Source organism: Tiliqua scincoides, chromosome 8 (assembly GCF_035046505.1).
Source record: "Tiliqua scincoides isolate rTilSci1 chromosome 8, rTilSci1.hap2, whole genome shotgun sequence".
NCBI classification, from domain to species: domain Eukaryota; kingdom Metazoa; phylum Chordata; class Lepidosauria; order Squamata; family Scincidae; genus Tiliqua; species Tiliqua scincoides.
In genome coordinates, this window is record NC_089828.1 from 54,425,643 (window position 1) to 54,547,112 (window position 121,470).

At 49.6% G+C, this 121,470-nt stretch overlaps 1 protein-coding gene and 2 pseudogenes across 1 annotated transcript; all 3 read right to left on the reverse strand.

Moving 5' to 3' along the window:
- Positions 1 to 806: 806 nt before the first annotated feature.
- On the reverse strand, positions 807 to 64,879 carry MNT (MAX network transcriptional repressor). Its single transcript, XM_066636034.1, has 6 exons — positions 64,686 to 64,879; positions 43,403 to 43,961; positions 40,481 to 40,522; positions 39,408 to 39,519; positions 3,278 to 3,470; positions 807 to 1,572 (listed from the first exon to the last, which is right to left on the reverse strand). Exons 1-6 carry the CDS (start codon positions 64,756 to 64,758, stop codon positions 887 to 889), a joined length of 1,665 nt encoding a protein of 554 aa, XP_066492131.1. The 5' UTR covers positions 64,759 to 64,879; the 3' UTR covers positions 807 to 886.
- On the reverse strand, positions 18,163 to 18,281 carry LOC136659548 (5S ribosomal RNA; annotated as a pseudogene).
- A 23,138-nt stretch (positions 64,880 to 88,017) lies between the features above and the next one.
- LOC136659671 (5S ribosomal RNA) lies at positions 88,018 to 88,134 on the reverse strand (annotated as a pseudogene).
- Positions 88,135 to 121,470: the final 33,336 nt, after the last annotated feature.

The following is a 121,470-nucleotide window of genomic DNA, read 5'->3' on the forward strand; positions in this document are numbered from 1 at the left end:
GTGTAATATTTTGTTTTTCCATTTTTATTAGACAGAGGATTTCCTTAAAATGCCATAACAAGTCACAGTGATTATAGATGGTTTACTGAAATGCAAAATATACTGAGAAAGGAAATTACTGTAACATGTTTCTCTTTTTAGATTATGTTTTTGTTTTTTTTACCCTGGTCCACCAAACCATCTGTCTCTTTAGAGATAGTTATCTAAAAGGGGTTGCCCTCTCTTCTTTTTCTGAAAGAGACTTTTTTTATTTTGTGAGCGAAAGTCGTCTCTAAATACTCCTGCAAAAAGAAAAAAAGGAAAAGAAGGAATTGGCCTTATCGATGGCCTTCATCAATAACCATATTTATATATATATGTAGCTATAGGCAGATAGATATATATATAAATATATAATATATATTTCTATGATTTTTCCTTCCTCTTCATCTACGCAGTCTCGACAAAGAGATCAGCCGTGGTTTCCATAGTTGTAGCTTCTTTAAAAAAAAAAATTCTACAAAGAGGCAGCACATTTAAAAAAAAAAATGGGGTGGAAAAGAAAATTAAGAGTCTTAATAACATTGTTATATCGTATTCACTGATTACATGTTTTTTTTTTAAAAAAGGAAAAAAATTAATAATCACTATGAAGAGGACTGTTCATTAAATGTTTTCTCTGATTAGGGAAAATTCAAGTGCAGAACGGTCTTGATTTCTCAATTACCGGGTTGCAGAGATCAGAAAGAAAGAATTGGGGGGGGTGCTTTTCTCTTTTTGCCACCCCCCCGACCTTTTGCTCCATCAGCAGACTCTCTCAGTCTCTCTCTCTCTCTCTCTCTCTAACCTTGGAAGAGGGACATGGTTGGAATGTACGGAGTTTCGGACAGAGCGTGTTTGGCCGGTCCTAAGCCAGCTTGAGCGTGCTCACGGGGAACGAAGGCATCGTCACCATAGTTACGGGGTTCAAGACCGTCTGCCCGACCAGTTGTTGGTGGTGGACAACTTGAGTTCCAACGGCGGGCTTGGCCATGACCGCCGGTTGGCCGAGGCTGGCTGTCCCGTTCACCTGCTGGTGGGAAATGGCGTGGGTGATGTGACTGACCACCGGCTGGCTGACGGCCACAGGCTGGGGGTACAAGGGGAGCTGCTGGCCCAGGTGGGCGACGTGGTTGAGGGCAGCCGGGTGCACAGTGATGTGGCCGATGGGCTGAGCTGTGGTCGTCAACTGGACCGGGCTGGAGGTGGACGGCGCAATGTGCGCGATGTGCTTGGCCTGCGGGCCCTGGAGGACATGGTTGACAGTCTGGATGACGGAGGCGTGGGTGGTGGCCGTGTGCGCGATAACAGTCGATTGCACCGTGGAGGCGGCCACAATGTGAGTCTGTGCGGGGACGATCGCCTGGGGCTGGAGGGGAGGCTGCGCGTGGGGCGGGACGTGTTTTGGCGGGAGAGGCAAGACTGCCGGGTGGTGCGAAGGGGCAATGGGGGGGACCGATTTCAGGAGCTCGGGGTGCTGGCGATGGGCGAGCTTCGGCAAGGAGTTCAGAGGCCGGTCGTCTTCCATGTCCTCGTCCATGTTGTCTTCGCCCTCTGTGGGGAGGAAAATGGGGGGAAAAAAAATCAAAATAAATCCAGGGCTAGCCCAAGATCTCCTGTCTCATGAGACACTGCAGCAAATGCTGCCTCCTCCCCTTATTCAACGGTGTGCTGCCAGGCATCTCTGCTGTCGCGCTTCCTCCTCCTACTTCTGCAGCTTTGGGCATGCTCTAAATCAGGGGTGCCCAAACCCTGGCCCGGGGGCCACTTGCGGCCCTCGAGGTCTCTTAATGTGGCCCTCAGGGAGTCCCCAGTCTCCAATGAGCCTCTGGCCCTCCGGAGATTTATTGAAGCCCGCACTAGCCCAACGCAACTTCTCTCAGCGTGACGGCGACTGTTTGACCTCTCATGTGAGCTGTGGGATGAGGGCTCCCTCCACTGCTTGCTCTTTCACGTCTGTGATGCAGTAGTGGCAGCAAAGGAAAGGCCAGCCTTGCTTTGTGCAAGGCCTTTTATAGGCCTTGAGCTATTGCAAGACCTTCATTCATTCATATAAGTTCCACCTCTAGTATATTAATTTATGTAAACCTATGTAAATTTATTCAAATTTTAAATGTAAATTAATTCTTCCCCCCCCGGCCCCCGACACAGTGTCTGAGAGATGATGTGGCCCTCCTGCCAAAAACTTTGGACACCCCTGCTCTAAATGCACCAGTCTCCTCTCCTCCACACTTCCTGTTCTGTTCCACACCTCTTTTTCCTTTCAAGTCCATGAGAAGGAGAAGTGGCAGAGGCAGGAAGTTCCCACCCAAGCTGCTGCTGAGAAGAGGGACTCATGGCCGTAGCGGAGCTACAGGGAGGGTGGTGTGGGCAAGTTTGCAGGCGCCGCAGTGTGCCATGAAAGCGGCCCCTCCCATTTGCCATTGGAGCCATTCTGGGCAACGACCGCTTACACGGTGCACTGCGGCACCTGCACTACTTACCAGCCACTTGTAGCTATGCTAGTTCCTCTGGGGGCCTCACAGATGGCTCTGAAGAAACCCCATCAGGATCAGATCTTGATCTTTGAGATCGGAATATCTCCAAGGCCACACCAGGATCTAGACTTCAAACTCGCATGACTGAACGCTCTTCCCTACAATATATATATATCCCCCGCACACAGAAGACTAGCATGTCAGGGAGAATAGCTGTACTACACCCCTTTCTAGCTTTCGACGGGTACATATTTCTTTCCAGTCTTGTGAGCCCCTCCTGCAAGTCTGAAACAGTACAGTCCAGGTGCAGATTCCTGCCCCCCCCCCCAGTAGAATAAAGCTTAGAAATGTTGTCCTTACGGATCACATTCCGGCATCAGGGCCATGAAGAATGAATTCTCAATATCCACCCCTCATTTTGGGAACCACATGGTTTGAATTAATCCACAGTAACAACGCCCAAGTACACAGAACAGCAATCAGTGCATGTACACATGCCTCCATCTCTCTCCCAATCCTCTTATGTCTTCCCTGGATTGCGTTCTAGATTGTAACCCTCCAGGGACAGAGACCTGTCCTCTTGTACTGACATAAACACACCTTCTTCCCTTCTCGATTTTTTTTAAGAAGGAAAGCCTTCTCCCATTTTTTTTTTTTAGATTGTAAGCACCTCAGGGCAGAGATCTGTCCTCTCATCCTTTGCAAAATGCCATGTACACAGCTGGCACCGTACTAACAGACCCTCGCACCCTGAGGCTGCCCTTGAAGGTATTTCAGAGTACCTGATGCAGTCGAGGTAGATGCTTGATCATCCTCCGGCTGGACTGTCTGTCGGATGATGCGGTCGATCTCCAAGACGTCCATCCACTGGCTCAGTTCGTTCTTCAGGTCTGCCAGCCGCTGCTGAGTGGCAATTTTCTCTCTGGCCAGTCGCTCCATTTCATGCTCGTATTCTTTCTCCTTGCGCTTTAACGTCTGAGAACCAAACACAAAAATACCCGTATGGAGCAAAGCTGATACAAAATGAGCAAAAGGGGACTCCTGAAGTGGACTGAGGGAGGGAGGATTACCAGGTATCAGGATTACCTGATACCAGGTACCTGGATTACCATGCACAGTATCCTCATTTTCCCTGGAGATCAGCCAAAGCTTGAGCCTGAGCACACTAGGAAACAGTGCAAGACTACACTCAGTTTAACTTCTTCCCCTTAAAATATGTATTTTTAAACAGGCCAAAAAACCCTTGGATGGATGAAACTGTATTGAAGCCCTACACCCTACCCTAATAAGCCCTACAATTTGAGTGTTTCTCAAATTGTGGGTCAGGACCCCCCAGGTGGGTCACGAGCCAACTTCAGGTGGGTCCCCAATCATTTCATTTTGATGCTACCATGGTATGCGACTGCATCTGGGGAAATGATACAGACCTGTACTTTTAACAAGCTACTAATCTTTTAACAACGTTAGTCAATGGGACATACTCCTGGGTAAGTGTGGGTAGGATTGCAGCCTAGGATTGTTAAAATGTTCCTGCTTGATGATGTCACTTCCGGTCATGACATCACTTCCGGTGCGTCCCGGCAGATTCTCATTCTAAAAAGTGGGTCCCGGTGCTAAATGCGTGAGAACCAGTGCCCTACACAATACGTTGGACACGTGACAAATATTAGATCTCTCAATAAAATGCAAACCCCCCTCCCCGCAAGTAATCACACATTAAATCTGCATGTGACAAAAACCCCATAAAGGAGAAAAGCACCGGTGGTTCGCACCATTGATCATGCACACAAGTGATACATTGGTGTGCACAAGGGCAATTACAGCCTATCACTGCTTTCAAGAGATGCGCCTGCAGGGGAAGATGCTCAGGTAACTACACCGAAGCCTCTTTCCACAGAGGTTTGCAAGCCGCTCGCTACACATAAGTGCTGCCTGCCTGGACATTTGCGCCACACTGGAGGTCACCTTTGGGTCTGATTAATGTGCATGTTTGATTAGGGTCAGTAAGGCAAACACTCAAAGGATAAAAGAACCACCACCAAATAAGGTACAAGCAGCTGAAAATGGAGGTGGGGGGGGAGAGAGAGCTATGGTGCAGTGTGCTTGCAATGCTTCTTCTAGGAACCCGTATCTTGACTACATCTCACCCCTCCCTCTATGCCACGGCACCCGCAGGCAGGTCCTCCTCGCTGTAGTAGCAACACTGTCATTCAGTGCATCCAATACTAAAACCTGCTCCATTTCCCGGATCAAAGCGGAGGCGTGGGGAATGACGCTCTAAAACAGAAGCCTAAAACCGGAGAGGGGGGGCGGGCTGGGTTTTCTCTTGACACCAAGACACTGGCAGGAGGGAAGGAGGCGGGGGAGGAAGAGCCACGGAAAAGAATGAGCTCAGAGCTCCGGTCGCAGGCAGTTTGCTTCTGTTCTGCTGCCACTGCGGTACTGAATGGCAAGTCCAGAAACCGACGCTAACCAAGTCCGAGACCTGCTGATGCTGCGGAGTAGGCCTGCTCCCAGGCAGGGGATGAAGATAGCAGGCTCTGTTTGAGACGGGACCCTTCAAATTTTAGGAGGAGGGGCGGGGGAGAGTGAACTGGCCTTTGATATCCTGCCACCCCTGCAATGCAGACACTTAAAATGCTCCAGGGGAAGAGACAGTCAGTGGCAGAACTACTTGCTTGGGAGACTGTGGGTCCCCGGCTCAACCCCTGGCAGCATCTCCAAGCAGGCTTGGAAAGACCCCTGAGAGTTGCTGCCAGTCAAGAGTGTACAGTAAAGGAAGGGGGGAAACCTAGGGGGAAACTTGATAAATGAATCTAAGGGAGGATCAACATCTCAGTGAGCAACTGATCAATGTCTAACTCAGGCCATCGACCAGTGATTGGGAAGTTCACCTTCATATTGTAGGTGGGTGTCTGGCATGGTGGAATGCTCCCATGGCGAAATATTAATAAAAATACATTCCCTGCACACAGCAATGTAGCAAGTCAGGGAAAAGGATTCTAGTTTGAGAGGATAGTTTTCTACATGCGGGGCCTGTGCATAGGCATGAGTGTGTGTGGTTTTAATGGGTGGCTATAAGGCTTGACACAGACCAGAGCCTTCTGATACTCAGTTGCACATGCCATGAGAAATTTAAGAGGCCACTGTGCTGAATAAATCTCTGAACTGTATCCCTTAAGACTGCATGTGTGTGCATGGGGAGGGGGGAAGTGATGGCTTGGATGATCCCCACAACAAAAATTCTCTGCACTTGGAACTCTAGCAAGTTAAGAAAATCCATTCTAGCCTGACATGCTAGATTTCTATAAACAGAATTTGTGCGTGCGTGAGTGGAGAAGCAGTCATGAAATTTCAAGCAGCGATATAAGAGAACATAAGAAAAGTCTGCTGGACTGGACTGCAGGTTCATCCTGTTTAGCATACCGCTTCCCACGTTAACCATCCAAAAGCCCACAGGCAAGGCATAAAGGCACCATCACCCCTCTGAGCTCCTTAGAGGCATCTATCCCCTGCAACTGGAATTGAGAGGTAGACTGCCCTTGAACATGGAAGTTCCAGAGAGCCAGACTGAGCCAGCAGCAGACATCTCTTGCCTGAATTTGTCTAGAAAAGGTTGCCCCTGGACAAAAGAAAAAAGTCCATAATCCTCGCAGGGGCCACAGCTCAGCACTGCATGTGGAACACCCCAAATTCCATCTCAGACAACCCTAGCTTCAAATGGCCTCAGGTGGGAAGGCCGGGAAGGATTCTGGAGCACACAACACTAGGCAAGATGGCCTGACTCTGGGCAAGACACCCCCATAGGTTTTCACTGCTCAACATACACCTTGCTGCCTGGAGACCGCCTCGCAGGGCAACTGTTGCTGCGTACAGTCTGTAAAAGAACAGAGGGCGGGGAAAGTTGCTCCAACCACTACACTCCACTGCCTGCATTCCAGGGCCCCCCAGCTCCGTTTTCCTTTCCCCTTCTGCCAGCACAGAAGGAAAAACGAGCCAAAGGCTGAGGACACAGGAAGGCGACAGCACTCTCCTGGCGGCCGGGGGCCAAAGCGCACCGGTTGGTTTTTGCTGAGTCATATGTTCCCGCTGGGGCCTCTGGGACGAGCACATGCTGGAGAAATGGGCTGGCTGGGCCGTGCGCCAGTCTTTGCTTGGGCTGAACGATGTCGGCGGCCTCAGCCCCTCCTCCTTCTTCTGGGAAAAGCACTTGACTGTTATCTAGTGGGTCCATGCGAATCTAGGAAGGCATCGCGATAACAGCTCACTACGTTCATTTCATTTTTTTTTTCTGGCAGGGAAAACCACCAGACGAAACCTGGGAACATGGCGTTGGCTTTGCGGTCAGAAATACCCTGCTGAAATCCATCATCCCACCTACTGTGGGAAGTGAAAGAATTTTGTCCCTGCAGCTCCAGTCATCAGCAGGACCTATCACTCTCATCAGTGCTTATGCACCGACTCTGTCGTCTCCAGCAGAAGCCAAAGACAAATTCTATGATGACCTGGCCACCACTGTCAAGAAAATCCCTGTAAAAGAGCCATTGTTCATCCTCGGCGATTTCAATGCTAGAGTTGGTGCTGATAACAGTTCATGGCCCACTTGCTTAGGTCAGTTTGGCACTGGGAGGATGAACGAAAATGGCCAACGCCTGCTAGAGTTTTGCTGTCATCACGGTCTCTGTGTCAGCAACACGTTCTTCAACACAAAGCCCCAACATAGAGTCTCTTGGAGACATCCAAGATCAAAGCACTGGCACCAGCTCGACCTGATCCTCACCAGATGCTCCAGCCTTCCCAGCATCAAGATCACACGCAGTTATCATGGTGCTGCCTGCGACACTGACCACTCCCTGGTGTGCAGCAGAGTGAAACTGCAAACAAAGCGACTGTATCACACGAAAAAGGAAGGAAGACCTCGCATTGATACCAGCAAGACCCGGGATCAGAGAAAAGTGGAGGAATTTGCACAAGCGCTTGAGGAATCTCTTCCAGGCCCGGCCGACGCAAACGCATCCAACAGATGGGAACATTTCAAGAATACCGTTTACAACACCGCCTTGTCCATATTCGGCAAGAAGACCAACAAGGCGGCAGACTGGTTTGAAGCCCACTCTGAGGAGTTGACACCAGTCATTGAGGAAAAGAGGAGAGCTCAAGCAGCATACAAGGTCTGTCCCAGTGAGCGCAACCTGCAGGTCCTCCGAACTGCTCGCAGCAAAGTCCAACAGACTGCCAGGAGATGTGCTAACGACTACTGGCTCCAGCTCTGTTCCGAGATACAGATAGCAGCTGACACGGGCAACATCAAGGGGATGTATGATGGTATCAAGCAGGCCCTAGGTCCAACACAGAAGAAAATTGCCCCTCTGAAGTCTGCCACAGGCGAGGTCATCCAGGATCGGGCGCAGCAGATGGAACGCTGGGTGCAGCACTACTCTGAGCTATATTCCAGAGAAAATGTAGTCACCGAAGAAGCACTGAACAACATTGAGTGCCTGCCTGTGCTGGAAGAGCTTGACAGTGAACCAACCCTAGAAGAACTTCACGTGGCCCTGGACTCCCTTGCCTTTGGCAAGGCACCTGGAAAAGACAGCATCCCTGCTGAAGTCCTAAAATGCTGCAAAGAGATCATCGTCACTGAGCTGCATGAAATCCTCTGTCTCTGCTGGAGAGAAGGTGGAGTACCTCAAGACATGAGGGATGCAAACATCATCACGCTATACAAGAACAAAGGTGACAGGGGTGACTGCAACAACTACCGCGGCATCTCTCTCCTTAGCGTTGTAGGAAAGCTGTTTGCCCGAGTTGTACTAAAGAGGCTCCAGGTACTTGCAGAGAGCGTCTATCCAGAATCGCAGTGTGGATTCCGAGCCAACAGGTCCACCACTGATATGGTATTCTCCCTTAGACAACTGCAGGAGAAATGCAGGGAACAACGACAGCCACTCTTTATAGCCTTCATAGATCTCACAAAGGCTTTCGACCTGGTCAGCAGAGACGGCCTCTTCAAGATTCTCCCCAAGATTGGATGTCCACCCAGGCTCCTCAGCATCATCAGATCCTTCCACAAGGACATGAAGGGCACTGTTGTCTTCGATGGCTCCACATCAGACCCTTTTGACATCCGAAGCGGAGTGAAGCAGGGCTGTGTTCTTGCACCAACCTTGTTTGGGATTTTCTTCGCTGTCCTGCTGAAGCAGGCCTTTGGAACTGCAACAGAAGGCATCTATCTCCGGACCAGATCAGACGGAAAGCTCTTCAACCTCTCCAGACTGAGAGCAAAATCCAAAGTCCAGCTGAAATGTCTGCGTGACTTCCTCTTTGCCGACGATGCAGCTGTCACTACCCACTCTGCCAAAGATCTCCAGCAGCTCATGGATCGTTTTAGCAAGGCCTGCCAAGATTTTGGACTGACAATCAGCCTGAAGAAAACACAGGTCATGGTTCAGGATGTGGACTCACCTCCCTGCATTACAATCTCTGAGCATGAACTGGAGGTTGTCCATGACTTTGTGTACCTTGGCTCAACGATCTCCGACACTCATTCTCTCGATGCCGAGCTAAACAGGCGCATCGGTAAAGCAGCTACCACGTTTTCCAGACTCACAAAGAGAGTCTGGTCCAACAAGAAGCTGACGGAACATACCAAGATCCAGGTCTACAGAGCTTGCGTCCTGAGTACACTTCTGTACTGCAGCGAGTCATGGACTCTTCGCCCACAACAGGAGAGGAAACTGAGCGCTTTCCACATGCGCTGCCTCCGACGCATCCTCGGCATCACCTGGCAGGACAAAGTTCCAAACAACACAGTCCTGGAACGTGCTGGAATCCCTAGCATGTATTCACTGCTGAAACAGAGACGCCTGCGTTGGCTTGGTCATGTCGTGAGAATGGATGATGGCCGGATCCCAAAGGATCTCCTCTATGGAGAACTCGTGCAAGGAAAGCGCCCTACAGGTAGACCACAGCTGCGATACAAGGACATCTGCAAGAGGGATCTGAAGGCCTTAGGGATGGACCTCAACAAGTGGGAAACCCTGGCCTCTGAGCGGCCCGCTTGGAGGCAGGCTGTGCAGCATGGCCTTTCCCAGTTTGAAGAGACACTTTGCCAACAGTCTGAGGCTAAGAGGCAAAGAAGGAAGGCCCATAGCCAGGGAGACAGACCAGGGACAGACTGCACTTGCTCCCGGTGTGGAAGGGATTGTCACTCCCGGATTGGCCTTTTCAGCCACACTAGACGCTGTGCCAGAACCACCTTTCAGAGCACGATACCATAGTCTTTCGAGACTGAAGGTTGCCAATAAATAAAAAATACGTTCATTTCATCTTCAGAACAGAACTTGACAAAATACAAGGCAAACCCCTGGTTTTTTATAGCCTTTAACTCCGCCCAGACTTCCCGTGACTGGTGCAACTGAAACCGTAACTAGAGGGCCAATCGGATGGTAGGATTTCGATCCATCACCCGCTCGGCCAGCCATAAGTCTGGGCCAATCAGTTATGCAGGATTTCGATCCTGCATAACTTACATATATAACACCCCTCCCCCCCCCAAGCACAGTTCAAGATTAACTAACATAGTCCTGTATGTGCCGGGGCCGTACCCGCATTCACAAAGAACGGCGCTGCGTCGGTATCAGGACCTCTGGTTCCTCAGTCAGCTCTGGGGTTGGCACATCTATGGCAGAGGGACTCCCATAGGTGCGCTGACATCTGGTGGCTCAGATAAGTCCAGGGAGGTCTGGAGGTTCCTGCACTATCACGTCTGGACTGATGGCCTCTCCAGGCTGTGGCAAGACTTGATGCTGTGCACCGGGGACTGGAATCGGCGTGGTGGGTGCTGAGTCAGCCAGGCGGCGATGCATCTGGTCCACATGACGGCGGACGGTCTGGCTGTCCAGAATGGCCACCTCGTACGAGACGGGGCCAGTGATTCTAATGACGGTTGCTGGGATCTACACTGGACCATTCGCATAGATCCGTACATACACTGGGTCATTTGGGCTGAACCCACGCACACCCTTTCGTATCTCGGAGGTCGGTGGTCTTTCCGAAGTCCTGTCTGGGCGCAGCTGGTCAAGACACGTTGTCAGGCACCGCCCCATAAGAAGTTCCGCTGGACTACGGCCTGTGGCAGTGCATGGTGTGACTTGCTGGCTGAAAAGGAACGCTGCCAGTCGATGGTCCCACTCACCCTGGATGATGCGGGTGAGTGCTTCTTTTGTGGTTCTCACCATGCGTTCAGCTTGACCATTCGTGGATGGATGGAAGGGAGCTGATGTCACATGGCGGATCAAATACCTGCCGATGAACTCCTTAAATTCTGCTGATATGAACTAGGCAGCGTTATCAGACACGATCGTATCAGGTAGGCCGTGGGTAGCAAAGATCTTGCTGAGAGCCTTGACGACTGACCGGAATGTCATAGCTGCTACTGGGACAACTTCTAGCCATTTGGTGTAGGAGTCCACTAGAATGAAGAAATTTTGGCCGTGAAAGGGCCCTGCAAAGTCTATATGTAGTCGGAACCACGGCGTGCGAGTGGACTCTCACTGTTGTAGGAGCGCTCTAGGTGCTTCTGGCCGAGACTCCTGGCAGGTGTTGCAATGATTCACCCATTCTTCGATGGCCACATCAATTCTGGGCCACCAGACACAGCTCCTGGCCAGTGTCTTCATTCGTACGATGCCCGGATGGTTTTCATTTAGGGCTTCTAGGACCCGGTGACAGAGCTGAGTCGGAATGACGACCCAGCTTCCCCAGAGGAGGCAACCCTTATGGGCTGAGAGTTCGTGCTGGTGGGAGACATATGCAGTGAACTCTGCGTCCATGAGGTCCGTAGGCCACCCCCTCCACACCCAGTTGAGAACACAAGAAAAGATATGGTCCTTCGTCGAGTGTGAAGCCACGTCCGACGCATGGAGCGGCAGTTCTGGGAGCGATTCCAGGAGCATGATGCCATGTGCTGGAGCCGGATCGGGTCCATGAGCAGGCAGCGGAAGGCGACTGAGGGCATCTGCATGGCCCATCGCTTTGCCAGGCCTGTAATTCAGGGAGTACTGATATGCTGCCAGGAATATGGACCAACGCAGGATGCGGGGGGGAGACAGAATCTGTGGCGTCTGTTTATCTGGGGCAAAAAGACCCAGCAGAAGCTTATGGTCCGTCAATATCAAAGACTGTTGATCATAAAGATAGTCATGGAATTTTTTGACGCCCGCCACTATAGCCAGAGCCTCTTTGTCTATTTGTGCATAATTCCGTTCACCAGGAGACAAGGTGTGCGAATAGTAGGCTACTGGAGCCTCTCTTCTATCTGGGAGTGTGTGGCTGAGGACTGCACCAATACCGTATGGAGAGGCGTCGCATGCAAGGACAACAGGAAGTGACTCATCAAAGTGAGCCAGTACGGAGTTGCAAGTGAGTAACTTCTTTACCTCTCAGAATGCAGCATCCTCACGGCGGCCCCAGACCCAGGGGGTCCTCTTGTCCAGGAGGCGATGGAGTGGCTCTGCCAACGCTGCCTTATGTGGCAAAAAGGAATGGTAAAAGTTCAGGAGTCCTAAAAAGGCCTTTAACTCCTGCTTGGAGGTGGGGCATTCACGATAGCTAGAACCTTTTCTGGTGCAGGATGGATACCATTAGCATCGATGAGGTATCCCAGGAACTCAACTTTCGGGGTTCCCAAGATGCACTTCTCCTTCTTTACCTTGTCGTGCAGATTGGAAGCGGCGAAGGATCTCGCAAAGGCGACTGGCGAATTCCGAATCTGAAGCCCCGGCAATCAGCACGCCGTCAAAGAAGGGAATGACCCCAGGAATTCCTTTGAGGAGAGTGTCCATGAGGCCCTGAAAAATTCCTGGTGCAACACAGACGCCAGACTGTAAGCGCTTGACCCTAAAGGCACTCCGGTGGGTAACTATCTTTGGTGCCTCTGCTGTGTCATCATCCACTGGCAACTGCTGATAAGCCTGGGCTAAGTCCAATTTTCTGAAAACCTTGGAGCCTGCAAGGGAGGTGAGGAGATGGCTGAAGACCAGCACCGGGTACACATGCTGCTGGAGAGCCTTGTTGATTGTACATTTGTAATCCGTGCAGACCCTCACATTCCCATTAGTCTTGAGAGGGGTAACAATTGGAGTCTCTCAGAATGCGTGCAGCACTGGCTCCACAAGGCGATCCAGTTCCTCGTCTATCTTGGGCTCGAGTGCAAAGGGAACCCGCCGTGCCTTCATGCGGATGGGCGTGATGGTCGGATCTAGGTGCAGAGAGACCAGGGGGCCAGTGTAACAGCCAAGGGTCCCCTCGAAGACCTGGTCAACTCTTGGCAGACTGCATCAAAGTCTAATTTGCTGATACGCTGGACCCCAGTCACCTGGATGCTCAGAGGATCAAACCACGCAAGGCCGAGGAGACTGGTGTGATGTCCCTCGGTGACCACCAGATCCAGGAGCCCGAACCTGAAACTTACCCGCACCCCGAACAGAGACACGGTTACCCTGAAAATCCGTAAGCAAAAGTCCAATCAGCTCCAGCCCTTTCTAGGGCAAATGTGCCGAAAAGTCTCTGTAGAAATAATAGAGAGCGCTGATCCGGAGTCCACTTCCATTACGCAGGGAGAGCCTTGAATTTCTCCTGTCACCTGTATCTTTTCCTTGGTTGGCAACCGGACGCTCTGGATGGGGTGTACTGAAGTAGTGTAGATCTCTTCCTGGCTGACAGACCCCTGGAGAACTTTCTGGCTCCAAGCCTGAGAAGGCTTACTGCGACAAGCGTGGGCAATATGGCCCCTCTTTCCGCAGGCCCGACAAGTCACATCACGGAACCGGCAACTCTGACTTTCATGTGGTTCCCCACAGCTGGCTGGAGACATCGGAGGCCTGCTGGACTGTGGGTCTAGGTGCTTGTTGTTCCTGGTGATCATTGCGTCTTGACATACCTCGATTAATTCGTAGTATCCTCCCTTCTTCCAAACAGTCTGTGGCCGTGTCCTCACGGTGGACTGCCTCGGCTTTTCGAGTTGTGGCTGGGCTGCGAGAGGCACGAATCTCCCTTGCTGCATCTTCTGCTTTTTCAAACGCCAGCACCTCCTTGACAGCCTCTTGAAAGGTCAGCTCTCCTTTCGCAAAGAGCTTTCTCTGAATCCTTTCGTCCCGGAGGCCACATACAAACCTGCAGAGAAGCATTTCTTCCAGGTCTCGGAATTCACATCTTCGTGCAAGATGACGAAGCACAGACACGTAAGCTGGAACAGACTCACTGGCAGCCTGATCTCGCTTGTAGAAGGCATGGCGGCGTGCAATACAGGACGGCTGGGGCGAGACATGATTCTGCAGGAGGCCCACGATATAACTGGTATCGCTCAATTCTGCTGGTGCCACAAGATTCTGGGCAATTTCAAAAGTGGCAGAGCCACAGACGCTGAGCAAGGTGGCCTGCTTTAGGGCGGCATCTTTAACTGCGATGGCCTCCAGGAAGAACTCAAGACTTTCTGCGTAAGTGTCCCATAGCTCCTGGGGGCTATAGTGTCCCATAGTGTCCTGGGGCCGCTGGATCAAATTCCCCAATGTGACCTTGGGTGGTCATGGTGGCAGCTCAACAGACGTATGGAAGCTGGTCTTCTTTCTTTGTCTGGGGCGACAGTTCCCCAGTGGTGAATCAGCTCTAGGTTCTAGCATTGTTCAGCATGGAGAAAGAGCATCCCACCTTCGTCGTCATAAGTCTGGGCCAATCAGTTATGCAGGATTTCGATCCTGCATAACTTACAGACATAACATTGACCGTGCGCTCTGTTTGCACGCAGCCTTTGGGCGGCTGCCGCCACATTTCCTTGATGGGTTATTATGTGAAGGGAAGAAAGAGGAGAGCCTGGAAACATTCACATTTATGAGGGAGGGGGCTCGAAACACCCCGAGAGGAAAAATGCACACCCGTTTCTCCCTCCCCAACCCAAACCCACTCAGCAAAGGAGAGCCTTGGGGACCAAGTCATTCATCACTTGCTTAGGGCTGTCCTTATTCTGAAATCCTCGGCTGCAGTAGTATAGCTACAGGGGTTGGGGGTGTGATGAGCATTTCAGGCGCCACAATGTGCCATGTACCTGGCCCCTCCCACTTGCCACTGGAGTCGTTCCGGGCAGCGGCAGCATTGCTGCTCTGTTGTTGTTGGCAACCTTCAGTCTCAAAAGACTCTGGTATCGCGCTCTGAAAGGTGGTTCTGGCACAGCGTCTAGTGTGGCTGAAAAGGCCAATTCGGGAGTGACAATCCCTTCCACACCGGGAGCAAATGCAGTCTGTCCCTGGTCTGTCTCCCTGACTATGGGCCTTCCTTCTTTGCCTCTTTGCCTCAGACTGTTGGCCAAGTGTCTCTTCAAACTGGGAAAGGCCATGCTGCACAGCCTGCCTCCAAGCAGGCCGCTCAGAGGCCAGGGCTTCCCACCTGTTGAGGCCCACTCCTAAGGCCTTCGGATCCCTCTTGCAGATGTCCTTGTATCGCAATTGCTGCTCTACATAACTACAAAACTGCTCAACTGAGACACAGTGTGGCGTAGACCAGGGGTTTTCAACCGGTGGTACACATACCACCGGTGGTACGCGCAGCACCCACTGCCTGGCAGCGAGACCACAACGGGAGGTTCCAACGGCGATAGGAAGCTCAAGCTGGCAGACAGAGCTCCAGTGTGTGGTTTTCGAGCACAAGAAAAAGCTTGCCCAAGGTAACCCGGGAAGCTCCATGGCTGAGTCCCAAACCTGACTCTCACATCAGATAACGGCCAGCAAGACTGTGGTTCCCCCACCCACATCCAAGATAGAGCAATGAGATGCCCCTGCCAGGATGCACGCAACACACCCCCACCAAGCGGGGTTTTGTCCCGGTGTTGAAGAACCGCAATAGGTCTTCTCCAAGCGTGCCAAAAAGTGAAGATCTCCCAGGGTTCATTCTGGGATGAGTGAGCCATCTATGGCCCTTCCTAAATACAGACATGAGCATATGAAGCTACCTTCAACTGAGTCAGATCATTGGCTTGTCTAGATCATGACTGACTCAAAGTACCTCTCCAGGGTTTCACGCATGGCTCTCTTCCCCAGTCCTTCATTAGAAATGCTGCCCAAGGCTGACGTTGCAAAACATGCGCCCTCCTAGGAAACAATGGCTCCTCCTAGATATTAACATAAGGTGGCCTTATATTGAGCCAGACCATGTGTTCACCCAGTCCAGGGTTGTCCATGTCTTACATTTCCCCGAGTGGTGCTTCTTAATGCATGCAAAGCATGTGTTTTATTCTAAAGTCTGGACCTGCCCCATTGCAGGAGGCATTATGCATTGTTGAAGCTACACAGACGCGTACACACCCAAATGGAGGAGCGAAAATCTGGGTTTGAACCCGGCAGGGGGGTGAACGAGGGCGAGGGAGGGTTCCCTTGCCCTTGCCCTCGTTCACCCCTACTTCCGTCATGCCTACTTTTTGGGTTTCCCCGCAGGCGTCTGGTAGGCTGCTGCAGGAATGAGGATGCATTCTACCTGGGTGGTAGACCTTTGATCTGAGCCAGAGGGGATTCTCCCGGGTCCAGGAGAAACAAAAGCACAGAAAAGGACACGTACCCACTGCCTATTTATTTCATAGATGGGAGCTGAGCCATGTGCACAGAGCAGAGTCTCCGTCAACATGACTGGGGAAGGCTGCCAAGAGTGTGTGGGTGGACGTGGGGTGGAGAAACTTTGCAACTCCTGGGCCTGGAACTCATTACAAGATCGGGGGTTAAATATTCCTCCTTTCTAATGAAAGGTTAGTTCAACTAGCAGGTCACGGTGCGCCTTGGTGTTTGCAGGCACATGACGCATGACCGGGCAATGCACATTGGGAAACCTCTCCAAGAAATGGTCCAGGATGATTGCCTATTTTGGGGTGGTGTTAAGTCTTCGAGTCTGCAGGCCAGGGCTCTTGAAGCTGAAAGTGCTCAGGAACAAACGCACGTCATGTGTACAAGTGCGCAATGCTGCTTGTAAACTCCCTTTGTGTTGCAATGCTTTAACTGTTCCTCTGCTTCTCCTTACTGTCTTATCACTAACATCCATGTGCTTCCCACCCACTGGACTCTGCACCCTTCCTTCCTCCTCCTCCATCCCAGTTTCTAGCAATTGCCTGGAATATCACCCAAAAGTGCTTGCAAGGGGACAGCACAGAACACTTAAGTGCATTTAAAGCCTCTAGGATTAACGCAACGCTTCCTATACACATTGCTGGTTCAAAAGACCTCCGTACCAACCACAGTCCAGGCCTGGGAATGTGACCATGGGAGGATTCCCCCTGCCAACTTTTTCTGCCTCTGACCCACTTTCTCTGTTTGTCAGACCGATATAAATGACCAGGAGAGGGAAAGAATAGTTAAGACTCTGATAAGGAGGTTTCAGGCGCTTGTAACCAGGATAAAGATTAAGCCAGTCTACTAAGTTTTTTTTTTGGGGGGGGGGGGGGGAATATAAGATAATATTCCCTGACAGTTCTTGCGGTAAGGTGGGCGGGGGGTGTTCCAGACTTAAATGTTTGTTTTTCCTTGGAGAGGATGGAGGAGGTGGGAAAGGACTTCCTCAGGGCAGCAGCTTTGAGGATTCCACCAGGCACAGATAGGACTGGGGTGTCCCACTCAGCTGCACGTACTCATTCCACCTGTGCAATGTTTTCTGTTGGGGTTTTATTGGGTCTGACAAGTTGGAAGGGATCAGAGGTTGGGCTTTTAAAGGTTTGTTTTGGGGAGGGGAGAAGGAGAAAGAAGATTGATGCTACTGGGCCCACAGCAAGGCCCAGCCACAAAGCTCCCTGGATGGTGGTGGCCAGTCACCGTCTCTCAGCCAAACCTATCTCCCAAGGCTTCGGTGAGGATAGGAGGGGTGGGGAACAGATTCATGTACATGCTCAAGCCCCTTGGAAGAAGAGGACGGACGGACAGATAAGAGACTGAACTGTAAGGTCCAGGATTTGCTTGGTTCAAATCTTGCCTCTGCCACAAACTCACTAGGTAGCCTTAGGCAAGTCACTCAGTCTCACGCTTCCCATCTGCAACATATCATGGGGATAATAAAACTTGCTAACAGCATTGTTATAAAGACAATACAGGGGAAGCACTTCAAACCTGAAAGCACTATGCAAAAGTAGTAACTTTTACTGTTACATGCAACTACGTATGTTTAAAAAAAAATTATATAGGTAGCAGCAATTCAATATTTGAATTATTATTTCAGCACAGAGACCTCCAATGACAGGAGAAATCTACCAGCTTCCAAGGCAGGCTGTTCCCCTGCCAAACAATTCAGACTTTTGGGAAGTCCTTCCTAACATTTAATCGAAATCTCCCTTCTTGTAATGCAGAACCATCTGTCCTGGTCATGCCTTCCCAAGCAACCAAAAACAAACCAGCTCCCTCTCCCACGTGACAGCCCCTCTGATATTTATAGATTCAGTAGTTATGTCACCCCTTAACCATCTCTTCCCCAAACTAAACATGCCCAACTCCTTCACAACTGGTCCTCGTAGCACATGGTCTCCAGCATGGTCCCCATTCTAGTCGCCCTCTCCTGGATCCAGATTGTTCACATCCTATTTAATTACTAGTATAGATGCTAACTCTATGGTTGGCAACCTTCAGTCTCGACAGACTATGGTATAAGCCTACAGCACCCGGTATTCCCAGGCGGTCTCCCATCCAAGTACTAACCAGGCCTGACCCTGCTTAGCTTCCAAGATCAGGCGAGATTGGGCATGTGCAGGGTAACATATATGTTTGTTCTCTCTCTCTCTCTCTCTCTCTCTGTCATGAGAGAGAGAGAGATACAATATTTTCCATACTGTTACAGCCCACACTTCCATGCAATGACCCAAGGCATTCATTTTGCAGAGCAAGCATCATGTGGAGAGAATCTGGCTTCATGACATCATCTGCAAACACACCGCTCCTTGGCAGCGCTCCCTACTTCCCGTCAGAGCGACAGAAAAAACAATTTTTTCCCCTACAAAACGATAAGGCAAGCAAGGTGGACAGTCTAGATAGGACAAGGTGATGAGGCACCCATTCCACTGTACAGGTGAGCTCCACCACAAGCCAGATGCAGGCTCCTAGGTTGAAATGCGAATATAAAATGCAAAAGAGCTAATTTGGGGGGGGGGTGTCTTAAAAATACACCTCATATGGTGTGGGCTCTAAAGTGGGGGGCACATAGACCAATTGTGGGGACAGTCTGGAGAGAAAAAGAAAAACAAGGAGGGTTTGGTGACTGGGTAAATAATGTCATGGAAGGTATGGGTTGCATGAACATGAACAATTGGGGGGCATGGCATAGTTCATACCTGGCAGTCCACAAATCTTTCTGCCTCCTGTGCCCACAGACTTGTGTCACTCAGAGATACAATCTAGTTTCCAGTCTAGAGAAGGGGGCAAAGCCCCATCTGTTTGGACCACCCACCTCCAAGCGCTCAGTTCAAACATTACAGCAAACCAGGGTCATACTACTCACAGTACAGAACCCAAGGCATGGTTTACGCTATAGAAGCAAAGTACCAAGTATAACCGATTGATTTTTTGTGTGTTCATTTTCAGTCTCCTGAGAGCTCCTGACTCAGTGGGACAGAGGTCCTCCAAGAGAGCGCCCGTAGCTGTTAACTATGGTTTGTTGCATAGATACGTTAGATATGTCAACCGTAGTTGACAAAGCCCATTTAAGCCATTTGTGTCCAATGTCGCATATACGCATTGAGGATCAAATACGTTCATCTGTGGGCTGGGAAGAAATGGGTCTAATTCTCAGTTGCTCTCAATCGCAAACCACAATGCGTCAATGTAGCGCTAACCGTAGTCTGGTGTGACGTCTAAACTGCACAGAGAAGAAATTAGGAGCTATACAGGACTCTGTCTGGGTCCAAGGCTTTGATCAAGGATTTCCCATCAAAGGGCATCCATGTAATGCTACTGGTTTCAGATTTTCTACTCTCGTTCCTGGAAAGCGCTCAGGGTGACTACAAAGCCCCCAAACTAAACAAAACTCGGAGATATATCCCATTAGGGCTTAAAGCTTATGGCAAACCTGTATTTGTACAGTGCCATGACAGACTACAAGTGGGGGCTCAAATGATAGCATATTTTTAAACACAACACACACACCCCTGCACACAGAAAGCTAGCCTAGCAAGGCAGCTGCCAAAGACCAAGTGAGACCATAGGTCCATCTAGCACAGTATTGTCTACACCAGGGATGTAAAGCTTAAGGCCTATGGGCCAAATATGCCCCCCCCCCCGAAGCAATTTATCCAGTCCCCATTGTAATTGGGCTCTTCCAGTTTGATAATGGGGCTTTCTCATATCTTGAAACTATGAACAAGATCTCCAGAAGAGAAAATGTGCAAAATTTGGAGCTAATAAGTTTCTATGTAGGAATCATCCGCTGAGTGATGTCACTTTCTGCTTAACGATGTCACTTGCGGCCCTCAGCAGGAATCACGAATGCTAACTTTGGCCCTTTGTATGAAATGAGTTTGACGTTCAGTCGTGTAGACCAGGAAAGAAGCTCTCCAGGGTTTTTATAGGACTGTTTCTCTGCAAGACCTGGAGATGCAGCAGGAACTGAAATGGGGACTGCCCACACAAAATGGAGGTGACGACCACCGAGCAGCAGTGTCACTAGAGTTTGCATCACCTGGTGCGAGAGGCCAGTGTGTCACCCCTATGATGGACTTCCTCCCATGCAGTGAGCAGGGCAACACACCATTGCTTCCCCCAGTACTTTGGCTACAACTTTTGATAGAATAGAGATATTTCAGTGTGGTTTGTTTCATTGCATTCTGCGTGAAATTGCGCATCATTTGAAAATACAAAAATTTAAAAATTTTTTGACCAGTAGTGGTGTCACACACACACACCCGTGCGTGTTACCCAGTGCAGCTTGTACCACCCCCCAGCATCGCCACTGCCACCGAGCTTCAGCCTTTTTTCTTTCCAGGCCAAAGGATTGGATTGGTACCTTCTGCCCGGAATGCAGGAACTTGAAGTGGTACAGTCCAGACACAGGCTGACCATCTCAGGTCACATTTGGGTTCCATCCTCACCGAACACCTTTTAAGGAAGAAGTGGGGGACGTACTCTCATTTTTGGCAGGTTTGAACAGTCAATGGGAGTGAGTGAGGCACACCCGCTCAAATAGCACCTAAAGGAACATTTAATGCTCAGAGACTTCTGTTGATCTGAATGCCAACACACACACACACACACACACACACAGAGATGCACGCGCACGCATGCACCCCAGCGTGTTTCCTAAATACAAGGTTTCATGGGCAAAAATAAAGTGCAACGCCTTCCCCATTACGTCCTTGCCAGAAGTACACACAGTGGCACTTTTTAGTTGAAACCAGGCAGGCCTACCTCCAGGGATCAGTTGCTATGGCAACTGCGCACCTACATGCTCGCCGCCGCGCCAGGAGATGAGGCCTTCATTGTGCTAGCCACACCTCTAAATTCAAGACTGCCACTGCATTTTTGCACTGGAAGATGCCCCCCCCCCCATCGCAGCCAGACCTAACACGAATGACTGGCATCACGATTGCAGGTGGCTCTAAGAACATAAGAACAGCCCCGCTGGATCAGGCCATAGGCCCATCTAGTCCGGCTTCCTGTATCTCACAGCGGCCCACCAAATGCCCCAAGGAGCACACCAGATAACAAGAGACCTGCAAGGCCTCCTGGGAATTGTAGTTTAAGAACATAAGAACAGCCCCACTGGATCAGGCCACAGGCCCATCTAGTCCAGCTTCCTGTATCTCACAGCGGCCCACCAAATGCCCCAGGGAGCACACCAGATAACAAGAGACCTGCAAGGCTTCCTGGGAATTGTAGTTAAGAACAGCGCCGCTGGATCAGGCCATAAGCCCATCTAGTCCAGCTTCCTGCATCTCACAGCGGCCCACCAAACGCCCCAGGGAGCACACCAGATAACAAGAGACCTGCAAGGCTTCCTGGGAATTGTAGTTAAGAACATAAGAACAGCCCCACTGGGTCAGGCCATAGGCCCATCTAGTCCAGCTTCCTGTATCTCACAGCGGCCCACCAAATGCCCCAGGGAGCACACCAGATAACAAGAGACCTGCAAGGCTTCCTGGGAATTGTAGTTAAGAACATAAGAACAGCCCCACTGGATCGGGCCATAGGCCCATCTAGTCCGGCTTCCTGTATCTCACAGCGGCCCACCAAATGCTCCAAGGAGCACACCAGATAACAAGAGACCTGCATCCTGGTGCCCTCCCTTGCATCTGACATAGCCCATTTCTAAAATCAGGAGGTTGCGCATACACATCATGGCTTGTAACCTGTAATGGATTTTTCCTCCAGAAACTTGTCCAATCCCCTTTTAAAGGCGTCCAGGCCAGATGCCATCACCACATCCTGTGGCAAAGAGTTCCACAGACCAACCACACGCTGAGTAAAGAAATATTTTCTTTTGTCTGTTCTAACTCTCCCAACACTCAATTTTAGCGGCTGTCCCCTGGTTCTGGTGTTATGTGAGAGTGTAAAGAGCATCTCCCTATCCACTCTGTCCATCCCCTGCATAATTTTGTATGTCTCAATCATGTCCCCCCTCAGGAGTCTCTTTTCTAGGCTGAAGAGAAAAGGGGGGGGTGACGACACCCAAACCACATTACATGCTCTCTTGGCAGAAGAAAGCCTGTGTGAAAGGGCTGTCTTTTTCACATTTGCAAGTGGAGGTTTCCAAAGAAAGACCTCAAAAGTGGTTTCATGGAGGCCTGCTGGGATTCCAGAGACAAAACTGCACAGAAACCACTTTGGGGTCAGGAAGGACCCACAGCTAGGGAAAGCCAGGAAGAGACTGCCTTTATATAGACACAGCACAGGCGGAATCAGACAAGCTGTAGGTTGAATTGTGCCAATGAAGCCTGTCTGCAACTCTTATTGCGAGCATCTCTTATATTCTAGTCTGTGAGCCACTCATAGAGGCACAGAGAGCAATCAGGGCATCCCCTAGAAATTGTACTGAATGCCATCGGATGCCCATACATTTAGCAAGCTGCGCACTAGTAATGCCAGAGAGTACTGACCAGAGGTGGCGTGGCAACACTGGGGGATTGTGGTAGGCAGAAGACGCATAGTTTCTGCAGGATGGACATCATGAGGATGCCATTGTTTGCAGCCAACTCTAAACCCTGGGTTGCTCCTTCCAGAAGCTCCACTGTGGTCACCCATCAATAAAAGTGGAAGGGAAAAGTTGAGAAGCGAGTGTGTCTGAATATCGGGAAGGTCTATGAGCAAGTGCACATACACACAGTGGGCATACCACAATCAAAAGAATGAGTCTCCAACAATATTCGCTTTTGAAACTCTTAAACCAGTGATTTTCAACTGGAGCATTTATTAGCAGGTGTACAGTTGGACCTTGGTATCCATGGATGGTCCATTCCCAGACCCCCCCCCCGGATACTGAAACCCACGGATAATGGAATCCGTGGAGGGGGTACCATCAGAACATCTCCGGACGCAACCAGAAGAGCCTTACCATCATGACTGGAGGTGTCCTGAGGCCAGATGGGCTGCGCGCAGCCCTTACAGGCTTCAGAAAACCTCCTGGACGCAACCGGAAGATGCTGAAAAGTATTTTCAACACTGATGAGTATTTTCCGTCACTTAGCATATCTTCCTTGGCCTGGGTGAGCGATCCCCAGTGTTACATGCGTGCAAGTCAACAGAATTAACTGTTGCAGAAGAAGATGAACCAACAGAAATCAGAAATAGAAGTGAAACTGAAACCCTCACCAACACAATGAAGAACCAGGGGGGCAACACCAGAACCAAGGGCGTTCACTAAAATTGAGTGTTGGGAGAGTTAGAACGGACAAAAGAATTTCTTTACCCAGCATGTAATTAGTCTGTGGAATTCCTTGCCACCAGGATGTGGCGATGGCATCTGGCCTAGATGCCTTTAAAAGGGGACTAGACAAGTTTCTGGAGGAAAAGTCTATCCCCGGTTTAAAGCCATGATGTTTATGTAGGCTACCTCAGAATGCCGGATCCAAGGGAGGGCACCAGGATGTAGTTGTCTTGTCCGCAAGGCACCTGGTGGGCCGCTGTGAGATATAGGAAGCTGGACTAGATGGGCCTTTGGCCTGATCCAGCGAGGCTCTTCTTATGTTCTTAAAGGTTAAAGTTCCAGTTCTTGAACTTTAAACACAATCTTTAATACTCAGTTTTTAAACGATAAAATACATCCTCAAAAAACCGTTGGTGTGCCTTGACAATTTTAGCACCTTGTCAGTGTGCCATGAGATGAAAAAGGATTGAAAAGTCACCGACTAAGTAAGATGATGATGCAGACAGGATTACAGACAGGGCACGGTGCCGAGAACTGGTTAGCAGTGGCCAACAATGAGGGAACAATGAGGACTAGCACCCCCATTTTAATCCGGTCATCACAACTCAATCCAAGCAATACAACATGGGGATGCCCTGGAATTAGGGTTAGCCATTGGTTCTACATTCTATGCGTGGAGTTTCTACATTGGTTCTACATTCTATGTGCGGAGTTTCATGACATTAACAGCAGAAAAAACAAAACAAAACGATGAACATTCTGCTGTTTTCTTTTTAAAACACTCATTTAAAACAGCCAAGCTAGCAGCTGGGCCAGGCTTGCCTGCCTGCCGCTACTTTGGTAAATACAGGCCTCCATTTGTCACTGTACAAATATTTTTCCCAATTTTTACAGCCGACTGTAATTAAGTTGCTTGTTCTCCCGTCTGGGTGAGACAACAAAACCTCTGGGGGCATTCTCTCTGTGCCTCGCCTCCGGAATGGTGCTTGGCTGTGCAATTTGCATTGGGGAGATTTTTTTTAAAAAAGACCTTATTTAAAAATAAATAAATAAAAGCGAAAAGGAAGCTGGAATAATCTGCCTGTAAACATTATAGTAGCTATGTACAACACACATGGTAAGAGCATGTATGAAGTGAGAACAAATTGAGGTGATAGAATTGTGGGCTGTATCATCTCAGACTCCAAATTTGGGGGGGGCGGTTGGTTCGTATTTAACACTGGGGCAGGGGACATTCCAGGCTATAGAAAATTAGTGCCTCAAGAAGAAATATCCTCTCCCTAACGTGCTAGCTTGCAACAAGAGATTCCCTGCAGGCAGAAAATTAGCAGAGGGCTGGATGAGATCCTGACATACTAGCTGTGTGCTTGCAGGGAGATTTAATTTTGGGCAGAAAAATGCTCTAAAAATTATTTTTCCCACTGGCCGTTTGAAATCATACAGTCAATTCTTCCACCTTGAGATTCTACTAGCTCAGTCCACCATGCACACAATGGCTTCCATGCACACCAAACAGGGCAGGCTGCACAGAGCTTGGTAGCTTATGCCGAGCTCTAGCATCCTGAAAATTACAGCTTCTGTTCGGTTCCACCGCCGGCACATGGCAAACCAACATTATTTGCATGTTTCTGGAGGGGGTTTCTCGAGTGCCAAGTCCAGTCCACTCCAGTTGTCTTAAGCGAACCATGCCTACTCCTTGTTCAGTCTCCCTGGCCCTTGAGATCTGCCACGGACCCTGCTTTTTGGGTCACCGTAATATAATTAAGTTTGGCGGGCACCAGGGATGAGATCTTTTCCATGGTGGCCCTAAGCAGTGGTACTTTCCCCCTAGAGAAAGCAGAATACCCCCCTAACTTGCAGTTGAAGAAAAAACTGAAGCTGCTTTTATTTTGTAATGCTTTCCCTCCCTCTCTGCAGTATGCACTTTTTTGGTTAAAATTTAAAACCTCTTTGCTCCTTCCACAATAATTTGAAATTCTATGTACGGTATTAATCTGATAAGGTGTTCTGAATTTTTAGAAAAGTGGGATACAAATCTATTATATAAATCATAATGAAATCAAATATCTGCAAGACTCAATTGCTGACCATGAACAACAAGGGCTCCCCTCTTCCCCTCCCCAAACACCACATTCCGAGGTTTCACCAGCCTCGAACTGGACTAGAAACTTGTCTCCCATTTCCAAAACTAGTATTCCTTTCTGAGTTTACACAGCACAATCACAGATGTGGAAGACACACGTAAGTGAAAATGGGGCCACCGCCAGCACGACAGATTGGGGTTAACAGAAGGGGGTATCGCCCCAGAAAGACCACATCCAGCGCCAGCCTGCCGAATCGCCAAGCGCAATGGGGCGCAGCTGCCGAACACAGCACAGCGGCAAGGAGGTGCCGATTCTGCATTTCACATTCGGCATGTGTGAAGACTCCATGGCGTTGCCTAGGGAACGAAAGCTAGGGTTGACATGGCAACTGTTTCGTGCGGCTGCCACCGGGCTGCGAGCGCGAGGTTCCTTTTCCTCAACACTCCCACCACAGGATGGAAAATACGGGAAAATCTCTGTGCTGTGGTCTCATTAGCATGCAGCAACAAGAAAAGGGGGGGAGACCCCTGCCTAGATGACACCCAGCCAGCTACTGTGGATTTCAACAGCTAGGAAAAAAAAGACCCCCATGCAACACCAGATCACCCACATTCAGGATTTTCTGGAGTTACAGTGCAGACTGCAGTGTGGGAGCTCTGGGTGTGGGTCGCTACCTTCCCCAATAGCTCCCCCCAAGTGCAAATAGAGGCTGGAGCTACATACAAGGTGGAATAGGGCTGCCGGGGGGGGGATCTACAAAGGTGTGAGAAAGATGTAATTCTTCTCCACTTAGAAGCTCCCTGCAAGTAGAAAACTAGGACATCAAGGAGAGAGCTTCTTGCCTATCCTTGTTATGCTACCTTTTCAACCTGCAAGGTACATTCGGAGTGGGAGACCTGCAATGGGTTCTCCGTGCAGAGAGGGGGTGGGGTTGGCGATTTCCATAGCAACCTGCTCACCCCTGATGGCCTGTTCCAGTTTCTCTACAGGTTCCCAACCGTACCTTGGTTAGCCCAAGCTTTGGAATAATTCCAGTCTGCTGTGATGCAACCCCAGGAGGGGGTTGAACCTTGACGCGGTCCAAAAGATGGCAGTTTCCTTTGCTAGTTTTATGGCCCAATCCAATCCAATCCAATCCTCATGAGAGAAGGCAACAGCAGGCCTTCCACCACTCCATATAGCACTGCGACCTGTGCAAGGGCTGGAAAGGTGACTGCCAGCAGCACGGCACAGACCAAAGTTTCTACCAGCGGAGGAGCTAGGATCAAGGCAGATCACAGCGACACTGGCTTTTGCCGTCTCCCAAACCCCTGGCGTGGCCCAGATACACTCTTAATGGGCTCCTAAGAGCAACACCAACTACAGAGCTGGTGTAGATCTGAGGTGGCCAACCCATTGGAGGACCACTAGGAAGGAAGGTCAAGGGTTTCATTTCTTACCTCTTCCGGCTGACCTGGTCCCTGATGGGTGCACAGGATGCAGCGGACCCATTGCCCGCAGCCCTGTATTGCGCCTGCCACAGGTTAGGATTGGGCCACCGTTCTCTGCGTTCTTGGTAGTGGATTTAGAAACCAAGACACAATGACGCTTTGAAAACTTGACTAATATTGGACTAATATTAGTCATGACTGTCCCCCTCCCCCGTTTCATTTGTACAAGTCCAACACCAACCTTTGTTTTGGCTTCCTGACCAAATCTCAGCTTTGGCACACAGCATAGGAGGAAAAAAAAAGCACTTGGAGAGTCATTTTGACATACGGGCTGGAACAAGCTGGGTTGTAGGAAGGCATCGCGGGAACAGAAGCTATGATGGTCAGCTCCTGAAATCTTGCCTGCAGCAAACTACCAACATGGCTCACCTGGGCTTGGAATCTCTCCTTCCCAATCCGGCACAAACTTTGCTCAGTCCTGCACTTACAAGCTTTACAAAAACGCCAAGTCTCATCCAACTGCTGGTGTCCTCTTGACCTACTTTATTTATTTTTGTGTGTGTGCTGTTTAACAGGCCAGGCAGTAAAAAATGGACAAAAGGCATGGAATATGGTCGAGGATGTGACTCACACAAGGTAAAAACGCTCTAGATGCACTGGAAGCCAGCTCTCCTTCAGCTGCAGAACGGCTTCGAGCCCCACCCATGTGGAAGAAGACAGCCACCTCATGGCTGGAAGGGGGAGAGGCACATGCTCCTGGAAAGTGTCTTCCTTTAGGTCACCTGAATTTCACTGCATGGATAATTAACAACAAACAAAAAAACCACAACCACAAACATCTCTTGACAGTTTCCACAAAAGCCTAGCGTAGGAGACACAGGTTGCTTTGAGAGCCGATGCAGCGGAAAGGCTAAGATCAGTGACGTAACAGACTGCCCCGGCATCCAGGGTAGCAACATCACAACATCATGTGGCGGTGTGAGGTCACCTCCGGGTTCTCTCTGGAAGAGGGGGCCCTAGCAGCTTTGCATGCCCCATTCCTTCTCCTGCGGAGGCTCCCCTTCAGGCTAGTATGCGAACTATGGTGCTTGTGGCACAAGGCAGACACTTCCGGGTTCTCCCCAGAGGAGGGGGTGCTTGAGAAGGAACTGGAGCACAAAGCTGCCATCGTCCCCCCCCCCCCCCCGAGGAGAAGCAAAGAACTACCCAGAGCGTTGCAGACAGGAGGCGCCACTGCTACTGCTTGCCACTTGGTAAGTTCGTGTCCAGCATCCTGGGCACCTGCCCTGTCTCACCACACCCAAGATACACCCCTGGCTAAGTGTGTGACGCTAGGCGGGTTTCTCAAAAGCAAGCCCTATGGCATTCAACAGGATCTTCCCCCCTGGGAAGCACGTACAGGACTGCAGCCTGCGTTATGGATCGGAAAGCTACTGGGTCGCATCTTGCTTTGACACAAGCTCGCTTGGAGGCCTCCAATAAGCTGTACTCTTCCAGCCATCGGCAACCACCACACAGGCCTACCTTGCAGGATTGTGGAGATGAGGTATGCAAACTGTGTTGGATGCTCCAAAGCGCTATATAAGGATACATCCCCAATGGCATCGTTGATACCCTTCCAAACACATCATTATTAGTCATCATTCTTGGAGCTCTGCTGAATTTGCAAGTTGTGTTCAAGTTGGGAATCCTAATTAATTTGACAGATTGAAACTTGGTGGGCTTCTGACACCGCCTTTGATTTAAGCTATTTTTCATCCAAGTCCTGGATGCTAGAGGGACAAGTGCAAATGTCTCCCAATTAAAGATTGCTTTTTAAGGCCCCAATCCAACTAAACCTGAACTCAGAGTCCCTCTCTGTAAGGCCCTCCTTCAGTCTATGCCGGGGTGCCCAAAACCTGGCCCTGGGGCCACTTGCGGCCCTCGAGGCCTCTCAATGCGGCCCTCAGGGAGCCCCCAGTCTCCAATGAGCCTCTGGCCCTCTGGAGATTTGTTGGTGCCCACACTGGCCCGACGCGACTGCTCTCAGCGTGAGGGCAACTGTTTGACGTCTCACGTGAGCTGTGGATGAGGGTTCCCTCCACTGCTTGTTGTTTCACATCTGTGATGCAGTAGCGGCAGCAAAGAAAAGGCCAGCCTTGCTTTGTGCAAGCCTTGCTTTGTGCAAGGCCTTTTATAGGCCTTGAGCTATTGCAAGACCTTCATTCATTCATATAAGCGCCATCTTAAATATATTCATTTATGTAAACATAAATTCATTTATGTAAACTACAGAGCTTGCGTCCTGAGTACACTTCTGTACTGCAGCGAGTCATGGACTCTTCACTCACAACAGGAGAGGAAACTGAGCGCTTTCCACATGCGCTGCCTCCGACGCATCCTCGGCATCACCTGGCAGGACAAAGTTCCAAACAACACAGTCCTGGAACGTGCTGGAATCCCTAGCATGTATTCACTGCTGAAACAGAGACGCCTGCGTTGGCTTGGTCATGTCGTGAGAATGGATGATGGCCGGATCCCAAAGGATCTCCTCTATGGAGAACTCGTGCAAGGAAAGCGCCCTACAGGTAGACCACAGCTGCGATACAAGGACATCTGCAAGAGGGATCTGAAGGCCTTAGGGATGGACCTCAACAAGTGGGAAACCCTGGCCTCTGAGCGGCCCGCTTGGAGGCAGGCTGTGCAGCATGGCCTTTCCCAGTTTGAAGAGACACTTGGCCAACAGTCTGAGGCTAAGAGGCAAAGAAGGAGGGCCCATAGCCAGGGTGACAGACCAGGGACAGACTGCACTTGCTCCCGGTGTGGAAGGGATTGTCACTCCCGGATTGGCCTTTTCAGCCACACTGGACGCTGTGCCAGAACCACCTTTCGGAGCGCGATACCATAGTCTTTCGAGACTGAAGGTTGCCAATACAATGTAAACTAATGTAAATTTATTCAAATTTTAAATGTAAATTAGTTCTATTTTTCTCCAACCCCCAACACAGTGTCAGAGAGATGATGTGGCCCTCCTGCCAAAAACTTTGGACACCCCTGGTCTATGCAAAGGTCTCACACAAGGCCCACCTACATTCACACAGGCCAGGAGAGGGGATTACAGACAATAGACCAAGGGTGGGAGGACGGAAGCATCATCAAAGTCAGTGGTTCTTAAACTGTGGGTGCATGGGCCACCAACGGGTCCCAACCCAATTTCTGGTGGGTCATGAAACTGACAATTAGACTAGACGGTTAGATTAGAGTATGTGCATCCAGGTTAAACAGTATGGGGGAACACTATAGCCAATTAACCTTTATAGTCACTAAGGTTGAGTGGTTGAGAAAGCTTTTTTTTAAGTGGGTCCTGGTGCTAAAAGGTTTGGGAATCACTGGCCCAAAAGACACACCTACTACTTAGAGAAAGAATTCCTGAGCCGTAGCCTGCTATTTATAAAAAGCAAGTACTTGATTTTTTTGCCTGTGACCTTAACCAGTTCTCTCCCCCCTTAACTCACCAAAAGCCGTTCTTAGAGCAAAGGACATTGCCTGACGGTAAACCATAGCTGGAGAAAGATGTGGCTCTGGGTATTCACTCTGATAGGTGCAAGCCCTTGGCCAGTCAAAGTCTGGCCCACTTGTAACACCACCCCTGCTCAAAGTGGCTAAAGCAGCAGTTTTCAACTGGTGTGCCCAAGCTAGATCACGCACATTGAAATATATGGAGGTGGGAATCACTTGTTTCCTTTGAGGTTCTAAAGGCCCAAGTACATTTCACAGGAAGAGATGGACATAGCAAGAAAACCAAGCTGGCCACCATCCTGCCTGAGGCTGCAGCCCAATCTCGTGCATGTTTCTTCATGCGCAACACACTCTCTGGTGACCGCGCACAGGATCGCAGCCGCACGTAATTTTCGTGGTTTGATCAGGCACCTAAATCAAACGGATCTCAAAGCACTCGAGTAAACTGTATTGTTTTCAGCCCGTCCAAAGAGAAACGGGGTGGGCTGTTGCAAAGCGACGTCTCTTTCTTGGCATCCAAGCCGCATGTCGGCAAAAATCTTGCACATCATGGTGAGCCGTTTGAAAGAATAATCGGCACCCGCCCCCCTTCCCAGGACCAGAGGCTTCCTCCCATCTGCAGCTGCCTCTGCAGCTTTGGCCAGAGAGTGTGACTGAGTCTGCCCTTCCTCCCACTGCCCCCAAAAGCCAATCCTAGATCTGGGTCTGGCTTGATCCCCTGCTGCTCCTGGATTTCAAATCCTCGGCTGCCAGGGAGGAAAGAGGGTCAGGCTAACTAACAGGGAAGTCAAAGACAGAGGCAGCCAGTTATACTAACCCTCACCAAACACCCTCCCGCCCAGCCTCCTCTCCTCCCTCCCTCGGGTTCCCCCTCCCTTTTCCTGCAGGCCACAGCTGCACGCGTATCCTCGTGCGGCTTGTTCCAGCTCGCATTCCTGTCTGGGCGGGCAGCCCTGGTGACGTCGCCCGGCTGGGGCTAGCCATGTGCTTGCCGTACACGTGGACATGCTGGCAAGCTCGGCAACGACTGGGGGGAAGGGAAAGAGGAAGAGGGCTGGAGGGAAGAAGGCCACACGGTCACAATGACCTTCGGCTGCAAAGGGGGGGGGGACCACACAGGATACATGCCTCCATCCTCCATGGCACCCCCCCCCCCAAAGCCCTTTCCAGAGGCTAGACCGCAGGCCTTCCTGGATCCATAAGGAGCTGGGAATCTCCAGCAAACAGACAGCCCATTAAAAGCAGGCACAGATGTAGAGAAGGCGTATAGAGGAGTGCTCACAAGGGCCAAGAACAGGGGCAAGGGAATCCCCCCTTCCCAAAACAACCAACCGTTTTCTAAGATTCAGTGCTAGGAAACGGAGCTGTTAGGAAACAAAAAACACGTTTTACAAGCGGGGCGGGAAATCTTTAGCTGCCCAGGGCTCTCCACATGCCCAACAGAACATAGTCAATTCATTTACGACTCTCTCTTACGCACACCACTTGATAACAAAAGCTCTGGTCACAAGTGATTTAAGAGCAGGCATCGCAGCCAGATGACCTGTTCCACCATATGTGTAGTTTTGGTTCTGAGTTTTTTCTGAAACTGACATCGCAGGCGTCGATCGGAGATCTAGACTGAGACGAGGTCACCAGTGAGCCTGTTCTGTTAACGTTCTCCCAGAGAATGAAACTAACCTCTTAATACAATCTGGTAGTTCAGCCCTAAGAAACCCACATTAGAGTTCAGATCAGGGATGCCCAAACCCAGGCCGGGGGCCACTTGCGACCCTCGGGGACTCTCAACCTGGCCCTCAGGGAGCCCCCAGTCTCCAATGAGCCTCTGGCCCGCTGGAGACTTGCTGGACCCCGTGCTGGCCTGATGCGACTACTCTCAGCGTGAGGGTGACTGTTCGACCTCTCACGGGAGCTGTGGGACAAGGGCTCTCTCCACTGCTTGCTTTCACGTCCGTGATGTAGCAGTGGCAGTGAAGGAAAGGTCTTTCATAGGCCTTAAGCTATTGCAAAACCTCCATTTATTCATATAAGTTCCATCTCCAATATATTCATTTATGTAGATTTATTTAAATTTTAAATGTAAATTAATGCTTTTTTTTTTTTCCTGGCCCCCAGAACAGTGTCAGAGAGATGATGTGGCCCTCCTGCCAAAAAGTTTGGACACCCTGGTTTAGATCAATGTGGCCAGATAAAAGGAACTGAGAAATTTTGGGGGGTGGGAGGGGGAAGAGTTTTCCCCAGGATCATCTAATCTCCCCTACTCAGCATCCAGCCAACAGCTCACCCACCTCTCACATCTACCCAACACATCCCCCTTGGTCGCTAACAAACACTGAGAGGGCTGGCATTCAGGGATTCGGGCTACTCAGTTTCAAAATATTAGGGGTGGGTAGGCAAACAGACGGGTCGTGATTCAGGCAGGGCCTACGCCGTCATTCTACAGCCTGCTTCTCAAGAGCTCATCCTTTCTTTCCAAAGGCCGAGACACACCCCAAATCCTCACCTCTGACCTGCCACACTCACTTAACTTACACTGGGAGGATCTGTCTGGCAAACCAATTCCACATCTAGTCCAATTGTGACCCCTTTGGGGGCAGGGACCTATTGTCAAGTGCCACCCCTATTGATAGCACTATATTAAAGAACCACCACCACCACCTCCGTTATTATTGAACTGTGTAACTTCTGGGGAACAAAACTGCACAATTTAAAGCTTTTTAACTCCCCGACCCCTGCAAGAAAACCCAAACACCCCAATCCCAATCCTTACACATAGAAAGCAAGCATGTCAAGAAGAACAAGTGAAGGAAGACATGACAAGCTGCCTATGAACGGGGATTTTCCCTCCTATGGGAGAGAATTCAAACAACCCCAACGCACAAGGTCCACCCACAACTTGAAGTGAAAGACGCCAGCAACAGTTTTCACACCTGATCTCCCGTTTGCGTCATTCTCCCAACAGTCACGCAATCCACCCCCCCGCCCCCGTACGCACATAGAGGCACTGGGAGAGAGTCACCCACTTCGTTTCAACCCCAATGTGCATTCCGAACCATTCTAATCAGGCCTTATCTTTGCAAGGACAACTGGCCCCCACGGCACATAGCATTGTGCCCTATGGCACCAGAGCCTTTCACCAGCTAGGGGAGAGGCTGTAGTTCCAGTTTAAGAGCCCCCGCTTTCCATGCAGAAGGCCCCAGATTCAGTCCACAGCGTCTACAGGTCCAGACCGAAAGAGGCCAGCCCCAAGCATGTAAGCTCATGTAACATCTTAAGAACATAAGAACAGCCCCACTGGATCAGGCCATAGGCCCATCTAGTCCAGCTTCCTGTTTCTCACAGCGGCCCACCAAATGCCCCAGGGAGCACACCAGATAACAAGAGACCTGCAAGGCTTCCTGGGAATTGTAGTTAAGAACATAAGAACAGCCCCACTGGATCAGGCCACAGGCCCATCTAGTCCAGCTTCCTGTTTCTCACAGTGGCCCACCAAATGCCCCAGGGAGCACACCAGATAACAAGAGACCTGCAAGGCTTCCTGGGAATTGTAGTTAAGAACATAAGAACAGCCCCACTGGATCAGGCCACAGGCCCATCTAGTCCAGCTTCCTGTATCTCACAGCGGCCCACCAAATGCCCCAGGGAGCACACCAGATAACAAGAGACCTCATCCTGGTGCCCTCCCTTGCATCTGGCCTTCTGACATAGCCCATTTCTAAAATCAGGAGGTTGCGCATACACATCATGGCTTGTACCCCATAATGGATTTTTCCTCTAGAAACTTGTCCAATCCCCTTTTAAAGGCATCCAGGCCAGATGCCGTCACCACATCCTGTGGCAAGGAGTTCCACAGACCAACCACACACTGAGTAAAGAAATATTTTCTCTTGTCTGTTCTAACTCTCCCAACACTCAATTTGAGTGGATGTCCCCTGGTTCTGGTGTTGTGTGAGAGTGATCTTGTTGAGTGAGAGTGTTGTGTGAGTGTTGATCTTGCCTGGTCTACTGCATGCATCGTAAATAGGGCTGCCCTTGGAAGCAGATTGGAAGACTACCAAGAGCACAGACAGATTCAAAGATATATTGCCTCGGAAATTGAGCATCACTCATCAGATTTTTTTGGGGGGGGACGGGACTGTACCCAGGCACAATTCAAGGTGTCTGTTCTCACCTTTCACGTCCTATTTGGCTTGGGACCAGGACAAAGCAAGAACCAGCCCTGTATCTTTTATTAAGATCTTCACTACAGGCCCTATAGGATCTTCATTATATACCCAAGGGGACTCGCAGACATATCCTCCATCAGTCAAGATTATGTGGAGTCTCCACTTACAGAGATAGTTAATCTTTGGATACCAGGAGGCTACGGCAGGGGAGGGCTAGTGCCTTCAAGCTCCTGCTGGAGAGCTTCACAGATGCATCCAACTTGCCAGCCTTCAGAATCAGGAAGACCTTTGCTCCAATCTGGCACGGCTCTTCCTGTGTCCTGATTAGCAGTGATAATTAAGAATGGAACCTCCATGCCCAGAAGCAGTCTACCTCAATATACCAGATGCTGGGAGTATACCACTGCTGCTTTCACGCCCTGCTTTGTGAGCTTCCTGGAGGCATCTGGGAGCCACTTTAGGGAAACAGAATGATGGTCCAATCCAGCAGGGTGATTCTTCTATTTCCTTCTCGGCAGCTAAAGGGAAGGCATTACTTCCCATTCCTATCTATAGAATTTAGTTAGATATTGAAAATTTCCTTGACAAGCCAACAGGGCCACTAAGCATCTCGTTTAAGGGTTGCTCTGGGTCCAGAAATATTTGGGGGTTCACATCAGAAACACAAAAGACAGCCGATTGCAGGAAGTGGCGCCACGACAGATGAACCTCTCAGACACCGGATGGCAGAAATCAAACTGAAAGGGGAGGGGAGAGAAATGGCCTTTTTGTGCTGCAGCGAGGATTATATTTTGGCTTCCTGTACGCATGGATTACGTCTGCTCAGGCATCCGAGGACACCGTTCTGATTTTCACTACTGTTCATCTCTTGCAGGGAAGAGAAGGGGGGGAAGACTACCGCTGGTTGACTGAATAGGCAGATGGGATGCAAAGAGAAAAGAACTGCAACCAAATTTTGGAATGGATGGAGAAAGAGAAAGCCTGCAGAAAGCCAGAGAGACAGATGTGGCGGGGGGGAGGGGGCTTGCTGATGCTGCCGAAAGAGCCCAGCCGATTGGAAAGAACAGAAAAATATTCCGCAAGGAAAACGGCGGCTGCCCAGAGACCAAAAATCAATATGCAGGGAGCGCGTGCCCAGCTCGCAAACACCAGAGACGTCCCAGTCGGTGACATCATGGCTCCAGATTCAGTGCGCTAGCGAGACAAGGAGGCGAATAGCTCGCTCCACCTTGGCTGGCGATCAGCTGCTCACCTCGAGCCATCTGAACTGCACGCTTGGGGAGGCTGCCTACCCCAAGTCAGGCCGTTTCGCCCAGTACTGTCACCCAGTACGGAGCCTAAGAATGTCAAAAAGAGGGTCCTTGCTGGGTGAGGTCAGAGATCCATCTGATCCAATGTCCTGCACCTCACAATGGTCAAGCTGATGCTTTCAGGAAGCCCATAAGCAAGGCAACAGAAGGCAACTGGTATTCAGAGGGGCACTTCTGCACAGCCTGGAGGCTCCACAGACAGATCGGCTCACAGCCACTGTTTGCCCTTAGCCTTCCCTCAGCAAATGTGTTTCATGCCCTGGCAGGTCAAGATGGAAAGTAGCAGCTTGGGGGGGGGAGGAGCCAATTACCAACTGTGCCCCATAAACCATATCACCAGGGTGACCAGCATATATACCCCTCAACATAAGGGGTTACTACAGAGCAAGGATTCTAACAGCACGATTTGGGGTGGGAGTGACCCTTTTCAGGGTGCAAACCTAACCCGCTTTCCAGCGCCGACATAAGGGCAGTGCAGCTCCAAAGCAAGGGAATAAACACTTCCTTACTTTGAGGAGGCCTCCGTGAGTGCCACCCAACTGCAGGATGCAGCACGTGCCCCACTGGACCGCTATGCCAGTGCTGGAAAGTCGGTTAGGATTTGGGCCTTAGTTGCTTTACGGGTTCCATAGCAGTAGCTGCAGCTCTCCCAGAAGACTAGGATTCCGTTTGATACCATAAGCTGCTTTGAGAAATACCTCCCAAGAAAAGCAAGGGGGTGGACGATGCAAGTCAAACCCAAACGGTGCATTTTAGCGGCGTAATATGCAAGTGCAGTTTGGACCCAGCACATCTTCCAAGGATCTCGCAGTGGCTCTGTGGGTATACGACACCATCCCTTATTTGGGCAAGAAATGGGTGGAGAGCTGCTTCCCTAGACAATACTCAACCAGATGCCCCCTGACCGGTGGCGTAGCTAGAGGGGGTGCAAAGAGTCAGGTATTCACCAGGGGGGGTGCAAGACAGTGTTAGAAGGGGTGCAAAGAGCCAGGTGTTCACCCGTTTTGCTCCCACCACCCAGAATGGCTCCAAAGGGAGGGGGAAGGGCCACATGCATGCTGCGGTGAGGCTCCCTGCAAAACTTACAGCTTCGCCCCCCTCTAGCTATGCCACTGCCCCAGTCTGTCCTCTTACTAATCAAGGTTAAACAGAGCGACAACATTCCCTCTTCCCATTAGGACATGCTAGTTCTATCACACTAACAAGTGCTATCAAAGAAAACTGCCATCTCCAACTTCCCCACCAACACGTCAATTGTACCCTGCGCTGCAGCGCAGACTCCATTCGATTCCAACAAGCTGTTTCTCTCCTGCCATCAGGTGTGAGTTTGTAAGACTGACTTGTTCTCTGACTCACTTTTTTACTGCATCACCAGCTCGACCACATCATAGAGTCCTGAGCCACCACAGACAAGCAGAAGAACCACACGTAACCACAAGAAACAAGTCGTAGAGGGAGGATTCACCGTTAGTCTTTACCGGTTTTTTGGCAAGTTTGCATACGGCAAACCTGGCCACATGAATGCACAGATGGCAACGGTGGCCGGATTCAGTCGATTCTAAACCATGTTTTAGGTGCTCGTGAACAAGTCACACTGAACCTCAGATTTCCTTTCTCGTCCACCTATGCATGTCAGGGAAGAAAACTGGGAGCTTTCACTTTCATATAAGCCAGTTTCCAGGTACAATAAACCACAGTTTTCCAAGTTGGATGCAACTGTGGTTAGTTCAGGAATTAACCATGGTTCCAAATATCGATTTGTTAATGAACCATGGTTAGAATAAACCATAGGTGCCAATCTGGATGCAAGGCTTCCATCTTCTCATTTCACATGCAAAGCAAGAAGAGGGGTGAGAGGGAACATGTGAATTCAAAGCTTGCCATGACCGGTTTGTGATCACTGGAAACACAGTTCAGTCACCTAAACGTGGCCAGTATATCTCCCCTAAATTAATCCACGGCATGTAGAACTGCAATCTGGGCAGGCCACAAAAAACCATGTCTGGAAGCACAAGGCTGAATTCAGGTATCATGTCAAACCATAGTCCAGGAGACTTACAAACATGTGAATTGATAAACCATGGTTAGCAACTGGCTAGCAAACCAGAAGTTGGAAGCTATGGCATGAAGTAGGTTTGGAAACCATGACAGGTGCCATCTACATTTGGTGCCACATCTGAATTGACAAAGAAGAGTTACAGCTGTCTCTCCACCTCCAGAGGTTACACCGCCCAGGACAAGAGGGCTGAGTGGATGGGAAACTAAAATAAGCAGCACAGCTCTATGCCTGTGCTGTACATTTAGGCCGCAATCCGAACTAACTTTCCAGCGCTGACCTAGCCACAATGCAGCCCCAAGGTAAGGTAACAAACATGCCCTTACCTTGAAGAGGCCCCCTTGACTGCCTCCCCACTGCAGGATGTAGTGCACACCACATTGGCACAGCTATGTCAGTGCTGGAAGGTTGGTTAGGATTGTGCCCTTAGAAGCTCAAACCACAGTCCAGGTCCTAAATGGCGGATAGCACCTATGTCACCCTTTGGCACAGTGTTTGAACTAAGCCCCTGGGCTGACTTAGACACCATACAGACATAAAGAATCTGCCTAAATCATGGCATGGTACATTCACCGAAATCCATGCATTATTGCAGCCTAAACCAGTGATTTTCAACCAGCGTGCCATGGGAGAATGGTGTGCCATAAAGGGTATGCAGGTGTACCACAGGAGTTTGGGGGAGGATATTTTATTAGTAGGGCCATTGGGGATCTGAGCCCTCCCACCCCCAGCATGATGTACCTTGTCAATTGTCAAAAACTGATGGTGAGCTCTGATAATTTTCACACCTTATCAATGTGCCATGAGACGAAAAAGGTTGAAAATTGCTGGCCTAAACAATGCAAAGGCCCGACCCACATGGGAAGTCTCATCCCCATACACATGTGCTTGTAAGTAAAGTCCTGTGAAGTTCTGTGGGATGTGCTCCAAGGTAAACAGACCCAGGAGTGCCACCTTAGACAACACAACCACGACAGTGACAGGAAGCCAAAGGTTCTTCTCCAAAGATCGTAAAGTTCTACTAGACTTGTATAGCCACTGGATTCCCCACCATAGCACAGTCATCTGTCTCACCAGATGTGTTTCATACTGGGGTGCAATTCTAAGAGGGAAGCCCTCATTGCTTGGGAGGGATACTCCAGGGTTCAGCAGCTGCAAGATGATAGCAGAGTCTCCACATCTCAGACGCTCCCCCACATCACGATCACCAGCAACTCAAAATGCAAGGAAGAGGAGCACGAAGCTCGAAAGTTAGGACACAAACTGCTCCATCTCCCCTCCCCACCACGCACATACAGTTACTCATATTGTATTTTCCAACAAATTGTCAGCTGTTCATACACTGTGGGAGTCAGCCCTGCTGAGAAGCAAAGCATCAAGACAAATAAATATGAGAAGAAACACAACAGCAACATCCATACATGTATCTGATTTGGTCAACATGAGTCACAACTCGGGGGGGGGGGGAGAGGGGCCAAACATCAAGATATTGGGGTCTACCTGGATGTATCTCAAGGCACTCCTAAGGACGCTGAGGTTTGAGGTTTTCTTGTCGTCAACGTTGGGGATGTTGCGTTTCAGGGTCTCAAAGCACTCTTTCAGATGGGCACGCCTGCGGAAACAGAGCCGTACCGTCACACCTCAAGGCAGGCACACTTTACACCAGTGGTTCCCAAACTTACTGGGGTCACAACACCCCCACAGGCTCTTCTCCCCGCTCAGGCAGGCGCCGCCATAAGGACTGCGCGAAATCCAAGGTGGCGGCACCCAAATCTTGCAAGATCTTGAGCAAACCAAGACGACGGCACCTGAGCCATGAGATTTGGGTGCCACCATCTTGGGTCACATGAGATTTCATGTGATCCAAGATAGCAGCACCCAGGACAGCCAGTAGATGGGGCCGCCAGGGACATCCCACAGCACCCCAGGGTATGGCAACCCACATTTTGGGAACCTCTGCTTTATGCCAAAGGGGTTCTGATTGAGAACCAGGCAGAATGGCTTCCAACTGCAAGGGTCTCCAAGGAAGCTACCTGTATGGCAAGCGCTTATATGGCAGGCGCTGATGATCAAACGGGAATGCTCCAGATTGGGATACGGAATTGGCATCTACGCAGTGCACTGAACAACTACACAGCAAAGGAGGCTGCAGAGCAGGAATTGGCCAGCAACCGTTCCATCTTTCAAACTTGGCACCCTTCCCACATTAGATCTGCCTGCCAAGCAATGAATCCTCTGTGCATTGCAGGGGATTTGCAAGTGTGGTTTAGGCTTTCATTTGACCGGGATGCCAGCGGGCCTAGTTTTATCCCCACAAGCCACGATTGCCTATCTTGAAACATGCCCAACACTGCTCTGAAGCAGTGCATTGATGGTGGTGGTCAGTAACGGTGGACAAGCCTGCTCAATTCAGCTAATATGTCGAACCCTGGTTTAAGAAACTCAACCATGGTTAGGCGCAATGCTCTGCTTCCCTCCCCCCGAGAACCTTGTCCACATTACTGAGCTCCACAGGAACCCCGATATCTGCAAAATGGATCAAAATTTTGTAGTTGTTTTTAAAGGCCACATACCTGTTCTTCTCCAATTTGTTATGGACTTCCCTTGTGCCAACCCTACAAACCAAAACAGAAAAATTTCTAAAAATCACCATCTGCAACAGGTTTTGGAAAAATTATCTGCTTCAGCTCAAGAGGCTTCCAAAGGGAGAATGGAATTGAACTGAAGAGCAGCAACTCTGGGAAAAGCTCACCAGAGCAAATTTTAGAATAACAGAATCATTGATTTGGAAGGGATCAATAAGATCATGTAATCCAACCCCCCGCCTATAGTAGAAAATTCCCTTACAGCATCTCCACCAGGTGCCTGCCTAGCCTCTACTTGAAAATCTCCAGTGTGGGAGAGTCACCACCTCCCTCATGTCGCATGCCCATTAAAGGCATAGAGACCCTTTCAAAAAAAGGAAGATATAATTAAAAGTCCTATGCAAAATGCTACAGAAACTTTAGCATAAAGACACTGAAAAACCTGAAGAAATTGTGTGAAGTACAAACAATGCAAGCTTAAGCACGACTGCTCAGAAGCAAGTCCCATTGTGTTCCATGGGGCTTACTCACTACTAAGTATGTTCAGGACTGCAGCCCAGTTATGTTTTGTTAGACTTATTCATTTCAATTCTAACATCTGGAGCTGACTGAGAGCCGCACGCCAAAGTCCATGCTTTCGCAGGGACCAAAGACTTGCGTGGCGCACTCAACATCACATCCCCGTTGCCCTGGCAACAAAAGCATCTGTTTGCAGAGGAGACGCCGGCGGACACATGCAGCACCAGCGAGCTCTGCGTAGAATGGGAGGGGTCTGGGTTTTTGTATGTGACACATGGGAGCTGGAGGATCTGGCCCATTGATCACAGAATGCTTCACTTTTTCAAGGGGTCTTTGTGGCACGGAAAATTCCAGAGGTTCCCAAGCCCACTATCTGGGGAAGTACAGGAAATGGCACTGGATTCCTCTGACAACGTAGGCAGGATTCTCCTTCATGCAGAGACATACATAGGTGTTGAACAACAAAATATGACCTCTAAACTTTTGTGTCACTGAACAGAGCTGATTTATACTAAGCAGGATCACTGATCTAACTGATCCCATACGATGCCCTCTGGCTGGCCCACTGGGCAGAGGCCATCTCCCAGCCCTGATATTCCAGAACCTGTTGGCAGGAGATGACCTGGGACCTTCTGTATGTCAAGCATGTGCGCTACTACAGAGCTATGGCCCTCCACCACCCCCAGATAGGGAAGGGAAAGATCCCTGGTGGAAACCCTGGCTGAGAGTTGCTACTGGTTAGTGCATTCACAGCTTACATGGCAGAGCAGCTGCTTTACATGCAGAAGGTACCAGGTTCAACCCTGGCATCTCCTGTTGAAGAGACACCAGGCTGCAGAGCTGTCAGAGCAGCCAACTCTGGGCGAAAGAAACTAAGACGATGATTCTATACACAGGTAACTCTGTATAGGCGAGCGCCCCGTATCTGCTGATCCGGTATCCATGGTTTAAATTACCTAAAGATTCGTAGATCCACTCCTCCCCCTGCATGCCCATTAACATTCTTTGAAGGCTTACTGGGAAGTTTATCTGCTTTCAACAGATCACTATAAGCATTCCAGCTTACAGCATGACGAAAGCAGGCTGCCAGCAGCCTGAATATCTGATGAAACCAGACCTAAAGCTAAACAGGAGGCTGTTTTCCACTTCCTGTTCAGCATTTGGTCTAGTTTGGTCAGGCATTCAGGCTGCTGGCAGTCTGCCCTCGTCGTGCTGTAAGCTGGAATGCTTATACAGGTGGTGCCTTTGTATCCGCAGAGGATCTGCTCCCGAACCCCCCCACGGATACCAAAAATTGCAGATAATCAAATCTACGATTTTTGGCCCACGGGCTCTGAGTGGGAGCCTTGCTCCAGTCATGTCTGGAGCCCTTCTGAGCCTCACAGAGGCTGTGCGCCACAGTGCATAGCCTCTCCAAGGCCCAGAGCCCATTACGATGAAATCATGAAATCATGTCTTTTTAATCATAACAGAAGTCATGTTAAAAAGACTCCAGGCGGCATTCTGAGCCTACACGCAGCCTCTCCGAGGCTCAGAAAATCTCCCAGACATGGCTGGTATGAGGTTCTGGTCATGCCTAGAAGGTCTACGTTGGCGGGGGGGGGGCAATCTGGGGGTTTAGCATCCCAGGTAAGGCAAACTCGTAGATCAGCGATCTCATGGCACACTGACAAGGCACTAAAATTGTCAAGGCACACCATCAGGTTTTTGACAACTGACAAGGCACACCATGCTGCCAGTGGGGGCCTCACATCCCTACTGGCCCTACTAATAAATGACCTCCCCTCAAATTCCTGTGGCACACCTGTTGACCACTCGTGGCACACCAGCGTGCCATGGCACAGGGGTTGAAAATGGCTGCTGTAGATGCTGGATCCACAAATAAAGAGGCTCCGCTTGTAGTGACCTGTTTAAAGCAAGATACACTTCCTGGTAAGCCTTTAAAACATGTGCACATGGTGGGGGGGCTACAGTACAGTATTAATACAGGCATCCCCCCATATATACGGTTTCCATATCTGCGGGGAAGGGGGGGTCATGGAGCGGATCCCCCACAGATAAGGGGGCGTGCCTGTATATTATTTTGAATATTTGCATCCCACTTTCCAACACAAAAGGGTCACAAAGCAGCTTACATGGAGAAAGAAATTTTAAAACAGCTCCCTGTTCCGAAATGACTCACACTCTAAAAAAAAAAAAGACACCAAAAAAGACAGCCAATGGAGAAGACTGCACTGGGGTGAAGGGGGCAATTGCTCTCCCCCTGCTAAGGTGCCACTCCACCCAGTTAGCAGAGCTTGCTGGACCTGGCTGTAGGCTCAGCCCTGAGAGACAGAGATGGGCTGAGCCACCGGTTTTTGGGACGCAGCTGCTCCTGAAGGCGGCACTCACCCGCCCGGCCTCTTCTTCTGCTCGTTCGGTTTGGAGTCTTCTGACGGTGCCAGCTTGACGTTGAGTGGTTGAGGGGTCACGTGATGTGGCTGCAACGGCTGGGGCTGGATGGGCTGCTGGACCATGTGATGCTGGGAGATCGCCAAGACGGGAGAGGCGTAGTGTGGCAACTGCTTGGGGCTGCCAGAAGGGGGCGTGGGGACCTTGACATCAGGAAGGAGTGGACCAGGCGGCCGGTGGATCACAGGTGCCACCAACGGTGCCTCCTTGCCAAGGCCTGGAGTGTTCACAAGGGGTGGGTGGCGCTGGATGAGGGGTGGCGACAGCGCCGTCTGCTGGGGAGGGCTGGTGACGACAGGGATGGGGATCACGGAGATGGGCGCTGCCAGCGGTGGGGGAGGAGGTGGGGGAGGAGCCGGGGTGGGGGGAGACAAGGGCACGGTAGGGATCTCATTCCGGGGCTCCTCGGGATGAATGACGTGGTTAACCCTTTGCACGCTGGCCTTCTTCTGCTCCTGTTCACGCTCCAGGCGGAGCTTTTCATGTTTCTCATTTTCCTCTGGAGAGGGAAAGAAAGAAAGAATCATGGCTGTTATTGGTTGATATTCCATTCTTGGTTTCATACAATACACAACAGGCCCACATGGGACACCATCAACAGATGCAGAGAGCTCTACACAACAGCAAAAAGAAGGTCTCCTGCCCCAAGGCACATACAATACAAGGCTGTACTCCTAGGAACTTGCTGCACCTGGGAGTAAGCTCTCCTGAATTCAGTGTGGCTGGTTTCAGAGTAAACACTGGCAGGAATGTGCTGCAAGTTGCAAATTGTGCAAGTCATGATCTGTTAATCCCGTCATAGCCTGATGTTGCAGAAGGCCCGATTGAGGATGTTACAAGGAAATAATAGTTATAAGGAAGTTTCAACAAATTAAGCAAGAGAAACCAGTTTTAAATGCGTCTTCCTTGCCTGTGACTTATGTCCACATTAACACATCTTCCTGGAGATTTTGCTCCAGTGTCCAGATGTTTACTGGTCAGTTTCAGGATTCTAGTCCTCATATTTTTCCTCTCTATACCTCTTTCTGATGTATCTTATCTGCCACCAAACCAGTTGGCCCTTATCTTTCGGCATTCTGTATTGCTGGTCGATGCAACCCACGCCCTGCTTCTTCCACACTTTTGCGCCAAGTTCTTTCCCTCCCCTCTGCCACTCATTTAACACAGTCTTGTCAAATCCATCCTAACCATCACGTTCCTTCCCCGGCTATCTCTTGATCTCCTTCCCATTTTTCAATTATAAGCCTGCTGGGCAGAGACTGTTTCACTTTTGTCTTGCCATCAAGCACAGTTCCATCAATAAATTATGGCACTCTGTATGTGCTCAGACATGTCATTTTTTACAATTGCTTTAGACCAGGGGTGCCCAAACCCCGGCCCTGGGGCCACTTCCGGCCCTTGAGGCCTCTCAATGTGGCCCTCAGGGAGCCCCCAGTTTCCAATGAGCCTCTGGCCCTCTGGAGATTTGTTGGAGCCCACACTGGCCCAACACAACTGCTCTCAGCATGAGGGCGACTATTTGACCTCTCGAATGAGCTGTGGGATGAGAGCTCCCTCCACTGCTTGCTGTTTCATGTCTGTGATGCAGCAGCGGCAGCAAAGGAAAGGCCAGCCTTGCTTTGTGCAAGGCCTTTTATAGGCCTTGAGCTATTGCAAGACCTTCATTCATTTATATAAGTTAATCTTTAATATATTCATTTATGTGAACTTATGTAAATTTATTCAAATTTTAAACGTTAATTAATTCATTTTTCCCCTGACACAGTGTCAGGGAGATGATGTGGCCCTCCTGCCAAAAACTTTGGACACCCCTGCTTTAGACCCAATGCACCAAGCCTGATGCACCCAGGCAAGCTTCACCCTACAGTGAAACTATACTGAGAAGGGGGGAAAAGTACCCACACCCACAAAACCAGTTTCTCTGGCTGTCATGGAATCCAGTTCAGTCTTTCAGCTGTTACACAGTGACCTCTGGCCTCCTGTGCATTTTGACAACACACTGATCACAACAGTTAAATGAGACTTGGGTGTCTTGGCATGTCAAACAAATAAAAATTTATTTATTAGTCTTATACTCTGCCTTCAAATTCATTAGGCACCACAAGGCAAACTGCAATATAATATAGAGTTAGAAAAGTAAAGGGCAATAGATTAATACTGCATCATCATTGTACTTGGCAGAGTGCAGAGACAGGTCCCTGCCCTGATGCGCTTACAGTTCACAAGAGAAACAGAGGAAAGGAAAGGGGTGGAGCTGGGAATAAGTAGGGAAGGTGTATGCTGTTAAGGAAGATCTGGGCATTGCACACCTTTCACTTAGGAAAGGTGAAATGCGTCTGGGGCTTTTTAAGTTTTGGGAGAAACAAGGTGAGTAAAACAAGTGGGCTTAAAGTTTATAAAGCTATGCAAAACATAGAGAAATTTTGTGTCGTCCCCCCCCCCCCATAGAATAGCACAGGATGATTCAGTGAAAATGACGGGCAGAGGATTCAGAAAAGAAAAAGAGAAGTACAGTAGACTTCTTCATACAGCCCATACTTGGAATTATGGGACTCACTGCCACAAGATGTGGCAACTGCCATAAGCTGAGCTGGCTTTAAAGGGGTATTAGACAAATAGGCCTTAGGGATGGACCTCAACAAGTGGGAAACCCTGGCCTCTGAGCGGCCCGCTTGGAGGCAGGCTGTGCAGCATGGCCTTTCCCAGTTTGAAGAGACACTTGGCCAACAGTCTGAGGCTAAGAGGCAAAGAAGGAAGGCCCATAGCCAGGGAGACAGACCAGGGACAAACTGCACTTGCTCCCAGTGTGGAAGGGATTGTCACTCCCGGATTGGCCTTTTCAGCCACCCTAGACGCTGTGCCAGAACCACTTTTCAGAGCGCGATACCAGAGTCTTTCGAGACTGAAGGTTGCCAATACAATAGACAAATACCCCTTTAAGGTATTTGTCTTAAGATATAAGGGAGGAATAGGGGAGGAGGTCTCTCAGTAGCCACTGGCCATGGTAGTGAAGAGTGGAGCCTCCAAGTTCAGAAGCACTATACCTCTGAATAGCAGGTGCTGGGGACCAAAGGCAAGAAGGGTAAATCGCCTTCACCTCCTGTTCAGGGGCTTTCCATATACAGCCACTTGGCCTCTGTCAAGAACAGGATCCTGGACTAGACTGCCCTGGTCCAGCAGGGCTCTTCCTCTGTCTTACAAGTAGAAGTGTTTGAAAACAGTGTTACTCAGAAGTCAGCCCACTGTGTGTAGTAAGGCAGTAATCCTAACTTACTCATCGGAAACAAACACCTCTACTAACAAGACTGGATTATTAAAAGTGAACAGCTACATCATAAAATAATAAAAAAACACACACGCACATCTAGGACAACAGATTATCTACTATCCTCTGAATCAGCAGAGTATGAACTCGAACTCCACTCATGAAGGAGTCCCCGCTGGAACCAGGGAATGGAGGGAGAGATACAAAGAAGGGTCTTATAAGGTGAACTAACAGAGCAGGTAGGCTCAGGTGCAGAAATCAGTCCCTGGGGCCTTCCACCCCCAAAGTGTTCTTCCAATACATCCCACAGCCTTGGGTTTCATTGTACAAGTTTGGGGTACAAGTTTCTTTTGAGCCAGAGACAGGCAGTAGGGAGTAGTAGGATCTACTACTAGACCATAGAGTGATTTGCAATAGATCAGCAAGGATTTCCAACTCCCAGTAAATAGCAAATAAATAAAAATAGCAAGTAAAACTCCCAAGTAACAGAAACAGGAGTGGATGCGCTGTGCTTGGGGGCTTATATTCATCACTGCCCTTAGAGCAGAAGTCCTCACGTCCTCAGAGCAGGACTGATGGTAGAGGACTGATTATGCCTGGACCTTTGGGGGGGTCTCTATGCCTGGACCCATGGGGTTACCTAACAAACTGATCCCCGCCTGGCACCTGGGAGGATCCCATCTGCACCAACCCAAGAGCATGTGCTATCCACCAGGTGAACTGGTCTCTACACCATCCCCCACCAGCCTCTTCCAGGAATCGGTCAAAGAACCTCAACCCAAGGTAGAAGACCTGGCCTGCCTTGAGTGAGGCAACTCCCAGGCAGACCCAGAGACTGTGTTCTTGGTAGGTTGCCAGAACCCAAAGGTTTATGGACCCCGTTTGGAAGTCCCCTTCCTCCATTTCTGCTCATCCCAAAAGAAGCGGCAGGCCCTCAACGGTTGGCTATTCCTGGTTCCTGCCTCAATGCCCCAAGATCTCCCCCTCCCCTAGCATGTTGGCCATTGAGCTGCCCTCTTGCAAAGAGGAGAAAGGCATCATGATGGCAACAGGGTTCTAGTAAAAAATGGAAAAAAAAACCAAAGAGTAGATCCTGCAAGCTGTAACCCAGAGAGGCATAGTAACCCTGCACAGAATACAAGCAAATACAGTATCTTAATTCTTGAAGGACAATCTTCTTGTGCACGCAGATGGGTGACAGTTGCACCCCCCAAGAAGCAACGTCACGGCTGCAGCAGCACAAACCCCCCATCCATCAATTTACAAGAGGTTATCACCCTCTGGGCAGTTCTCCTGAAATGCCATCAGATACAAGCTTGGCTCTTTTGCAACCAGCACTGAACATCACAACTCGCAGGAGAGGCTTTTTCTATTATCAGACCACAGTCCATCCTTGAACAATTCAAGAGGGAGGAGGCCGAATAGAGGATGGCTGGTTCTAGGGCTGGCAACCTGGTCGGAAGTTAAGACAGAAGCTACTGCTGCCAGCATAGTATATACTCTGAAGGTGATCACAGGAAGGTGCCCTCAACCAAGTCAGCCTGCTGGTTCATCTAGGCCAGGATGCCCCTCTCTGACCGGCAGTGACACTCCAGGGCTTCACACAGGTTTCTGCCCCAGCCCTGCCTCGAGATGACAGAGATTGAACTGGGGAACTTCTGCATGCAAAGCGGGAGTGTTGCTCCTCAGCTACAACCCTGTTTAAAAATATGAGATGTAAGAATAGGATGTCACCAGGATGGAGTAGTGGTTCTGGCCAGTGGCATCACTAGGGGGATGCAGGGGTGCAGACTGCACTGGGTGACACACCTCTACTGACACACCTCTACTGCCAAAATTGTGAAAACTTGGTATTTTTGAATAATGCCATACATCATTCAGTGCATACGTTCATGCAGAGTGCAGTAGAACAATCCACACCAGAAAGCCTGTATTCTATCAAAAGTTATGTCCGATTAATCAGAAAATGAAAACACAACTGCCTTATAAACAAGAAGTCCATTTTCTTAACTCAGAACTGAGCTATGAGACTGATCGTGAATGAGGAATGAATGACACCGCAGGGAACCAATAAGGCGTTAGTATAAGTCAGCTCTCATTTCCATGCATCAGAGCTGACACTACGACACTTATTCAGTTGCGTGAATGTCATCAAGTCGGCCACCGGTTTTTTGTTCGATATTGCTTTTTGGGGGGTGCCACTGCATTTAGGCTGTGCATATGAGATTGTCATATTTATTCATTTATGGTTTGGTATGAGAAGAGGTCCATCATGGGCGCGATGCAATGATGTAAACCCATGGCAGGGGTCTCTAAACTTTTCAACCAAAGGGCCGCATCAAATATCTGGCACAATGTCAAGAGCCAGAAAAAAAATTAAATAAAAAATTTAAATCAATACATTAGAGGTGGAACTTAGATGAATGAATGGGCTCAAATGGCCAGGACTTCTCCAAGCACCAGCACAGCCCAAGAAATAAAGCACAAACTTAAATGGACCCCCATTCCCCCACCGCACAACTCTGGTTGTGTTTGTTCAACTGGGCAAGAGGCTCTCAGGGGGCCAGAGGCTTGGTGGCAGGCCAGATAGAGGCTGGCTGTGGGCCGCATCTGCCCCCCAGGCTGGGTTTTGGAGACCCCTGCCCTAGGGTGATGCAAACCCTAGTGATGCCTCTGGTTCTGGTTCTGGTGTTGGACTTGTACCTGGAAGATTCAGGTTCAAATCCCCTTTCAGCCATAAAGCTTCCTGGGTAACCTTGGCCCAGTCACTGTCTCTCGGCCTAACCTACCTGGCAGGGGTTGTGGTGAGGATGAAAGGAAATCATGCCCACCATCCTGAGCTCCTTAGAGGAAAGGTGACATAAAAAGTGTGAGAAAAAAATAAAAGAATGGGAGGCTGTCATAACAAACCATTGGTCCATTCAGCTTGGCAAAATCTACACTGACCAACAGAAGCTTCCCAGGGTCAGATATAAGCAGTGCTAGACAGTTGGATAGGGACGGATTCTAGAGGTATAGTACGCAGAAGGTCTTCTTGTGCTTAATCCCTAACACTCTCTCCAGGTGGGGCACCAATAGATTCCTTTATGAAATACTAGAGAGCTGCCAGCCAGTGGTCAGCAATGTTGAGTGAGATGCAACAGGATTGACTCAGCAGGACGCTTCATGTGTTCCAGTCAAAGCTAGCATAATTCGTGGCCACTGATGTGTCACACTGATAGAAATTCAGGTTGCAAGGCCTTGCCCTGCTGGATCAGACCAAAGGTTCATCTAGTTCAGGACCAGGTCTCCACGGTGGCCAACTAGAGAGTGCTGGAAAGTCACACAAGCAGTTGTTTTGGAAGAAGCCGTTCTCTCCACCTGTGTATCAGCTATTCAACAACAGACTGCCTCTGATCATGGATCAGGTCCTAGTAGCCCCCCCCCCCCAGCCACATCCAGGCATCATTCAGCAGTAAAACAAACAGCCAAGCAGAGCTCTCACGCAGCAGAGCCAAGCAAATTGCTTGACCGCAAAAGGCAGGTGAAGAAACTCCTTTCCGTTCCGAGGGGCCAGTCTGTGAGCACGTGGCTATTTGCTGCACACTTTGGAAGACAACACAACGACAGGTCGACTGGCCGTCAGCCAGCCAGCCACTCCAGCACAGTCTCTCCTTCGCAGGCAACCCACCACGTCACCAAGACTGCTGATTCTGGCCAAGTTCCAGTGATGCAACCCAGCCTCAGAATCTGTGGAATGGAAGCCTCAGTCAGGGGCTATAAAAGATGCAATGGGAAGATGCTCACCCCTGGCATGATGCAACCTGAATTTGCAAGAACGAAAAGCAGCCGAAAACAGGCTAAGCGTACAATCCTAAGCAGGTCTACTCAGTCCTATTGCATTCAATGAGACTTACTCCCAGGAAAGTGAGGTTAGGATTGCAGCGTAAATCTGTGACAAGAGGGGCAGCATTCTAAAAACTGCAGGATGCAAATTCAGCTGCACTGCACACAGTTGCCTTAAGATTTTTGCATTGCTTATCCTACATTTACGGGGTTTTGCGTGGGTGGGACAGGGGCTGGCAATGTGGACTTCAGCACAGCATCCAGCCAGGATGGCGTAATGGTTCGGGAGTCTGACTTAGTCCAGGAAGATCCAAGTTCAAATCCCTGCACAGCCACAAAGCTTCCTGGGTGACCTTGGGCCAATCACTATCTCACCTCACTCACAGGGTTGCTGTGAGGACAAAAAGGAAGAGAAGAACAACGTACACCACCCTGAGTTCCTTGGTGGTATAAAAATGCAGAAAAATATAAAGCTGCCTTCTAATAGTCAGGCCCCTGGTTCATTTTGGCTAATGTGGTCTACTCCAACTGACAGCATCTCCTCTGTGTCTCGGGCAGAGTAAGGGCTTTGCTGTCACCTGCTGTCCTGCAACCTCTTCATGCAAAGCATACACTCTACTCAGTTATGGCCCCCTCCTCCCCAGATCACTGCAAAACCTGCTCAGACCTCTTCTCTGCCTTCTGAGATTTTACCCAGGATTCGCCACAAACTTTCAAACCTGCCTTTACAGTCTGGAGAGCCAGAAACTTGTTTGTTTCTTTTTTTAAAGATCACAGCCATGCTCCTTGAGATCAACGGATCCCTGTATCTGTTCCCATATCGGAAGTTTGCAGGATCCCCACCTCTCGGCCAATGCTGGGCCTTGCAAATGGCATCAACACAAGCAAAATTTAAAAAAAGAAAAAAGAAGTTGCAGAATGGGGAAGGGAAGAATTGTAGCTCAAAAGGTAGAGGACTTGCATGCAGAAGGTCCCATGTTCAAACCCTAGCAGGATCTCCAAGTAGGAGTGGAAAAGATCCCTTCCTGAAACCCTGGAGAGCTCCTGCCAGTCAGGGTATGCAATACTGAGCTAGATACACTAAGGGCACAATCTTAACCCCTTATTTCCAGCACTGACATAAGGGCAATGCAGCTCCAAGGTAAGGGAACAAACGTTCCCTTACTTTGAGGAGGCCTCCGTGAGTGACACCCAACTGCAGGATGCAGCACAAGTCCCATTGGCACTGCTGTGCCAGTGCTGGAAAGCACTGACATAAGGGGCAAGGATTGCGCCCTAAGGGTCTGACTTAGGCAGTTGTACATGCTCTTCCCAACTGCCATCCAGAGACAGGCCTCCCTTGAATATAGAGGTTTCTATGTAACCATAACAACACCCAGAGAGAGACCTTTCCATCTCCATGGATTTCTAATCCCCTTCTCAAGCCATCAGACAGCCCAATCCTAGGCATGTCCAATCAGAAGTCCCACTATAAGTCCCACTATAGTAAACGGGGCTTATGGCAAGTGTGGATAGGACTGTGGCTTTAGGGCCCAATCCTACCCAATTTTCCAGCACCGGTCCAGCCGCAATGTAGCCCCAAAGTAAGGGAACAAATGTTCCCATACCTTAAGGAGGCATCTGTGAGTACTGCCCACCACAAGATGCAGTGCATGCCCCATTGGCACAGTTGCACCGGCAATGGAAAACTGGATAGGACTGGGCCCTTAGTAGCCTCCACTGCTTCTTGTGGCAATGAGTTCCGCACATTAATTGCACGTCACATGAATGAGCACGGCTGAGTACTTCATGCTTTCAAAGGCTCTCGCAGCACCCTCCACTCTCTTCCAAGCCAGCAGGAGTGACTCACAGATGGAAGAGAAAAGGCTCCACACCTGCCCAGTTGGGTGGAGATCATTAGCACTGTTCAGGCAGGCGATACTTGCCCCAGATTGGAACCTACAACGGGGAGTCACCTGCCACCCCAAAATATTCTTCCTGCTTCCTGTTATACAAACAAACCCAAACACTAGGGCAACTTGGGTGCCTTCAGTAACTGGCCTGTGCACTTCCTGGTTCTTGAGCTGCATGACAGCTCAAGGTGACTAGCTTGGCAGGTTCCTGCATGAGAAGGCAGCCCCCTCCTTCCCAAGCTCCTAGTCCATGCGTCTCACATGGAAATTCCTCTCCAGTTTCAGAATACAGACACCTAGTGAGACTCACAAAAAAAGGAAGGGCAAGAAAAGACAGAATGAATCATTTTTCCAACCCAAAGAGCTTGGGAACTCCCATTGCTCCGTACGATCAGATCTTCTTCATCCCTTATTATCACCAACGATCATCTCCAAAACAGCCCACAAACTCAGACCCACAGAAATGCGCGTCAGTACACATTGTAGACTTCAATGGGAAGGATAGTCAACAGGGCTGAGAGGTCCCTGTGCTGGGTACAGAGGCCATAGATTTACTGGGTGACCTTGGGGTTCGGTCTTTCAACTCCTCCATCCATTAAATGGAACCACAGCAATTTAAATACGAGCAATTTAAATACGAGCAAAGTCCTGCTCGTACATCTGAGCAGGACTTTGAATTCAGTTCCAACACTGGACCTCACTGGTTCTCTGCTTTTCCACTGATTCAGCCGTTCAAAGCAAAGCCCTTTCAGTTGGTTCATCTCAGTGTTGGCAGTGGAATTTGGAAAGGTTTGAATGTTCACTATGTTCTTATGGAGCATCCTTTGACTTGGAAAGGCATTGCTGGGAAACCCAGCACACCACCAGGCCCTAACAAATGCTACAGCCCTCCTTCCAAAAGTCCCCTCTTCTCTCCAGTTTGTAATGGGTTGAATCGGGGTCACTATGGGGCCAAGAAGCAGCTGGAAAGTGGGGAGCAGGAGTGGCAATTCAACCTCCCGGACTACTCCCTGTATTGTCTCCAACAATTGGCAGTGCTGGCAGCTCAAAAATGCAAGTCAATAAAAGCCCTTTAAAGACCTGTTGGGGAGGAACTTTGGAGAATAAATACACCCAATGTACTATTGCAACACTGACCTCCAGCAATCAAGGCAGAAGAGGTGGATGGCCCTAAGGTGCTTCTGTTTTTCCATAAGCAGGCTGACTGACTGCCCTGTCCTCTGTGCCTAAGCTGGTTACACTACTGCTTCACAACCAGGTAGGTTGGGCTCAGAAGCCAAGATAAACTCAACAGTGTCATGACCTCAATGACACCAGCCAGTTAACATAACAAGAACATCAGAAGAGCCCAGCTGGATCAGGCCAAAGGCCCATCTAGTCTAGCTTCCTATATCTCACAGTGGCCTACCAGATGCCTCGGGGAGCTTATAGGACAAGAGACCTCTATCCTGTTGTGGCTCTCTTTTATCTGGCATTCAGAGATATGCAACCTCTGGGTTTTAGCGGTAGCCTATATCCATCCTGGTTTCTAACCTGCAATGGAATTTTCCTCCATAAACTTGTCCAATCCCCTTTTAAAGTCATCTAGGCTAGATGCCATCACCACATCCTGTGGCAAGGAGTTCCACAGATTAAAATAACTTTTTTTTAACTCTCCCACCACTCAGTGTTAGTGGACATCTCCATACCATAATGGATCAGAATCAAGACATGGCTATCCACCATAGCCTCTGAACACAGAGTCCGCACCCTGACTAATACCTGGGCAGTCCCTTGGAAGATCAATGCAACTGGGCTTAATCAAGTGGCCCAAAAACCATAGGTTGCTGTCACTGCCACCCCTCCCTGAACAATGACAGGTATCACCCAGTGAGCTTTGGCAGCCTCACTCCAAATTGCCTGAATCCATCCAATGTTAAAGCCCGGTAAGAAATTCAGGACAGACAAAATATCGAGACATCTTCACTTAAATGACAGCTTGGGAGAGGTTATCCAGGGGGTTGGATTTGTCCCAGGACATGGACAACCCCTTACTGCACACCTCTCTGCCTGCCCCAGCTAGAGGAACTGTGAGCATGTCTGAAACTGTTTCTGGAGGTGGTACAAGGCTAAAGGATGGCAAACAAGTCAAAAAACCCAGAGAAGATGGTGGTTCTCGTGGTTGGTGAATCTACTCATTCTTGATAGGCTAGCACTCCCCCTGAAGGATCGGATTTTGCCATTAGGCGTACTGCTAGGCCCACCCTTGTGCTGGATGTCCCAATGCCAGCTGTGCTTATGTCTCAAGCAGACGTAGCCAAGGTTACCCCTTGGTTAGACTACTGCAACTTGCTCTATGTGGGGCTGCCCCTGAAGACTGCTTAGAAGCTTCAACTGGTTCAAAATGCCGCTATGAGGGTTTTCAGGGAAGCAAGGTTTTGGAATCATCATAGTTGTCTGTTATTCTAGCTGCTTGGACTGCCAGGTTGTTTCTGGGCACAACTCAAAGTGCTGGCCACTGCTTTGAAAGCTTTAAATGGCCTATACTGAGGTCAATGCATCTGAAGGACCACTTTCTCCCCCAGGAATCTTCCCAGCCAGCAAGGCCTTTTAGGGAGGGTTTCTTGCAGGTTCTGCTGCTGTCGGAGGCTTGGCAAGCATCAGCCTCTGAAAGGGTCTTCTCCGTGGTGGGCCCAAGCTGTGAAAAACTCTGCCCCTGGAGAAGTGGCTGGTCTTTGTTCTTTGCTGTCAGCTAAAGGCCAATGGTTTCTTCATCAAGTTGTGATAGGTTTCTTATAAGTTTGACCTCTTGAAGGTCAAGGGGTTTCTTTTGTGTTTAATTGAGAGACAAGACCCACCAGGGGAACTGGAAATGGGTCGTTCCCCCTTAGTTTTTACTTAGTCCTTGCTGATAAATGACAGGATATACTTCTTTTAAAAAATGAATGAAACGCTGTGTACTTATGGAACTCGCTGCCACAGGATGTGGCTCTTGTCAGAGCCATTACAAGCAGTAAGCTAAATGGACCAAGGCACTAGAACAGTCTCATAAGAAAATTATATGGATGTACATATATACATACATGAACACGCTACAGCTCAGTGTTCCCGCACATGCTTTGCATGCAAAAAGGTCCAATCTCTGGTAACAGCATCTCCAGATAGGACTGTCTGAAAACATGGAGAATTGCTGCTAGTCAGAATAAACTGTACTAAATTGGGCTAAATCGGGGCCTGGTTAACATTATAAAAAGGACCCTACAGGAAGAGACGAAAGGAGGTCACACATCCCCAGGTCACCAGCTGCCTTTGTCGGGAAGGCTCAGATCAGGCTCCAAAAACTGGTAGAAGACAACACTTTAAAGCACCTTCAGCTTCTCCCTTGGCTTCTTTGATTTCCCTCTCAACCAGTTTTCTTGCCTGAATCATCCAGAAAAAATTATGTTTCTAGCTACCTCCCATCACAATGACACACAAACCCACACATGCAAGCACCTGACCTTCCCATGCAGTTGCCTAAGGTGTACCCTCACTCATCTCATCCTGCATTCAGCACCCCGACACCCTTGGCATGCCAAGCTGGAGTGGAAAGAGGATCCCAGGGAACTCTGAAGCCAGAACTTCTGAGATGCCTCTCTGGTTTTGGAAATGATTAGCTGATAGCTCAGATAGGCCCCATTTCTCTGCTAACATACAGTTAAACATTGCCTTCTCTAATAGCATCCCTAGAAGATTTAATTACAGTTGCACAGAGCAGGTGGCTAACTGTGCAACAGTTAAAAAACGGCGCATACCCCCCCCCGACTTGAGAAACAATAGCCCAGGTCTCTGAGTTTCACAAATTAAACATCGGGCAGTTACAAGGGCATCCAAGGCAAGAGTAAGAGCATATTAACGAAAAAAAGCACAGCATCATCCATTTGCGTGGTGCTTAAGAGAGAACCAAACAAGGAGATGGGTCTCTGCCCTGAGGTGCTTACAATCTAGAATTTGACATTAAGTTGGGGGCAGGAGGGAGGCATTTGGTGGGCTGCTGTGAGATACAGGAAGCTGGACTAGATGGGCCTTTGGTCTGATCCAGTGGGGCTGTTCTTATGTTCTTAACTACAATTCCCAGGAAGCCTTGCAGGTCTTCTTGTTATCTGGTGTGCTCCCTGGGGCATTTGGTGGGCCACTGTGAGATACAGGAAGCTGGACTAGATGGGCCTGTGGCCTGAGCCAGTGGGGCTGTTCTTATGTTCTTAACTACAATTCCCAGGAAGCCTTGCAGGTCTCTTGTTATCAGGTGTGCTCCCTGGGGCATTTGGTGGGCCGCTGTGAGATACAGGAAGCTGGACTAGATGGGCCTTTGGTCTGATCCAGCAGGGCTCGATCTTATGCATAACAGAGAAAAAGAGGGGGGAAAAGGGTGGTCTCACATCCAGATTTTGGTCACATATACCCTCAGCTTGACTAATCTTCAATACGAGTCATAGTAAGAATAGACTCGTACAGTGCTTTTGAAAGACACAAAGCGCTATACTAGCCGATGGAGTAGAACAGGGCTGGACAAACATTCTGGTCAGAGAGTTACATCATCTCTCTGACACTCTGTTGGGTGCTGGGGAAAAAAAAATCAAGTTACATTTCAAACTTGAATAAATTTACATAAATGAATACATTAGGGACAGAACTTATAAGAAATGAATATACCACATACCTCTGGCACAGTGGAAAATATACAGACCAAGCCAGAAACACATGGAGACATAAGTTGTTCAGATGAAATGGGGGAGGGGGTAAAATAATATCAGAAAATACGTGGGGACTATAAGAGCCTTTCTCAAACTTGGCCCGCAGTTCACATCTAGCAGCCATGACCGGCAGTCACGGGTCAGTATGGGCTCCAACAGTCGGGACAAAGGCTCATTGGAGTTTGGGGGCTCCCTGCGGGCCAGATTGAGGGTCCCCGAAGATTGCAGATGGTTCACAGGCCGGAGTTTGCTCATCTCTTAGGTTCCACTCCCTAAGAAGGTGGCTGCACATCCCCCCTGTTGGCAACCTTCAGTCTCGAAAGACTATGGTATCGCGCTCTGAATGGTGGTTCTGGAACAGCGTCTAGTGTGGCTGAAAAGGCCGATTCAGGAGTGACAATCCCTTCCACACTGGGAGCAAGTGCAGCCTGTCCCTGGTCTGTCTCCCTGGCTATGGGCCTTCCTTCTTTGCCTCTTTGCCTCTTTGCCTCAGTCTGTTGGCCAAGTGTCTCTTCAAACTGGGAAAGGCCATGCTGCACAGCCTGCCTCCAAGCGGGCCGCTCAGAGGCCAGGGTTTCCCACCTGTTGAGGTCCACTCCTAAGGCCTTAAGCACCTGGTGGGTCTCTAGAAGTTGATCTGTTTGCATTTATCTTTACCTTTCCAATTGCCCCAAGCTCCTGTCTCTCTTTGTTTGATTTTGCACTCATCCAGCTCTTCTGGTTTGAGTCATCCATGAAAAAAAATACGCTTCTGGTTGCCTCCCACCACAGTGATACATGCTGAAGTGTAGTGGCTAAGAGACTGCGGGGGAAATCAGGACTTCCCTACTTCCAATCTCGCCTGTGCCTTAGGCAAGCAGTTCCCTCTCAGCCTCTGCACCAAGTTGGGGTTAAATCGCACAACAACCCTGAAAGGTGAGCAAATCAAGATGGCACAGTCAAAAAGCACTACACAGGTGTTACATGCTATCCTCCTGAATGACCCCTCATCTCAACTGACTCCGGAACAATCAGGCAAGTATTATTAACTCCACCCTTCAGCTAAGACAAGCCAAGGCTGAGAGAGAGCGTAGGACGTTCATGGCAGAGGTGAGATATGAACTGGGGGAAGTCCTCATCTACAGCTCAGTCTCTTAGCCATTGTACTAAACCAGCTCTCACACTGTAACAAGGGGCACAATCCCAACAAGAGAATGGGCTGGTGCAAGTCCCTTGCGCCAGCCCAGCAGTGTCACGAATAAAGCACTTTCGCACTCCCAGGGGAGAAGGGAGGCCGGCCCCAGCTGTTGGGCCGGCAGACAGGTAAGCCTGCACTGGCCGAGACAGGATGGCATGGGGGTTGGGGGGACAGACACAGGGAGGGGGGGCAACGGGATTGGAACCAGGATCCAGCACTTGTACTGGATACTAACTCCGGTCTCTGGTAGCCCGGAGCAGCTCCAGATTGCTTGGATCTGCGCCATCTCTTGAGGAGGCGCAGATCCAAGTAGCCCCACAGGGGCTGCTGCAGCGTGATACAGGGTAAGGGGAAGCGATTCCTCTTGCCCCGGTCTGAGCGGCTTTTTGCCCCAACCCTGCTCTGGATGCGGGGCAGGCCATGTGGCCTGCCTGATCCAGGGCAGGTTAGGATTGGGCTGCAAAATACCTATACATTCTCTTCATTTACCCCACCTTTGTTCCCCTCCCCAATGATCTCTCCTAGGTCAGTACCTTGATTGCAAGCTCCTTGGGGCAGAAACCCATCCACATGTGTACATCAATGGCACTATATTAAGAAAACACCCAACACCTTCAAGCCATTCTCCATCCATTCAGACCATCTCTAAACGGTTCCTTCATTGGTTAGGCTGCTGGCCACTGCAGAGGGCAATCTACAGGTGCGCCTCTTGGTTACAAAATCTGTTGCCTGCCAAGGTTCCCCCAAACTGGACACCTTGGCCCTTTTAAAACAAGATTTAAAGAAACCTGTCAGCTGAGACAGAAATCTGCTGCGTGATGTGACTACTTTAATTAACTATATGGACTGTTATTTAATCTCACTGCTTCAATGTTCCTCTTGACAGCTGCGTTGTTCGATTAGGTTGCATTTTTGATTCACTCGCTTTTCTCCGCCTGGAGAATTCCATATCAAAAAGGCGGATTATCGAAAGACGTAATTTATTCTCTCAATAAATCCAGCAAGAGCTTGCTAAGGCTGCAGCACAGCTTCCAACTGGAAAGGGATGCTGTCATAACGCCAACATAAAGATCACTTTATGGGAGATCACTTCAACCACCTCTGAGGGCAGATTAACAAACCTGGGGGGGGGGGGTCTCTACCTTGCTGGAAAAGGCATCACACAAAATTATATGACTACACTAGAAAAACACACACACACTCTTAAGTGACTGCGTTGCAATTAAAAGGCACATTTCAGATTGGATTGAAGGCTGCCCCCAATCCAGCCCACCTGCTGAAAGTAGATTGTAAATTCCTTGGGGCAGAGTCTAACTCTAACATATAAAATAATGACAACGAATGAATCATCAGGAAAGGTCTGTTTATGAAGCCTCAGCCCTGGAACTGCTGGCTGCCACTATAGCCCCTTCTTATGAAAGAGCAGAGCCCCCAAACAACATTGCATATTACTGATAAATATTGCATATTACTGATTATTGATCAGGTTTATTCAAAAGATTTCCTTCAGAGAAGACAACCAAATTACATAGGTGGCTGCCTTATACTGGGTCAGGCCATTGGGCCAGCTAGCTCACTACCGTCTGGGTGGAACACTGACAGTGTTCCAGACTCTAAGGTTCCCAGTGGGGTCTTTCCAAGCTTTACATGGAGATGCGACCAGGGACTGAACCCAGGGATCTTCGCCACAAAGACCAAGTGCTCAGCCGTGGCCCTTCCAAGTTGCCATTGCTGGTAAAAGGATAGGCAGATATTATGGCCAGGGCTCCATACAAGAAATTTAAAATAGCAAACAAGTTCAATATTTCAATTGTTTGCCGTTAATCATAAAACATAAATACTTCCATACTAAAAGGAAGAACTTTGGAAGATGAAGGTGATGAGTTCAACACTCCCATCTGCCTGCCTGGATTTTCCTTGCCTTTCCGTTTTTGGTGCCCTCTCATCCTCTTCCCCCCATATCTGGATTAAAAAAAACTAGTGGGGTGGAAAATCATACTGTCACCTAAGAGACTGGCTAGATGTTGGATCCTCCCCTACAGCAGCACATATCACACTGCTGCATTATTTGCAATCAAGGCGTGGACTCTTGTAAAGGAACCACACTGAAGGCTATTTAAATAATAAACAGAGAAACAGCTGGTGGAGAGGCGCAGGTAGCCTGCTGGGTCAGACAAAGGGACATCAAATCCATCATCCTGCAGGACAGGTAACTCGAGGGCCTTTCCTAGTTGTATATCTCCAGCACCTGCTACTCAGAGAAAGGAATGGAACAGCCATGTCTAGAGACAGCTAGTAAGGACACAAGAAGAGGACTAGATAGACCAAAGGACCATCAAATCCAGCTTCCTGTTGGATGCCTCTGGGGAGATCACAAGCCAGGTGTGAAGGCAAAAAAACCCCTCTGCCCCCCGCCAGCAGCTGGTTTTCACAGGTATAGTACAACTGAGCATGAAGGCTCCATTTGGACATGACAGCTCCTACCCATTGATGGATCCAACCTCCAGACATCAGACAGCACACACACACACCATCTCCCTGTGTGTATATTATTGCTCTCTTGTTAGCTGCAACAAGCCCCCCCAAAGACATCTCACCTTTAAACCCGGAAATAAAATTCAGATTTTAGCTGGTAGGACACCTTTTTCCCTGCACATTGCCTCACCTTTTACTCACCCTTGTTGCTATTTAGGGAGCACAGGACCCCTTTTATTGCTTTTGCTTTATTTTCCTGCAAATGAGCTTGGGATATTTTATGAAGATGTAAAACTAAGGCCAGATTTCTAGTGCAGCAGGTGCAACAAACTGAACTGAAAAATTAAACATGTCACTAGTACCAAAGGTACAACTGGAGGAGGTGATGGCAGCAGTAGTGTAGCTAGAGGGGATGCAACGCACTAAGATTTGCAGGGAGCCTCATCGCAGCATGCAAGGGGTCCCTCCCCTTCAGAGCCATTCCTGGAGGCGTATGCCCTGGAACGCTGCCAGATGTGCTCCTCCATTTTGCCCCCCCTGCCCAGAATAGCTCCAAAGGAAAGGGGGGCCCCTTGCACACTGTGGTGAGGCTCCCTTCAAAACTTAGTGCTTTGCACCCCCTCTAGCTATGCCACTGGTCAGCAGAAACAGGGGGACATTCTGCCCACACTCCAGTGTGATAAATAGATAGCATAGTCGTACTGCAAACCACAACCAGGAGAAACAACCGATGTATTTCTAGTAAACGAGGATTCGAGTGGAAGAGGAAGGAGCAGGTGGACGGCCCTGTTCTGTGCACAACCAGCATCCAATATGCCTGCATCAATATAGTGCTTTTGAAGCACCAGCCACAAATGGCCAAAATAAAACATCACACCTATTTCATGCCAACAAAAAAGTACAACTGGAGGAAGAGGCAGGCAGGAGATGCCTCCGTTTTTGGATTGTTCACCCTGTGATCTGCCTGCAAGGATGCTGTTGCTATACTAAAAATAGAATAAGATCCAGATCCATGGTTTTCAACCACTGCAGGATGGTCTGCAGGTGTGACAAGGGATTTGGGGGGAGGGTCGTTTATTAATAGGGCCATGGGGGGGGGAGGTTGCATGGCCTCTGCTAGCTGTGCAGTGTGACTTGGTGTGACACGGGATTTGGGGGGAGGGTCGTTTATTAATAGGGCCATGGTGGGGGTGGGGGTGCGTGGCCTCTGCTAGCCGTGCAGTGTGACTTGTCAAGTGTCCAAAAACCGATGGTGTGCGTTGAACATTTTAGCACCTTGTGGATGAAAAGGGTTGAAAATCAGTGATCCGGATGGAAGAGCTGGAGGGGGGTGAGAAAACACCCCCACCCCATATCTGAATTTCATCAGGAGGGGGGCCTGAAGCTCTGATCTCCTTTAAGGAAGCCCACTGCTGCTATACACAATGCAACTACACAAGAGAGAGACGGACAGGCAGCCACAGCCTTGCAAGAATGAGACCAGCCAGCACAGCAGCAGCACAGCAGCCACCCCAAAGGGAGTGTCCCCGGCGCACGTGGTCGGGGGCGTGGCCCAGACACGTCACCCTCCCCCTCTCCACCAATGGGAGGCGTTTGGAACGCTGGGCAAACAACGCAACGTTCCAGGCGGGGGAGGGGCGGGGGAGCAAGAGATACATGCGACGCCAACGTTTCATTGTGCCTTTGATCTGCTCCCTCGCTCTGTTTTGGTGCTTCGGGTCTCCAGGCGCTGCCTGCTCCCCACGCGCTCCAGCGGGTCTCCCACCTCCCCACCCCCGCGATCTCCAGCTCTGGCTCCCTCCCAGCAGATTTCCCAACCAGGGAGAGGCACATGGCGAGGGAGGGGGCTTGGAGGAGGAGGAGGAACAAGTTGAAAGTGTATCATATGACCCCCTCCCCCCCTCCCTCCTGCCTATGTCATTTTCATTTTCTTACACAGCTCCTCGCCACCGCCCTGGAAGCTCCAACTCAGAAACGGGGGGGGGGGGGAGAGAAGGCTGTTCTTCTCTTCCCCCTCCCTAAGAAATCAGTGCACTGGGGGGCCCCGATGGGGAGTGGGAGAAAAGGGTCTCCCTTTCCTCCCCCCCACTAAATAATGCACAACAGGTCTGAGATAGAAAGGAGAGAGAGAGAGAGGGAGGGAGGGGTCTTTTTTGGCGCATAACTACATGACAGTCCCGTTGACTCCCCCCCCCCCACACACCCACGCCTCTGATGTGACACGCGTTGCATTCGTGATTCGGTTTAAAGTTGAAGCCTCCTATCTAGGAATCGCGGAAATGGCTCAGAGCCCAAGCCTATGCCTGTCTACTCAGTCCAGTTATGGTCGATGGGGCTTACTCGAAGGAAAGTGTGGATACAATTGCAGCCCGAGAGCCCAAGCCTATGCCTGTCTACTCAGATATCAGTCCAGCTATAGTCAATGGAGCTTACTCCCAGGAAAGTGTGGATAGGATTGCAGCCTGAGAGCCCAATCCTATGCCTGTCTACTCAAAAGTCAGTCCAGCTATAGTCAATTGGGCTTACTCAAAGGAAAGTGTGGATACGATTGCAGCCTGAGAGCCCAAGCCTATGCCTGTCTACTCAGAAGTCAGTCCAGCTATAGTCAGTTGGGCTTACTCAAAGGAAAGTGTGGATACGATTGCAGCCTGAGAGCCCAATCCTATGCCTGTCTACTCAGAAGTCAGTCCCATTATAGTCCATGGGGCTATAGTCCCAGGAAAGTATGGATAAGATTGCAGCCTGAGAGTCCAATCCTATTCATGTCTACTCAGACGCAAGTCCCATTATAGTCAATATAATATAATTTACTCCCAGGAAAGTGTGTTTAGGATGGTAGCCAAGGATGGTAGCCACAAGGCCGCTGGAGAGAAGGCGGAGGGAGAAACCTTCCCCCCCCCATCACCCCATAGCAATCCTTAATTCCTCTTCACGGGGATTGCTACGTGTGTCGACATGGCAATAACCTGATTTTCGGGGGGGGGGGCCTTCAGGCATTGCAGGGCAAGAGATCGGACTACTCTACAGGAGAGTGGAGGTGAAAGAGACGCGAGGCGTGGGAGCAGAGAGAAAAAGGGAGAACCCGCCAATCTTGCAGGAAATGGAAGAGGTTTTTTCGCCTCTCCCCCCCGCTTTCGTTAGCATGTGTCAGCAAACCACGAGCAAAAATGCAACATGGAACTGGAGAGAATGAACACGTTGAAGGGACCTGGGAGGGGGCAAGCAAGGCTCTCACCTTCTCCCCCCTCCCCAAACACACACATCCTCTTGTTGCAATCCCCTTTCAAAAAGCTTTCCAGCTACCCCACCCCAAATTCTATACCCCCTCCCCCAAATCAAGACCAGAAACAAACCGGAGAAATTGACTAGAATTAAGTCAGAAACTGACCAGAAATCAGGTGATATCCGTCTGGTTGCAACAGCGGAGTTAGCGGGGCGGGTGGGGTTAAAAAAAAAAATACACCTCCCTACCCGCCAAAACGAGAGGAGTAGTAGTAGCAGCAGGGCACCGATCCCGTGTAGATTTGCACAGGAGCAAGCTCAGGTTCATCCCATAGGGTTTACTCCAGAGAGTAGAGAGGACTGCAGTCTAAGGCTAAGAGAGCAAATCTTCAGGGTTTAACAAGTTGGGAGGCTGCAATCTTGTGCACCAGGGAGTAAGCCCATCAGGCAAAGCCCATCAAGGGCTTACTCACGAGTAGGCACGCCTGGGATCGCTCGATTCCTGGTTCTCTTCTTTTTGCACAATTGAAACAGGAGCCTTGGACACTCTCTCTCTCCCCCCACCCACTTTTCTCCCCCTCCCCAAGCCTGGGCCACCCCCTGGGACCCCGAGGTAAGAACTTTAACGCTCATTTCACACGAGATCTCTGCTCACCACGTGTCTTCTGCTGTTGCTGCGCTTGCCATTCCAGAAACCTGGCTGCTTCCAAGAGGGTCTCAATGCTCATTTCTTGGGTGGCGGATCCAAAGTCTGGGAGACTTTTTCAAGCAATGCAGGTGGCAAGGGAAACTGGAGCTCCTCTCTCCCCCCCCCTCCTTCCTCTTGCAGGGTGGTGATGCTGGGGGCTCGCTTTGCGCTCCTTAAAAAGCCCACCCCCCCCAAATGAAAGATCAAAGAGCCAGGGGCAGCCAGCCAGGCGATCGCCTCGCCCCCCACCCCGAGCCCCTGCGAAGCTTCCAGACAAGAAAAAGCCTTTGCAACAAGATGGCGATGTGTAACAGAAACACAACAAGAAAAAAGGGACTGACACTGCCCTCTGCTACTACACAGAAAGGCGCAGGCAAAACCCAGACCGGATTACTGCAGCTGCTTGGAACGCTTACTCAGCAGTGGAGCTTCCGCTAGGGCTGTTTACTAGGGCTTGGTTCCCACGTGCAGCCTGGGGGCCCAATCCTATCCAACTTTCCAGCATCCATGCAGCCACCATGCAGCCTGGAGGTAAGGGAACAAACGTTCCCTGACCTTGAGGAGTCCTCTGTGATTGCCACCCCACCAAAGGATGCAGCTCACATCCCACTGACACCAGTGCACCAGCCCTGGAAAATGGGATGGGATTGGGCCCTCTAAGTTGGCAGTACAGCCAGAGAAAGTGGACTGCGGAGCCCAGTCCTATCCAACTTCCCTGTGTTGATGCATGCTCAAGGGAAGGGAACAAACACTCCCTCACCAGTGGCGTAGCTAGAGGGTGTGCAAAGCACTAAGGGCCCGATCCTATGCAACTTTCCATAGCTTAGGGCCCAATTCTACCCAATTTTCTAGTGCTGGTGCAATTGTACCAGTGGGGCGTGCGCTACATCCTGAGGCCTCCTCAAAGTATGGGAACATGTGTACCTTGGCATGACAGCTGCACCTGTGGTGGAAAGTTGGATAGGATTGGGCCCTGATACAGCTGTACCAACATAACCCCAGCCAGGAATGGGTCCAATGGGGAGGGAGAGGGGCTGCTTGAACAGCATGTTCAGGCGCCTGCAAAACTCAATGCTATGCACCCCCTGCAAACCAGTCAATAACACCCACCTGCTTGGGTGAAAATCTCATGATAATGACTAATTATTATTGCTGTTACTATTATTAACCACAAGCCTAATAATGATAATAAACGTCAGAAGAAGAAGACACATTAGAACATAGCATATGAACATAAGAGCCCCGCTGGATCAGGCCACAGGCCCATCTAGTCCAGCTTCCTCTATCTCACAGTGGCCCACCAAATGCCCCAGGGAGCACCCCAGATAACACCTGCATCCTGGTGCCCTCTCCTGCATCTGGCATTCTGACACAGCCCATTTTCAGCCCCCAGTTTGACATTTACTGCATTTCGGACTGCAGAATCCTGTTTGTCAGGACCCTGAAGGAAATCCCCCATAGTGGATCCCTAACTTCTTAGATGCTCTAGAGCAGCCATTTTCAACCACTGCGCCGTGGCACACTGGTGTGCTGTGAATGGTCTGCAGGTGTGCCACGGGAGTTTGGGGGAGGGTCATTTATTAGTAGGGCTGTTGAGGGATGTGAGCATGGAGTACCTTGTCAATTGTCAAAAAACCATTGGTGCGCCATGAGATGAAAAAGAGCAAAAGATGAAAAATCACTGCCCTAGAACAGTGTTTCTCAAACTGTGGGTCACGAGCCAATTTCAGGTGGGTCCCCATTCATTTCAATATTTTATTTTGAATATATTGGACTTGATGCTCCCATGGGATGACTGCATTTGGGGAAATGTGACACATCTGTACTTTTAACCAGCTACTATGTATATTCTTTTAACAATGATAGTCAATGGGACTTACTCCTGGGGAGGTGTGGGTAGGATGGCAGCCTAGGATGGTTAAAAATGTTCCTGCTTGATGATGTCACTTCAGGTGGGTCCTGACAGGTTCTCATTTTAAAAAGTGGGTCCTGATGCTAAATGTGTGAGAAGCACTACCATAGAGGCTGCTGCCTGATTTATCAATGCCAAGGGGTGTGGGTATAATGGTGACTGGATTGCTCCCCCTCCTGAATAGCAGTTTGTTGAACCTTTGATGCAGGCAGCCTCACCTGCCCTGTCAGTTTCACGACCCACCCAAAATTGGGTCATGACCCACTGGTGGACCACAGTGTAGGAACTGCTGCCCTAGGGTCAATGGGGAGCGGTGCAACAGGCTTACTCCCAGGGAAGAGTGGCCACGTTGCTGCAAGGAGCAGGAGCAGCTCAGCACCCCTGCAGCCCTGGCTCCCTCTGCTGCAAAGGTCCTTGCTGACTGGTTCCCCTGCCTGGACTCCCACTCCGTGTTCCTGCCGCCGGGTTTTGCGGAGGATCCTCCCCCCCGCAGTGCGTTCGCATGCTGGTGGAAGACGTCACCGGCGCCTCCGCCAATGGGCGCGCAGGACAACAAGGCATGGAGCAGCTCCACATGGGCACTCGGCTGCGTGTCTCTCCGGCTGCGCCCTCCTTAAAGGGACAGGCACCCTCTGCTGCAGCCCGGCCGGGCCTTCCTCCCCCCACCCCTCCTGCAGGAGGGAGGCAGGGGCACGTGGTTACCCCCGGTGAACTCCGATGGCTGCCCTTCCAGCTGCCTGCCAAAGGGAGAGGGCTTTCCCTTCCCAGGCTGCTGGTAAATGCGGTGGCGTTTTCGTGGGGGGGCAAGGCACTCAGTCCTGCAGGGAGCCTCATCGCAGAGTGCAAGGGGCCCCTCCCGTCGGAGCCATAGCCTCCGATTTGATCCCCCCTGCCTGGAAGGGAGGGGCCCCTTGCACACTGGGGTGAGGCTCCCTGCAAGGCTGAGTGCTTTGCCCCCCAGCTACGCCACTGAGCAGGCATTCAAGGGGGGGGGCATGTATGCCTTCCTGGTCGCATCGCAGACCACAAAAACCTTTCCTGCACGTTATGGTGTCTTGCAACGAACCCAATCAGGGGTGAGTCTTCTTATTGCATCTTGTATGCAATCCAGTGGAGCTTCCCCAGGACTTGAGCTACCTTCCACCCCAGTGTCTACTCAGAAGTAAGACCCACTGAGTTCCATGGGGCTGACTCCCAGGAAAGCATGCATTAGGATTGCAGCCTAGAAGCCCTTTCCTCTGCAAAGCCTACTCGTCCGCTCTGCAGCTCAATCCCATGGGGATTTGCTCCAAAACCTGCAATCCTGTAAAGACGCCTTCCTGGGAGTAAACCCCACTGAGCACAATGGAACTTACTTCTAAGTAGACAGGCAGGGGATTGCGTTCTAAGGCAGACCCAGGGTTCCCATTAAGTGGGAGCCAATGTATGCGTCTGTCAGAGCGCAGCCTTAGCTTTGGAGGCTCATCGGGGCAAGGACGATGCATGCCTTCGTTTTTGTTCCTGCGCAGGCTTACTCGGAAGTAAGCTTCTCTGGCTTCAGTGGGGGGGCTTTACTCCTATGTAAGTATGGATCGGCTCAGAGGCTGGAAACGGACTGGCAGCAGAGGCAGCCCAATGTCTTATGCGTGTCTACTCAGACGTAAGCCCCATTGATTTCAGTGGAATTTACTCCCAGGTAAGCATGTCAAGGATTGCAGCATTGTTCTCACACCTCATTATAGCACCCGGCTTATGTGTGCTTGTTCCAGGAGCGTGTATTTCTTGAATGCAACCAGAACTTGCTGGCAAGATCACTTACTTGCGAGTAGATGTGCCCAGGATTGCCGCCTTCCCCCCCCCCCCCAAATACCTTCTCTAGCCATGCAACAGAAAATACAACTCTAGGCTTGTCTACTCAGAAGTAAACCCCATTGATTCCAATGGGGCTTGCTCCCAGAGAAGTGCATGCAGAGTTGCTGCCTTGCATTGGCTTTTAGATCAGAGTTGCAAAGGAAGGGTGCGGTGACACCCTCCCCCTTGCATTCTTTCACAATACAGGACAACGGGGGAGAAAACGTGGAAGGGGGAGGGAGGTCCTTCCCAAGGCCACGCCCACCTTGCCTGATGTAGGGGGCGGGGCGTCGCCCAACCCCATCTAGGACAATCTGTCTAGTCATGGCTGGCTGGGAGCGTGCAGGCTTTTAAAGGAGCCGCGCCCTATTCCCCCCCCCCGCTAGAGGAGGAGGAAGCACGTGAATCAGGGCTGCGTGAGAAAGCAGCAGGCTGCAGCAAAACAGGAAAAAGCTGCTGCTGCTGCCTCCTTTGCAGCTGGAGAGGGTGCAGCTGCACTGAGTGCCCCTCCTGTCCATGGTGTCAGCTGGGATCAGAATGCAAGGGGGGGGATGCATGATAGCAGATCAGGCTGCAAGAATCCTCCAACACGGCTTGGAGCTCCTTGGTGGTTTCCCAGGAATCCTGAGCTAGATAGTTTACTTGGAAGTCAGTCCCATCCAACTCAGTCCTGGCAGTGGTGTATGTAGGGGGGGGCAAAGCACTAAGTTTGACAGGGAACCCTGCAGTCTGCAAGAGGCCTCTCCCTTTCCCCCTTGGAGCCAGTCATACACCTGGAAGTCAATCCCATCCAACTCAATCCCTGGCAGTGGCATAGCTAGGGGTGGGCAAAGCACTAAGTTTGACAGGGAGCCCTACAGCGTGTAAAGGGCCTCTCCCCTCTGAGCCAGGCATACACCTCTGTCTTTCTCCCCCCCCCCACATGGAATGGCTCCAAACGGGAGGACCTCTTGTATGCCACTGTGAGGCTCCCTGCCAGACTTAGTGCTTTGTCCCCGTCCCCCCTTGTGGAACGGCTCCAAAGGGGAGGGTTCCCTTGTATGCTGCTGTGAGACTCCCTGCCAAACCTAGCGCTTTGGACCCTCTCTAGCTATGCCACTGATTTCTGGTGGGTGCCAGGACAACAGTTTAGCTGTGCAAGACTACTCATGCTTACCTGGAAGGTAATCCCATTGAGTTCAGTAGGTCTTCTTACTTTTGAGTAGAGGTGCCTAGAACTGCGGCCTTACAATGCAATCACATACAGCAGCATTTCTTCAACTGTGGGTTGGGACCCACTAGGTGGGCTGCAAACCAAGTTCCGGTGGATCACTTAGCACCTAGCTCGGCTGTCATTGAAAATACAGAACTGTTGGGGACAGAGCTGCTGGGCAGGGTGAGATGATGGGAGAGATGCCTGGTGCTTTGGCCTGAATAGGTGGGAAGGTTGTGATGCTAGAAAAGGGGGAGGACTGTGTGGTTGGAGAAGGAGCCAAGTCTGCCTTCTACTTTGATTTCTGAGCTGGAATGTTTGAATTCCAAGCTTTACAAAATAACAGCATGAGCATGCTGTGTAGAAACATCTTTGAAGCAAAAATTGATGATGTCACTTCCAGCCATGACATCACCTCTAGATTAATGACATCACTTCTGGTGGGTCTCAACAGATTGTCATTCTAAAAAGTGGGTCCCAGTGCAAAAAGTTTGAGAACCACTGAATAGAGCAAGTCCCACTGTTTACTCTTTTCTGAGGGATTTACTCCCATGTAAGTGTGTATAGCAGGGGTCTCCAAACCCTGGCCTGGGGGCCAGATGTGTTCTGTGGAGAGCCTCTATCTGGTCCGCAGGCAACCTCTGATCCCCTGAGCGCCTCTGGCCCAGCTGACCAAACACAACCAGAGTTGTGCTTGTGGGGTGGGGGAATGGGGGTCCATTCAAGTGTGTACTTTATTTTTTGGGCTGTGTTGGTGCTTGGAGAAATCCTGGACATTTGAGCTCATTCATTCATTCATTCATTCATTCATTCATTCATTCATTCATTCATCTAAGTTCCATCTCTAATGTATTTATTTAAATTTTATATTTAATTTTTTTTTCTGGCCCTCAACACTGTGCCAGATATTTGATGTGGTCCTTTGGCCAAAAAGTTTAGAGACCCCTGTTGTATAGGACTGCAGCTTTAGCTACCAAGCTAGATTAGTAGGGACTACACTGTCTGGCCAGCAGCTCTTGGATGGGGATCTTTCCTAGCCCTAGCTGAATGATGCTAGAGATTTGAACCCAGGACCTGTATGCAGAGCAGCAGCTCCAGCACCGTGCCAATTTCAAGGATTGCAATTAAAAGGCAATGGGAGTTTTATCTGAGAAAACCCAGATAGGACTGGGATGGAAGGCCGCGATCCTATGCACATAAGAACATAAGAGCAGTCCCACTGGATCAGGCCATAGGCCCATCTAGTCCAGCTTCCTGTATCTCACAGCGGCCCACCAAATGCCCCAGGGAGCACACCAGATAACAAGAGACCTCATCCTGGTGCCCTCCCTTCTTGCCACACTTGCTCAAGAGTAAGACCTGCTGAACTCAATGGGATTTTAGCACTCTTTAAAAAAAAAAATCTTATCAAATGAAATAATATCAAGTAGTATGACAAACTGTAGGGAATGAACTGCCATGTTTTCAGTTCCAGACAGGTCATGTGTTAGTCTGTTGTAGCAAGAAAAGCCAAGAACCTTGCCTTAGAGACCACAAAAAATGCACTAGCTTTGAAGTTGCCATGGGACTTTTTTTTCTTTCTATCGCTGTCATCCAATTTGTCCTATATAAACTGCTTGGAGAACGTCTTGTGGAAAGGTGGTATGTTAATAAAATAAGTTTTAATCAGTGCGAGCGCTGAACCTTGGATGACTCAGAAAAAGGGAAGGATCATTCCTGGACACCATTTGCAGTAGCAGAGTTCATCCTTGGAACCTGACAAGTCACATGGAATGCCTGGAACTGGTTTTCAGTACACTCTCCCTTCAAACGCTGCCTCAAATCCCACCTTTCCTGTGAATGTTTTGGCACAACCCTTATTCCTCATGTAAACTTAGTCCCACTGTAACCAAACCTTGGGCTGGTCCAAGACTCCTGATGTCTGAGATAGTATGCCCAATACTGCCACCCTTCCACCAGCTGCCTCTCTGCTCCTCCTCATCCCGCTCTCTCAGGAACAGCAGAAGTGTAGAGGAGAGGAGAAGGGTGGTAGGCTAGAGCAGCAGTTCCCAACCTTTTTCATCTCATGGCACGCTGTCAAGGCACACCGTCGGTTTTTGGACCATTGACAACGCACACTGCACTGCTGGTGGGGAACCCACATTCCCCAATGGCTCTACCAATGAATTATCCTGCCCCAAACTCCAGTGGCACCTCTGATGACCATTTGAGGCACACTGGCTGAAAATTGCAGGGCTAGAGCATCTGAGATGATGAAGGGGGACAGTGGAGGTGGGTGCCTCTTACCAACTGCTCCAGTCAGCCTCGTGGATGGGCTTGGGCCTGGAGATAAAGGGATGTTCTTCCCTTGTTTACCCCAACCCATTCTCCCACTCCTCCGTGGTCTGCCCTATTTTGAGGTCTTGCCTATAAAACTCTTGGGGCATGGACTTGTCCTCCCACCCTTTGTCAAGCATTGTAAGATTGATGGTGTCTCTCTCTCTCTCTCTCTCTCTCTCTCTCTCTCTCTCTCTCTCTCTCTCTCTCTCTCTCTTGCCTGTCTCTGGCTACCACATAATCCCAGCCAGGTCACACAGAGCCAGAGGTTAAAGGGGAAGGTGTGGCTTCCAGGAGGGATTAAGCCCTGGTAGATCTCTTTGGAAAAGAATCCCTGACCAAACACACCCCTACTGTGGCTCTGTTTCCGGAAATGCAATGGAGAGTCTTTCAGCCCCTTCAAGACCAGCCCGGTCATTCCAGCTGCTGCTCATAAGGACCACAGACCACTTCATCAGAGGCAAAAATGTTCCCCTCCCTTATGCACAGGGATATAGAACGTTGTGTTCATGTCACGGGTGGTGGTGGGGGTTGGTCGGATCAGGGACTGGCCAAGGATCTTGGGGCTGCCAAGGGTCCAGGTGCACCTGGCCAGCCCCTGAAACCTCCAGCAGCCCCCCAGGCAGCAGTGGCTCAACTTTGTGACTCTGGCCATTGCTGCTTTCTCTTGTCTTCCTTCCTTGCAAGTGGGCTTCCCCAGAAGTTCCTGCCACGAGGCTGGAAAACCCCTCCCAGGAACTCCTTGGCCTCCTTTAACTCTCTCCATCATACTGCTGGACAGCAAGTCAGGCCAGACAACACTGACCACTGAGAGAGGGAATGAAGAGGAAGTGCTTAGGCAGGCCCTCTGTCTTCCCTTTGTCCCCTAGCAGCCAATGAATCTCCGACACTCTAGCCCACTACTCTTCTCTCCTCTGCACTTTCTCTTTCACTCCACTCCTCCTTGCTTTTCCAATTCAGGGAGTGGGAGGAGGAGGAGCTGTGGAGATGAGTAGACAGAGGTGGGCATGTCCCAAGAACTGATTGCCTACCTCAGTGGGTTTCATGCAAGGGCCTGACCTGGTGGAACTAGATGGACACTTGATCTCCCCCAGTGGTGCTTTTCTTATGTTCCATCCTCAGGGACCCCCATGGGTTCTGTTCCAGCGGACGGCAGTTGCAAAAATGTGGGGATCTTTCCGGAAAAAGGGTCAGTTCCAAAAAAAAAAAAAAATATATGATGTGGGAACTGGAAAGGCCTCATTCCCCACCCCTCACTCCCCAGCTGCCGTTCCACCATCAGTACTAATAGCTGAGCCTGCCACAGTGGCTCAGGCTGTACAATAGACTGTTTGTTTGGTTTTTGCAAATTACTGACCAAGCTAGGCCTTTTTCTCCCCCCCCCCCCAACAGCAACATAAAGGAGATGATTTATCAAGCAACGCTTTCAACCCGGCATGGTTCCCAGAGAAGGAGGAAAAGAAGAAAGCTGTTCTGAAGGGGTTGCCCAAAAAGCAGCGATGGGTTCCTTTTCCCCCCTCTTCTAGTCGTCCTTGTCCCTCCATGACCCCTTCCTTGCAAATTCTGAGGTTTGAAAAAGTTTTGAAAATAAAATTACTGACTTCATCAGCTTAGAATCCAACCCAGCCAAACCACATTTGGGCTATCTTGGGACTGCATGTGAATTAAAAACTCCCAACTCCAGGGCACAAGTCGTGGAAAGAGAGCCAAAGGGAGCTTCTGCCTTCCAGAAATCCACAACCACTTTATGAACACATCAAGCTACCTCCTACTGAGTCAGATCATGGGTCTGTCTAGCCAGTGGTGTAGCAAGAGGGGGGCAAGGAGAAGGGGGTTGGGCCTCCCCGGGTGCCAGAATGGAAAGGTGCCACGTGAGGCCTACCCAAGATGGTGGAGGTAGGGGGAGCAGCAGCACCACCAGTGTGGTCACAGGTATGTAGAGGCCTCCTGTTTTGGCAGCTTTGAGAACTTGCTGCCAAAGTGATGGTGATGGTGGCTTTGCAATCTCACTGTTGGAAAAAGATCCCGTTCTTTTTCCAACAGTGAGATTGCAAAGCCACCATCACCTTCTCTTCCAGAAGAACCTGGAAGTGAGGTCACCACCCCAAGTTCCAGGGCTTCTGGTGATACCACTGTATCTAATCTGGTATTGTCTAGTGTTCAACTGGCAACAGCTCACTTGCAACCCTTTCTGCGTAGGGAAGAACCTGGAACCTGAACCAGGGCTGACCCAAGACCCCTAGGTGACTGAGGCAGATGCTGCCCTTACTTGGTGATGTGCCAGCCTATTTTTCTCTCTCTCCCCCCCCCCCAGACTGGAAAAGGAAATGTAGGACAGAGCAAAAGAGGAAGTGCGAAGGAGACACAAACTAGGGTATCTTTGATACTCCAGCCCCCATTTCTCTTCTCTTGCTCAATTCCATTTTTACAATCTAGGGAGCAAGAGGAACAGTGAGGTGGGCAAGTAAATGGGGGTGGGCAATTCTCTGCCTGAGGAAACCACCTCAGTTGGCCTCATGGATGAGCCAGGCCTGACCTGGCCTCTCTCATCAGCTGTGAGGCAGTTGAAGACTGAAGATCAACAGAGAACATGTAGGTTGGCCTCTACTATCAACCATTCCCTGAATCTTCTTGCAGCTCTTTGTTCCTACCAGAGCTGGAGGTCATAATCTAGAGCAGGGGTGGGCAAACTTTCAATTTTAGGGATCTTGGACCTCTAACAATGGTATAGGACAGAGAATTTCAGCAGGTACAGCTTGTCATCTGTGAGATGACAAGCTGCACCTGCTGAAATTCCCTCTTCTATACAATTGTTCAAGGTCCAGGATCTCTAAAGTTGAAAGTTTGCCCACCCCGATCTAGAACCTGGACTGTACCAGCAACTGCCAGGGACCAGAAGAGTATGTCTCCAGCCCAACGTAGTCCTAATTATATTGCATATTTTGGTCCTAGGATATCTAGTCCTAGGATAGTTCCAGCTGCAGTGGAGCTCAGCAGGCCTAAGCGCTCGCTCAAGTTCATACTGTAAAACTGAAACGGTTCCCTGCCCCCAGTTCTGCCGCATGACTTTTTCTCATCCTGAGGTCTTCTGCACTTGCATCTTATGGAGGCTGTAGAAAACAGAACTTAAGCACCACTAACTTTAAGCAGGATCAGGACTACAGTGTGTGAAACGGAAGATATCAACAGATGTCACATTTTGGGGTCAATGGCAGCTCTTGGAGGGCATCTGCTACACTTCAAATTATGGGATGTGCCGTTTCAGCGGAATAAAAAAGGTTTTTGAAACTGATCACACGCCTCTGCTCTTGAGATAGGCTCAGGAAGTAAACTTGTGTAATTACCGAGTTCTTCATTTTGATGAGGAAGAGATCCGACTGTGGTTAGGTGACGTGGTCTCTTAGGTGCTTCAAGGTTCTAACTTGTACACACAGGCTACAATCCTAGCCACACTTTCCTGAAAGTAAGCCCCATTGAACAAAATAGGATGAACTTCTGAGTAGACCTGGTTAGGATTGTGCCCACCCCAACACTGTTGTTTCAATTTAACTCTGCAATCTTACCCCATTTTATCAGCTTTATGAAGAATGCATTTTGATCACCTAAAAAAAATACCTCTGCTTAACTGGGCATCAATTTGAAAAATTATTTTGGTGCAAATACTTAATAATAATAATAATAATAATAATAATAGTAGTAGTAGTAGTAGTAGTAGTAGTAGTAGTATTTATTTCAACCAAAAGTTCACAAAGCGGTTTACAGAGAAAATCAAATATCTAATGGCTCCCTGTCCCAAAAGGGCTCACAATCTCAAAATATTCAAATACTTGAAGAAGAAAAAAACAGGTGGCTACAGCCATATTAGAAGAGGCATCCCCTCCTGTGTGAGTGAGAAAGATGCCACCTTTGAAGAGGCATTCCCTCCTGTGTGAGAAGGATGCCATTTGGAAGAGGCCTTCCCTTCCGTGTGAGTGAATATGGTGCTTTAGGAGAAGCTTTCTGTCTTATACGAGTGAGAAGGGCACCATCTTGGAAGAGGCATTCCCTCTCATGGGAGACAAAGGGGGGAATGCCTCTTGGGACACAAGCAAGCACCTTCTCAAAACAGAGGCTGCAATCTGAGGCACACTTAACTTGAGAATAAGACACATTGAAATGAGTGGGACTTATTCTGAGTTAATGCTTATCATTGCACTAAAACAGAGGTGGGCAAACTTTCAACTTGAGAGATCCTGGACCTTTAACCATTGTATAGAAGAGGGAATTTCAGCAGATGATAAGCTCACAAATGACACACTTAACCAGCTGAAATTCTCTTTCCTACACAATTATTAAAGGTTCAGAATCCCTCAAGTTGAAAGTTTGCCTGCCCCTGCACTAAAAATATTGTTGTTCATCTTGAAAACAATTGCCTTTTTGAAGAGGAGCTGAAGAATCTAGAAAGCTGCGAACCACAAGACAAAACTCTCTGCTTGGATCACTTTTGTAACAGTAAGCTCCAGGGATGCCTTGTTTGCTTCAAGAACTGAAGTCCACAGGGCTTGAGCTGGTGAGAGTTTCTGCCTGGCTGTCAACACAACACAACCTGCAGGCATTCTACATTCCAGCTACAAAGAACAGGATACTTAAAAGACTACCTCCTTCCATGGGGATCTACCCATCTACTAAGGTCATCTAGCAAGGTGCTTCTGCACATCCCACCACCCTACCCCTCTGCTTGCATCACTGGGGCCATGGCTCAATGGCAGAGAACCGGCTTATAATATAGGAGGTCCTGGGTTCCATCCTCTGCAGCTGGAGTTGCCCAACCTTCAGGTTTGGCCTGGAGTCTCAAGGAATCAGCATTCATCTCCAGGGTTCTACTGAAAGCAACATAGGGCCTCCTGCAATTTTCAACATTAGACCACATTAGATGGGGGGGGGGGGAAGTTTCCAGGATTAGCAACTCTCAGGAAAGTGTGCATAGGCTTTCAACCTCAAAGAGCTATGATCAGTTAGAGGAGACAACACTAGGTATACCTACAGAAGGCCCACATTCTTGCAAAGTTGCCCACTAACATATCTACTGCTTTGTTACACAGGCAACTAACAGGAAAGGGAGGCTTATATAATTGTCGGACAAGGCAGTGAGCAATCACAGCAGGCAGGGTAGAGAACATCAGTGTTGTTAAGCTACTTGATTGAGGCTTTTGACAGAGATGGCATTCTAGTGTGGCCTGGAAACCCCGCAGCCTGAATCTATCCATGCCTGATGTCCTCACCATGACTCCACCTCATGTGCCAGTTCGGGGCTGCCAGGGTGAGTGGACAGTGACTCTCAATGGCTGCCCCACAAATACGGAGGGGACTTCGCAGAGGTGGCATAGCTAGATGGGGTGCAAAGCACTCGGTTTGCAGGGAGCATCACCGCAGCATGCAAGGGGTCGCTCCCCTTCAGAGCCAGGCGCACTCCTCCGTTTTGTTCCCCCTGCCTGGAATGGCTCTGGAGAGGCAGGGGGCCCTTGCGCACTATGGTGAGGCTCCCTGCAAAACCTAGTACTTTGCACCCCCTCTAGCTATGCCACTGCTTCCCAGAAAATGAACACAGGAGTCTTGGAGGCCAGCTCCAGACCAGAAGCATCATGCTGCTTTTAGTGAGGTGGGGATTTCAGGCATTTTCACTCCCTCCCTGGCCACACTCATCTTATGGGGGCAGTTAACATTGCAACTTGCCCTCAAAGCAGGGTGGGAAGGAGACAGGGAGGAAATAAGTTCTAATGACATGTTCACTCCCAGGCAAACATCCAATGCACACACCACAGGGATTCTGATGTTCTGAATGTCAGTGCTGCCACCTGTTGGTCATAGTAAGAAGAATGCAAAAACATTGCTTGCAATTGTAGGGCCAAATGACACAAGCAGCCTCTCTAATTTTGTTTTTTGCACAATGCATTTGTGTGTGTGTGTGTGTGTGGTGGTGGTGGGGCTACTATCAGGCATGGTGTTTAGCCCTTTCCCCTGCGCCATATTCTCAGTCTAAATCTCTCGCACACACAACCCATCCAAGTTCTTGGACATACGAAGTGGCCTTAAACCGAGTCGGACCCGAGTGTACGCTGAGTGGCAGGGGTCTTTCCCAGTTCAATTGAGAAAGCTCAAGGTTTGAAGCTAGGACCTTCTGCGTACACCAGACCAGGTTACACTGTGGTGTAACCACTACACCACAATGGCTCCACCCTTTCCTCCTACCCCGAGGCATCCTGGTGCAGCAGGAGCTTGGCGTTCCAGAATTTCTGGGGTGACATAATCATGTCTTCCCCAACCTTCTGGGCTATTGCATGACTTTAAATGGAAAAAGCCAGACCCCAGACTGCTCCCCTTTTGCTCCCACTACCTGGAATGGCTCTGAAGGGGAGGGGCCCCTTGCTCGCCACAGCAAGGCTCTCTACAAAACCTAGTGCTCTGCACCCCCTCTAGCTACACCACTGAGTATCAGGAACCCCCTTGATACTCTTGGAACCACGCACCTTCTTGGGGGTGACACCTGGCAGGGCCTGCAACTGCTGCATGTCCATTGGGATGCAACAGCTTCTACCTGCCCTAGACTAAATATTGGAAGCTCCTTGGGGCACTGAACCAAGGCCTTGTCTGTTCCTTAAGTTACACTGTAGATAGCTGTATATGGATGGCAGTAAATTATGTAAGTGGAAAGACATGCTTCTCACTTGGCTTGCTGGAGCTCACTGGGTTGTCTGAAGTCCCTCAAAGGCCCAATTGAGCCCGATCTGGCTGCAAAGAAGCCAGAAACAGAAGGGACTCACCTTTCTCTCTCTCCCCCCCCCCCCCATCTACTGTAGCTTCTGACATGGTACCTAATTTCACTCATGAGAGTTAAACGTGAATCTAGGCAGATGCTTGTTTGCAAGGCTCATCCTCCTGATCTAACTACAGTTTCAGTTTTATTTGATAGCGATGGTGTTAGGCCCTGGGACGAACGTGGTCCCTGCCCCGGGGTGACTTTCAAAACAGCAGTTTCCCAATCCTAGCCACAGGGTAGACTCTTTTCTTATTTGGCCATTAGGTGGCACCCTACCCTCACTAGCTGATTAGCCCATAAATAAGTTTCAAAATATTCTAATCAACTGGTCTACACCCACCCACTTGTATCTATTCAGAATGGTGCATCAATATTGGAAGGCCTGGTTGGAATGTCAGTGAATATTAAAGAATGTGACTTATAAATCTTAAAGAAAATGAAGGACTGAAGTGCCAAGGGAAAATGTATACTTTTACAGCACTCAGGTTATGGAGAACATTTATTCCCTTGCCTGGGAAGCCTCAGCTGTCACCATGGGTCTACTCGGACCTGCACCAGCAAATCCAAGTGGACCTAGGAAGGTGGATCAAGGCTGGGAAGGGGATAGGATATAGGTCAGTGTTTCTCAACCTGTGGTACGGGTACCAGTGACATTTGGGGTGGTGTCTACTGGTACTCACGGGACCCCTGGACCCATGTCTCCTGGCAGCGAGAGCAAAGCATGCTGTTCTCCACTTGGAAAAGCCCTCCTGTCTACCAACAAGCCTCTTACAGGTGTTTGTTGTATCGCATCTGGCATCCTAACCCAAAATGAACTGGCAATGATGTCATCGCCAGTTACTGTAAGTGGTACCTTGAATAGGTGGAGCATATGAAGTCGTATGGTGGAGGACAAATGTTGAGAAACACTGATATAGGTGGATCTGCTACTACTGATACTGCCCCCGGGCTCTGCCCCATTTCACCCCCTCCCAGCCCCATTCCACCCACCCCTCACACCAACTTTCCAGCGCTGGGACTTTTCTGGAGGCTGCTGGTGTACAGCCACGGTCAACTTTGGTGGTGACCCCACTGCGCAGAATGGGGGGGGGGTCACATTTCACGACCACCATAAAGCATTCTGCACCACTAGAATATGAGTTCTGGAGGCACAGTGGACCCATAGGACTGGGCCATCAGGCTGCAATCCTACACACTTACCTAGGAGTAAGTCCCATTGAACCCAATGGAATGTACTTGTTATTCAATAGATTGAAACCACAGAATTGGTTATTGTGAAAAACTGAATCTGTTTTTTCCTGTGTCAGATCCTCGGTCCGCTGAGTTCAGTAATCTTTCCACCTGCTGACAGCAGCTCTCCAGGGTCTTTCTCATGGGTATTCCTCTGACTTACCAGGAGATACTGCCCAAGACCAAACTGGGGAGTTCCTTCCTGCAAACCACCAGCTCTGCCACTAAGATGCTGCTCTATCCCCACAAGCAAGGCTAGGCTAAGGGGACCAATAGACAGCCACTTCATATGCATATGCCTGGAGTCTGAAAGAGCAAGCCCACTCATTGCTGAATGTGAGACCTTAGAAGAAAACAGGTCAGCAGTTTTGTACAGAGATGCTCATTAACATACCTCTCCGAAACAGAAGGGGAGGCTATTGCTACAATCTTCATCCTCAGCACATCTCAACCAGTGACAAAGGGATTCCGGAAAGGGAAAGGGAAAAAGAAAAGGAGCTGAACAGGTCTGATTCCACAAAGGCGGGATCAGCAAGGCCTTTTTGTGTGATCCCACAGGATGGACAAACAGGCTTCCTCCCAGCCTGGCACACACTGTTGTGTTAAGTTGGATTAGCCTCCATCAGGCATTAGTGTGAAGACATCACCAGGCACTGAATAATGTATGCGCTCTTTGCTTTCGACAGGAGACTGCGGTGTTGCTGTCCACCCTGGACCACAGCCTGGCGAGGGCTTTTTCTCGGATACCCAGAGGTCTTCTCCTAAAGGTGCATTCAATCACTTTCTGTGTCCTTTCAAGACAAACATGCGCATGCATTTGGCTCCTTGTGCCGTGCTTGACTGAGCCTTGATCTTGTCCTTCTTCAATACACACAGTGGCAGCCTGACTGCTTGGCAAAGAAAACAGGAAAGGACACAGGCGCATGGGTGGGTCACCCACAGAGGTGTGAGGGCTCTGCAAACCCCTTTTCCTTGATTGCACCTGTGGGCTGTTTGACCTTGTCTTGGACTCCTGGCCAGCCCTTTGCTCCTGTGATCCTCCTGGATTGAAACATGTGCCTGTTTTGGACTCTGCTTCTGCCCCACTTGCGCTGACCATCAGCTCCTCTGAATTCTAAAGCTCCACTGCCTGGCTGAGAGATGACCCTTTCAGAGGGCTTTCGTACCATTACAGGTGTTCTGAAGTAGATGGGAGCAGAAGGAGAGTGTGTGCTGAACTCTTTCCCTGCAGGCAGTTTGTCCAATAAAAATCACCCCCTTGAGCTACATTTTCACCGGTCAAGGAAAAGCTACAGAATCCCAGTACTGTTTCTGCTGTGGGTGAAAAGCAGCTGGGGAGGGCAATTTGATTAGGGGGAAAAAGGCCTTGGTGAAAGGAATAAGCCCCACTCCCTCCTTGCTACTGCCCCAAACAAAGTTGGAGCTTGTCCTTGGCTACCTTTCAGTTACAAAAAAAGACTCAGTCACATGTCCCCTTGCGCCTCGCTGGGCTCCAAGTTTTGACAGGCTTTGGTGTCAGAGGAATAGCTGTCAAGCCTTCCCTGTGTGGAATTTCTGTGTTTATAGCCACATAATGGAGAATTGTTACAAGTCCCAGAGGGCAACTGTTGCACCTTGCGCACGCAGCGTGATCAAATGCGCCCTTGTGCGTGTGCCACGCTGTTTGCTCTTTGTCGCAGTTGCCTTGCAGCTTGTACATGCCCATAAAACAGAGATCTGGCAGCGTCAGTTGCGATTTGCCCCCAGGGAGAGGCTCCCTCCCCAGCAACATCTCATTTTATCGCAAGAGACACTCACCTTCTCGCTGTTCTCTGTTGGCCTGATGCTTTGCTGGCAGAATGCTGGCAAGGTACAGAATGAGTTTTCCACCTGTCTCATAGGGATGCGCAAGATTTTTTTTAAAAAAATCATTATTTTATTCATTTTCTTCAAGTGTAATTAGATGGAGTCATTGTTCGTCCTCCATATCAGGAATCATTTTGTTCTGTTCATTTTGTTTTCCCTGACAATTGTGGCGAGTCCCCAGGAACAGAACTGGGGAATGAGGTGGATGACCACAAGGAGGACATGGTGGGGGGGAAGAGAAATTCCCTCATTGCAGATCCTGAATTCCCCTCGCCACCCAATCCCTTGCACAAGAGGAAGCTCCCCCAGAAGATGAGGGTCCCTTCAACAGAGGACCCTCAGTCTAAACTGGACTAAAGTCCTAAAGTCTAAAGTCCTTTAAAGTCCTAAAGTCTAAACTGGACTAAAGTCTGAACCTGCTCCAAGGCCAGTCTCCAATCAAACCTTTTCTGATTCCAGAGCTCTCTGAGGGTCTGACCATCTGATTGGACTGATCCACCTCTTTTCATTCCTGCCTCTTCTTGGAGTTTCCTTTGGCCCACATCTCCTGCCTTACTGCTCTGCCTGTATGCTAGCCTGACCAACAGCTGTGCCTGTAACAGGATCACTTGTCCCACATGTTCAATTTTTCTGGGGCATTCTTGGGCAGAAAATATAGCGTCCGCTACTGTCGCGGCCATTCCCCCCCCCCTCCATACCCCAGAACAATGGCATGCCTGAGGCATTCTGGGGGGAAAATTGTGGCTGCCAAAATGAACCCTCCCCTCCCCCCAGTTGTGGGGCATGCAGCTACATTTGGGAATATTCCTGTGGAGAGGAAAGGGTTAATTGATTACACACTTGGGGGATTAGGACTTGTCCTCCATGAAGAGGAGAGAGCTGATGTCACACAATGGCTGTAAATCAGGGCATCCCTTTTCCAAACCTCATCTTGGCCAGGAATGCAGTGTGCAGCCTTCAGTGTGCTATTCCCTCCCAGCCTCAGTCTACCCCATCTGCAATATGGACGCAATGTTTACTCGCCTTACAACGCGGTTCTAAGAACTACATCAGCGTGAAGGGCTTTGCACATTCCAAACATGTACAAGTGCTGGTTTATCATAAATATCTAAGCAAAGAAAATAGACATGTTTTCAAATGAAGAATGACTGAAACTGCCCATGCTCTGGTGGTCACTTGCCCCTAAATCTGTCTCTACCCTGCAGCTTATAAAACCTGGACAGTCTCAGACTGGAACATAATATCTGTGGGAACAAGATGCCTAGTCTGTAAAAGAAATTATTTTTCCAGGCTAAAACCTGGAATTGTACTGGACTTTTGTGCACAGGACCTACAACCCTCTTTGTCTGGCCCTGGTATCCTAACAAGCACATTGGCTGTTGTGCCACCCAGGGTATCTTGACATGCAGCGACGTGAGCCAGGAAGCGCGCATGGCCCTGCGGAAAGGAGCGGAGCCAGAAATCGGAAGTTACCATAGAAACTTCCAACGCGGATGCCGGGGAGGTTTCAGGAGGAGAATATAGGCCAATATTTCTGCTTAGCTGGCTCCGGAGCTCGGAGTAATCTTCCGCCTACTCAGATCCAGCGGTATATTAGATTTCCCGCCCTTCCCCAGCACAGAAACCGCCCTTGCCCCCTGTCTCCCAGGGAAAATGGTCTCTTGGCGCACGCACATGCCAACGGGGCCAATGCTTAGGAACTGTTGCTGGGTTACTACAAATCAGGAAACGATGCGCTTTCTCTCACATTCTCTTTCCATTTTTTTTTTTTTTTGCTTGGCACTAGGTTAAGTGCACCTAATAGAATGTCTGGGGAATATATTATTAACAGCAGCCTGATGATAGGACCGCAGGTAGCGGCGATGTCAGTGGCTGCTTGCTTGAGCTTTAAGGATGGATGTGGCTAGGTGAGGCCTCCACAGTTACACTGTCAAGTCCTCCCCACCCCCCCACCCACCCAGGCAGATCAATGGCCCCTGAGTGCATTACCAGGACCTGGATTCCTGCCTGGATTCTGGTGTGGCTGTGGCTAAATGGCAGCCCCCCAGACTCTACCATTTCATTGCAAAGGGACAAAGCAGGCAGGGAATCGCTGCAGGAGAGCTAGCACATAAATGCAGGCAGCTGAGTAAACCTGAGTAATGACTAGTATTAAATAGTCACATGTTTTAATTTTATGATTTTTTTTTTTAAATATGCCAAGACATATTTAAAGAGGATATTTAAAGAGGAGGCAAGACAATGGGGCCCTCCCAATGCAGATCAACACAGTTGCAGACCATGTGGGGCAGAGAGATATAAAATATTTTTTTTAAACTTATCCTACACCAGTGTTTCTCAAACGGTGGGTCGCGAGCCCATTTCAGGCGGGTCCCCATTTATTTCAATATTTTATCTTTAAGAACTTAAAAACATAAGAACAGCCCCACTGGATCAGGCCATAGGCCTATCTAGTCCAGCTTCCTGTATCTCACAGCAGCCCACCAAATGCCCCAGGGAGCACACCAGATAACAAGAAGACCTGCAAGGCCTCCTGGGAATTGTAGTTAAGAACATAAGAACAGCCCCACTGGATCAGGCCATAGGCCCATCTAGTCCAGCTTCCTGTATCTCACAGCGGCCCACCAAATGCCCCAGGGAGCACACCTGATAACAAGAGACCTGCAAGGCTTCCTGGGAATTTTAGTTAAGAACATAAGAACAGCCCCACTGGATCAGGCCACAGGCCCATCTAGTCCAGCTTCCTGTATCTCACAGCAGCCCACCAAATGTCCCAGGGAGCACACCAGATAACAAGAGACCTGCAAGGCTTCCTGGGAATTGTAGCTAAGAACATAAGAACAGCCCACTGGATCAGGCCATAGGCCCATCTAGTCCAGCTTCCTGTATCTCACAGTGGCCCACCAAATGCCCCAGGGAGCACACCAGATAACAAGAGACCTGCATCCTGGTGCCCTCCCTTGCATCTGGCATTCTGACATAGCCCATTTCTAAAATCAGGAGGTTGCGCTTTTTAATTTGCAATTTTTAATGCATTAGACTTGATGCTCCCATGGTATGTGACTGCATTTGGGCAAATGTTACAGACCTGTACTACTACTATGTACATATGTTCTTATATAGTAAGAGGCTACTATGTATATTCTTTCAACAATGATAGTCGAAGGGACTTCCTCCTGGGTAAGTGAGGGTAGGATTGCAGCCTAGGACGGTTAAATATGTTCCTGCTTGATGATGTCACTTCTGGTCATGACATCACTTCCGGTGGGTCCTGACAGATTATCATTCGAAAAAGTGGGTCCCGGTGCTAAATGTGTGAGAACTACTTTCCTACACCATGCCTGCATGGCCTCCAATGGATCTACTTGGATCTGGAATAAAGAAATGCAGTTTGAGGTAATGGGCCAAATAATCTATGGATCTGATGAGTGGATAAGGGATTTAACTTTTATGTTTTTCTCATTTGGGGGGGGGGGGTTGTTCAAAATGTATTTTTTAATAAGTGTAGATTGTTTAAGATTTGATAATTAATTTTTGCATGATTTTGTAGTAGAACAAAGAAATGTAGTTTGAGATATCTGCAAGTGCCACACAACTTGTAATATTTTTATTTGGTGTTGTTGTTTTCGTATTTGATAAAATATAAATATGGGGGGGGGGGAAGGATCTACTTGGATCTGCACCAGCTATTTTGCTGGCACAAGTCTGAGCAGACCAGACGGGGCGTGTCGAGGGTGAAAAGATGTTCAGGCAGAGAAGTCTCCACTGATATCACTCACAAAACGCCCACAACATACACCCAAAATACCGGTCCCCACCCTTGATCTGCCCAAGCCACGCCCCATTCCGCCCACTCCTATCCCCACTAGCAGCTTACTGGCTCTGTGGGGAGGGGGTGGGGCTCAGGTGGCAAGGCTGTGGTGTTGTTGTCTTCTGTGGCAGTGTGTGCAAAATGACCATCAATGAACTGCTACATGTGCCATCGGCAACCATTTTACAACAGTGGGACACTGTTCTGCTGCCATAAATGCCTTTGCGCACTGGGTCAGGCTGGGCTGGTTGTCTCCTCTGCAACTAAGCTTAAATACAGATAACTGAAATGATGCCTCCGTTCCTTTTTTTTCCTCTGTTGTCCTCCTTGCCAGTACTTAGAAGAGTCCCTTCTACCCAGCCATTCCTTGTGGAGCGCCCTGGGAATGTCTGGTGCAATGCAAATAAATGTGCCATTTTTTCATGGCACCTCTTCTTTGCTCCTGACTGTGGAAGTGAGATGCCTGTGCACCTTTTCCCACAAGTGTGTGAGGAATACACGGGAGAGACAGGCCCATCATGCCTGCTTTGGCAGACGTTATCCTGCAGCACGGCACATCTATAAATCAATTCGCTCGCAGTCCTGACAGCTGGGGAAGCAGGTGGCTCCTGGTCACACTGTCCCCTTTTCTGAAGCTGTTGCTGGGACGAGGACGTCTTAATCTGCAAGCGATCTGTGTCACTTCTGCAATATCTCCATGCCCTCTTTGAATCCCTTGGGTTTGACATAATTGCGTTAAATTCTTGGCCGGGCGGGAAGATGGTGGTTCTACATCCTGGGATTTCTTTCCTGCTGTGGCTACTGCGGCCGAATGGATTGGGACTCCTTTCCCTTCGCAACATGGATTTGAGGTGGCAAATGCAGTGAAGGACCCTGGGGCATTCATACGACACCGGAAGACCTGTCTTTTCTCATGCCAACCTGCCTGTTTCTTAAGCTAATTGTAGGAGGTTGTGCCATGGGTGTACGCAACTTGGGCACTTCCAGATGAGCACCGCTCACCCCCAGCCTGCTTTTCTGCCTGCAGGCACATGCAATGGTCCTTCCAGGCCACCGTAGATACAGTGTGTTTTGGGGACACAGTAGACTGAGCCTCCCTCTTTTCCCCTCTCTGTTTTCTGTGCTGATGCCAGGCCCTGGCTGACTCCTAAGGCTATGACGAGCATCTGCTTTGAAGGCAGAAGGCCCCAGGTTCAGTCTCTGGCAGCGTCTCCACATGGGCCTGGGAAAGATCCTAGAGCCTGTAACCCTGGAGAGAGCCAGATGGACCAAGGACAAGGTGGACCACGGCTTCTTCTGCCCCTTACTTTGGCCTCATCCAACTGTCAGCAGAACATGTGCTTTGGCCCATTAATGTTCCCTTGAAATGCTGAGGAATGAACAAAGACCTGTTTAACTGCGCATTTCCCAAAACCACGCACCGCCCACCCTGCCCTCTCCGAGTGAACTTCAGGATCGGAGAGCTCAATTATTTCCGTGCTGCCACGCCTGTCATCTCGACCACATGTGGCAGGAGGAGCAGTCGGGCGAGACAAATGGCTATTTCTGTGGTCCCCTCCTTTGCCTAATGGCAGGTGTCCTGTCCTCCATAATTAGCCATCAAGAAGGGATCCCCTTAACCCTTCTCTGAAAAGCGGTTAGCGACCTCCGTCTTACTTCATTAAGCCTCTGACAGCTCAGTGTGTGCACATCTGTGATGGTTTGGCGGCTTGATTTGAAGAGTGTGCAAAGGGGGGGAGAGACCCATTCAGAGGAGTGGCAACACATTTATTCAGGCTTGCGACGCAGATCAGGGTCCATCTGGCTGCTAATCAAAAGCCATATTTCAGAGGCATTACCCACTGTTGTTCAGCGATATCATCATTACCAGACGGACATGCCATTTCTTGTTGGGGCCTGATGGGTGGCGCTCTTAATTGAAGAAGCAATGATGGCATTTAGTTCAAGGACCTTTGGGCCCCCTCCTTTTTCAGTGGCGTAGCTAGAGGGGGTACAAAGCACTAAGTTTTGCAGGCTCCTGCATGTGCCATGCAAGCAGCCTCTCCCCCTCGGAGCCATTTCAGGTACATGCCTCTGTTTTGCTCCCCCTGCTTGGAATGCCTTTGAAGGGGAGGGGCTACTTGCATGGCACATTCAGGCACTTGCAAAACTTAGTGCTTTGCACCCTCTCTAACTAAATCACTGCACCTTTTTTGGGGTGGGGGGGGGAGGAGAAAAGCAAACATCACTAAGTGTTTTCTCATGAAATATATGAACCTACAAGATGGCATGGACCAGTGCGGTATTGTGGTTAGCAAATGTGGTTAGCATTGTGGCTTTTTGCTTTGCTTTGGTTGGCAACCTTCAGTCTCAAAAGACTACGGTATAAGCCTACAGCACCCAGTATTCCCAGGCAGTCTCCCATCCAAGTACTAACCAGGCCTGACCCTGCTTAGCTTCCAAGATCAGACGAGATTGGGCATGTGCAGGGTAACAGTTGCTGTCTTTGCTTTGGTTAGCATTGTGGCTTTTTGCATGGAATGGAGCATGACCAAAAGTTAATCCCTGGCCAGCCTTTCAGTTGCTACAAGTTCTTCCCCTTTTTTTGCGGGGCTCTACCTTGGTGTCAGAGTCTTCCTTTCCCCATTTTTCAAGGGTTGGCAACCTTGTGGCATCACTAGGGCCCATGCTGTGATGTCAAAAGGCCCCGTCTCAGAAATCTCAGGGTTTGGCAAATCCTGTTAGCAAGTGGGACCCAAGTTCAAATTCCCCACTCAACTGCAAAACTCGCTTTGGACTAATTATGTACTCTCAGCCTATCCTACCGCACAAACAGTGCAATCCAATGAATGACTTCTCAGAAGTAAGTCCCACTGTGTTCAATGCGATTTTCTCCCAGGGAAGTGCATATAGGATTGCAGCCAAAGTTGTTTTAAAAAGAAAATGCAAGGAGAGGATCACGTATGCTACCCTTGAAGAATCAGAGTTATATAAATAATTATAACATAAATTATTTTCAGTATTGAACAGCACAGAATTCCAATACCAATTTCTATCAGTGTCAATTATTAGGGTTCAGCTCCCCCCTCCCGGTCCTCCAGAACTTAAATCTTAGAGCAGAGGTGGACACACCTTGTCTCTTGTGCAGGAGCAGGTGTAAAAGAAGATCATACTCTACTGGTCTATCTCGGGGGCGGGGGGAGAGCCATTCCGGGCAGGGAGAGCAAAACAGAGGCAAAACTTAGTGCTTTGCACCCCCTCTAGCTATGCTACTACCACCAGGGAAGGAGGGACAGGATTGGTCCAATTGCATCAGGTGGTGGGTGATATTGGGTTGGCCCTGGGGGGAGGGCTACAATGAAGTGATTCTTAATAAGATAGTGTTGATGATACCAGCTGGAGTGATGGGTTGGCGGCCTAGACTCACATGCGCAGCCCATGTGCCAGGCACTCTTGGGTCTCCAAGGGAAGGCAGAATCAAACCAAGACATGGATGGTTTGGATGTTGCTGCCTTGATGTTGCTGCCTTGCCCTTGGTACTGGAGCTGGAGGCAGAAGGAGAAGTGAAGCCAACTGACCTGGCTAGCCTCTGCTCCACTGCACAGGTAGACACTGAAAAACCTTACCACAAGTACCCAGGTGGTGAGCTAGGGGAGATGGGAAACCAACAGGGAGTGCCCCACAACCGATGCTTGCCCATCCCCTGCTCAGCCACTCAACCTAGCTGCTCATTCTTTTTTTCCGTGTATTTGGGGAGCACATTTAAGGGGGAGGACTGACCTCTTTTTTCAGCAAGGCTGCAGCTGGTTGGCTGATGAGTGTGAATCCTCAGCTCATGCCTGACCTAGCCAACCCCCAACGCACACCTGATTTGAACTCAGGCCTCCCTGCTCTTAGTTCAGTTGAAACTGTTTCAACCAGCGGTTCCCTTGACCTATGGGGCCATTGGCTGCTGCCCTCCATTATGGCCACAATCCTATGCGTTGTATAGGGCAGAGGGTTTTTCGCAAGGATTCAGCAGCTCCCCTGACTGGTTTCGGCTACTCTCTGGGGAGCCACAGGTCACAGTTTGGGAACCACTGCCCTAGTCTAACATTCCAACCATATACCATGTTGGCTGGTGAGCAGTACGGGAGTCATTCATGGGGAAGGATTAAGCAGGACTGCTTTCATGGGGATTGGACCAATTAAAAACTCCATCCCTCCAAAGACAAGATGGAGAAAATTAATCTGCAGTTCTGTGGTGGAGCTGTGTTCGCTGCTGCTATGATAAATCCTCATTATGTCTCCGGAGCCCATGCCCAGGTACGAGATGGCACACCCAAGAAAGCGCATCGCGAACCTGCAGGACCCGTCTTCATTTTCTCTTCCTGCCGCGCGTAAAGAGTTGCCTACGGGGGCCTTACAAGACGTTTAACCCCTGACCATTCCATTAAGGCTGCAATATGACTGGAACTCATTTGTTTAGTGATGATAGACTAATAAATTGTTCCACTTCATTATCTCCGTAATAACTCTGGAATTGCTTCCAACCATCAAGTGGAAATTGCTCAAATTCCAGCTGATTCTTTTCTCCTTTGAAACCAGGGATTACGAAGCAGGGGCAGCAAACAGCGTGTTGCGACAGGTATCTGTTGCCAGGTCAATCCAGGAAAGGATAAGAAAGATCAAGAGCAGGAAGTGACTTTCTTTTGCTGAGCCAACTTTTGCTGGAGAAGGCTGGAGAGGAGGGGAAAAGAAAGAGGGGAGCAGAGTGGAAGAGATTGGCGGCCTCTCCTCCACACTTCCTCTCTTGCTCTACGCCGCTCTTCCTTTTCAAATTCCGGGACTGGAAAGAGGAAGAGTGGCAGAGGCTGGTGCATTGCTGGGTAAAGTGGAAACATTTGGCATGCTGCCATAGGTGATGGGTGCTTCTGAGCTGGCACCCAGTACCTATGAAGAGGTCATAGGCATCTCCTGGGTGATGTTCGGCAAGGTGAGAGGACCATCAGTGGCATAGCTACAGGGAAGCGGCGTGGTAAGTATAGCAGGTAAGTATAGCGCCACAGCATGCCATTCGAGCCATTCTGGGTAGCTATGATAATGGCAACCCCCCACTGCTGGGGTGCCAGGGATTGGAACTGGGACTTTCTGCAGGCAAGGCACACATTCTACAATTTAGCTGTCAGTCCAGGGACAACGAGGTTTCTGCATTGCCTGCCAAAGATCCCAATTCCTGGCATCTCCAGGTAGGGCTGGGAGGGACCACTACTTAAACGCCTGCCAATCCATGCAGGAAGTATGGAGTGAAGTGAGCCAAGGCTGTGAACTCAGTAGAACTGTGTTCTTCATCCTTAGGGTTGGGACCCCAATGGGGTCGGGAAGCCTCAGTTGTGGGGCTGTGGCAATTTACAGGAATGGGAAAGGTTGAAGACCACTGATTAGTAGAGCACAAACCCCTGGGGGCTGGGGGATAAGAATAGGCCCTCAGTCTGGCTGTACTTAAGAACATAAGAACAGCCCCACTGGATCAGGCCATAGGCCCATCTAGTCCAGCTTCCTGTATCTCACAGCGGCCCACCAAATGCCCCAGGGAGCACACCAGATAACAAGAGACCTCATCCTGGTGCCCTCCCTTGCATCTGATTTCTAAAATCAGGAGGTTGCGCATACACATCATGGCTTGTACCCCATAATGGATTTTTCCTCCAGAAACTTGTCCAATCCCCTTTTAAAGGCGTCTAGGCTAGACGCCATCACCACATCCTGTGGCAAGGAGTTCCACAGACCGACCACACGCTGAGTAAAGAAATATTTTCTTTTGTCTGTCCTAACCCGCCCAACACTCAATTTTAGTTGTAAAATTGTTGTTTTACAACAAGTGCAACAAAATTGTTGTTTTGTTGTAAGAGGCGACTAAACAGCCACCTGGTAGATGGGACTCAACAGCCTGGGAAGGCAGCTCATCTGAGAGAAGGAAAACTCTGATCCCAAACCTCCACTGCCTTGTGGCTACATCCAGTTATGGAAAAGGCTTCAGGAGTCAACCTCGAGGCAAAATCCGGAGCCGGAGTCCCTGAGGCAGTTCATGGCTGAACACAGTCACGTTCTGGCAACTCCTGCGACGCCGCTGGAACCAACCGTATTGGCCTCTGCCTTTCCATTGGACTATTTCAGCGATGTGGAGAGGGGGGATTTGCTGCATGGGAAACAGTCTGTCCTCCTTATCTACTTTCCCCAGGCTTCGCGCACTGGAGTGGACACTCTGTTCCAGAACCACCATTCAGAGCGCGATACCAGAGTCTTCCGAGACTGAAGGATGCCAACAGTAGTAGAGCACAACCAGGTGAAGGGGGTGGCATCTGGTGTACCCTTCATGTACCAGGGGATTGGGTCCCAGTCCTGCTCAGGTTCTTCGCAATTGTGCTGAAATAGCTTTCACTAGTGCCAGGCTTCTTGGTAACTTTTTTTGCTCTCTCTAACAAGAATATTTGGCGACAGTGAAGAGTGCTGGGAGGGCAGTAAGGGACTGGGGAGTGAGAGCGGGGATAGGGGCGGGGGTGGGCAGATAAGGTCCTGAGGACAGGGGGCAGGGATCAATGGTGGGGTCCCCAGTTTCATACTTTATATATCGGGGTCACGGCATGCAAAAGGTGGAAGCTGCAGCAGAAGCTGCTTCCAGTCCCTCTTCCCACAATCCATCCTAGGCAGGTTGCGCTTGGGGTATGTTTGGCACAAGCCCTGTATCCTGTGACGCCAAGCAGGGCTGCATTTTTGCCACCCTCCCAGCTTTGCTGTGCCCTTGTAAACAGGGGGGGGGGGGACACGACTCCCTTCCCCCACTCCACGAGGCCACCTTGGGCCGCTCCAGCCCTCCATTGTGTTGCTTAATGGACCAGTGAAGCAGGCCCTGATAACCTGGGAGATTTTCATGCATGACACAAAAAAGAAAAAAATAAATAATAATAATCCCCACAGCTCTAGCTGCAACAGTGAGAGGAGAATTTCTTTTTTGCTCCTGGCTATAGCAGTTCCTTCTTCTCAGGCGGCCGGAGTCAGCTGTCTTTGTGGCCCTTTCAAAAACCATCCGCCTCGTATTTAGAAACGCCTTAACCTACTTTTCCTCTGAAATGGTAGGCAAAAAAAAGGGAGTCACATTTTTGCCTGATTGCAGTTTTATTTTTCCTTTTGGCTCGACTGCAGCTTAAACCTGATGCCATGTTCAAACCCCCCCCCCCCCCACACACACACACAATGCACACATATATTTTGCAACTTCTGCGCTCCAGTTTTTGCAATTTTCTCCACGGAGGCAAATCATATGCTTGATCAAATTGAAACCCCTTCTTCAGCAAGCATCCCCTTGTATTTATTAACTCTTAAATATATATATATATTTTCCCAAATGAGATTTATTTATAAACCACTCATGCGTCGCCGTTCAATCATCCGGACTGTGCCGACGTAAGTTGCGGTCAGAAAAGGGCGCTCCTCTACCCGGCTGCCTGGACAATTGAGGATGAGAAGCAGTTCCTTGGCAACATCAGTGGGAGACGGTAGTTCCTCTATGCCAGGGCTGGGGCTCTTCAAAGTGCACTGACTGTGCAGCAGCTACCCTTGCCCTGAGTCAAATAGTTGCTTCTTTGTATAAAATGTATATGCCACTGACACTGAGTGCTGTCTTCTTCCAAGTCAGACCCTGGGTATGTCATGTTCGGTACTGTCTGCACTGGCTAGTGGTAGCCCTGCAGGGTTTCAGGGGAGAGTCTTTCCTAGACTCACCTGGAGATATCAGAGAGTGAACCTGGAACCTTTTCAATGCAGTGCAATGCAGTGGGCCCTCAAGGTCTGTGGGGGATCCATTCCAGGACCCCCGCAGAAACTGAAATTTGGGAATAAATAAATCTGGGGCGGGGGGGGAGTGGAGTACTGCAGTAAATTACCTGCAGCTGTACCCAGTCTCCAGAAGTTGAGTGCGGCCTCCCAGCTTCCTTGGAAGGCCTCTTAGACTTGACTAGACACGGTTCACACCGGCAGCTTCCGGTTGGGCCTGGGAGAGTTCTGAGGTGTGGGGAGGCAGCGTGCGGCTCAGACAAATTAATGGAGGACAAGACTGCTGATGGCTACTTGTCAGGGTGGCTACTTGCTGTTCCCAGGTTCAGTATGCCCCCAAATACCCATTGCAGGAGAGCAATGGTGGGAGATGAGTAGTGGCATAGCTAGAGGGGGTGCATATGCCTTCCAGAATGGCTTCGAAGGTGAAGGGGAGCCTCTTTCATGTTGTGGTGAGACTCCCTGCAAAACTTAGACCCCCTCTAGCTATGCCACTGGAGACAAAAAAACAATGGCTGCTTGTGGGAATCACAGAAACATCAGGTTGGCTACTGGGGGAAATGGCGTGTAGGACTAGACATGACCAGTGGCCTGATTTTTCTGTTCTTATGCTGTTTATACTGTCATGGCTTCCCCTACAGGAACCTTGGGAGTTCTAGTTTACGGGGGCATGTGTGGAAAGAATAAGGGATCTGCACCAGAATTCACTCCATGGTCAATAGCAGAGTCAGAAATAATGCTGGTTTACATAAAAGAAGGGAAGGAAATTTACGTGGTTAATAAGACAATGAATATTCTTCACTTAGCTTTAAAAAAACATAATTAGGAATCTGAACCAGCTTTATTGGTGCATGAGGGGTGAGAATCCCTTTCTGACTCATTTTCTAATCAAAAGCTGATTAGAGGTTAATTTATAATAGCCACGGCGCTGAACAATTACCCATCTCTTTCCTTTAAGGCTTCTCATTCTCTTCTCTTAAGAGGAACACTATCTTGGCTTCTCAATTACATCTGAACCACTTGCTCAGATCAAGGGATTGGGAGGGGGCCAAGGCAGCCGCTCCAGATGCCAGCCTTTGCTTTGGGAACAAAGGTGTTGAGCCCCAAGGTCAGCCGTGATGAGTCTTGACCCATAACCCGCCAAAGCGTTAAGGCTCCTTAATCGGCACATCTCGCTTCACATCAAAAGCAGAACATGCTACGCACCCATGCAAAATAATGAACTGCGTCCTCCCAGCACGATTCTCTGGGTGGCAATTAAAACACTCGGCAGATGAGATCTTTTAACCTTTTCAGTGCCCAGTGGATTTATAACCTCTGCAGTGATAAAGGCATCATTTTTCTGCCTTTTGACAAGGATGTATCCTGAGCTGTATATCCAGCAGCCCCTCTTGACTAGGGACAGGTCCAATTTTCTGGTCCCTGTTCCTGATAGGTTCCTTTCGATAGCTATGGAGGCAGTATTCAGTAGCAGTAAACTGAGGGCCGATCATGAAAGGTAGGGCCTGGGGGAACCTTGTGACCCTTGTAATTGGAGCACTTTTGTAAGAGATAAAAGGTAAGGTACCCTTGGTTTCTTTGGATATCAGCTAGATTCAGACACACTACCCGATGTGCTACCACGTTTTCCAGACTCACAAAGAGAGTCTGGTCCAACAAGAAGCTGACGGAACATACCAAGATCCAGGTCTACTGAGCTTGCGTCCTGAGTACACTTCTGTACTGCAGCGAGTCGTGGACTCTTCGCTCACAACAGGAGAGGAAACTGAGCGCTTTCCACATGCGCTGCCTCCGACGCATCCTCGGCATCACCTGGCAGGACAAAGTTCCAAACAACACAGTCCTGGAACGAGCTGGAATCCCTAGCATGGATGCACTGCTGAAACAGAGACGCCTGCGTTGGCTCAGTCATGTCGTGAGAATGGATGATGGCCGGATCCCAAAGGAGCTCCTCTATGGAGAACTCGTGCGAGGAAAGCGCCCTACAGGTAGACCACAGCTGCGATACAAGGACATCTGCAAGAGGGATCTGAAGGCCTTAGGAGTGGACCTCAACAGGTGGGAAACCCTGGCCTCTGAGCAGCCCGCTTGGAGGCAGGCTGTGCAGCACGGCCTTTCCCAGTTTGAAGAGACGGCCAACAGTCTGAGGCAAAGAGGCAAAGAAGGAAGGCCCATAGCCAGGGAGACAGACCAGGGACACACTACACTTGCTCCCGGTGTGGAAGGGATTGTCACTCCCGAATCGGCCTTTTCAGCCACACTAGACGCTGTGCCAGAACCACCATCCAGAGCGCGATACCATCGTCTTCCGAGACTGAAGGCTGCCAACACCCGATGTTGTCAAACGACACTATGCTTACCTAATCCAGGCACCCACAAATCTACTCAACAGTGATGTGTATTCCCAGCCCCTCTGGTGACACCCAGTGCCACACAGATCCTCTCCCCAGAGGCCTTGTTTCCACTGCCATTTTGGAGAAGGTTAAAGTGCATCATCTTCATATTCATGACCACAGATGAGATAACACCTCACCTCTTTTGAAAACCCTCTCCACACATGCCCAAAGGGATTGGGGGAAGAAAGGAGGCCAGCTACAAACACAGATCACAGCTGGCTAGCAAGCTAGGCCAACATTTGTGGACTCCTTACCTAAATCGCAGTTTTGCACTATGTCTGAAACTGAGCCTGCTGTGAGGCTGATAAACTAGAATCTCAAAACATGGTTTGAAGCCGTTTTGCAAACCAGTTTATACTAACTGTGGTTTCCCAGCATGTCTGAATTCACAAGATATTGATAAACTGCAGGTGAGGGCATTGCTTCACCCTAAGGGTGCAGCTGCGCAATGAGGATGGTCACAAATGTACAAAGAAGCGGAGTCCTGAGTAGATAGGAAACAAAGGACCCAGTGGCATAGCTAGAGGGGTGCAAAGCACTCAGTTTTGCAGGGAGTCTCACCACAGCGTGTAAGTGGCCCCTCCCCTTCAGAGCTAGGTGAACACCCCTGTTTTGCTCCCACCACCTGGAATGGCTCAGGAGACAGGGTTGTGCACCCCCTCTGGGTATGCACTGGCTCTGGGGAAGGTTTGATCTGATGTTTGTAGCTGCATAGCCTTCAGTGTTTCCCAGATGGAGGCATTCATTGAAAGCATCTGTTTGGTCACTATAGGAAAGAAAATCTTAGACAAGATGGACTCTGGGTCTGATCCAACAGGGCTGTTCTCTAGTTCCTATTAAAACATAGTGTCCACAGTATAAAAGCAGTGCGAGGCAAACCTGTTCTGTCTCCAAGGAACCATAGCTCAGTGGAAGAACACGGATGAGACAGAGGTACCACCCATGCATTTGCAACGTATGAGAGGTCAGTGCTTTCAACGTATAATTCAACACTGGGAGACAACAGAGGAAAGAAAAGGAGGAAGGGGTGAACAGGACTAGAGTGTGAACCTACTTCATGTACTTCTACTACTTTCAGCCCAATCCTAACAGGGCCTAAGTAGCATTCCGGCACCATAAGGTCCTTTATGGTTGTTGCAAAATGAGTCGTGCCATACGGAGTGGCCTGACTTAGCCGCCACCGCAAGCAATGAGTGGCCGTGTCCCTTTGCTAATAACTTCCTGCCAATGACTTAGCCGCCACCGCAAGCCATGAGTGGCCGTGTCCCTTTGCTAATAACTTCCTGCCAATGGTTTCCATCAAAGCCATCCCTAGATGGGTGCAGGCCCATGGCAACTCAATCAGTGTGCGGGCCCCCTATTATGGCCAAACGTTGGTCATACAAATGCAGGGCCCAGAGCAGCCACCCCAGTTGCCCTACCCAAGGTGTGGTGGCCTCTGGTGGCCAGCTGGACCCCCCCCCCCGAATCCTCAGCGTGAGTCAGCTGCTGCATGTTCCCCCCACTGATGAATGGGCGATGGGAGAAGCCAGTGGCGTCACTAGGGGGTGTCACTGGAGGCTTTGCTCCAGGCCTCTAGCAATCTGGCACCCTATTGGTAGAGGAGGAGTGGCCATGGATGGCTTCGAAGAGCCAGGTGAGGAATTTGTGCAGGACCCCGGAGCAGACAGAAAGCCAGTGACAGGCTAGTGATGAAACCCAGTCCACAGCCAGTGCAGTCACTAGCAATTTGCGTCACCCAGTGCAGGAGGCCAGGACGTCACCTCCATGATGGACCTCCTCTCATGCAGTAGGTGTGGCAACATCCCATATCATTGCCCCACCCCCACTGGTTTTTTGGCTATAAGTTTTAATAGAACAGAGCGATTTCAATGCAGTTTGTTTCACTGCATTCAGCATGAAATTACACATTGAATGATATATAACATGATGGCATTATTCCTAAAACCACAATTTTAACAATTTTGGCCAGTAGGCGTGTCATCCCCCCTCTACGCGCATCACCTGGTATGACCCGCACCCCCCTAGCGACGCCACTGTCCACAACCTACCCAGAAGGTCTGACACGTGGCAGCTGTGAGAGAAGCCACATCTCCCCCCACGTCGGCCCCCTCCCCACTTCATCTTCTAGTGCTCATTTTGCAAACTCTGGCAGGGGTGCAAATGAATGGCAGCCTAAAATTAGTCCTATTCATGTGGCAAAGGTCAGCGATTGTATCAGGCTGTTTATGCTTTATGTCAGAGGGCTGCTTTCCACAGCAGACAGGCGAGCTTTTGTGCGAGATTGCTCTCCAGAAGCTTGTTTATTAGCTGAAATACAATATTGCCATTATGTCGCGGGCGGGCAAGTGGGCCTCGGAGCGGCTTCATATCTCACAAGTGGAATTGGGGTCACATGTGTTTCAAGCAACATGAATACCTTCCCAAACTTGCAACTCGGTCCTCGATGTTTGAGGATCTGTCCTCAGCACAGAACCAGGGGAGAAGGAGGCCAGGCCACTCTGCTATGCATTTAGAACACTCCTCACCTGCCGACTTTGTCAAAGATGAAGATTCTCACATCACAACCTCCTTAGCCCTTCAGAAGCCCTTCCTTCTATGTTCCGGATGCGCACATGTTGCCATCACTTGGTTGGCAACCTTCAGTCTCAAAAGACTATGGTATAAGCCTACAGCATCCAGTGTTCCCAGGCAGTCTCCCATCCAAGTACTAACCAGGCCTGACCCTGCCGTCACTTAAGGCAGTGATTTTCAACCATTGGGCCACGGCACATTGGTGTGCCACGAATGGTTCATAGGTGCGCCATGGGAGTTTGGAGCACCATAGTTGAGACTCGCTGAAAAACACTTCCAGGTTCTGTGGCTCTGTTTTTAGGGCAACTGTCTATAATCTCAAACTGTCTGACCCTCTGCCGGTTGGCAACCTTCAGTCTTGAAAGACTATGGTATAAGCCTACAGCACCCGGAATTCCAAGGTGGTATCCCATCCAAGTACTAACCAGGCCTGACCCTGCTTAGCTTCCAAGATCAGAAAAGATCAGGCATGTGCAGGGTAACAGTTGCTGTAGCTCTACAGGCAATTTATGACTTCAGACAGTTGCCCTTAAAACAGAGCTGCAGAACCCTGAAGAATCTCCCGGAAGCTAGAAATGACATCAGAAGAGGTGAAGACCATGGAGAAGACCATAGAGGTCAGTGTGCCATGAGAAGAAGAACACTGATTGCTGACTTCAGGGGAACAAATCACTGACTTCAGGGGACCTCACTATAGGTACTGTCTCCCGTTGGGAAAGGGGTGAAGTTCTGTGAATCAGTTCATTCTTTGCATGCAGAAAGTCTCAGCTTTGGTTTTATGGAAAGACTGGGATGATCCCTGTCTGAAACCCTGGAAACCCTCTGCCAGTGTGTGTAGACCGGAGGCCCCAAGCTTGTGGAGTCTGTGGGCACCACAGGAATTCTGAAGAAGGATAGCGGGTGCCACTACAAAATGGCTTCCAAAGGGGGACAGGGCCAGGCCAACATGGCTACCAAAGGGCAGGGGCAGATACAAAATCAGATACGACACACATGTGCGTAGCATCTATCCAACCTTGTGCATGCATGCTCCTTGCACCCAACCACCCATCCATGCACGCACATACCCCTCCCTGCACTCTTATCCTGCTATTCTTTGTCACTCTGCCCTCCCCCGTTGCTGCCATGGTCTCTACCCCTTTGGCACACGCAGAAGGGCCCCCTCCAATTTCCTTAGGCCAGGATGGGCTGCCGCTATGAAGAAGGTGGTCCTTAGATACCTCAGTCCCCAACTGTGAGGGGCTTGAAGAGCCCCTGCCCTCACACAGGCCACCACATTCTGCTCCAGCTGAAGTTTATTGACAGTCTTCAAGGGTAGCCCACACAGAGCGTGTTACAGTTGTCACCAGGGGGTGTACCATTTTGGTTAGGCCTGATTGCTGCAAGTAGGGCAGCAACTGGTGCGCTAGCCTGAGCTGGGCAAAGGTGCAGGCAATCCATGTGCAATACTGAGTTCCATGTTGGAAGAGAGGTGGGATATAAATGCCACAAATAAATAAATAAACTGTCAGGGCATAGAAGGAGAGTTCTTTGCCTTGACAGTTTGTTTATTTATTTAAGTATTAAGTACTCTGTTCTTGGCATGAGAGGCTACATGGAAAGACAAAAAAAAAATGAGGGGATAGCGAACAGTCAGCAATGAGGACAGCGTCAAAGTGAAAGGAAGCTGCAATACAGACCGCCCACCCACCCACTCTGCCCCTCCTGACTTCCACCGAGTAAGGTCACTTTTGATTCTTCATTTCAGTGATCTATTGTGTCTCAGAGATACCCTGTGACAGACAGCTCGCTGTCCATTCAATTTGCTCGGCGGCGGATGGCTACCAAATACAGTTCAGTGCCCTTATTCTCCCAGGGAGAACGCGTGTCCCACAGATCTTCCACAGCTGCTGAGCATGGATTGATTGCATCATGGCAGGGCTCGGAAGTCAAGGGCATGGATGTTCAGCTGTGATTTCCAGGCAGAAGGAAACAAAAAGGTCGCCATTGTACCCAAAGGGCAAAGAAGAACTGCCATGGGCTACTAGCTTGGCTCTGGGCAAAATTCAGGATGTGAGTTTTGACAGACAGTCCCCAATAGCTTAGGCGCAACATACCTTAGAGGCTGCTTCCTACTCCTGAATTCTATTAATATTTCCAATAACGAACACAGGGGCTGCACTTAATGAGAGTGTGTAAGGTACAGACAGTCAGGTGTCTCTAGATCACGAGTCAACATGTTGATATGCAACTGATCTTTTCAGACTTGGGTTTTTTTCCTTTACGGCAAAATGGTTTGTACGTGATAAAAGAACATAAGAGCTCACGTGGGTCCAGCTCGAGGTGTGTCAAATCCAGCACTCTGTTTCTAACAGAAGGCAACCAGATGCGTGATGGAGGCAACAGCTGTACTCCACTGTCTGTCCCCAGCAATGAGTACTCTCAGATATATTGCCAGTGGACATGGAGGTTCCATTCCTATCACGGCTAATAAGCCTGTAAAAAGAGCTCAGATCAAAGGCTCATCTTGTCTAGTATCCAGTCTCCTGCAGAGGCCAACCTGATGTCCCCAGGGAGTCCAAGAGCAGAGCAGGAAGGCCAAAGCCCTCTCCTTTAGTTGATCTCCACTACAACTAGTATTAGAGGCACAATGCTCCTGAACATCGAGGTCTTTTTGTGAAAACAAAATTCAACTATAAAATAAACAAGTCCTCTCCAAGCAAGACTCTGAAGGACCCAGTGGTGTAGCTAGAGGGGGTGCAAAGCACAGAGTTTTGCAGGGAGCCTCACCGCACTGTGCAAATGGCCCCTCTCCTTTGAAGCCAGGCATACTCCTCTGTTTTACTCCCCCCAACAGTAATGGCTGCAAAGGGGAGGGGCTATTTACACACCACAGTGAGGCTCCCTGCAAAACTTTGTGCTTTGCACCCCCTCTAGCTATGCTACTGGAAAGCCCAAGCCTATTTTGCATCTCCTTCACCACAGCCACAGCAAATATTTCCTCTTCAGTTGCTCCATTGTGTACTTAGGGCCGGCTGCGGGTATAATTTGGGGTTCCCCAACAGTTGGTCACCTTTTCCAGCAAGGCACTTTTAATCAATGATTCATAAAGAGTTAAATGATTCATGGGCATGAAGTATGTTGCATAATGAGGGCCATGTATTATTGATAGGACAGCCTTGTACAATCCTATAGATCAAGGTCGGCCTTCCTGCGGTCTGGCATGGTCCAATTTTTTTCAAGACCCTTTATGAGAATCCCTGTGGTCCACCAATGTGTTTTAAACGTGCAAGGCAAGAGTCCTATACCCGGTCTCTTGGAACAGTTACAGCATATAAATAATCTGTGTTCAGGGATTCTGAATATACACATAGAGTTAGGAACACAGTAAGTCCCACAGCTGGATCACACCAAGATACAGACCAACAGCTGAATCTGTATATTCTTGGGGTCAATCAGCAATTTTCAACCTTTTCCATCTTATGGCACACTGAAAAGGAGTAAAAATTGTCAAGGCACACCATCAGTTTTTTGACAGTTGACAAGGCACACCATGTTGCTGGCTCGGGGGGTCACATCCCCTAATGGCCTTATTAACGAATGACATTCCCCCAAACTCCCACGGCACACCTGTGGACCATTTGCGGCACACCAATGTGGCATGGCACACTGGTTAAAAATCACCAGTGTAAATAATGTTCTCTTTAAGGCAGCCCCATGTAAAGCTTGCAGCAGCAATCTAACTTTGATGCACTAGCATGTGGGATCAGCGCTCATGTGTATTCCTGTAACAGGTTTAAGAATACACCTGTGCATCTGCTTGATGGGAATGAGGTTCCTCTGCCTGGAATTGGCTGAGTGCAGAGTTGTAGGTGGGAGAGATAGGCTCATTAAACTGTCAAGGGCCAAGACTAGATTTTACAACTAGAGTCACTAGCTGGCTTCGTACAGCAGGCTGTTAGTTCCACATATGACTTTGTGTAACTAATAGAAAGGAGAGATTGATAGGGCTGTCTTGAGCCAGACAAAGAAAGAGTCTGGTAAAGGGCAAACTTCTTCAAGTAAGGTTTGGTCTGTACAGATGCCATTGGGAAAATCCGCATTCTTGACACTCTGCAATGGTTAATCTAGAACAGGGGTGTCCAAAGTTTTTGGCAGGAGGGCCACATCATCTCTCTGACACTGTGTCAGGGGCCAGGGGGAGGGTAAGAATTAATTTACATTTAAAATTTGAATAAATTTACATGCGTTTACATAAATGAATATATTAAAGATGAACTTATATGAATGAATGAAGGTCTTGCAATAGCTCATGCCCTATAAAAGGCCTTGCACAAAGCAAGACTGGCCTTTCCTTTGTTGCCGCTACTGCATCACAGACGTGAAACAGCAAGCAGTGGAGGGAGCCCTCAACCCGCAGCTCACGTGAGAGGTCAAACAGTCACCGTCATGCTGAGAGCAGTTGCGTCGGGCCAGTGTGGGCTCCAACAAATCTCTGGAGGGCCAGAGGCTCATTGGAAACTGGGGGCTCCCTGAGGGCCACATTGAGAGGCCTCAAGGGCCGCAAGTGGCCCCAGGGCTGGGGTTTGGGCACCCCTGATCTAGAATAATTCTCAAGACCCATCTTGGACAGAGGTGAAATGAGGCCCACCTGTCCATCCCCACCGTGAGCTTCAAGGAAGGACCCATTGCAGAGCTCTGCCCCAGAAGAATCCTGGGATATAAAGATCTCTGGCTGTGCTGTTACACTAGGTCCTTTTTGTGGAACATAGGCATTGCCTTATATGGACTCCAACCGTTGGTCTGTCTAGTTCAGTATTGTGGACAGTGACTGGTGGCAGGCCTCTGAGATTTGAGGCAGAAATCTCTTCCTGCTTTACCTGCTGGGGATTGAACCTGGGACCTTCTGCACACAAAGCAGATGCTCTCCCCCTCCCAAAGTCTTCCACCAGCACAATGATGGCACCAGGATGCTGGGGGGCCCTGTGATCCCAGTGTTGGGGCCAGGTTGGCCCTTTGATAGGTTGGAGCCCTTGGCCAGTGCCCAACCTGGTTGGCTGTTGATGCCAGCCCCACATTGCTACGTCTACAACTGTTTGTGGAGCGTCGACACTGATCGCAATCAAACTAGATGCGACTCTGAACCCTTGCAAGAAAGGTCCACAATCGGGATTGGAACTGCAGTGGGGGCAACACCTCCATTCTTTCACCCCACGTTGCCCCCCCCAACACACTATTTCCTTTAAAAAGCAAACACAGAGCTAGTACTAATGTGTTTAGGACCATGTCCCATTTGATTCTCAGGCTCCTGATGTTTTATTTTGAATACAACCAAATTCAATGGAGTCATGTTTTGATTTTACTGCGATTTCACCACTGTTCTCGACTCTTGCTTTTAAATGATTTTCAATGTAGATACAATAACTGTTTCTAGTTATGTATGCCAGTTTATGGTCCTAATACTAAAAGCGGGATATAGTTCATTAAACATTTAAATAAAACAAGCAACCTTGAAATGAGGAGAGAGAGAATCAGCTGTGGGGTGGGTTCTGCTGTGCTGGGGGCATGGCATGGGGGAAAAGGTTAATCCCTCTCCTCCGCCACCCCAATCCAAAAGACCCCATAACTGCCTTCGAAGCTAAAAAAAGCAACTGGAAGAACATGAATCCCTTGCATCTCATTGGGTTTGCCCTTTAGCAAAGGAATATATGTTCATTCCACAGAGCTTCAGACAAAACTGTCCAGTGAATTTCACAAAGGCGAGAGATTATACCCCAAAGCCTCAACGCTTATCATGTCAGCTGCCCACCTTTCTGAAGGCAGAGGGGACTGGCAGGTGTGATCAGGCAGACTATTAACAGGCCAAAGGAAAATTGTCGCTTTCAAGCTGTTACTTATTAACAGATGCGGCCTCACTCCGCACAAGCAAATCTATTTAAATATTTATGGGGCGAGCACTGCAATTATTTTTCTATAAGTTAAGGGGGGAAAAAAAACCCAACAACCCACAAGGACAAACAAAAATTGCGGCTTTTGATCCAAGTTTCCAGTGGTTGATTCGTTGCTCAGTATTTTATGCAAGAGGAGTTGCTAGAACATGTCTAAACTGAGTGGAAGTACCAGAACAAACCAAAAGGAAAGGAAATAACCAAAAACACTTTGCGGTTCTCATTGCCACAAGATGGTCAATAAATGATTTTAATGACAATGGATTATTTGGCTCAATGGTGATGATTAGAAGTAGCCGGAATCATCGTTTCCAGGTGTGCAGATGTTAAACCTGTTTTGGGGGAAGAAAGGAAGAAGAGGTGCAACACAGAATCAGTGAGATTAATGGATAAAAAAACATTTTGATCTACCAAAAATGTGTCTCGGGCAGTCCAACAAAACTGTGCTGGAACAGCCAGCCTGTGCTGGCGCAGGCTGGAGGGCACCTCAGGGGAAGGGTATATTTTTCCCTTTAACCTGTGTTGAGCCCCAACTTGCCCTATTTTGCTAGCGCAAATCTGAGTAGCCTGTGTAAGGCTGCTCAGGCCCTATGTGGCGATTAGGATGTGGTCTGCACTGCTGTGGCTAATCCCACCCACCGGGCCTGATCCACCTCCTGCCCTCCCAAAAACACCCCTCCCCACTCCTGAAACGCCCTCCCACTACCCTCTCCCAGCCCCTGTACTGCCAAAGGGCATACTTATCCAATTGGGCCACTGCAGAGTCTGGATCTGATCCTCAAAGGCCAGAGCAAGCCTCTGCAACGACCCAGCCAACTCCTAAGTTGGCACAAACACGTCTTACCAAATGTGATGCTCGGGAGCCGGATCAGGGGGCCTGCGCAGGCTCAAGTCACATTCTGGATTGTGCCCAAAGTTAATCAAGCAGCAGATTTAGAAATGCTTACAGTTTTATGTTTAATACAAGCCCTACTGAAAACTGCAGATGCAAAGGACCATGTGGGGTACCACAACACAGTCCTGGTAAAAATCACCATCCAAGAACCAGTATTGGCCCTGGAAGGAAAAATTTCTATTGGCTCCCATGGACCATGTTGCATTCAGATGCCTCCATGGGACAGTGGTATAGCTCAGTGGAAGGCAGGGTTGCCATGTTAGGAATTCGACTCCTGATTTTAATGCTCCCCTTCCATATTCCAACAGATCAAGGAAGGGGTGGGGGGAATTAGGACCTGGGTAAGAAGAGCCACTGTTGCCTTTTCTCCCATCAGAATGGGAGCATTAAAGGCAGGAGCTGGCAACCTCACCTGGCAACCTCCTTGCCAGCAAGGAGCTGGCAATTGCCTCACCTGGCAACCTTAGTGGCAGAGCCCTAGTTCTGCATGCAGAAGGTCTCAGGTCTTTCTCAGTGTGGCTATAATGATATCCTTGCAGGTAGGAGCACCAAGGTAAAACCAGCCTCCACTCTACTGCTCTGGCCTGGCTGCAAAAAAAATATGAGATGCCCCTGGGCCCAGGTGATCCATGAAGAGAACCCAGCTGTGTCCAACAGGTAAAACTAAACCAACCACTTCCCTTCATTTGATGGGCTTGGAGCTGCTCATTCATTACTGCAGCGAAGGCAAGGAAGGCTGGGTGTTTTTGAAGCCATTTCTGCCCAATGTTGCATATATGCAACAAGGATCAAATGTGTACACCTGCGGGCTGGGCAGAAATGGGTTTTAATTGCCAGTCGTGTTTCTAAGGCGCTTCTGTGGACTAACGTTAAAGGGGTGATTCCTACTGCAGGCTCACAATTTTAATACTGAGTTCATAACGAGGTGGTGGTGGGGAAGCGTGTTCCGTCCTTGCTAATTAAGAAGCGCTTTCAATCTTCATTAATTAATCCTTATAACACGCTTGAGATCTTAGCCTGCCCACAACTAGCGCAATTGCAAGGGTTGCCAGTTTGCAAAACTTCTTCATCGTTTTGCATTCTTCTCAGGTGGACAGGCAGCAAAGATGACCAGGGCATCTGATTACCCATTTTTCATGGGTTGGCAGTCCTGTGGCATCACCACCCCCCCTCTGTGACATCACCAAGCCCTGCCTCAGAAGTGCCAGGTACACCAATGCACATGCCCTGGTAACCCTGGTTATTGCCTAGCCAGAAATAGTTCAAACCTAGGGTTGCTAGGGCTCAGGGTTTGATGGAAAGTTTCAAGGTTTAGCCACCTTGTCCAATGGGTTCTAATGTGGGGTACCCCACAAGTAAATTCCTTCCTCAAGCTAAGAGTAGCTCAGCAATACAAGCTGCTTAAGGACGCTGGAATTAAACAGCAAGAAAAAGGCTTCGTATTCTAAGAAACAATTGGTACACCAACTGTCAAGGTTTGGTTTGAGAAATGGAAGGTACTCTGCAGGGCTGCCAGGTCTTCATCCTCAAACCTGATGTTTCTAAGGCTGCAATCCTATCCATACTTACCTGGGAGTAAGCCCCATTGACTATACTGGGACTTAGTTCTGAGCAGGTATGCATAAGATTGGGCTCTAAGTCAGGGCCTTGTGAAGTCACATAACTGCCAATTTGGGGAGGGGAAGGGAGGGAGAGCAAACACCTCATCCTAGGCTGGAGCCCAAGACTGGCCTCAGGACCAGCTGGGTCCTATGCAGTTTGTGTGGGGCCCCCCAGTTGTTGTTGGCAACCTTCAGTCTCGAAAGACTATGGTATCGCGCTCTGAAAGGTGGTTCTGGCACAGCGTCTAGTGTGGCTGAAAAGGCCAATTCGGGAGTGACAATCCCTTCCACTCTGGGAGCAAGTGCAGTCTGTCCCTGGTCTGTCTCCCTGGCTATGGGCCTTCCTTCTTTGCCTCTTTGCCGCAGTCTGTTGGCCAAGCATCTCTTCAAACTGGGAAAGGCCATGCTGCACAGCCTGCCTCCAAGCGGGCCGCTCAGAGGCCAGGGCTTCCCACCTGTTGAGGTCCACTCCTAAGGCCTTCAGATCCCTCTTGCAGATGACCTTGTATCGCAGCTGTGGTCTACCTGTAGGGTGTAGGGTGGGGCCCCCACTCACCAGGCAAAGTATGGCATCCGGAAATAATTAGTAGTGATATGATGTCACCACCAACTACTTCCGGGAGGCTCGTTTCAGGAAAAACAGTCCCAGGGAGGCTGAGCAAGCTCACACTCTGCTTGCCGCACTGCCCTCCCAGGCTGCCAGATGCTGGCAGCAACAGTGGGTGATTCGCCGAATGTGGTGGGGCCCCAGAAAGTGTGGGGCCAAATGTCACGACGTAGGCCACATTGCCCTAAAGCTGGCCCTGCTGGTGCCCAGTGGGAAAAAGGCAGAGCCCCCCAGTGGCCTAAATTTAAGCTAGAGGAACAAAGTGGTCTTCTCTTCTTGGGCAAACTAGCCACCCTCTGGACCCAAGACCAGGAATCCAGCCTTGGCTCCAGAACCCCTCAGCAATTTCCCTCAACCTCACAGCAGCCTGGAAACACATCTCAAGGGCTCCTCTTTGTGTATGTTTTGCAGGGGAAGCATCAAGCGCCTACAGCTGGCAAGCCAGGCATTTCTCACCTCCTTGGGGCAATGTTGCTCTTGGTGACTGGGAGGGGTGTAGTGGCATAGCTAGAGGGGGTGCAAACCACAACGTCTTGCAGGGAGCCTCATGGTGGCATGCTAGCAGCTCCTCCCCCTCCCCTTTAGAGCCATTCTGGGTCGTGGGCTCCAAACGGAGGAAAAGGCCTGGCTCTGAAGGGGAAGGAGAGGAGCTGCTTGCACTCCGTGGTGAGGCTCCCTGCAAAACTTATCGCCTTGCACCCCATCTAACTATGCTTCTGGATGTACTTTTGGTCTGAACTATCATGGCTCCCTTCCTGTAATATATGCTGTATCCACTAGTCATGGGGAGCACAAGGCACTGAAGTCTCACCCTACAACCACTCTGAACTTACTCAGCACCATCTAGGGCTCCTGACTTTACCAGGTTTGGCCCATACACTTCCAAGCAGTTCTCTGAAGCCTAGGGAAGCTCTTCCAGTCGGAGGGGACAACCGGTGGCATAGCTAGAGGGGGGAAATATGCTTCCCTGGAAGTCAATCTCGTTCTGCTCAATCCCTGGCAGTGGTGTAGCTAGAGGGGGCGCAAAGCAGTAACTTTGACAGGGATCCTCAGCGTGGAGTGCAAGCAGTCCTTCCCCTAAGGAGCCGTTTGGGGCAGAGGCGAATGCCTGGCTCCAAGGGGGGGGGGAGTTCCGCTTGCATGCTGCAGTGAGTCTCCCTGTAAAACTGAATGCTTTGCCCCCCTCTAGCTATGCCACTGGGGGACTCTGTGTTCCAGTAGGGTGGGGCGATCTCTGGAAGCCCCCCAAGCTGGGCTGGCGAGCGTGGCAGCAGCAACCTGCCTGGAGGGAGCAGCACCTCCCTGGCACGCTGATCTGGGGGGTAGAGGGAGGGAAGTGGCAGCGCGGGGGGGGGGGCGCAGCCAGCATGGGGAGGCTTTGTCTGTTCGGGGCGATTGCGGGGTGTGGGCGCTGGAGACCTCCGGGCAGGCTCCCTGCCTGGCATCAGTTGCCCTCCCGAGCGATGGGCGCCTGGCAGGGTGCTGGCGAAGACCTCCAGCCGGGCACCAGGTGGGGGTCTTGGGCGCAGCTCCGCTACCCCCACCGCCAGTGGTGGCCCCGGGCGCCCCTCCGCGATCGGCTGGGGGAGGCGTCCCTGGGCGTAGGGAGGAGGCTCCAACAACAGCCCCACGTCAGCAAGGACGAGACCTGCCACGCCTTGGCCGCAGGAGGAGGGAGGGAGGGGCAGGATGATGCAAGAGCCTTGGCGCTGGCTTCGCTAGGCTGGGCCCTTTCACCGGGCACGCAGATCCCGGGCAGCCAATGGCAGGGGCCACTCGCTTGGGGCCCGACCCTCTCCAGCTTCCCAGCACCCATGCAGCCCCGAGGAAGAGGAACAAACCTTCCCTGGCCTTGGGGAGGCCTCTGGGTCTCTCCCCCCACCGCAGGATGCAGCACACAGCTGGACAGGATCAGGCCCGCAGCCTCCTCCTTGAGGACCAGCTCTCAGCAAAGGGGAGGGGAGTGTTCCCCAAAACTGATCCCCTGAACTAGTTTCTCCATTACAGAAAGGCCAGGGGGGGGGGTCCCTACCCCCTTAGCAACTGTTTTCAGAAGGCTAAAGGGACCTGGCTAAAATGGGGGAGTCAAGAAAGTGGGGCGTTTTATGCTGCCCGGCTCCCCCCCCAGCATCAATCAAGTCCTGCTTCTCCCCTAGAAGCTCATCGGCACATTTAACAAGGGTTGGGTTGGTTGTGCCCATCTGATGTACTCCATCCCTGCCACTTCTACAGCTGTGCCATGTGGGGCCTGCTGGCCTGCAAGGTGGGCCCAAAGAGAAAAAAAATCTATGCAGCACAGTGGTGTAGCTAGAGGGGGTGCAATGCACTAAGTCAGGGGTGTCAAACGCGTTTCATACCGAGGGCCGAATGAGATTTGTGATGCCTGCTAAGGGCCGGAAGTGATGTCGTTAGGCAGGAAGTGTTGTCATTCAACAACTCATAACCAAAAATTAGCACTTTTTCTCACTTAGGAATTCAATAACTTCAAATGACAGAAGAGAAAACACACAAATCTTTATCATATTTCAAGATATGGGAGAGCCCAATTTTCGTGGGGGCTGCTCTTTTAGCCGTAACACCTCAGCACTGCTCGGCAGCTGAGAGCCTGAGGGCCAGTTAAAAAGCTTCTGCGGGCCGCATCCGGCCCCCGGGCCTTATGTTTGACACCCCTGCACTAAGTTTTGCAGGGAGCCTCACTGCAGCATGCAAGTGGCCCTTCCCCTTCGGAGCCATTCTGGGCAGTGGGAGCAAAACAGAGGGGAACGCTAGTCATTTGTTCCTTTCAGTGGCATCTCTAGGGACTGCGGGGGTTGCGGGCTGAACTGGGTGACGAGCACAGGGGGGTGACACCTCTAGTGACCAAAATCGCTAAAATTGCGGTGTGTATGAATAATACCGTCATGTTACATACCATTCAATGCGTAATTTATAGCAGAATGTAATGAAACAAACCATGTTGAAATATCTGTGTTCTATCAAAAGGTATGGCCAAAAAACCAATGGGGCGGGGCAATGGTACATCACCACGCCCACCGGGTTGTTGCCTTGCCCACTGCATGGGAGGAGGTCCATCATGGGGGTGATGCACTGGCCTCCTGCACTGGGTGATGCAAACCCTAGTGATGCCACTGGTTCTCTTGCCTTGGGGCTGCCATGCAGCTGCACCAGTGCCGGAAAGTTGGACAGGATTGGGTCCTAAGTATGTGTAACTTAAATAAATGCAGATTCTTCCCCTTTCTCTTGCCCCCATTTCCCTCCCCTTTTCCTGCATCTAGATTTAACAACCACTTGCCCTCTCATTCTGCATAAAGAACTATGTACAGTACATGGATAGAACTATACAAAGGTTTTTTGACCATTGACAAGGCACACCATGCTGCTGATAGGAGGCTCACATCCCCCAATTGCCTCTTTACTCAGCGTGTGGTCGGTCTGTGGAACTCTTTGCTACAGGATGTGGTGATGGCTACTGGCCTGGACGCCTTTAAAAGGGGATTGGACAAGTTTCTGGAGGAAAAATCCATTATGGGGTACAAGCCATGATGTGTATGCGCAACCTCCTGATTTTAGAAATGGGCTATGTCACAAGGCCAGGTGCAAGAGAGGGCACCAGGATGAGGTCTCTTGTTATCTGGTGTGCTCCCTGGGGCATTTGGTGGGCTGCTGTGAGATACAGGAAGCTGGACTAGATGGGCCTATGGCCTGATCCAGTGGGGCTGTTCTTATGTTCTTAACTACAATTCCCAGGAGGCCTTGCAGGTCTTCTTGTTATTTGGTGTGCTACCTGGGGCATTTGGTGGGCCGCTGTGAGAAACAGGAAGCTGGACTAGATGGGCCTATGGCCTGATCCAGTGGGGCTGTTCTTATGTTCTTATGTACTAATAAGTGACCCTCCCCTCAAACCTGCCTGGCACACCTGCAGACCATCTGCAGCACACCAATGTGCCATGGTGGCTGACTTGAAGCATGAGAATGCTCCGTGGTATTAATCAACAAATGCTTAAGACTGACTAGGGAGGTGCGGCCTGGTTGCAAGAGAGGAGCTGTAGCTCTGCTTGGCAGGCAGAAGACCCCTGCTTCAACCCTGGACAACCAACCCAGCTATGCTGGTAAAGACCCCTGGATGAAATCCCAGAAGCCACCACCAGCCTGCACCAAAACATTTTAGTGGAATTAGTCCTCCACTGGCCCGAACAAATCTTAACCCAGTTTTTTTAATGTTGGAGGCAAATTGGCATTGTTAAGATGTCCCACTTGAGAATGAGTCCCACGTTCAGTGTGATCGTGCTGCGTCAGCGCCAATGCCCAAATGCTTTGTGGTTCGTTCAGTGCCAGTCAGATGAGGGTTGCCTATGTGCCAAACCGGCATGGACATGTGGAAAGCGACAAACACACAGAGAGAAACAAAGATGCCTGTTTCACTCTGAATTAATTCATCTTGACAAATCTTGCTGTGTGTGGCAATGAGTAAAGGGAAAATCCCCCATCTGTACTTTAAAACTGACATCACAATATGATATCATGACATATGATAATGTTTCATGGGTGCCAGTTCCCAGATGCTTGCAGGGCAGGGCAGGGCAGAAGAGTGTTGCCCATGTACCAAATCAACAGTGGTGTGTGGTAAATAACCAATGGAGATCCTTGGTTTGCTTTTCTGTTTTGGAGGTTGGCCTTCCTCTTTGGCTGTGGACCAGGGCTGATTGTTAATTGGAGCCTAAGTGATGGATCTGGCCACCTGGCACTCTGTCTGGCTTCTAGCGGATGGATCAACTCGCTTGGCAGGCTAAGTGGGGAACAGGCCACCTGGCTAATAAAGGGCCCATGGAACATTTCACTCGCTTGACTGTCAGCTTGATGAGGCATCTCCTTATAGCTGACACTGACAGCAGCCTCTCTCTCTCTCTCTCTCTCTCTCTCTCTCTCTCTCTCTCTCTCTCTCTCTCTCTCTCTCAGCTGGCTTGTATGTTCCCCAAGCTAGGAAGGAACACCCCCTCACAGCCCTGTCCCCCCACCCCACTTGCCACCAAGGATAAAGGGAAGCCTTTTTGCAATTGCTAAATGAGACTCAAATTAGCTCTCCTTTCCCTTCCAATCTCTTTAGCTTCTACTGGGGGGGGGGGGCAGCTCTGCCCTGAAGGGAAGTCTTAAATTCAGTAGTAGCACCAGAAAAAAAAGAAAAAGAAAGGAAGAAAAAAATATGTAGTACTGGGAATGGGTGGGCTTTGTCCCATATTAGATTTCTGAAAGAGAAATAATAGTATAATTCACATATTAAATATACCTTAAACATATGTACTCTGAGGGAACTCCTGTTCTTCCCCACATCAGTTCTGTTGCTGACAGATGGAGGTGAGACAGCTCAACAGCCTTTCTATATCTGGCACCAGACATCTGCTCTTTGAACCTAGTCCCTAGATCTCATACGCTGTAACTACACCTAAGTACACGGAAATAAAATACTGTAGTTACAACTTTTTTTTCAGTTTATCCCTGCCTCAAATATTTGAAACCACAGTAAGTGCAATCGGAAAGAACAGCAGACTTGCATAGGGTACCAAAATATGGAATACTTGCATCTGCTGGCATCAGACAGCTTAGGATGCACCAGAGGTGTGCCAGAGCCCATCCTATGCATGTCTACTCAGACACAAGTCCCCTTATAGTCAATGGGGCTTACTCCCAGGTAAGGGTGGCTAGGATTGCAGTGCTAAGAAGTGGGTGAGAGAAGGGTGGCTGGCTTCAGCTCCCCTACTGAATTCCCAGCCAGTGATTCATTCCAGGTTTCATCAGCAGTGAGCTTGTACTCACAGAAAGCAGATCCATAGTTTGGGGTCCACACAGGAGTTTCTGCTGCATAGTCATGTCTGAGAGCTTTAAGAACTTGCCTCCTCTCCTGTTCTTATGTTCTTATGTTCTCTGCTTCCGTTCTTTTCCTTGCTCTTCTTCCTTCTGTCAATTTTAGATTGTGAGCCCCTAGGGACAGGGACCTATCTGTCTTGTAAAGTGCCGTGCACAAGATCAATCAATCATCTATCTGCAAAACCACATGACTGAATTGTGCCATGGAGTATGGAATACAACGAGCTGTAACCAGAATTATGTAGACAGCATAAAATCTTGAAAATTTCAGGTCTTTTTTTTTTTTTTAAAGTCAAGTTTCCGGCCCTCATGACTGCAGCAAGGAAAACCTGAACATGTGTTGAGAATGTAACAGCTTAGAAGTCCGATGGAATCTACATGATGTTGCCACTAGAATTCATTCTCAGGTTCTTTTCCAGCATGAGTGCCCAATTCTGAAAGATAAGATGCTGCAGTACAGAAGACTTGGCCCTGGAGCATATGTAGAATACTTTTTTCCTGCCACTGAGTAGTGATATTGCTGGTGCAAGTCAATGTTGCAGCAACTGTTACCCTGCACATGCCCGATCTTGGAAGCTAAGCAGGGTCAGGCCTGGTTAGTACTTGGATGGGAGACCGCCTGGGAATACCGGGTGCTATAGGCTTATACCAGAGTCTTTCGAGACTGAAGGTTGCCAACTAAGTCATTGTTGATCCATGAAGGTCACAATTTCATGTGCATTGCTGCCACTGAACCTGCCACCCTCTTGGGCCCAAAGGTGCCTCTTTGTCCAGTTAGTAGGGGTAATCCTTGCTATGTTTTACTGTTCACCATTACGCTTGTTCCTCAGGTGACAGCAGCCTGGCAGCAGGGCTGTGGCATCTTACCCCAGCGCTCTCAAGGGAATTTCCTGGCACTCTGACACGCTGCAGTGCCACTCATATACAGGCCAAAACTGGTACTGCAGTTTTTCAGCTCTGGTGACCTGGGCCTGGCTGGCTCTCTATAGTAGTTGCTCCAGGCTTGAGTCCTCACTGGTCTGACTGGGTTGCAATATTGCTGTGCCTCCACTGTCTGTTGCGTCAGTACCAGCTTGTCTTCAATCCTATTTCTCTCCCGCTGATCCTGTTTGCCTAATCTGGTATTTCACCATCAGTCTGTTTTGGTTGACAACTTCTGCTGTTGGCCCAGAATCCTGCCTCTGCTAAAACTGGACCCTGATTTGTCCCAACACTTCTGGGCCCCAACATCAACTCCATGTGAACCGCTTGTGCTGCCACTGTCTTGATTTCTTCACTTGGTCACTGCTCGCATCTTGATCTGAAGACTTGGGAATGGCCCAGACCCGACCCAAATGCAGGCATTAAGCGTATATTGCTGCCAACTTGTCATCTGAGACGGGCCAGTCGATAATTTTTAACTACCCCTACAGTTTATTGTCCTGGATTAACCATTAAGCTAAGTGCAGCTGAAGGCTTGAGGCAAATTGTGGCCTCATCTGTGGCTCAATTAGCTTGGAGTTCTTCAATGGCAAACAACAATGGAATCCATCTTGATTCTTGCACCGCCTTTCTTATGTGCTTTCTATAGCACAGAAGATAGCGACTACTTCTGTGTAATGAAACTGGGGAAGCTGTGACTACTTCTCCAGCTTGAGGACAACATAAGCCAACAAAAGGTCATCCAGCATACGGAGCAGAAGATCCTGCATCACACCAAAGTCTTTATCATGTCCTTTATTCTGGTCCTATCTGACCTGATTCCTTTGCAAAGCTTTGTGATTCCCCGTGACTCAAGGTAACCTCTGTTGTGGTACGAGAGTCTCACTTGTCTTCATTTGTGCATCTTCCTGTAGGGCAGTGACTTTCAACCTTTTTCATCTCGTGGCACACTGAGAAGGAACTAAAATGGTCAAGGAACACCACCGGGTTTTTGACAATTGACAAGGCACACCATGCTGCTGGTGGAGGGGCTCACATCTGCCATTGGCCCTACTAATAAATGACCTTCTCCCAAATTCCTGTGGCACACTTGTGGACCACTTGTGGACCACTCACGGCATACCAGTGGACCACTCGTGGCATGCCAGTGTGCTACAGCACAGTGGTTGAACATGGCTGCTGTAGGAGAACAAAGCTGCAATTTGGTTTTCTCTGCATGTTTCAAAGCCTCACATGTGCACATGGCCCATGGCCGGCTCCCCTGTCAACTGGCTGCCTTTCTGCCTCCCAGAGATTAAGCTGCCAAGTGATTCGGTAACAGCCCATTGGCCCTGAGATCCTTCTGATGTGTTTTGCTGGCTCAGCTCTTTTTGCCACCCGGGAGAGTGCTTTCTATGCTTCCTCGGCTGATGATGCATCCCTTTGGCAAGGACCCACATTATTTTTTAATCTTCTGCTGGAAACGGGCTGCTGAATAAGGAAGAGTGTGAGATTTAGCACCTTTGTCTCTCTGTGTTATTGCTTCCACTGACCATGTGTGCTGTGATATTGGGTGCTTTTAACTGGCTGGGGTACTTTCTATGGTGGGCGCAGTTCACACAGTTCCTTGCAGCAGAGATTAATCTCGGAGCATTTTTGGGATGCTCCTGGTCTCTGCTCCTCTACTACTGGGTACCACTGCCAGATTTCTCTACCCTCCATCTTTCGAGGATTGGCAGTCTTGAGACATTTTCTGGTCCTGCCTCACAGATCTTAGGTTTTGGGATGCATCGGACCTGCAATCCTAATCTAACTAGAAAGGGTTCAAATTGAACCTGGACCCCAAAAGTGGTTGAGAGTGAGGTTTTTTCCATGAACTAGAACAGAACCCTAACTTCAAATCTCTTTGGCACCTTGACTCTCAACTGGAACTGAAAAGATCACAGGAAGCTACCTTTTAATACAGTGAGTCAGACTTTTGGTCCATCTAGCTTGTCAACAATGACTGGCAGTAACTGTAGGGTTTCTGTGGGGGTCTTTCCCAACTCTACCTGGAATTGTCAGGATTGAACCAGGGACCTCCTGTGTGCTTGTCTGAGGAGGGGGGGTGTAAAATCCGCAGGGCCCAAGTTTCCAGGGGGCTTGGGCCATGACAAAACAAACGATACAGTACAAAACAAACTTATTACAAAATAAATGTGGCAACTTCAATCTCATTCTATCCAAGCCTGCTTTGCCACTACATCTTTGATCCACTTTCAGTACACTTCTGCTAAGTACACTTTCATATGTGAAGTTTTGATTTTTTGCCCCAGTGTGCATGACTTTACACTTACTTACATTGAAACACATCTGCCATTTTGCCGCCCATTCTGCCAGTTTGGAGAGATCCTTCTGGAGCTCCTCACAATCACTTCTGGTCTTCACCACTCGGAAAATTACCACTTCTTGCGAGGAGGGGGTAGTTCCTCAGAGGAAGGGTGGGATTTAAGTGCAAATCACGACTGATGCAATTGTCTTAAGATTTCTTTAGCTAAGTGAGACTATCGGCTTCATGCCATCTCAAAGCTGCATTGTCTCAGTAGCGAACTGGGCTCAGAAAGGTGTACGCTGTAGAGACTGTCTTCCAGTTTCACTGGTCCAAACTGCACAGGAATAGCTTTCTACCTAGGAACAGGCACTGTATGTGTAAGTAATGGCCAATAATGCTATCAAGGTATTTTCCTAGAATGCAGAGCTTACGTGTCTCATTAAATGGTACAGAAGGCTGCCTTGTGTGCTGTCTGGGGGCAGCAGGAACAATATTCAAGCCAGTCAGAAGGCAATATATTCTGCAAGAAACAGGACATTCCGATCATGTCCTCTGTGTATTCAAATTTTCTTTGTCCCTATGGGGTGGAACTTAGAAACGAGAGTGGTGAGAGCTGATACAAAATCTTAAAACAGACACACATGATTTCACAAAGAGTGAACAGGCAGCTAGGAAACATGCAGGGACTGTACCGCTCCCATATGTGGAATGTAATAAAATTTCATCAGGGGGAGGTGAAAGCACTTCTTTCTGTCCAATTTTTTTATTTGAGGGTTTAGTGCAGGGAAAACTCAGTCTGTGCACCCTGGGGAGCAAATTACAGCCAGCTGAGTATAGCAACATACAGAAGATCTCTGCAAGTAATTTATTGATGACTGCTTACAACTCACTGAAATGAACCAGTGTATAAGATTACTAAAAACAAACCAAAAAAAAGTGTTATTTAAACTCTCTGGTTTATAGGCCACCTGCATCTAGGACTGTTCAGAAGATAAATAGTCCTGGGGAGATGATACAGGTCTAACCACTCACATGGATGCCTGCCACAAAAGTGAAACTGTTTCTTCAATACTCTCACGTGGCCTTCTCATCTTGAACCTTTTCAGCCAGCGCTGGCTTAAGCACAGAGGTGTAGTGCAGACCCAGCTTGTTTGAAAAGGGAGCCAGTCTAGTAAGACACAGTTTTTGGTGGTGGCTGGGAAGGAGAAGATGGCAGGGGACACTGCTCCAGCAATCTTTGTCCTGTTGGCTCCTTTCTAGGGAAGAAAGAAAAGACCCAGAATTGAAAGCGTGCATTTGTTGGCATGCATAGCTTGCCCCTCAATGGGATTTGCTTCTAAGTCCATGTGGATAGAATGGTGCTTTTAGAATCATCAGGAAAAATGGTGTAAAGGCAGAAGTGCCAGGAGCCACTTGGAGCACCTGTTCAGGGGTGAGGCTGGCTCACCCTACTATTTAATTAACACTATTTAATGAAAATAAATATCCCCTGGGGGCTGGGGATAAGAATAGGCCCTCAGTTTGGCTGTACTTGTCGTAAGAGGCGACTAAACAGCCACCGGGTAGATGGGACTCGTCAGCCTGGGAAGGCAGCTCATCTGAGAGAAGGAAAACTCTGATCCCAAACCTCCACTGCCTTGTGGCTACATCCAGTTAAGGAAAAGGCTTCAGGAGTCAACCTCGAGGCAAAATCAGGAGCCAGAGTCCCTGAGGCAGTTCATGGCTGAACACAGTCACGTTCTGGCAACTCCTGCGACGCCGCTGGAACCAACCGTATTGGCCTCTGCCTTTCCATTGGATCATTTCAGCGACGTGAAGAGGGGGGATTTGCTGCATGGGTAACAGCCTATCCTCCATACCTACTTTACCCAGGCTTCGCGCACTGGAGAGGACACTCTGTTCCAGAACCACCATTCAGAGCGCGAAACCAGAGTCTTCCGAGACTGAAGGATGCCAACAAGAGAATTTAATGGAATCACTGTGCTCAAAGCCAAGAACTTATAGGTAACAAGTCGGAAAAGGTTGCCCTTTGCTGGTCATGTGACTCTATGGCCGCAATCCTAACCGCACTTTCCTGAGAGTAAGCCCCATTGAACAAAATAGGACTTACTTCTGAGCAGACCTAGTTAGGATTGTGCCTAAAGGCAGTTAAAATCTGGCTGTGTAATGCAAGGACAATGTGGTCACCCCAGTGAATATATATTAAGACCTAAGGTCCACCTAGGCCAATATTGTTTACTCTGATTAGTAGCAAAAGTCTTTTCCTACCTGCTATCCTAAATTCTTTTAACTAGAGATTCCAGGGATTGACCCTGGGATCTCAGAAACATAGGAAGCTGCCCTGTTGTGAATCAGATCACTGGATACAGTGTTGTCTACGCTGACTGGCAGAGCTCTGTGTTGTTTCAGATAGGGGTCTTTTCTCAGCCTTACCTTAAGATGCAGGTTTTTGAATAGGGGACCTTCTGCATGCAAACAGGTGCTCCCCCACTGAGCTGCAGCCCCTCCCTTCTGAATGCAGAGCATACATTCTGCCACTGACTTTTGACCTCTCTTCCCAGTATAAAGATCTTCCTTCCATTGATATTGTGTATATTGACTGGTAGCAGCTCTCCAAGGCAGAAAAAGAGGCTTTTCCCAGCCTTCCTACCAGAGAGCCTTTAAATTGGGATTGAATGTCAATCCATCTAGATATAGATGCTATGTTCTGCCACTGAGCTCGGGCTCCTTCCCCAAGGGCATATATGCCTGCTTTTTACAAAGCCATAGTGCCCTGCTGTATACTACTAGGTCTCAGCCAGGGACTTTTCTCAGCCCTGTGACCTGAAATCTTTTTAGCTGGCAATGTCACAGATTAAACTGGGACCTCCTGCATACAGGTTATGGGGGACAAGCTATACAAGTATGCAGGGACCTCCTGCACACCCTGCCACCAAGGTATTATTCCTCCTGACAAACACAGCTCCTCCTGACAAATCTCATCCTGTGGTCCATCCAGCCCAGTATTGACAGTTACATAAGAACAGCCCCACTGGATCAGGCCATAGGCCCATCTAGTCCAGCTTCCTGTATCTCACAGCGGCCCACCAAATGCCCCAGGGAGCACACCAGATAACAAGATACCTCATCCTGCTGCCCTCCCGTGCATCTGGCATTCTGACATAGCCCATTTCTAAAATCAGGAGGTTGTACATACACATCATGGCTTGTACCCCATAATGGATTTTTCCTCTAGAAACTTGTCCAATCCCCTTTTAAAGGCATCCAGGCCAGATGAGATCACCACATCCTGTGGCAAGGAGTTCCACAGACCAACCACACGCTGAGTAAAGAAATATTTTCTTTTGTCTGTTCTAACTCTCCCAACACTCAATTTCAGTTCTGGTTGGTGTCTCCAACACCTCAAGGAAGGGTCTTTCCCAGGCCTGCTACCTTAGCTGGTGAGTGACTGAACCTGGGACCTTTTGCGTGCAAAGCCACTGATAGGACTCCTACACATCCAAAAAATATCAGGTGAGACTAAAACAGTAGGTTTGGGTGCATTTCAGAGCCTATTCTTTCATCACACCCCTATCCCCAAGAATACCTGTGCACAAATGCTAAGAAAAGCTTTACGTAGTAATGCAAAATCTACATAGATTTTATTTATTTTAAAAATGTATATCCTGCCTTTTCATTTTTTTTTTAGAACTACACAAGGTGGCTAACTATCTAATTCTAGAATAATTATAAAAACGTAGCATAAATTAAAACTCAACTCCAGCATAGCTCATCAAGCAGTGAATAAAAGATCTGTACAAAATAACATGGCAGCGGATACAAAAGGCATTAAAACCTAAAGACAGACAGACCAACAGCAGCAACAAAATAGCTGCAATAAAAGGAGCAAAACAAAGCCAATATTAAGAGAAGATCCACACTTGGGAGACGAGATTCTTCCCTCCTGCTCCCTGCTGCTCCCTGCGGACTCTGAATAGGTTTGGCATTTGGATATTACATTTTTCACAAAGATTCTCCCACAAATGTTCCACGGGCAAAATGTTGTCGGACTCGATTACCAGATTACTAGGACACAAGAATCTGAGCAAGAAGCTGGATGTGCTATACAGTTCTGCAGCGAAGGTTCTGCAGCGAAGAGGTTCAGTCATTGATTCAAGGATGGAACACAGACTTTTTTGCTGGTTAAATTTAGGCTGCAATCCTATCCACACTTACTTGGGAGTAAGTCCTATTGACTAGAATAGACAAGCATAGGACTGGGCTCTTAGTTGCAAGTATAAAGAGAACAGTGAAGAGGAATTCATTCTTCGAACTTGCTTTGAATGGAATTGATGTCAGTTACATCAATTAGTGTTGGATTCTATTACACTAAAAAGGAGGCCCAGAGGTCAGTGGCGTCGCTAGGGGTGTGTGGGGGTGCAGGCCGCACCAGGTGAAGCACACAGGGGGGTGACATGCTAAAATTGCGGTGGTTAGGAGTAACCCCATCATATTATATACTGTTGGATGCTGAATTTTGAGCCGAAGGCAATGCAAAAAACCAGAGTGAAATATCTCCTTTCTATCAAAAGTTATGGCCAAAAACCCAGAGAACAAAAAATGCATGGATTTCTATGGAAAGTGAGCCATATCGCACGTTTACTCATGAGTAGGCGAACTTGCCTTAGTCTGAGGAGAATCCAACAACACTAGAATGGTCCTGATCCAATGAGTGCAGTCCCCAAAAACACTTGAAAAGGAAGTCCCTCCCTCCAAGCAGATGAATGTATTGAGCCCTATGGAAAGCGAAACTAAGCCTCACGGTCCTGTTACTCACAAGTAAGCAAGCGTGTCTTGGCTGGTGTGGAAGATCAGGAAGGAGAGTGCAAGGCTACCAGAATGGTCCTGATCCTATGCATCTGGAGCTAAACAAGTGCTCCAGAAGGCAGTCCCCCCCCCCACTAAAAAGGATCAAAA

Excerpts from the sequence above, each read along its gene's own strand:
- MNT (XM_066636034.1), bottom strand. The coding sequence starts at position 64,758 with ATGAGCATTGAGACCCTCTTGGAAGCAGCCAGGTTTCTGGAATGGCAA. Across the intron at positions 43,962-64,685 it reads GCAACAGCAGAAGACACGTG|AGGAAAATGAGAAACATGAA; the intron begins GTGAGCAGAGAT and ends TTCCCTCTCCAG. Across the intron at positions 39,520-40,480 it reads AACAAATTGGAGAAGAACAG|GCGTGCCCATCTGAAAGAGT; the intron begins GTATGTGGCCTT and ends CTGTTTCCGCAG.